The following is a 144179-nucleotide window of genomic DNA, read 5'->3' as shown; positions in this document are numbered from 1 at the left end:
TAGTTTTGGTATTTATAACTTGTATAGTAGATGTGGTCAATAATATCATAACACTAATTAGTAAACTAATAAGTACACTAATTAATACATATAATATCATTATACTAATTAATATATTAATATATACTAATTAATACATATAATACCATTATACTAATTAATACATATAATATCACCGTAATAATAATCGTACAGAGTTGAATCTTGGTGCTTTCCCACATGGCGATGTTTGTTGCTTGTGGCCAAGTTGGGATGTAATGTTATTTTTAAGAGGGGCTCAATGCTCATCAGATGTGACAGTGTCACATATTCAAACACCATTTGGGAAATGCCGGCAGAGAAAATTCTCCACCATATGATTTGTTTTTAGGAGAAATTACTCATTAATGGTATTTATAAATATTATAATTATTAATATTTATAAAAAATTATTATTTTTTATAATTATTTTTTAAAATTTATACCAATTTGAAATTTTTCTTATTTTTTTATTTAGTATTCTCCATATGTGAGAAATCTCAACAAATACTAAAATTGTGTTTAAATTATAAATTTAAGCAGAGATTTAAAAATTTAATACCTTTTTTTTTTCTTTCTCTTTTTAAATCCCTATCAAATTTCATAATCCAAACACATCATATGAAAGACAATCTTTTATCTCCTAATTATTTAGTAGGTATTTTAGTGAAAAAAATTATTAAATTGTCTATCATCAAATCAAATATCATATTCTTATTTCACTAATTTTTTTTTAACTTCCAAATAAAATTTAAAAATCATTAAAAAAAATTAACCTCCACTGCAAAAAAATTAAGGTTTTGGAGATCAAAATTTAGGGACAAAATTATTTTTTATGGACTAAATATTTTTATTACGAAAAGTGTCATTATATTTTAGCAATGAAAATTGGATACTAGTGATGAATTATTATCCTTTCAGGACCAAATTTTTTGTCTCAAAAAAAAATTTATTTTGAGACCAAGTTATTTTGTCTCTAAAAGTCTATTTATTAATATTTTCAAAATTTTGTCGCTAATAATCTTATTTTTGACTTTTTAGAATTATTTTTAAAGTACTATCTTTATGAATCTTATAGAAATTAATTTCTAAATATTTTTACAATAAAATTCTTATTTTTAAAAATTTTAATTTTTAAAATTCATGTACGTTGTAATGCTCAAAACCACCCTCAATAAAAATGAGTCAAGATGTACTCGTAAAAATGCGTACTATTATTTTGTCCAACAATGATTCATTCCTCCCTTTTCTCCCACCCTCTTTGACCCCCTCTCTTTCTCATTGGTTATATTTTCTTTTTCTTTTTCTTTTTTTTCCTGCTCCTCCAATCACCACCCGCCACGTGACAAAGGGAGGTGAAGGGGTGACCCCCAAAAAGAGGTCCCAAGCATTATTCTATTTTGTCACATGGTCCTCCATCTATGGCTACATATGTGCCCTCTATCTTTTGCCCACTTATAGCTTTGCTAGTTAGTTGAAGCTGATAATATATATTATTATGAATGGATTAAAGTCATACCTCATGAACGAGTTAAAATTTGTTTTGACTTTTTGTTCTAATCATAATTTCTTTTCCTTCACTTACTATTTTTTTGTGATAAAAATTGACTTGACACCTCTAGTTTTCTTAGATTTCATAGTCAACATATTTTATTAAGACGTTCTTATTTGTACTTTTCAATTGTAAATATAATTTTTTTTATATATAAATGGATATTTTATTTGATTTTTTTATTTATTATATAAATGTAAATAAATAATTTTACGTGTATTTATCTTTAATGATAAAAAATTTATTTAAAAATATATGTATATCATTCCTCTATAAATAATTTTTACGTGTATTTATCTTTAATGATAAAAAATTTATTTAAAAATATATGTATACCATTCCTCTATAAATATACATTCATTTTCATGTGTTATTAGAAGTAAAATAGAAAAGGGACCCACCCAAAAAAAAATAAAAATAGAAAAGGGTGTGAAGACGTTTGAGTTTTTGTTTTTTTTCTTCAGTGATGGAGGTATGATTGTATTTTCACTCCCAATAAGAATCCAAGAAAATTAAAATGTATAGATATATATATAAAAAAAAAATTGCGAATAGCACTGTCCTTTTATAATTACCTCAGTGATTTTCAAAATATTTGTTGTCCTGTCTTTTTTTTTAAAATAATAGTAGAAAAAGTTTGTAAATGTCATTTGTTTTTGTATCATTTTTTTTAAAAAAGCGATGCTTTCAAAAAAATTCTCAAAAAATAATTTGTTAAATAATTTTTTAAAGAAAAAAAAAATTGAAAACCATATAAATACGCTATTCATTTCCCTAGTAATGCCACACTTTGGTCAAGTTTGACATATACAAAATAATTTATTTTTTTATCTTTTTTTCATCACATCACCTCTCTATTTTTCTGCACATCTTTTTGTAAAAAAACAAAAAACGCACTTATTTAGGTCATTCCAAACAATCCCTTTATATTTTTTAAGTAATTGGGGGTGTTTGGGAACTTGGATTTGAGATTTTTTTTTTGTTTTTTTTTACTAAAAGACAAATTTCTTACAAAATCAAAAAAAATATATCTAAACAAAATATCACATCCAACTCCATAATCATTTTACTTTTTCTCTCACAAACATCACACTCAATTACAAAAAAACTTAATTATCTTTTCAAACATAAAAAAATTATATCTAATAATATTCTACAACTAAAAATATTTACATAAAAATTCACTTCTCAAACACTGACAATGTCTTCATTAATTACAGGTAGACAACACAAGCCAACGAACAAAAAGTGGGGTCCGCTAGCCTCTCTGCACTGCATGGGTTTTAAAAGCTTTGATGGGTGAAATTTGTAGCAGTAGCAGACCCAAATCATGAAGATCAAACAACATGAGTGTGGCTATGCTATGCTCTGCAGTGAGAGAGAGAGAGAGAACAACCAATTCCTCTGAGCCATTAAAGATCTTGCCAGGTGATGTAGTAGTAGGTCTCACCAAAAATGATTTGATATTTTAGTCCGAATATTTTTAGGGAAATAAGTGAGGGCATTAATTAGTACTGTCATTAATGATGTAGTAGTAGGTCTCACCAAAAATGATTTGATATTTTGGCTTTGATGTTATATTTTTTTTCTTTTTTTTATTGAGTGTCATATCATTAATGATCTTTTTAGAACTCCAAAATTAATAATCTCTATCATTGTTGATATTTTTAAGACTGATAATAGCATAAACAGAAGAAACTTTATGACTCTTAACTCATAGTAATAAAGCTTTGCCATTGGAACTCCTCTCCTTCCAAATTGAACTGATGAACCTGAATCAGCCTTTAGTTCTGGCCCAAATAAACTTAAAAATTAAAAATTTTTGCTTACTCGGTGATGTATGTATTTTTTTGGACTGGATTGTCTCCAGTTGGATCAACTGAACCATCCAGTTCGACTTATTTAGGGATTATTTGTAGTCCGTCTCGATGATTCGAATTATTAAAAATATAAAATTTATCGATTATTTTATTCTTAAAAATTATATTAATCCGATATTAATAACTTTAAGTCTTTTTTTTCCTATGTATTGATCAATAAAAAATTTTAAAAAGTGGTTATGCTAAGAGATATATGGACATGCATGGTTAAATTACGTTTGAATCAGGAATTTATGAAGGAGAAAATAAAAAATCCTTTACAAATTCAACATTTAAACACAATTTTAGGGTCAAACAGTGTTTTTAAGAATGAAAACTATAGCATGTAGGTGGAGAGAGATGTCAATAATTTTATGTTTTGTGTATTGTACCCATTTTATTTTTGGATAAATTATCAATATGTCTCTTAAGATTTAAATTAAAATATGAATTACTCTTTATAATTTTAAAAATTACAAATATTTCCTTATCATAACTTTTTATTTAACAGAACTATTAGAAAAAATAAAATTCTTAACTACTTATATAATAATAAAATTAATTAAATTATTAATTGAAATATGAAGGAAAAAATAAAAAATCCTTTACAAATTCTACATTTAAACACAATTTTAGGGTCAAAAAGTGTTTTTAAGGCTCCGTTTGGGAAGAAAAAAGCCAGGCTTTTTTGGCTAAAATAGCCACAAAAAACAAAATAGGCTATTTTAGCCACAAAAAATAAAACATCAAATCCAACCCATAATCATTACAATCATCTCTCACAAAAAAAGTCAAAAAAGTCAAAAAGTCAAAAAACTCTTCCCAAACCAGGCTAAAATAACCCAGACTAAAATAGCCAAAAAGCCCAAAAGCCAACCCACTTCCCAAACGGTGGCTAAGAATGAAAACTATAGCATGTAGGTGGAGAGAGATGTCAATATTTTTATGTTTTGTGTATTGTACCCATTTTATTTTTGGATAAATTATCAATACGTCTCCTAAGATTTAAATTAAAATATGAATTACTCTTTATAATTTTAAAAATTACAAATATTTCCTTATCATAACTTTTTATTTAACAGATCTATTAGAAAAAAATAAAATTCTTAACTACTTATACAATAATAAAATTAATTAAATTATTAATTGAAATATATTTTTGATATTATTAAAAACAATTATTTAATTTAATGGTTTATTGATAAAAAAATGTTATTTGTCATTCAATTGGAAACTTGAAGGGGCGAAATGTAATTTCTAAAATCACAAGAAACAATTTATATTTTAAACAAAGGGCTAGGCTTCCTTCCAGTCCATGATCAGACTGGAGGGTACTGTTTGGTTCGTGGGGGTTCATCATGGGTCTCGTTTTGATAATTTGAACCGTTCAATGTGTAGAATTCGTCTAGTATTATGTTTATAAAAAAATTACGTTGATCAGATATCGATAACTATGTGATCAAATCAGTTTTGTATTAAAAAAAAATAGATGGTGAAAAAATAAACGATTGACAAAAAACTGCTTTGATCACATAATTATTGATATCCGATCAACATGATTGTTTATATGCATATAGTGCTCAATGAAAACTATATATTGAATGGTTCGGATTGACCAAACGAGACCCACAATAGACTCTCACGGACCTAACAGCATCCTCCAATCCAATCACGGACTGGACGGAAGCCACTGCCTTAAACACATATAAGAAGCATATTTGTAATTTACCTTCTATTTTTAAAAAACTTTGTTCTTCTAATATTTAATTTAGAATTAGATCACCCCTTCCATATGCTGCTTCCTTTATGTCCTACATTGGCATGATGAGAATGATAATGCACCTCATGAACTTCAAAAAACGATTTTCAAGACAAAGAAGGCTCCTGCTGTGAGGAACGATTGATATATACATCTTGGTGATGCTGCGAAGTGTTTTGCCCTGCCATCATTTCACATTCTCGCAGATTTTGGGGTGTTTTGAAAACTTTTCAAAAAAGTCAATTTTTTTTTTACGCAAAAAAATTAATTTTTTTAATAAAAAAATTAAAAAATGACAAAAAAAAATAAAAAAATTATTTTTTAACCAACTTTTCAAAACACCCTTTTGTCTAGATTCACAACTTATAATAAAGGGTGAAATTTGAGTAATGACAACTACTTTTTTTTTTTTAGATTTTTCATTGATGTTAGGGTATTTCAATTAATTTTTACTGGCATTGAGATTTTGTCATTGGCCACGGGGAGTTGTAACTGTCGGGATTCGAATTGAGAAACAAATCTAATCAAACTAAAGAATCTTACCCAGCAATGAACAAATTACTGGACTACAAGTTCCTAATTTTTTTTTTTTTAATTAACAATAATATCATACTTATCACATTTCCGTTTTCTTATTTCTCTCATGAAGGATTTCTTTTGATCTACTTTTACAAAGTGAACTCTAAATACACGCAAACACTCACCAATCATGTATATCTTAGGTTTGGTTTGACATAATCTAAAAAAGTAAAAAAGTCACTATCTTATTTAAGTCATATTATCTTATTTAAGTCACATCACCTCTCTATCACATCACTTCAAACTTAATCAATACTCAATCCATATTTTATAAAAAGTCAACACTTATTTAATTTATCCCAAACGACCCAAGTCTAATACTGATGAGTTTTAATAATAATTGATAAACCATCCACAACCTATCCCATTCAAAGTTATTATCTAACATACTAACAAATATGATTGTTAACTCTCTTACGTGTCAACCGTTTAGATGGAAAGTTCACTCATCTTGATTTCAAAATTGTATTCAATGAGGTATGGACTAAATTAAGCGTCCAAACTATCTTATTGAAGCTACAAAAAGCTAAGGCAGGTTGGTTTGGGATGTTGATTGATTTTTTATTTTTTTAGTTTTTTGATTATTTTAATTTGAGGTTAAAAAGTTTCGTTTGTGATAATTTTTTTTATTTTTTTAACTTTGGTAAAAAAAAAATAATTATAATTTGAATGCGATATTTTACTTTATTAAACTAAAAAACTTATTTTAATTTTTTTATAACTAAAATAACTCTAATCTCACCTAAACTCACACGTCAAACAAGCACGCAGTGAAATCACATGCTTTCGATTAAGTAGTATTATTATAATCTAAAAATTAGATTTATTTTTAAAACTCAATATGATAATTTTTTTTTATATTTTCTTTAATTATTAATTATTTATTTATTTTTACGCGTCACCAAATTTAATTTGAAAGAAAATGAAGTACACACCAAGAATAATTTAAGTAAAAAATTGACCATTTTGAGTTATGATTCATCTTAGATTTGTGAGCCTTACAAGAGAATCAACGATAGTTGTTGAAATGAGCCATTCTCCATCTACTGATGATATGATTGACCTTAGATTTTTCCCTCGTTTCTTTCTCATTGTCCTCTAGCCTTATTTTGGTTGGTGTAATTACAATTAGGCTAAGTTTGGGTACTTCCAAAAAAACTAAAAAATCAAAAAGTTACTCAAAAAGTTAAAAAGTTAACACTATTCACCAAAAGTCAACAATCACGGTTGCACAACTCCCAATTCAAATTTTTCCCTACAAATCAATTTTTACAATTTTTTATTACACATTTTTCAATAAAAAATCAAAAAGTTAACCCAAACATCCATATTTTCAACCTCAATTTTTTAGTCCAAAAAGACAAAAAGTGCACTTTTTTAGTCTTCCCAAACTTGACCTTAGTCGTGCTTTCGAATGCCTCGAATTAATTTTTTTTTTTTACTATGTTGATTTGGTTTGGTTTGGTTTGATTTTTTTTTTTTTGAAAAATGCTCCGTAGCTCGATAAAGTGAGGCTCAAATGGCTCGAATGATACGGAAATATTATCTTACCGGTAAGAGAATAAAAAAACATCATAAAACGACATCGTTTTGAGATTTCGAGCTACGGAAAATTCGAGCTACGAATCGGAACCGTTTTTTTTTTTTTTTTGGAAGGAGAGTTATGTGTAGAGGTGAATTAAAAAATACTGTAAAACATCTTGTACTAACTTAATTTGTGTAGTTTAATTTGTGTAGTTTGATAAGATAAGTGAGTTAAGTTAGATTGATTTGGTAATAAAATTAACTGATCATTTAAGTTGCTGGTTAAAATTTGTTAATTTCATACAATTTTGTACGGCATATTTTTATTTCACATCAGGAAGACTTGGAGGAAATTGAAATGAATTTGATTTCAATTTTTTCAGAATTTTTCTAATTTGAAATAAAAATATTATAGGAACTCATACAAAACTATATATAATTAACAAATTTTAATCAACAGCCTAACTGATCAGTCAATTTTATCATTCAAATAGTCCAACCCAACTGATTCACCTTATCAAGCTACACAGAATATCTAATTTTTTAATACACTCCTACACACAACCACCCTTTGAAAAAAAAAAAAAATCAAACCAACACAGCAAAAAAAATAAAATAAATTCAAGGCATTCCAGCTTCGAAATTTCGATGCCTCGTGCATTTTTCAATTACAATTGACCAAGTTTTCAAGAATTAAAATTAGCTCCGCCATGTAATGCCAATTGCCAATATAAGTACTTATATATAATAGTTTTTTTTTTTTTAATCAGTCCATGCATATAATTAAATAAATCTATATTCTCTCTCTCTAAGAAAAATTTTGAAAAAAAAAATTATAAAAAAAATATTTCGCAGCTTGCCTTCCTTTTATTCAATTTTCACTCCATGTGTCAAGCAGCTAAACCAGGTAAGATGGTTTATGACTAAAATAGTCACAAAAGATAAAATAGACTATTTTAGGTATAATAAATAAAATATCACATCAAATTCATAATCATTACACTTTTCTCTCACAAAAAAAATTAAAAAAATTAAAAAGTCAATTTTTTTTTCCAAATCAAACTTTTTAATCCAAACTAAAATAACTAAAAAAATCAAAAAACCAAAAACCAACCCACTCCCCAGCCAACCCAATAAGGATTAAAAGACTTGGCAAGTTTGATCGCAGGCCATGCTTTTATGATAGTGTCAAACATTTTAATGCCAACTAGCTCCTTTATAATTATTAATTAGTAGTTGACTCCTCAATGTACGACTTATTATTATTATTATTTATTTATTTTTTTTTTTTTAAATATTTGATGGTATAATATATATGTTATAAAAAAAATAATTTAAAATAAAAATATGATTTTAATTATTTATTTTGATTATATTGACATTATTATTTTATAAAAGTATTACTTGAATATTTTTAGTTAAATGATTTGTATATTTTGATAATTTTAATTCTACCGTATTATAAAAGTGCAATTATCATATAATAATTTTATATTATATATATTAAATTATAAGATTGTAAAATAAATACTCATTTTGATATTAAAAATAAGAGTTAAATTAAAAAAATAATTAGTAATATAAAATTAAAAGTAATTCTAATTATTTAATTTTCTTTTATATTTATTTGGAAAATAAAAATATATAGAAATAGAAACTATATAAAATTTATTGAAAGAATTAAATAAAAATATGTTGTAGTTGGATTATCATATAATAATTTTATATGAAATATATTAAATTATGAGATTGTAAAATAAGCATTCTTAATTACATTAAAATATCAATTATATAAAAAAATTTAACAACGACTTACCAAGAAAGAATCATATACATCTAAACTCAAAAATAAAAAAATAATGAAAAAAGCCAAACGATAAATATATCTCAGTGTGTGAAGTGATTAATAATCTGTAATATGGTGTCAAAATATAAAAGAACCTACTATTCAGCAATTGAAAAAGTAATTCAAGCGGTAAATCCAAACTTCAAAGATTTTTTGAGAGTGTCATTGTTGTGTAAATTTTTCTTCTTGTGAGTTGTAATTATATAAAATAATATATAAAAAAAGTATAATTTCATATATATAATCATTATAAAATATAACTGACAGATTCATAATATAGAATAATATAAAATTGGTATTGAGTATAGAATAATGCACGAAAAAATAAAGAAAAAAAAGAAGAGGCAATTTAGCATAAAAAAAATCCTAAAACCCTTGAAAGAATTTAGAAGAAAAACATGAAAAATAAAATTGATTTGGAGTTTGTGAATTATCTCAATTTACGGTGAAAAATATATAAAAAAGATGTATTTGTCAAACAAAATTCATATAAAATAGGTAAATTTAGTATAATTTAAATGTACAACTATATATGTAAATAAGAAAATACATAATGACATATTTAAAAAAATAAAAATAAACCTTTAAAATGTACCACATAAAAAAGGAAAAACACTATTTTGGAGTGTTTTAAGAAATTGGTAAAAAAATTAGTTTTTTTGACTTTTTTAGATTATTTTATCTTTTTATAAGTAAAAAATGTGAGAAGTGATGTAATCAAAAATAAATAAAAAAGTTAAAAATTGACTTTTTATTTTCCTCCTAAAAGACTCCTTTATGTATATATGATTTATTTTTTAAAGGGTACTCTTTTATTTTGTTTTAAGCAATGAAAACAGTAACCAATAATAATATAAATACACAAAATATAATAGTGATTTGACAATATATCTAGGTTGAAGGAGCAGAGGAGATCAAATTATTTAGGAGTTGTTTGGATATCTTAAATAAGTATATTTTTTGATTTTTTAAACTAAAAAGTTAAGGGAAAAATATGGTTGTTTGGGTTAATTTTTTGAATTTTTATAAAAAAAAATGTATATTAAAAAATTATATAAATTAATATGTAAAAAAAAATTAAGATTGACAGTATACAATCGTATTTTTTAACTTTTTGATAAATAATAATAACTTTTTAACTTTTTAAATAATTTTTTAATTTTTTAAATAACTTTTTAAATTTTTAATTTTTTAAGACACATGTCAAACTTAACCTTATTAGAGCATCTCCAACGGTGATTCAAATTTTTCACCAAATTTGAGTCAAAAATGACCCATTTCACTAAATTTGATACCACTCGCTCCAAAGGTTCACCTTTCACCAAATCTATCCCGGGACAATTGGGTGGTCGACCGGCCGGTTGACCGGTTAGGCAAATTTTTTTTTTTTTTTTTTTTTTTTTGCGAATTGTCTGAACTTTTTTTTGAACTTTCTGAACTTTTTCGGGACGACCGGGGTGGTCGACCGGCCGGTTGACCAGTTAGGCAAATTTTTTTTTTTTTTTTAACGGTTTGAACTTTTTTTCCTGAACTGTTTGAATCTTTTATTGGTTGACCAGTTGGTCAACCGGCGGGGCAACCGGCTGGTTGACCGGTGTACCTCTTTCAACGGTCAGTAACAGTAATTTGGTAAAATCTGTGTCTCGTTCTCAGTTTGATACTTTTTTTACTGAAATCTCATTTTGATATCAATCTGGTGCAACAGTTAGAGCTTGAAAAAGTAAATTTTTCATCAAAATTTGAATTTGATGCTGGGTTTGATTTACCGTTGAAGATGGTCTTATACACAATAAAAATTACAGAATTCAAAATATCTTAGATTTTATAATCTAGTCAGACCGTCACACTCCAAAACTTTGAAGTGTGAGTGCTATACCGGACTTGCATTGGCCACTGTGAGACATGATTGGGTCTAGAGGCCCAATGGCCCCTCTGCCTTGGTTAATTGCCCTTTACACTAAATTTGAACTAGCCCGTGAGGGTATGTACGGAATAATTATAAATATTTATATTTATTTTAAATTTTTTTAGTATATAAATTATATTTTTTAAAATTTTTATAAAAATAATTTAACAATTTTATCACTAATTATAACGTATGAGAGAAATTAAAAAAGATACTACAGTAACTATATACGGATTGTATCTATAATTATTTGTATGAGGGGATTTTAAATGCTGATCAGAGGATTTTGACCAAATCAATAAATGCAGACATGTGAAAAGGCATGTGGATTGAAAAAAGTTAATAAATGCTGATCAAGAGATTTTGACCAAATCAATAAATACTGAGTTTTTTTTTTTAAATAAAAAATTTAAAAAATTCAGATTGGGATATTGAAACTCCCACAGGCTTTAAAGGTTAAAAACTCTCTTTTACTTAATATACAGTATAGATGTACAGTAAAAATATAAAATAATTCATAACAATTTAAATGCATAAGGATTCATATATGTTGCCGACTTATAAATTCTAAAATGAGATTAAACACTAAAATTATCATTACTTCGACGAATACTGGGCTCCTAAAGTATGACTTAATCACAAGTAATGTTGAGATGGTGAAGGACGACCAAAACAGCCATTATTTAGTGGCCAATACTTAATTAAGCCTAAAGCCATCTGTTTTTGAACTTTTGATAGCTTACCCCAAAAAGGAACCCAAATTTTTATTTTATTTTATTTTTAAAATAAATACAAAGGGGGAGCCTCTTCCTAAGAACTATATGCACCCATCTCACCCAACCATGTATATGGAGCATTTTTTAGTTAATTAACAATAATAGGGAGTTAGAAAAAGTAGTTCAAAAAAATGGTCAAAAATAAAACAATGTGTGGATTTGATTTATTTTAAATATGACCCATATTACATTAAATATTGATTTAACATTATACATACACACACCATTTTCTAGCTTATTTTGTCTATTCTCCCTAACTTTTTTCTTTTCAAGTTACTTCCTCAAGGCTTTTTTAGTTGCTACTTAGATCTTCAATTCATCGGTTTCAAAATACTTACAATTATTAAATTATGATTTAAAATTTTTAAAATGTCAAAATTTATAAATGATATAATGATTATAATTATTTTGGGACTAAAAAAATACAAAAAGACAAAGCCATTGGAAAGTAGGTTTGGGGTTATTTTAGTCTCAAAATACAAAATAGACTTTTTAGTCTAATAAGGTAAAATATCACATCTAACCCATAATCATTACATTCTTTTTCTTATAAAAAATTAAAAAAGTCAAAAGTCCTTCCCAAACCAGACTTTTTAACCCTGAGCTAAAATAACAAAAAAAATCAAAAAGCCAACCCACTTCCCAAACCAAGCCCAAATAGGCTATAGAAAAATAATTTGGAGCTCTAATAAAGGAGCTCTAACGGGAGTGGATCCCACTGTGATGTGATATTTTGGTTTTGATTTGATTTGATTTTTATTTTTTTTAGTCCCTGTCACATTAGAGTTCCATTAGAGCTCTAAAATTAAAAGGATGTATCATTGCTCAAAAAGTCTAAAAACAAAAACCAAACGAGGTTAAAAAAATTAAGCTAAAAAAGTCATAATATAAAAAAAATTAACTACCGTAATCAATGCCAAACAAAATTATAAACTTTATGCGAACAGTAGTATATGGTTTCATGTGGATATGGAGCATATTCGAGTGGATGCACATGGTTGGGGCTGGGGTGTCTCGTTGTAACTTTCCTATCTGAACCTAAACACACAAAACTATCTGTTTGATTTACTTTTAGAATTATGATTTGAGCGTGAAATTTTATTTTAAGTTTTAAATTATTAAATCATATTTTGAAAAGAAAATATTTATTTGATTATGAATTTTAAAAATAGTTTTGGAATGATTTGTAATTTTTTTTTTTGATTGATTAATATATAAAATGTGAGAGGAGAGATGAGAGAAAAAATAATTGATTGATTGAATAATAATAAAATAAAAAAAGAGAAGAGAATAATTTTGAAAGTAATTTTAAATTATATTTTAAAACTATGTTTAATTAATATGTTTTATTTAAATCATAATTTAAAAACAAAATTAAATTTTAAAAAGTAAACCAAATGCTACCTATGGCTTTGTCCCCCAACAAAACTGCATGAGTGGAGAAAATTATGTTTACTGTTTTGGTCAAACAAAACCTTAATCCATTCCACATGTCGTATTTCAAGAGAGATCAACCTAACGTAGTCGGCAATGTACAAACTATTACTCGTATATGTATAAAATAAATAATTTTTTTTTAATACATTCAACTTGTTGAGTTTCGTATTTGAATTATGAATTTAAATAAAAACTTAAGAAAGAAAATGTTAATGGAAGGAAAAAGATAGCCCAATGAAATAATATGCATTTTAGGTGACTCGCAATTTATTTAAATGGAAAATTGGGATAAATTTTTCCAAATGCCCTTCAAATGCCTGATGTGAGGTTGACGTAAATATTTTCCATATATTTTTAAAATATAATTTATAGTCGTTGACTAAATTGGATTAATATATGAAATGTAGGAATGCGATTATTGTAAAATAAGGATTATTTGGATAATTTATATCTTATTAAGAAACAAGTATTTTATTTAGAGAAAAACTCATATAATTAGACACAACTTTTGGCATGAATGTAAAACACATAAAAAATAAAATAAAATAAAACTCACTTCGTATATATATACATTCAAATGAACAATAATATATCTCTATAATTTTTGAGCTCTAATAATGTAATAGAGAATAAAAAAAATAAAACAAAAATCAAAACATCACACCATAACGAGATCCACAAACTCATTAGAACTCCTTTATTAAAATTTCCAATTATTTTTCTATTCAAATTTGTGGTAATAGAATTTTCCTTTCAGATTATGTGGAACAGTTTTTTCTCAAACAATTAATATATATAAAAAAAGAAATCCGCTCCTCCACAAAACAAAGCCAATTTCACCTAGTCTTTGGCACATCCATTAGCCAATAGAAAGAAGTGACTCATGTGTGGTCTTCCACACGTACCCCCAACTCTTTATAAATAGGCTTGTACCATTTCCCTTCCCTTCCCCACCATGTGGTGAGAGCTCTGAAAATATTAAAATAGTTTTGTTTTGCTTTGCTTTGCTTTGCTTTGCTTTGCTTGGCTTGGCTTGGCTTTGCTTTCCTTAGCAGAGTTCAAAATAAGTCCTCCATGATCTTCAACTATATACAGTATAGGAGAATCTGTAAAGCTCAGGAGGGATAGCGCCATAGACAATGATGATGGTGGTGGTGGTGGTGGTGGTGGTGTGTGGTAGTTGTTCTGCTAAGGCTTTGTTTGGTTGTGGTTTTATTTATGTCTGTCAGTGGCGCTATCTATCCTGAGTTTCACGGGTTCTTCTTACTATCTCTCTTCTCTGGTGCAGTTTCAGCCTCATTAAAATCATCTGGGTATGTACTATTATCTACTTTTTATGAGATATAAATCTTGGTTTGCTTTCGCTCTACTATATGATATATGATTTTATGATCGAACTTTTCAGACAAGATCATGATCTGATAGGTTACATCCTCTACAAGAGTTTAAATCTGGATAACGAAAGACTTTCTGACTAAAATTCTAGAACCTAGTTTTTTTGTGAAAGTACCATGTGGGATTTGATCTTTCATATCAGTCATAAGTTCGCAACCAATGATTAATTCTCATGTTACTACTCTTGTTCTACTTATGAGTTTCCTTTTTTACCAAAATTGTATGGTCTTCTCACTTTAGTACTCTTTTTGTTTTTTGGTTTGATTTCTCTGATAAAATCAAAGCCACATATATTACATCTATATTTCTTCTCGCATTACTCTAGTCCTGTATTTGATCTGGATTACTGTAATTTTATACCACAAATGAGACATACAAATTTATAATGCATGGGATTAAGGATCTTCTATCTTTCAATTTTTTTTTTATATCTCATTGTTCATTGTTTTTCTAATTATTAGATTATGTAAAAATTTAGAGACATAAGTGAATCTCCTTACATAAATTAATAACTAAGAGTGCATCAAAATAAGAGAGAAATAATCCCGATGCTGATATTATAATAGGAATTAAATTTTTTAGCCAAAATCAAGATCTAGTTCTTAATTCATGATAGGAAAATTATACAATAATTTCATAGTACAATCTCCTTTTCTTTTTCTTACTTTGATCTCATTTATTTTTATTTATTTTTTATTTTTTATTTACGGATACGGTTTCGCTTCTTCATGTATGTTCATTTTTCTTCATCATCTCATCAAGATAATATGGTTTTGTTGTCTCTCTCTCTCTCTCTTTCTCTCTCTCGATTCAATTTCTTTTCTTGAGACTTACCCCCAAAAAACTTTTATTTGGCACTGAAAGAAAGATGGGTTGTTGGGATAATTTAATTATGCGCTGAGAAAAATATTTATAAAATTATTCAGAATTTCAAGTGTAAATAAAATTTTATTTGAGTGTAATTCATTCCGTAGAAATACCAATGGAGGTGTGGGGAGACAGATATTAATGGCAATCAGTCCTCTCCAGAGAGGAGAGTTAGGTTAGGGTTTTCATGCTGTTGAAATAAATTGTTGCAGGCTTTTTAAATAATGGAAAATTTACTCTAATAATATTAGAAATTTAAAATTTTTACTTCCAATTTTAAGAATTGTTTGGGATATTATATATTTTGACTTTTTATGAAGTATGAGTTAGGTTTGAAATGATGTGTTAGAGAGATATGTAACTGAAATAAAATGATGTAATTTAAATAAAATAGTGACTTTTAACTTGTTAACTTTTTTAAGAGATGTCAAACCTAAGCTTACTCACAAACATCAATGTTTATCTCATATTCATTCATACTTGAATCAATTTAATTTTTATTATTCTGATTAAAAAATATTTAATTTTTATTACACAAATACATTAAAAAAATATGAAATAATTATTTTGCGATTAATAACTGTGGATGTTGACCCTCTCTTTTCCAACTTCGTTTGGGTCACGTCTTCGTCTCTTTCTTCGAAACTATTTAATTATTATTCCATCCTCATCATTATCACTCCTATTTATGAGTTAAAAATTGATGTAATCTCCATTTACTGCCCTTTCTCTTTTTTTCCCATTTTTTAACAAGGAAAATAAAGATGTATTATCACTGTCTCGATAGATTTAGACTTTGCAGTAATTGGTTATTGGCCTGATTTACCTAAATATATAAAAAGGAACTCAGCACGAATATATTAAAGTAGTGTTTGGTCACGTTTACATTTTTAGTTTAAATTTATAAAAATTTTATAAATTAATTTTTATTTATTTTTTAAAAAATATAAATTATAAACACGTTTGATTTAAATAAAATATTTAAAAAAATTAAAAAATATAAATAAAAAAATATGTTTGTTTAAGTTTAAAATATTTATATTTATTTTTATTATTTATGATAATAGAATCACACATTATAATTAAAAAAAATTAATTAGAAAAAAAATTATTTAAAAAAAATTGAAAAAAAATTTAATTGGGAAAAAAATATTTGGAAAAAAAATTAATTGAAAAAAAAAATTAAAAACTGAAAACATAAATATATTTTTTGAGTTTATTTTTTTTTCTCAAATTTATAAATTGAGACAACTATTTATAAATTAAAAAAATTATTAAATAAGTTTTTATGACAAATTTTTAAATTTTTATAAATATAAACTGAAAATAGAATAATTACCAACCAGACCCTAATAAAATTAATTCAATTATACGTCACAAACAAATCTAAATTCAATTAAAATATAAAACAAGGCCTTCAAAATAAATGATTAAAATTACCTAACATTTCGCTATCTACTCCCCTTTCTTAGATTCAGAATTTTAAATTCCTCAACTGTCATTCCATCGTCTATATCTATACTATATATTAATGGAACAATTTACTTATCAGTGGGATTGGGAAATTATACTAGAAATCAGTGAGAACTTTTTTATAATTACAAGATAAATAAATAAATAAATAAAATAATTTTAATTACAAAGGTGGGGAATTGTTGTACCACGCGCCAACTCATCACTCATCACCCTCTTTCTTCTGTCTTATGTCTTCGTCTATCCCCTTCGCTTCTCTCTCCTTCTCCCTCTCCGTCTCTCCCTTGCTTCCTTCCCAACCATAACCGTTCTTTCTCACTTTTCTCTTTCTTTCTTCTTTTTTTTCTTTTTTCTTTTGTTTTCAGTTATTTAAAAAATATATATGTATAAATTTTAATATATAAATTTAATTTTTATAAAATTAAAATCATTGAAAAGATATTAATGATATTTTTTAAATCGGACTAACATTAAATATATAATTTTAAAATTTAAAATAAATAAAAATTACATAACTAAAATATAATTAAAGTTGGTATGAATAATAAAAATATCTGAACTTACTTAAATAAAAAAAATATTATTTAACTCTCTAAGTAAAAATGTAAAAATTAAAATAATACAATTATGCTGAGTGCAAATGATAAAAAAAATAAATTAAAAAAAAATTAAATAACACTCTGTTTTGTTGTATGTGAAGTAGTTCAACAAAAATAATTAGAAAAAATATTAACTAAAATTATACAATTAAAAATAAAAATAAAAATAAAAATATTCAAGCACCAAACATTAAAAAAAAAATTTGTTCAAAAAAAGATAGAATCATATGGAAATGAAAATGATTTTTTACCAAAACTATTTTTAATGGGACATTTATACACAAATCTTAATTTATGAACTTATATTTCATTAAGTCATAGATTAACGTTGGCTAGCGTTGTAAATATATAAATCTACTTAACTTAACTGACGAAATGGTCTTTGATAGAGTCACCTAGAGAATAAAGATTCATGTTGCCGGTCTCATTTGATGAGACTTAAGACTTAGATTGGTTTGGTTTATATTTCATTAAGTCCTAACTAAGATTTTTTGGACCTTCCAACCTCATTAAATTTTGAATTTGGAGTTGCCTTTCAAACAATAATGTTTCATCATTTATGATTACTTATAAAGGAACATGATGATTTACTATTTATTTTGATTTTTAAAACTTTAAAATATCAACTTTCAAATTGAAAAAAAATTAAAAATTATGTGCAAAAAAAATAAAATTTATTGTTATTATTATTTTTTTCTTTTGCAAGATTGAAAATTTAATGTCTTTAAAGGAATTGAAAAAAAAATTAAAATGAAAAAATTGATAATATATTCAGTTTCAAAACTAGAAAAAGCTGTTAATGTTTTCCATATTATTGGATAGTTTTATCAAACAAACCAATAAGTAGAAGGACCAAAATATTTAATCTCATACTCTGTTTTTTTATCAGTTAGTGAAACAGTTATTTAGAATATTACTATGCAAAATTAATAATGTTCTTAATTTTAAAAATTAGGAAAAAAAAATTGATAATATTTTTAATTTTACTAAATACGATTGATTCAAAAAAATCTTTAATAAAACTTAAAATACCATAACATTTGTAAATAAGATTTTTAGATAATTAACTTATTTTTAATTTTTTAAAAAAAATAACAAAAAATTTAAAGATTCAACCAAATATTAATATTTCAACTTTAACTAAAGTTACGTCCTCAAAAAACTTTAAAAGTAGTTACAAAAACTAGTTTTAAAAAATTAATTGCACAGTATATTTTAATTTTATAAATAATTATAAAAAAATAGCAAAAAATTAGTTTAAAAAAAAAGAAGAATTCACAGGTTCGTTTGGGAAGTGGGTTGGCTTTTTGATTTTGTGGCTTTTTTGGCTATTTTAGCATGGGAACGGATCGTCGGTCGCCCTCCCCTGTAGCCATCCCCTGTCGCCCCCAAAACGACGTCGTTTTGGGGGCGAATTTTCAAAAAAAAAAAAACGCAGAAGAGGGAGGAAGGAGAGGAAGACAGAGGGAGGAGGGAGGAGGGAGGAGGGAGGAGGAGGAGGAGGAGAGGAGGGGCCGGACTGGAGGGGGCCTTACATACAGGGGAGGAGGCGGAGGAGGTGGAGACGGTCGGAGGCGGAGGCGACGGTGGTCGCAGGTGCTGCGACGAGGTGGGACGGTGGCTGCGACGGCGGCTGCGACGGCTGCGATGGACGAGGACGGCGAGCTCACAGCCTCCGGATCCTCCTCCTCCCTCCTTCCTCCCTCTCCCTCTTCCTCGCCTTCCTCCCTCTCCCTCTTCCTCTCCTTCCTCCCTCTTCTCTGCGTTTTTTTTTTGAAAATTTGCCCCCAAAACGACGTCGTTTTGGGGGCGACAGGGGATGGCGACAGGAAAGGACGACGGGTGATCCGGATTCATTTTAGCATGGGCTAAAAATCTTGGTTTGGGAAGGGCTTTTTGGCTTTTTGACTTTTTTGACTTTTTTTGTGAGAGAAGAGTGTAATGATTATGGGTTAAATGTGATGTTTTGTTTGTTGTGGCTAAAATAGTCTATTTTATCCTTTGTGGCTATTTTAGCCACAAACCATCTTGCCAAACGTTAATATATTTCAACTTTAAAAATATTTTTGTGGGGTACAAGCTCAATTTGTATGGGGGTATAGGTAGGGTTGAGTAAAGAATCCGTGAAATCTGTAATCTAATTCAGTCTAGTCTAATCCGGTAGGTTTGGATTGATTTCTTCAATCCGAGATTTGGTTCTAGATTGAAAAATTAAAAATTCGTAATCCACGATTCTAGATTGAACCCACGGTACTAGATTGGAACCGATCCGGACCGTATACAAATAGCCTATATTTATATTATACACCCTCCTACATAGTATCTTCTATTATTTCATATAAAATTTAAACCCAAATCTCAACCCGCATAGTATCTTTTTTTATTGCTTTTGTTTTCTTGATTTTTAATTTTAATTTGTAATGGTCTAAATATTTATGGTGAAACTAGTTTTTTTATGATTGTTTAAATTCTAGAACAGTATGTCACTATTATGGAAAGACATGTTGGAAAAATGGTTTATATAGGCATATTTTGGGCCGACTTTGAGTCAAAAATTGAGTGGGCCCCGAACGTCTTTTGGGGCGGGTCCGAAGAGGTGAAGTGTTCCTTACTGCATGGCAAGTCACACGGTGAAGACGGTTCGTTAAAACCATTTATAAGTGAATGGGAACATAACGTTGTTTTCGGGTTCGTGGAATGAACATTTAAAGTTTTAATGTGGGTTTCCTTTTGAGGCTTGTCTCACATTGAAACTTTAAGAGAGTTTTGTTGAGTTTATAAGCTCTAGCCTACAATACTTGGGTTGGGCCCCAAGGGGCACCCCAAGTTTGTAGAAGGGAGGAGTTATGGATAACGTGAACCTTAACCCACACCACCACACGTGCGCTCGCTGGCGACGGCGGCGGCCGTCTAGCCGAGCCATGCCGGGCGCGGTTGTGGGTCGGGTCGGTTTTAACATTAATTTTTTGGACAAAAATTATTTAAATTTTTTCCAAATTTCTTGCGGGAAAAATTAATTTAATGTTTGCATCTTTATAATTTGAATTTGAATTCAAATTTTAGTCCAAAATTTTGTGTCTACTACAGTTCAAATTCCATACAAAATCTGCGAAACAGATTCATTACAAAAATTGCCGGACAGTTACAGTTTGATACAGTAACTGTATCTGTTAGTTACAAGATCAAATCTGTCCATTTTTGTGCAGCAGTTACAGACAGATTTGTTTGAATTTCAAACAGTATCTGTTCAGTTTAAACTAACATCTGTTCATTCAAATTGTGGTACTTGTTCGGACAGCAGCTTTGCCTATAAATACCAACACTCCAGCAGTGTTAGAGTATCCCGAAATTCAGTCTGCATGTGTTGATATTGCTGTCTAAATTTTATTAAGTGTATTTTTCTTCATTCTAGTTTTAGGAAAAATCATAGAGAATATAGAATACAGGTTTGCTTCGCCGAACAATTTGTTTTGGAGTGCTACAACAAATTGGTTAAGATCATTGTATCCTGGGAGATAGACGCCACTCAACTGTAAGCACCGTAGTGAGGCGAATCTGTCTTAAAGACAGAGTGTCACACACTCAACGTGGTCTTTTAATTTTTATTTGGTTCAATAAAATAAATTCTGTAATTTTTATTTTATTTTGTTTGCCTTTGTTTCAATTTATTTTATTTACACAGAAGATTGTTCCAACAAGACATGTTGCTATTATGGAACTAATATGATGCAATGTTTATTTTTTATGAAATTAAAATGTTCAAATTTTTTTTTTTTGGTTCTTTAATTATGTAAATCCGTGGTCCTAAACCAATTCAATTCGTGTTTAAATGGATTGGTTCGAATTAGTTCTACAATTTAAACGGATTTGATTGGTTTCAATTTTTCAGGAACCGTAGATAGCGGATTAGCTCTAGTTTTATCACAATCCGAACCAATCGGGACCATACTCACCCCTAGGCGTAAGTCCAGTCTATTTAGATGGCAAGTCAAATCGGATCCAAATCGAGTCTGTGTGGAGTGCAAGTCCACACACATAATAGACTTGCATCCTACGCATACTCCATTTGCACCCTACACAAATTCAACTTACATCCCATACGGGATAAACTTGCACTGTTCACCGACTCAATTTGCACCCCCACACATAAACTTGCACGTAACACAGTGAACTTGCATTGTACCCTCAAATGTGAATTCTTCTTTTCGTGACTAACTTTTACTATTTTTATAACTATTTATAAAGTTAAAATATATTGTGCAATTAATTTTTTAAAACTATTTTTAAAGTTGAAATATAAAATATTTAGTTGAATTTTTAAATTTTATCTTCTAAGTTTTTTTAAAAAAAATAAAAAATAATTTGATAGGAAAATCATTTTCATTTTCATATGATTTTATCTTTTTAAACAAAAATAATGTTTTCTTAATATTTGTATGTTTTTAATTGTATAATTGAGTTAATATTTATTTATTTATTTTCGTCAACCTAGATTACATAAAACAAAAGAGTGAGTTATTTTTAATTTTTTTAATCATTAATACTCAGCATGTGTTGTTTTAAGTTGTACATTTTTACTTAGAGACTTAAATAATATTTGTTATTTAAATAAATTTAGATAGTCTTATTATTCATACCAACTTTAATTATATTTTAATTATGTAATTTTTAAAAATAATATATATTTTTATTTTAAATTTTAAAATTATATATTTACACTGCTGGAAAAATGGCTTTTAGCGGCGTTTTAAAAACGCCGCTATATGTATGAAAAACGCCGCTAATTCCTTTAGTGACGCTTATCACCAAACGTCGAGGACGCGGCCGTCGCTATAAGTTTATGACGCTTTAAAAACGTCGTAAAATTAGTATAGGCGGCGTTTTTAAATGCGATAAATAATGATAAAATGACGTCATCCAATATTTAGCGACGTTTTTAATACGCCGTGATAGATTTTTTTATTTTAAAAAAATGTCCGTTGGCACTGTAGTGGCGTTTTGAAAAAACGCCGTTATAGCTCTTTTTTTTTTAAAAAAAATTGTTCTGAATCTGTTATATTTAACTAAAAAACATACCTTTAATAAAGCTGAAAAATAACAATAATATGAAAAAAATTTACAGCTACTTCAATATATTGACTAAATAAACATTACATGATTGTGTCTGAATCAAAATCAAACAACAAACACAATCAAAAAATAAAAAGAAAAAATAGGTTAAGTCATTTGCTTGCACATGCAGATGCAATGGAATAGTCAAGCATATTACACATCATTACACTGCAGAATAGGGATTCGTATTCAATTAATCATAATAGGTTCATGTACAACAAAGACAATTTTGAGCAGGATACATTCCCAAATCCCAGTCAACACAAAGGAATGCAGAGAGCCCGGTGAACAGTGGCGCTGACACCTTCTCCAACTTCTTCATATAATTTGAAGAGTATCAGCCGTTACCATAATGTAGTCCGACTTCGGCAGATTACTGTTGAATGATACTCGCACAAGAGCTCTACCATGTCGCACTGCCTTCAATCAGGAATAAGAATGCAAGAGTTCAAGCCAAAAAAAAAAAACTTAATAATAGTTATTGGTCAGTGAGATAAATCACTTCATCGACAGTGTTGCCCTAAAAACCACATCAAGAACTTGTATAGTTTCTTGTGAGGTATCAAGTTGTCTACCACGCATGAATTCTTGAAGATGATGTATGTCAGGTTTAGCAGCAAATTTGAATGAGACCTTAAATTCACGATCCTTCCTGCAATTAAAGCAAGCATAGCATTAACTTCAACTAAAGCATACTATATTTTCTTGTTGGCACAAATTTGCATCCAGATAATGACATAAGAGCCACCATCTTACTCAAAATCAATAAGAAAAAGATTAAAGCTAGTTTTCCATTTGAGTTGAAAAGCAATTGATAATAAGGTTACTATTTTCAATGCTCTTCACCAATCACACTTCAATAAAGACATATATATACAACTCAACTATAACAAATTGCAACGAAACCACAAAATAGAGATAACCTTGCTCCTCTATCTAGGTCGACGAGCTTGATGACGAAGTCCTTGGAAGAAAAAGGCAAAGGCCCAGCAGTGTAGACACTCTTCCTTCCATCATAAGCTAGCTGTCGCTTGCCCAAGTGTGACTCACAGTACAATTCAACAAGCTTGTTAATGATTTCCTGATGGAGTTTTTTGGAAATAACCTCAGGTGTGATTGTTACCTATATATGTCATTAAGTGAAATTGTGATTTAACCATAATATCCATATGTGGATAAGAATAAAACAACCAAATGTTAACATCATTGCTACTACTATTCTGTGTATAGCATCAGCAAATGATAAAGTTACATTCAGCAAAGCAAGTAGACAGCAACATAGACATAAAGGTACGAGAACTACTTACCGAGTTACCAAATGCAACAACACCCTTCATGTGGTCAACTTTCATTGCAAGGAAATTATGTTTGACTGCATCAACAAAGATTTTCTCCACAGCAGAAAATTCAAAAAAGGTGATCATTTTAGATAAATTCTCTATATTCATTGACTGATACACCTGAGACACCTGGAAAACAAGAAATGAAAAATATCAAGCACGATGAAAATAGTTTTTAGAAAATGCATAAAATTGGAAAAAAAATAAGTACCGAAAATGAAACCTAGCACCCGTGCACCTGCTGAAGCAATCTTAGAGTGGCAAGCTTTTCCAGCATGGGAATGTATTAAGATAGATGGACCTCTGGTACAGAAGATGCTGAAGCAAGCTTACCCACAAGTTTGGAAATTTTGGTTAACAAAGGCTGCACTTTTGTTGCAAGATCTAGAGGGAGAAACTCATGGTCCAAAAGATGGTAAAGATCTTTTACTTCTTGAGTCACACAGGTCATTACACCTTTTGCAACCTGCCAAAATGTCAAGATCAGACAATGCTGAAAAGAAATCAACATAAACACTTCCCTCTGAAGCATTTTTTTGCAACACAAAGTGCCAAACACCAGTTTCTTTAACAGAATGGCTAATGCACAAAGAAAAGATAATCACATCAGCAGGTTGAGTGTTGATGGGAAAGTTTTGACTAGGGAGGAGGATATCTCTAAAACTATTGTGGAGTTCTATAGCAGGCTTGATTCTGAGCCAAATGTTGGGACCCTAATTGGAAAATTGGGGGTTAGTATGCTATATGAGAAGGATAGGAACTAGTTAAAAATACCATTTTCAGAGGAAGAAGTAATTGAGGCTCCTCAATGATGACTAAGCTCCACGGCCAAGCAGTTTTGCATCCTTTTTTGGGACAAGAGTTTGAGATGAGTACAAATGCCTCCTCTATTACCCCATGTCAAATAAAGGGGTGTAGTGGACATTCAAGATTGAGACCTATTAAATTGATTGACGGTGTCTATAAAATAATTGCCAGTGTTAGCATTGAGATTGAGGAAGGCAATTGCACAGCTCATCTCAGAATCCCATAGTGCTTTCATGCGAGGAAGAGTGATTCTTGTTGAGTTAGTGGCTAATAAGTGTGTTGATTCCAGCCTTAAAACTATCAATCTGGCGATATTTAAAACTCTGGTTGTAAGGTAATTTCAGAATATGTACTAGTATCAACAATACCGTTATATGAGCTAATATCAAATAATATCGACCAATATATTAATAAATATTAAAAAATTTAAGTCTTGATTTAGTTTAGTATATATTGACTGATATTTAAAACTTTGGTTGTAAGCTTTTGAAGACTTTTTTCTTTTTGTTTTTGTTATGAAGAAGAAAACTACAAAGAGAGAGAGAGAGAGAAAAAAACCAACGAACCAAAGTTATTATATTACTAATTAGAAAATGTTGAGAGATCTATTTTCTAAGATAAGCCAATGCTACATTATGCTATCCTAGCTATTCTATGATTCGGAATGGGACAACAACTAACTACTAAGTAAGATATATTCAAATGAAAGCTCTCTATTAGACTATGACTAGGTGGATCAATGCATGATAGGGACCTAGGATTCTAGGACTCTCTTTGCTATTGTTTACTATTGAATGAATTAAAGAGGCCTCAAACAATGCTGGGTTACCAAGTACAAGTCACTACCCAAAAGAAAAAAAAATCTTTTCATTTTTTAAATATTGGGAAAAATGAAAATAAATAAATAAATAAAAAGTTGGAAAAATTCTCTGGAAAACGGCAGAACAGTAGCAAAAACAAGAGCAAGAAAACAAGGGCAAAAAAAAAAACAAGGGCTGGGCTGAACTTACCTTCTTGTTGCTGCGAAAAACAGATGAAATCAACTTCAAAAAAGGGAGGAAATCGACTTCGAGTGGCTCTTGTTGCTGCACTGCAGAAAAGAAAAGACAAAAAAATGTAAAAAACCAAGAAGAAGAATCAAAGAATAAACAAAGAAGAAAAACGATGAAGAAGAAGACGACGAAGAATCGAACAAAGGACACTCACCGGAGTTGACTCAATGTGTAGAGTTTTGGGCTTGGTTGTAAGAGTAACTAGGTTAGGTTTGTTATTTTGAAGTGTGTGTTTGAAGATTGGCTTGTGCAAGTTGTTCCATTACTCAAAGGCATCAAATTTTGAAGTAAAAATCAAGATTTCAACATTCAAAATTTGATGGTTTAACAGTAATGAATATAAACATAGAATATAAACAAGGGCATCAAATTTTAAAACCATCAAATTTTGAAATGAAACAGTAATGAATATAAACATAGAATAGTTCAACAATCAAGTCATCTAACATTGTAGAAGTAAAAATCAAGATTTCAAGAACCAAAATAATAATTGTAGCAATTAATTTTTGAGATTTTATTAACATCTAAGAGTGTTAAAATTCAGTGTCATCAATGAATGAGGGTATACAAATCCTTAAAACATAGATTCAAAATGTTTTTTGTGAAAGCAAAACATCGGTTGACAAAAACTAAACCAAGGCTGAAAGCAAAATGTTCCTTTGAAAGATTGATTCACTAAAATTGGTACTAGAATCAAACAAGCTAGACTGCTAGTTTGATGACAGAGCAAGAACGAGAATGGTTCTGGTGGAGATTAGTAGTGGCACCTATGGTCATGGACATGGGAGGCGTGGAGAAAACAAAACCCATTCTCAGTCTGTCATATGAGAATAATTGAGAACATCCTCAATAAGATCTAAAACTAGACCAAAAAAACAAGTAATGAGAAACACAAATACTTTGGTGTTCACATTAAGTTACTTCAATTCAATACATACAAACATAGATTCAACCATGCCAACCATAGCATATTAGCAACACGCTTATACAATCGGGATGGAAAATTCAACAAGCACTATGAAGTGTCACAGTTACTAACTACTAGTATATTTCATTAAACTGTGAAATTCATTTTCATAGAAATTCACAGATTCTCAGCCCTAACAAGTCTTGACAAATCATAAACTTCAGAGTATGTAGATATTAATTGTGCTATCTATGGTTCGTATGTTCCCTAGTTAACCGACTTCTTAATGTAGAGATATATAGTCCATTATCCTCAAGTTCAATAAGCTTCTGATCAATCCAAAGCAACAAAATAGCACCTGTGTGCATCACCCGATGCTGTCATGTCCTTCCCCGTGCTGATAAGGACTAAAGCTCCCTGGAACTTCCATTTTACCAATAAACTGGTCCATTCCTGCACACAAAACAAGTAGTTTCAAGAACATTGCATTGTTTAGAGATCTCAAACATACAACATGAACATGATCATATGTTTGTTAGCTATACATTAGGATTTAGGATAAATAGAGAACCAAAGCAAGTGGATACATACTTGGAACACTCTCATACATAGCTAAATGACCCAAACTGTCAGATGATATTAAATCACGATCCAATGGAACACATGGGCTCCCCTTTATTTGGCTGTGTATCCAAGCAAAGCATTTCAGCACTTAAGTCGGTACTTTGGACATATACATTTTCAGCCCTTGATGCTGAATTCTCATGGGATTGGATGTTTTTGGGTTTTGTCTTCTTTTCTTTAGGGAACTCGACTTCAGCCTCTGGCTCTGATTCTACATTGTTTGGTACCCTAATCAATTGCTTTCGTTTTTAAGGGTGCATTTTGGGTCGGGTTAACCCGAGTAATGTTCAAAAAGAATAAGTCATAATTAAAAAAAAAATTATCATAATTGAAAATGATATGGGATATAATTAAAGATTTCATTAGTTATAATTAAAAAAATTAATCATAATTTAAAAGCTTTCAGGGTATACAAATCCTTAAAACTTTGTGTACATGAGATTTTTCCCCAAAAAACTTGTAAGACATCCACAGAATTCATGAATGAGAGAAACATTGTGTTGTTTTCATTCATCTCAGAGACAGGAAACCCTAAAATTTCAAATGCATGAACCTAGCAATGGAATTTATTTATTTTTTAATTTTTATGCACATATGCAATGAAAAGGGGAAATAGATTAAAAAGTCAAAAGAAAGAGAGGCAATAGATTTTTTTTCCTCTAGAGGTTAAAAAGGGTGAGACTTTTAGCAAATTCTACATTCTAAGCTCTTTGTTGAAGCTTCATCTTTAAACTTCCAGACCTAACGACCATACCAGATGAACCAATTTTATATAAGCCATCAAGATTGAGTATTACATAATGCTTTGATTGTTTAGCTACCTCCTCGAAAGTATATGATATGAATTACAGAGGGAAAATTGCTTGGAAGCTATCTAATCTGAACAATGCTAATTGAACAAGACATCATGCAATTTCAAATGCAAATAAAGCTAATTGTGTAACAATAAAGCTTCAACAGAGTGCACCAACCAAATTTCAATACTCCAAAAATAAATTAATAAAATATTCAGTGCTATGCTAGAGTTTAGAAATATCCCAAACCATCAATAATCCAAATGAGCTAGAGCAGAAACACCAGCTTTCATTTTTTTTGAAAGATTTTCTGAAACTCTATATTTGAAAGATTTCATTTTTTTTTCTTCCTTTGTTATTGAAAACACAAAACATAACCCTAGAAACCAGTATAGAAACAGAAACCAAATAGATCCACAAGTTTAACAAAAAACAAGAAATAGAGATTACAAATGGGGTGAATGCCTGTATTTTCTACCACCACAGCAAAATCACAGGAAAATCAAAGCAAAATCAAATGAAATGGAGTGATATCACAGCAAAATCAAATGAATCTCAAATGAATCAAGTGAATGCTAGAACTGACATTACAGCACATCCAACTCATCAATGAAAAACAATTACTGAAACAGAGCACATACAACTCATCAATCACTGAAACACAGAGAGAGAGAGCGAGAGAGAGAGAGAGAGAGAGAGAGAGACAGAGAGGAAGAGTTTCAGAGAGAGAGAGAGACAACGGAGCTCACCTTAGTAGACGATGGTGCAGATGGTGGTGGAGGTGGAGCTTCGAAATCGAAATCGAAATCGCTCTGAGATGAAATCACTGAGACCGATCTGAATCTCTGCGAATGATAAGAGTTTAGAGAGGGTTGAGAGAGAGAGAGATTTAGAGAGAGAAAAAGAGCTCACCTACCTCGCCGGTGCAGATTTTGATGTCGGTGGAGCCTCTGAATCTCGAAATCGCTCTGAGAATGATAAAGGCTTAGAGAGAGAGAGAGAGAGAGAGCGCGCGCTGGAGATTTGGGCATAATATTTCTCAGATTCAAAATTAGAATTTGAAAAGAGTGAGAGAGGAAACGCGTGAAGCACACCACATTTGGAGGCGTTTTTAAACGCCTCCAATTATAAAACGGTGTCGTTTTAAATAAAGAATTATGCGACGTTTTATAAAACGTCATTAAATACTAATAAAAGTGACGTTTTAAAAAGCGTCGTTAAAAAAACGCCACCTAAACCTCTTTTTCCTGTAGTGTTAATATGAGCGTCATTTTAAAGATATCATTAATATCTTATTCATTGCGTGTGGTTTCAATTTTCTCAATTCAATTTTTTGAAAATTGATTTTTTTATTTTTAGTGAATATTTTTAAAATTTTAAGAAATATTTTTTACTTTCGTAGATGCATCTTACTTAGATATATCTAAAAATTAAAGTTTTTTAAATAAAATTAATAAATACACAAGATTACGAAAAATGTATTAATTTTTTGTATTTTTTTTATATTTTTGATGTTTAGTGATTTTTTTTTTAAAACAAATTCATAAATATTATACTTTTCAAGTGTATTTATGTTAGGTACATCTAAAAATTAAAAAAATTACTTGAAATATTAAAAAAATTCAATAAAAACAAAAAATATGAAAAATAAAAAAAAATTAATTTTCTAAAAAATGAATCCAGAATTATGAAACCAAACAAGTTGATTAATTTTATAAAAGATAAATTTATATATTAAAAATTATACATATTTTTTTTAAATAAATGAAAATAAAATAAAAAGGAAAAAATAGAAAGAAAGAGAAAGTGAGAAAGGACGGTTGGGGAAGAGAGAGAGAGAGAGAGAGAGAGAGAAGGGAAGGGGAACAGACAAGACAGAAGAGAGACAAATAGAGCTGCAAATAAATCGAGCTGTTCATGACCAAGCTCGGCTTGGCTTGGTTTGGCTCGACTCGATTCGTTTAGTAAACGAACCGAGTTCGAGCTTGACTATTAGGCTCGTTTAGTAAACGAGCTGAGCTCGTGCTCGCATAAGCTCGACTCATTTATCTTTATATAAATTATATAATAAATATATTATTTTTATATTAAATAATATATAAATATATAAATATAATAATATAAATACATTATTTATATATTAAATAATATTTTTAATAATATAAATAATATTAAAAAAAAATTATCGAGCCGAGCCGAGTTCGAGCGCAGTTTCTTATCGAGCTGAGCTCGAGCTCAATAAACGAGCTCGTTAAGTAAATGAGCCAAGCTCGAGCTCAGTAAAACTAAGTTCGGCTCGGCTCGTTTGCACCAGACAAGGAAGAAAGAGGGTGATGAGTGATGATGAGTTGGCGCGTGCTAGGATAATTCCCCACTTTTGTAATTAAAATTATTTTATTTATTTATCTTGTAATTTTAAAAAGTTTTCCATTGATTTGTAGTATAGTTTTTCAACCCCCACTGATAAGTAATGGTTCCTATATTAATTAATATATTAAGTGTAACTATTACAACATGAAGCTTTGTATTACATTAAATATATATAATTTTGCCATAAATTTTATATTGAATTATTATCTTTTTAACTGTTGAAATATCCTTTCAAACTGTGAGATTGTTTGGTGTAATTTGTCTGAATTGCTTATAAATTTTTATTTATTAATTTTTAGAAGCTTGTCAAGATATTTTCTATAATATAACTTTTATTTACAATTTATTAGACAAAAGTATTTTAAATATATTTTTTTAAGTTAATTTTTTAAAAGTTGAATAAGTATTTTTAAATTATATTATTTAATTTTTAATTTTTAAATTATAATAAGCTGAATCAGACAAGTTTTATCATAGTTTGTCCAATTGATTCACACACGTAGCAGGTACCCCGCAAAAAATAAATAAATAAATAAATAAAAAAAATAATCTCATTTAAGTAAAGAGAGGAGATGCTGCCAAAACATTGACTTGGGACATAAAAGGGCTCTTTTTTTTTTTTTAATAATTAAATGCAACGTGCTTATCCATGTTTGAAGAGGAGGTGGAATATGGGTAGCATGGTTGGTTGGCCATTATGTGCCACGTGTACGGATGGGATTGCATTATTTGAGAAGTATGATGTTGCTTTAGGGTGCAAAATGTGTCTCGTGGAATGGGGACACATAAACCACCATACCTGTAAGAGATCTCCATCCATTGTGATCTTCATCCATTATGTTTGTGTGATTTTGAGGTCTGATTTGAAAATAAGTTGTTTTAATAATTTTTTAATTTTTTTATAAAAAGATATAAAATAAATAATAATTTTTTAATTTTTTTATAAAAAGATATAAAATAAATATAAAAAGTAATGTGATAATTTATAATAATTTTTAATTTTTTAAATAAAATATATAATTAATAAACGAGATCTAAATATATAAATAATGAGAGATCATGGTTCATATTTTGAGGATAGTGGGCAATGTATGTATGCCAAATGTGCTTCAACACTATCCACCCATACAAAATGTGCTTCAACAGAAACACCCACCCATCCTCTATTCTCTTTAGGCTTTGGAAAATCTACTCTACTACAGATCTATACAATACACACACACACACACTCGCTTTAGATTTGATATGTGACTACCCCTTCAGATGTGATACTTCATGTTTGATTTGTGTCTCTTTGTGATGTGATCCACTGCTACTATGTGCTTTTTTTTTTTTTTTTTTTTTTTTAGTAGTTCATGTTTGATTTGTGTCTCTTTGTGATGTGATCCATTGCTACTATGTGGTTCTTTTTTTTTTCGATAATTCATGTTTGATTTGTGTCTCTTTGTGATGTGATCCGCTGCTATCACTACAGAAATAACATATTTGGCAATTAAAATATTAGTCGCTAAAAGTTTTATGTTTGGTCGCCGAAAGTCAATGGTGACTAAATTTTTTTGCCGCCAAGGTTGTCAGGTATACTCTGTCGGTGATAGTATTGGCGACTAAAGTATTTTTGATTGGTAATGTAAAACTTTAGGCTATTAAACTTTCGTTAGTCGCCAAAGGTCACCTTTTGACGACTAAAATATTAGTCGCCGAAAGTTCTTACATTAAACTGAATTCAACTATTAGAGACTAAAGTTTTAGTTGGCAATATAAATTTTGTCGCAAATAATAATACATTTTGTGACTACACATTTTAGTCTGTAATATAATAATACATTTAGCGACCAAATAGTTTAGTCGTTGTTAGTTTTACCGACTACACATTTTAGTCGCCAAAAGCTTGGATATTTTCATTTCGTTATTTTTTACGACCAAACATTTTAGTTGCCAAAGGATGCCGTGTTTTTCGTAACTAAAATATTTAGTTAGCAATAGTTTTTTCCCTCATTCTAATTTGTTTTGGCTACTAACTGTTTGGTCGGCAAAAGCCATTTGTTTCTTTTTTTACTGCTAAATAATTAGGCAACAAAACCTTTGCTTGCATTTTTGGCTATCAACATATTTAGTCGCCAAAAATTATATAATTTTTTTTATTTAATTTCTCAACTACCTGTATCCATTATTAGTGCAACTAGTACCCTGTATAAACAATGTAATCCATCAATACTGATTATATTATCAACCATTCGACAACGTGCATACATTTTACTTCCAACCATTCAAAAAATTCATATTGAACATCAAATTCTTAATGTAATACGAATTCCATACAAACCAAGTATAATCCAATCTCAAAAATTTAATTCCATACATAACAAAGGATTAACCGAAATTAATATCCAAAAGATAATATGTACCACACTAAAAAGATAATCTGTATCTCCCCAAAAACTAATTTGTACCACATCCAATGCTAATTTGTACCGCGCCAAAAAAGTAAATTGTACAAACCATTATAAGGACAGAGGTATAAAAACAATGCCCTTCCGTATTTGTCAAAAAAAATCATATCCACAATTCTACGTCAAAAATCATCTACAAAAATAAAATTAATCATTAGTATTTACTAAATATTGGCATATTTAAAATTATAAAAAAAAACATATAAAACTCGAACTTAATTAATCTTTTCAAATTAACCATTAGTTTTGCATACTCAAATATATATGAAATAAAAATATGTAAAACTCGAATGCATATATTAGGCAACCAGTAATATTTTACAAGTAATCATTCTACATAATTATAAGTATTTTTCCATTTTTGGCGACTAAAACGTCGTTTTCAACTAAGTTTATAACATTTTCAACTCTAACTCCCAACTTACATGTCATATGTACAACCACAGATTAGGACCTTGTGCCCTCTCAAGGTGTTAAGTCATGGCTTCAGATTAGCACACGGGAAGTGACATGATTACCAATATCATTTGCGTATTGAAGACTAATAAAAAAAATTAAATTTTTAAAAAAAAAAACCTTTCCTATGTGAAATTTAGGAACCAAATGAAATGCATATTACTGCCATCTTCATATTGACAGCATATACAAATGAGATTTGCAAGAATCTTCTTAGTAATATATCAGGAGCTCATACATGAGAAATCAAAGGATTGAAACAAGCTAACAACCCACTCATCCAACTCTATTGACCAACTCTACTTCTAGTTACTGTAGAAATGACTCCATCCAACTATATGTTTTAGGCTACCATAATTTTTTATGTAAAATCTGTAAGTGGAGACAAAGGAAAAGATCAAATAACGTTGAACTTAAATTAATATTGAATATATAGAAACCATTTTTTTAACAATCTAGATAACTAGAAAAGCATGATAATATGTTCTTTTTTTTTCTCTTTTTTTTTTTTTTTTGGAACAATGCTACTATATAACTTGGCTTAAGTTTTTTGGGTCATGTTGGTAGACCGATTTTCTTCAGGTTACTTGGGCCAACTGGCAGTGAGGTAGTCATACTCTACGAAATTCATTGCCTCTTTCATAGAAGAGAACACAAATGGTGGAGCTGAAGAAGAGCAAGAAAGGAAACATATTGGTAACAACAAAGAAAGAGTAAAAGAAGACAATTAGCAACATTGCTCTCTAACCTGTGTATGAAACTATTTTTTAATGAGAACACTTTCAATTTACACTCCATTCGTGGCACTTTCATCAACTCTAAGAAGAACTATCACAGACATGTTAAAAGCATGTGAATCAAAACAAAATGAAAACAAAGCAGGTTTAGACACATATGAAGTAATCCTCCGAACCATATAAGGCAGTGCGAACCACAATTATGAAACAGGATGTTATAATTGAAGATGAAGGAAAACAATCTGACTAACCTTTTCACATTTTCCTAAGTTCTCTTTATCGCCATTGTAATTCTGATCATGGAACAGAAACATAATTTGGCACATAAATATGGATATGATAAATGGATATCAGCCCAACATTTTCAAGACAAGGGTTATGGTTACTGGTAAGTTCTTCTAACCTCAAGTAAAGTACTCTACTCACAATTGGAATTTATGGCCACTGGTAAGTTTAATGTCCCAACCTCTATTCTAGGGAAGTTATGGCTAGTGTTGTAGTTACTTTGAAAAACATCGAATGTGCATCATCGTTCTGCAAACATTAACTAAATAAATTTGTAGTAATTGTAGGAGTAGGTTGTTTGGTTGTCTAGAATTAAAATTTTGCATAGAATAGAATTAACTTTCGGGAATTTTACAAATGGTTATTCATTTCAGAATTTTATTGATCCTTGAAGTAGAGGTTCCTTTATGAGTCTATTATATTGTGTAAAATTTTCCAAAGAAAATTCAAAGGGATAAATACTAGAACTTAAAAATTGTTAGGAATCAGTAAGCACCAATAAACAAAGGAACCACCAACAACATATCCATGTATAGAAAAATTGGAATTAACAGAAACGTATGATTAGTTTATCAAAGAGTAACGAGAACTCCGACTAAAATATATAAACATCACACCACTATGCACAATTGAGCACCCAATAATAGATTATCAGTACATGAACATATAACCAAAATCTATAACAGAAACACATCTAAACTCTATAACAAAATAGTAAGAGAATTGTCCACTAAAAATAACATCATCAGCTCTGCCTCTACCACTCTCATCAAAAACCTCCATAACCCACAGTTACATCCATGTTCACCATCTCAACTCCTCATCATCATCCTCATCAAAACGCTCACTACTACTGAGAGGGTAATTTATAAGTAAATTGGGCTGAGCTAAGGAAGGGCCTTCTTTATAAATTGGGCCGCACAATGGGCCGGGGTAAGGGTTGACATAGCTCGGTCTTAGAGCTAACGAGTTGGACCCAGGTGAAGTTCGGACCGAGCTAAGCATCACGCATGGTGTCGCCGAGCTAAGGTTGCCATTGGGCATAGTTAGCTCGGCCTTAAGTAAATAGCCCAGTTGGAGTATGCCTAAACGAGGTACAGGCAATAAAGGGAAGATCCGAGCTAGGTAAAGCTCGGTCAAATCTACCGCTTAAGCATGGCAATGTTAGCTCGGTCGTTTTGTCATACTACCGAGCTAAAACCATTTCACTTGGTTAAAGTAGTGATAAGGGTGTTAAGGGATAGGCATTACCTTTTACAAGTGTGATTCCTAGGAGGACTCTACATTAAGGAGTAAGAGTCCTACTAGGATTGTGCCAGGCAAAAACTAACTCTCAACAGAACCTATGTACAGATAACACAACTTTGAGTTTCGGAATACATAGGGCTTTTGTCTATTTGTCTATTTTGCTGACTTAAGCATTGGAGATGTATCCGGCACACACTTGCCGGCTAGCTCACGTTTGTGTTTTCAAGGAATAAAGCGACGACGTTTGGAGGAGCGCAAACTTGATCAATAGGATTATATGAGAACATTATTTCGTACTCGCACAATTGGCGCCGTCTGTGGGAATTTCAGAAAGAACAAAACCTCTTGATCGAGTTTTTCTCTTTAGTTGGAAGCAATGGCGCACAATGAAGACTTGCCGCAATCAACTATTGATGGGCAAATCCTGGAAGGGGGTGGGAGGCGCGAAGGTTTGCCTTCTATCCCTCCCATGGTGGATTTAGAACCCCAGCAACAGAACCCCCAGAGGGATGCAAGGGGGAGGCAGGCTGGCAGCCCCCGTCGCTCTCAAAGTCCTGAAAGACAGAGGCGGAGGATGGACCCTCAAGTTCTGGAGGATCGCGTGAAGGAGCAGAACGAGTTAATAAGGAGGATGGCGGTAGACATGGAGTCAATGAAGCGCCAGATAAAAGGAAAAGGGATGGCGACAGGAGAAGGACGCAAATGCAACACGCCCTCTCGCCACTCAGAGGATCGTGACAGGTAGTAGGTCACCCCATCGCAAGCAGAGAGTAGGAGCCTTAGAACAGGCGACACTCAGTCGAGGACCTCCAGGACTCGTCACTCCAGGTCTGAGAGAACGAGAACTGAGAGGTCGGTTATTAAGGGAAGCATCTATCGGCCCTCGCACACACACCAAACGACATCTAGGCACACGGAGTTGCCTAGATCATCTGACTTGCAAATAGTGCTTGAAGAAAGGGCCCGATGGAAGGAGGATACTAGGGTATGCGACCCGTGCAGAGTTTCAGCCCTTCAGCAGTTGGCCCCTCGGACGCATGGAAGCGTCGAGGTACAAATGCCAATGTCGCGCCTTGCTTACGAACCAACAGACAAAGTATTAGCAAGGTTACAGAGCTCGCCGTTCGTTCCAGTAATTGAGAACGCGCCATTACCTTCAGGCTTCTACCAGCTCAAATTCACCACTTATGAGGGGAAGATAGACCCCTACATGCACTTAAGCCACTTTCGCCAAGTTATGGCAGTATATCGGCGAAACGAGGCTTTAATGTGCATCCTATTTCTATCCAGCCTTGGCGACGTAGGTTTAACCTGGTTCGAAAGGCTACCAGAAGGCAGCATCACCTCCTGGGCACAATTGGCAGAGGCGTTCGTGACTAGGTTCAGAATGAACGCCAAGACACCAGTGGAGATCGATCAGCTACTCTTCATTGACATGGGCGACAAGGAGATGCTGAGATCCTACAACAGTCGTTATTGGGAAACCTTCAACCAGATTAGGGATTGCCCTACAAACCTCGCCATTGCACAATACAAACGGGGTCTGCCAGTCGGTAACAAATTTAGGGACTCAATCATTATGACGCCACCCCTCACGATGGAGGCCTTAATGGAGAGAGTGCACCAACATATTTGCGTGGAGGAAGATAGCGCCCGTGTTAAAGCGAAATTTGGCACCACAGCAATGTCAGATAAAAAGACTACAGCAAAAGTCAACACGGTAGAACAACCAAGTAAGAATGGGCGAGGCAGGCGGGCCAACAGAGAGGACCCAAACAAAAGGAGGTTAAGAGTTCGCACTGCCATTACCACAGTGTTCAAAAAATCAATCTACCGGATTCTTAGTGAAATACGCAATGAACCTTTTGTCCGATGGCCAGCTAAGTTGGGAGAAACACAAAAAGACTATGATGAGAGGTCTCGGTGCACCTTCCATGATGAAAAGGGGCACCGCACTGAAAATTACACGTTGTTGAGGCAGCATTTGGAGGAGTTAGTGGCAATTGGGCACCTGGACCAATACATAGGAGGAGGGACATAGCCAGCCCCCCAGAACCACAACAACCCAAATGGGATGTCGATCGATGCTCCACCTCAGGGCGTAATTAACGTAATACATGGGATATTCGAACCTGAGCGGGTATATGAGCTCAGGGGGATGATCAAAAAGGCTGAGCACTTAAGGGAGGTATTAAGTGCACAACCTATCATAAAAAATGGGAGAACAGAGGCCACAAATGTCATATCATTTTCGGACAAAGATTTAGCGAGGATATACTGCCCTCGCAATGATGCACTAGTTGTCACTCTACGTGTCAAGAATTTCGACATCAAGCGGATTTTGATTGACCAAGGAAGCTCATGTGAGATAATGTATTACGAAACCTTCAAACAACTGAAACTGAAGGACAAAGACCTGGCACCTGTAACATATCCCCTAATTGGGTTTAACTCAATGCCAGAGTGGCCAGTGGGCAAGATAATCCTCCCAGTCAAGGCAGGAACCATAACGAAACAGGTGGAATTTTGGATATTGAAAGTCCCTTCCACTTACAACATAATCCTAGGGAGGACATGGTTGCACGCTATGCGATCGGTAGCATCAACCTACCATCAAGTATTGCGGTTTCCCAATGAAGCTGGAGTAATTGAAGAGGTCTTTGGAGACCAAATTATGTCAAAACAGTGCTTCGTCACAGTAAATGGCAGCCGTATTGCAAAAGGGTATGTACAGATGGTTGAAGAGCCAGAAACCAATGAACTATTTATGGATGTCGGCAAGGAAGCTGATCAGAAGGTAGTAAAAGACTTGGTAGAGGTAAGAATAGATGAAAAGAACCCAGAGAAGTTCTTTTTGCTCGGCTCGTCTTTGTCCAACACTAAGAGAATAGAGGTCATGGAATTCTTAACCTTTAACATCGAAGTGTTTGCCTGGACGCCGTATGATATGTCTGGCATTGACCCAAACTTCATCTGTCACCAACTGAACGTCCACCCAACTGCTAGACCAATTATACAGCACACTCGCAGATCAACACTACACCATGCCGAGATAGTGGCGGAAAAAGTGAGAAACTTGCTGGAGGTAGGAGCTATCAGAGAAGTGCACTATCCTAGGTGGATCTCCAATACCATAGTAGTGCCAAAGAAGAATGGAAAATAGCGTGTCTGTGTGGACTACAAAGCAGTCAACAAGGCATGGCCAAAGGACAATTTTTTCCTACCACGGATAGACCAACTGGTAGACTTAACGGCATGGCACAATCGACTTAGCTTCCTTGATGCGTACAGAGGTTACCATCAGATCGCTATGTATAAACCAGACCAAGAGGTCACATCCTTTTTAACTCATAGAGGATTGTATTGTTACGAGGTCATGCCCTTTGGCCTAAAAAATGTAGGGGCCACATTCTAACGGATGGTCACCAAGATATTTGAACCATTGTTAGGCAGAACAATGGAGGTTTACGCAGATGACATGGTGGTCAAAAGCAAGGATGAGAAGGAGCATCTCAGGGACCTAGGTGAAATGTTCCAGATTCTGAAGAAGAACAAGTTGCGCCTAAATGCATCCAAGTGTGCGTTCGGCATAGGATTAGGCAAATTCCTAGGCTTTCTGTTGACCAACCGAGGTATAAAAGCAGACCTTTCGCAGATCAAAGCAATCCAAGATCTAGAAAGCCCCAACACAGTAAAAGAGGTGCAGTATCTCACTAGCCTAGCTGTCGTACTCAACCGGTTCATAAGTCGATCGTCAAACAGATGTCGACCATTCTTCCAAGCATTAAGGGCCATGTTTGAGTGAGATGAAGAATGCGACCGCGCTCTAGAAAGTTTGAAAGAGTAGAGCTCTTTTTGTACTTAGCAGTTTCACAACACGCAGTCAGCGCAGTGTTGGTCAGAGCGGAAGGAATCTAACACCTGTCCATCTTTTATGTTAGCAAAACCTTGCTGGGCGCAGAAACTAGGTACCTACCATTGGAAAAACTGGCCTTAGCCTTGATGATGGCCTCAAGGAAGCTGTCGCATTACTTCCACGCTCACACCATAATCGTCCTAATATCTTTTTCATTAAATGCTTTGTTTGAGAGGGCAAACTTTTCTGGGCGAATCTTGAAGTGGGCAGTGGAATTGGGACAATTTGAAATCAAGTTTCAACCCAGAACCGCAATAAAAGCCCAAACTTTGGCAGACTTTGTGGCAGAGTTCACACCAGGAAGCCATCACATCTGCCCAGTTGACTTGGCTGATATAACAGAAAAGGGGATGGAAAGTGCCGCAAGAACTGTGCAACCTCCAAAACAAGATGCCCGGCCACATCCCAAGGCATACCAGATTGAAGAAAGGCAAGAAGAGGCAAGCCGTGCTATACCCAGCAAAGACTCATCAACAAGCAAAAACTTGGTATAGTTAGATAGTGAAGAGCAAAACCCAACAGTAGGCATGGACTTGGAAGAAAACATCAGTAACACTCATGACCCCAAGACATCATCTGATCCCTCCACTTGTTGGAAGCTATTCGTTGGAGAGATGTGGAAGCTCTTCTATCCAATAGGCACGGTGTAGGACTTGGCATAGTCCTCATCTCACTAGATGGCCAATAGTGGAACAAGCAGTCAACCTTGGCTTCCCAACATCAAACAATGAAGCAGAGTGTGAAACACTTTTAGCAGGCCTAAAATCAGCACTCTTCATGCAAGCCGTCGAGCTAATGGTTTACAGTGACTCCCAACTGGTAGTAAACTAGATTTCAGGTGACTACGAAGCGAAATATGAGAGGATGGCTAAGTACCGAGAGTTAGTCAGAAAGGAAATCATGAAATTGGACGTAGTGTGGATAGAACAGATTGGCCGAGAAGAAAACAGTAGAGCAGACGAACTAGCAGGCTTTGCTTCGATGGCAGATACATCCATTCCACATCCATTACTGATCGACTTCCTACCAAGACCAAGCATTGAAGAACCTGAAGTAGCTGAGGCATGTTGCGCCGAACTAGGCCTTTCATGGATGGATCCCATTATAGTATTCTTAAAAGACGGCGTCTTACCCGAAGAGAATAAAGAGGCCAACAAAATAAGAGCAAAGTCACAGCGATTTTGGCTCTCCCCATCAATGGCCTTGTACAAAAAATCCTTCACAGGACCTTACCTGAAATGTGTTCATCCCAACAAAGTCGAAGCATTATTGTTCAAGATACACGAAGGCGCATGCAGAAGCTACCAATGGGGGAAGATCATTGGCCTACAAAGCAATTTCACAAGGATATTGGTGGCCTTACATGCAAGCAAATTCAGAGAAGTATGTCAAGAAGTGCGAGAAATATCAGAAGTTCGCACACCAAATACATCAACCAGCCAGAGAGCTTCTACCATTAACTAGCCCATGGCCCTTTGCGATGTGAGGTTTGGACATAGTAGGACCACTTCCAACGGCACCCGACAACAGAAAGTTCTTTCTTGCAGCAACAGACTACTTCATAAAGTGGGTGGAGGCAGAAACACTCGCATCAATAAAAGAGAAAGATGTGAAGAAGTTCGTCTGGAAGAATATCATCACTCGATACGGCATACCCAAGGCTCTAATATCTGACAACGACACTCAGTTCGATGGCAAAATTTTTAGAGGCTTTTGTGAGGAATACAAGATAGAATTTTACAATTCTACACCAGCATACCCCCAAGTGAATGGCTAGGCAGAAGCATCAAACAAAGTCGTCTTAGATGGATTGAAAAAAAGGTTGGAGAAAGCAAAAGGCAAGTTGGCTGAGGAGCTTCCTCATGTTTTATGGGCTTACCGTACCACACCTCGGCGGTCAACTGGAGAAATGCCTTTTTCCCTGGCTTATGGCATGGAGGCAGTAATCCCACTGGAAGTAGGCCTCCCCATTATTAGAAGTGAAAATTTTGACCCAGACCTAAATGGAGAAGCCATAGCCTTGGAACTCGACCTTGTAAAAGAAAGAAGAGAAGGAGCACTAGTTCACATCGCCTCATACCAGCAAAAGTTATCTAGAAAATATAATAAGACAGTATATCCGAGATAATTCAAGATCGGAGATTGGGTGTTACGCAAAGTAATGGGAAACACTCTGGTACCCAGGGATGACAAGTTAGGGCCTAATTGGGAAGGACCACATAAAGTGGTTGGCTTAGCAGGAAAATGGACATATCACTTGGAAGATGGAGACAACAAGGCCATTCCCAAGCCATGGAACACTGTCAATCTCAAACTATTTTATTTTTAGTTTTTCTTTAAATTACTTGTAATTTTTCTTTCAATAAAACAAGTAGTTTCCTTTTTCAGCACAATTCTTTTCTTCTGTAAGAGTTGTTTTAGTGAGCTAGAGGCAGTGAAAGCATAGTTGGCAGAAATAACCAACACTTGGCGCTAAGTTGGTAGGAATAACCAACTTTGAGCTCTTTTCAGCCGAGATCAGGATCTAGGCTAAAGAAGTTTGGCAAGAATAACCAAACACTTAGCTCTAGGTTGGCAGGAATAACCACCTTTGAGCTCTCTTCAGCCGAGATCAAGATCTATGCTGAAGAAGTTTGGCAGGAATAACCAAACACTTGGCTCTAGGTTGGCAAGAATAACCAACTTTGAGCTCTCTTCAACCGAGATCAGGATCTAGGCTCAAGAGGTTGGCAGGAAAAACCAACATTTATCTCTCTTCAGCCGAGATCAGGATCTAGGCTGAAGAGGTTGGCAGGAATAACCAACATTTATTTTTCTTCAGCCGAGATCAGGATCTAGGCTGAAGAGATTGGCAAGAATAACGAACATTTATTTCTCTTCAGCCGAGATAAGGATTTAGGCTCAAGAGGTTGGCAAGAAAAATCAATATTTATCTCTTTTCAGCCGAGATCAGGATCTAAGCTGTAGAGGTTGGCAGGATAAACCAACATTTATCTCTCTTCAGCCGAGATTAGGATCTAAGCTGAAGAGGTTAGCAGGATAAACCGACATTTATCTCTCTTCAGTCGAGATAAGGATCTAGGATGAAGAGAGTTGGCAGGTATAACCAAACATATTACATGGTTCCAAGACCGAGATAAGTATCTCGGCCAGAACAGAAAATGCTAAACTTTATGCAAATCATAGTTGAAAAATAAGTGCAGGTATGGAATAAACCGAGCAAAAAGAAGAAGATCTCATTCAAGATTCAAAACAAAGTTACAAGAAGTGGGACTTTAGCCCGGTTACAAATTCTTGGCAGTAAAAGAAAAAATCAAACAAACAAATTGTCCAGGTCTGCATCAAGGTCAACCCGAGCTTCACCACTCGGCATCCCGGTCCCAGCAGGAAGGTCAGTCGTAAGCATGTTTATAACCGTACTTGGCGTCAGCGGTTCCACCCGAGTTGATTGAGCAGTCTGATAATCTTGATCTTTGGCAGGAGGCGGGGCGTTATTTGACTCTGGGGACTCTTCCTCCTCACCCTCTTGCAGAAACTTCTGTTGGGTGATGTGAGCATATTCTGCCATATAGCTCGAGATGAAGTGAGGAGGAGGGTTCAGGAATACCTCGGTTTCTTTCCCTTGACCGAGCTTTTGGGCGGCTGTCTTCCACCCGCACTTGAAGAAAATATCTTTGGTAGCTTTGCACTGCAAAACATATGTGGCTTCGCCTTCCTCATAACCACGATCCTCCGCGTCTTCTATCTTCTTCTTCAGCTCGGCTATCTCGGCGTCTTTTTTCTTTTTGAGCTTAGCCAGCTCACGCAGATAGCTATCTTGCCGCTATGCCAAGGCCTTTTGCTTGTCCGCCTTCGCCGAGTTGACCAGCTCGATGAGTCGGGCGACTTCAGAATCGAGCCCGGTCATTTTTTCCTTCACTTCTTGTAGCTCGGCTGTCCTGGCGTTGGCATCTGCCACGGTCAGCCATGTTGTCTTACGAAGCTCCAAAACTCGCTTGTGAGCGATATGGTTCTTTTGCATGGCCTACAAAAGAGGTGACAGTTATGAACAAAAACCGAGCAAACAGTTATTGATTAATGGATGACAGTTAGGGCAACACTTACCAGCACCATTGACTTAGTGGCCGAACGGATGGCCTTCAGCTCGGTGAGGTGATCATGGTGCTCTATATCGGCGGGCAGTCATACGCTTTTGGCAAGATTGAAAGCGAGCGAGTGGTCCTTGTCTGTAACCACCGAGTCGATGCTGGAAACAAGCCGATTCTTGTATGTTATCTTTGGGGCCCATTCAGAAGGGCTAGCCCAGTTAGAACCCGCGGGCTCTGGGCTCGGTTGCGTGGACTGGGGGAGCAGGATGTCATCTTCATCCACAAGGTGTTGTGGCTCGGTAGAGGGAGTACGGGCACGCTTATGCAGCCGATATGACGAAGGCCGGGCTGATGGGAGGGCTACCACGGCTTCCTGTGTTTGGCCAGCTTGTGATGTCACGGTTTGATCCCCGCTGGCTTGAGCTGTTGTTTCGGTGATCAAAGCTCGGACAGCTCAGCGCTTCGCCATTTCTTGCTCTTCGGTTAACGGAACGAGGTTGATTTGGGAAAGAGTTGGATCTGGTCCTGGTGAAGGTTCCAGAAGGAAATCTATCACCCTGGTCTTCCTCCTACTGCTGTATCTATATGTCGGTTCAAAATTGAGTAGCTCGTCCCAACCTCGATGGCGGTATCGAAGTGCGGTGCGAAGAACGTCCAAATTGGGGTATTGGTATTGAGACTTAAGCTGGTCCATATCTACATAAGGAAAAAAGCACACAGTTAGCGCGGTGAGAAAGTTACAAACAGCAAAGGTACATAACATACAGAAGTAAGAACCGAGGTGACCTTACCAGCAGTCTCTTTGTTCCAATTTATGTCGTTGCCCGGTATCTGGGCTTCCTGGTCCTCGAAGTTACCAGAAACCCAAAAAAAGTCATCATCATTTAAGTTTTTATCCGGTGTGTTTTTTATTATTTTCTCTCGGCGGCGTCTTATTCTTAAATAATATACCCAGCCATCTTCATTCTGGACAAGTGAGTATTGGTGAAATAGCTCAGCTAAACCGAGATTGAGGCCTAGCCGGCGATTTAGCTCGCCGATGCCATTTATTATTCTATAAGAATTGGTGCTAAGTTGGGTTGGGCATATTCTAGTCTGTCTAAGGAATTTGTACAATAGTGGCTGAATAGGGAATCGGAGTCCGGCCTCTACAATAGAAATGACGGTGAAGGGAACGAAGCTCGGTTTTTCCCATGTCTAGCTCGGCCAGCGAAAGGTGGACGTTATCAGGGATGTTGTAGTCCTTGCGAAATTCGGCGATAGCCCCTGGTGAGTTTACTAGAAATCGGTATTTCCCCATGATTAACTTAAGGCTGTGAATAAGTTGAAACCTAGCTCGGTGTGACTGGGGCCTTGGTTGGTTCGGTTGAGTAGAGTTGCCTAGGGGCAGGTTTCAAAGGCGTACCTAGACAGCAGTAGTCAAGTCTGCAAAGTGGAAATAACAAGTGTTATGCCCAGATTACTGACTGGGCTAAAAAAGGTGAAAGATAAACGCAAAAAAAACCTTAGTCCAGCTAAGGAGGTTTCAGCCCATTCTTAGTTCGATTTTGGTTAGGTCGGAGAGCTGGATTGGTCCCAGCTTTAGCTCGGTCACTAGGAAAGCTTTCTAGTTCGGTCGATTGCACACCTAGTACAAACGGGTTCCTAGTTCGGTCGTGGTGCTATTCTGGATCAAAGGGATTTCATAAACGGATTGATTGTAATATCTAGACAAAATGTGATTAAGAAGTCTGGGTATGTGGGTTTTGAAGATTTGTGTTCAAACTACAGGTATGTGTTTCAGAAAACATGTGTATATACTACTATACTATGCGTGCTCATGAAATGAACAAAGAAAAAAGAAAAGATTTAAGCCACGTACCAGTTCAAAATGGAAGGACCAAAGATTGAAACAATACTAGCAGAAACACGAGCTTGGCAGGTACTAGGGTTGTAAGAATTAAGATTCAGAGGGCAAGAGAGAGAAGATGAATAGTAGAAGTGGTTGGTTCAAAACGTAGGATTTTTGTATAAAGCGTGTGAAAAAGACGGGACTGTTCAAATTTTTCGGAGTACGAAGACGGCGGTGACAGCTATGCTAGGCCAATGAGAGCCAGCCACGTGTCCATGGAATAGAAAGCGATTCAGATGTGTAGAAGCAATTGAAAAGACGTTTATACACCGGACTATTCGATAGCCCAGTAGAATATGAGCTCGGTTGGATTGAATGTTCTTAGCTCGGTTGGAGGAAAATAATCCCAATCATGCTACTCAGATGGGATTAAGGGGCAATTGAGAGAGTAATTTATAAGTAAATTGGGCCGAGCTAAAGAAGGGCCTTATTTGTAAATTGGGCCGCACAATGGGCCGGGGTAAGGGTTGACATAGCTCAGTTTTAGAGCTAACGAGTTGGGCCCAGGTGAAGTTTGGACCGAGCTAAGCATCACGCATAGTGTCGCCGAGCTATGGTTGCCATTGGGCATAGTTAGCTCAGCCTTAAGTAAATAGCCCAGTTGGAGTATGTCTAACTGAGGTACATACAATAAAGGGAAGATCCGAGCTAGGTAAAGCTTGGTCAAATCTACCACTTAAGCATGGCAATGTTAGCTCGGTCGTTTTGTCATACTACCGAACTAAAACCATTTCACTTTGTTAAAGCAACGATAAGGGTGTTAAGGGATAGGCATTATCTTTTCCAAGTATGATTCCTAGGAGAACTCTACATTGAGGAGTAAGAGTCCTACTAGGATTGTGCCAGGCAAAAACTATAAAAGCTCTCAATAGAACCTATGTACAGGTAACACAACTTTGATTTTCGGAATACACAGAGCTTTTGTCTATTTGTCTATTTTGCTGACTTAGGCATTGGAGAGGTATCCGACACACATCCGCCGGCTAGCTCACGTTTGTGTTTTCAGGGAATAAAGCGACGACGTTTGGAGGAGCGCAAACTTGATCAATAGGATTATATGAGAACATTATTTCGTGCTCGTACAACTACCAAACTCAACCTCACAGATTCACCAATGGTGTCTCGAAGACCATTCCAATCACCAAACCTCCCTCAACCTACCAACCTAACCCAAAACCATCGGATACCATCTCAACCAATTGTGCTAAAACAACCAAAGTTACCTCGCTCACCAACTGTTCGACTCAATTCCTCACCCAAAAACCGTTCTTTGGAACATTGTTATGACAAGATTTGTCTACAATGGGATGCCCAATGAAGCCATGTTTTCCAATTTTCGAATAAAAGAAAACCTAAAATACCAAATGTGATTTCTATACTTACTTCTTCCCCAAAACTATATTACAATCCAAATGATGGAAAAAATAGACAGATATTAGGGGAAAAGAGACAAATGGAGAGACAAAGAGAAGGCGAAATAGAGAGGACATACCTGGGGTAATGCTCCAATAGTGGATTGACGGTGGTGCTCGATGGCGGTGATGCTCCTTACCAGACAACGATGGATACAAAGCAACAAAAATTCAATATTATGAGGAGGTAACCAGCATAAAAAAGAAAGAGTAATAGAATGAGAGAGACAGAGGCATGAAAGATAACTTATTTCGTTTGTAAACCCCAATTTATTTCTTTTTTCCCAATGAACCACTTTTAATCGCCAATAAGAAATAAAAGGCATATTTCACCGACTAAATATTCGTTGTCGCCAATTAATTTATCAATCCCTCCAAAAATAATTTAGGAATTCTTTCAAAATTCGAAATTCTCCCTCCAAAACTTTTAATTACAATTGCCGACTAAACTTTTAGTCACCAAAGATAAAAAGTAAATTTTTATTTTTCATTCGGCGACTAAATAATTTTAGTAGCCAAAATTAACCATACAACGACTAAAAAAAATTTTAGTCGTTAAAAATAAATTTTTGACAACCAAAAACTAAAAATAAAAAGTAAATTTTTGTTTTTCATTCGACGACTAAATAATCTTACTAGCCAAAACTAACTATACAGTAACTAAAATTTTTTTTAGTCGCCAATTGTGACATTTTTAACGACCAATATAATTTCTGGTGGCCAATTCCACAAGTTTTGGCGACTAAAGTTTTTTCAGTCACCTAAAATGTCATTTCGTATAGAGTACTATGTGCTTTTTTTTTTTTTTTTTCTTCCTCTTATTAAATTGTTTGGATGCTTTTCATAGTAACCACAATTACTAATGTGCAACTTGTAAGAAAATTATGTGATTATAATTATTAAATTAATTTATTTTTTTATATAATTAATTTATCTAAAAGGTTTACGAAGAATCAAAATGTAATTTAAATTAAAGTTAGAAGATGAAAAGTGTTATTTGCTCTATAATTTATTTATTTATTTATTTTTGCTCTAATGATCTTAAAAAGGGCCAACGTGGTTATCACATGATCACTTTTTTATTTTTATTTTTTTAAGATAAAATTTAAGAATTTAATTATTACAATTAAAAAATAAGAAATTAAAGTAAAATTAGAATGAAAATGAGAGGGTAAAAGTGTAATTTACCCTAATAGTAATATGCTTCTAACTTGTTTAGAAAGGACAAAAAAACTCAAAACAATTTGCCATTTTTTTTTTGACTTTTTAAATTTGTATGAATAAAAAAATGATATAATTTTCAAAAAGGGTCATTAAAAATAAACAAAGCAAAATTAAAAAAGTAATATACGACTGTTTTAAGTGCATGTCAAACAACCAATTAGTAAAAAAATTAAGAGAGGGAAGAAATTAGGTGGGTGGGCAGTAATGCCAAATGCGGCCTGTTAGGATCCTGTGCGTGGAAGAATTAAGGCGGCGTTGGCATCGGCCACTGGAAGTGCTTGTTGGGATATAGCCAAAGTGAGTTTAGTTAAAATATTCATTTTATTATCATTATTATCCACCTTCTCTAAAACCATTTTAAAATGTATGATTGCTCTTCATCTTTCTTTGAAACCAAACACGTGAAAATGAAAGCATGTTGGTGTCCAAATGATAATGTTGAAGTCAAAATTTTGACGTTATATAGTATTAAAATATCATAATTTAGTAAATTTTACTAAGGGTAGAAATACATTATTGTACGGGGAGAAATATTTACCTTGTTCCGTACCTCCTTTCTACTAAGCAGGGACGGATCATAGAGGAGACAGTGAGGGGCCACGGCCCCCCGCCCAGTTGAACATTACTGTTAGCTAGTATTTGCAAATAGTCTGAACTTTTCATTTTATACATATTTGGCCCTTGCCCAGTGAACATCTATGAACTCTTTTTCCTATCTCAAGTCAAAGAACTATTTGCTTGTTGTTTTCCTTTATTCATTAATTGGACTTAGAATTGTTTGGGGACTAAGTATTTTAGCTGAAAAGTCAAAAAATTATTATAAATTATCACATCACTCTCTCTACTTTTCTGCACATCTTCTTATAAAAAGCGAAAAAAATTACTGAAATAAATTATTTCCAAATGAGGCCTTTTTATATTAAAATATATTGTAATCAATCAGTTTATCTTAATTGATTAATATATATTTTTTATTCTAGTTAATGAACAATATAGAGTTAATCATATATTTTTAAAATTCATTGTTAGGGAAAGGCTATAATATACATCCCTACAAGAAAGAATACTTTTCATATTTTTATTATATTGATTCGTGATAAAATCAAAATGATTCATAACCTTTCTTATTATAATAGTTTGTAATATTTTAATATTTATATATAACCGCAACGGTTCATAATCAATACATATATTTTTTTTAATGATTGCGTCCTTAATATAATCATAATTGTTCATAACTAATATCACGAAAAATCTTAATTTCTTTTATAATAAGAGATGAGAGTGTGTGCCATAGTCTTTTCATTGTTACTATGTTCTAATATCATTGAGTATTTCTTGTTTTTGTTTTAAGATTTGCATTATTCATTACTACATTGAATCTTTTATTTTTCATCAATTTTGTCTGGAACATACATTACTGTATCACCAGTGTAAATCTATACCCCTATTTAATGGCCCCCCTCCCTCAAAAGTCTAGTTCCGTCCCTGTTACTAAGCTTATCTCACTCCGTAAGAACTCTGTCGCACTGTGAACAAAACAAAAGTGAGCTACCCGATGGGTGGGTTTGCCGGAAAACTCCTCCGACAGCCAAGTTAGCTTGTTTAGAGAGAAGAGAGAAAATAGAACACAGTAGAGAGAGAGAGAGAGAGAGAGAGAGAGAGTTGCGCAAAATTGCTTACTTCTATCGTCTACATGCTCCTCATTTTCAAGGCTGGCTATGCAGCTTTAAGGGTTGTGGGTGCACTACTCTGCTGTCCTCCTCTGGACAGGCGGTTGTGCTCCTCTCTACGTTCCTTATACGTGTAAAGATCAAAACCTCCAAACAGTGTTTGTCGCACAGCCAAACGGTATTGACGTATACCAGTAGTGGGTTTTCCTCTTCTCTTATTGGTCCACGTGGAATACCTGACAGGGCTATTACTTGTGAACCAATATTACGTTGACCTGTTTTATGCCGGGCTAAAATAGACTGGCCTATCAGAGGTTGTATGCACAGCCAAAGCTCTAATCATCCGGAACCGTCTGAAGGTAGGCATGTTTTGCAACATCTCGGCTAGAAACCGCGAACCCATGGACCGTCTGCCTCAACGATAATAGCCCGAACAGTTTGCAGTTCAGTTGTCACGCGGCTTCTCTACCTTGGACCTTAATGTCGGGACATGTCTGCCCGCCGGCCGAGCCAGCTCGGCCGAGGATATCAATGTTTGTGTTCGGTGATTAAAAAATACAAGGGGATATGAATGTTTGTGATTGGCCACTTGATACCCCAAAACCAAGCAATAATTTTTTCATATACATGGTGCATTCTATACTAATTTTAGGAAAAATGAAGAGTTATTTTGGAAGAATATATGGTCCACCTCCACCCATATATTTGTCCATACATATAATGGCTATTAGTGTAAATATAATATGTTTGCAATTATACATCTGAATTTTTGAGTGATTTAAGGGTTGAATTTGAAAACTATTTAATAGAGGTGTGAAATTTTAGTACTTACCGATTTTATGGGTACTTTGGAAAAACAAAAATGTGTGACAGTTTTATGGGCACTTTGGAAAAACAAAAATATGTGACAGTTTCTGAGTTGAATTTTGTATAATAGAAACAAGCATATCACCTGCATTATGTATAGGATAAAATAATATATTATTTAATAAAAATATGGTAATTATATTTAATTTTTTTATATTATGTAAAATAAAAATTAAATAAAAGTTAGTTAATTGGGATTTTTTAATTGTTTAAAATAAAGAAAATTAAAAAAATTAATATGAGATATTGATCATAAAATTTCTCACTAAAAATATTATTTTGTTTATATAAATGGGAGTTTAAGATTCACTTTATGTAAGTGAAACAATTCACTTTTTTTTCTTTTCTTTTCTCGGCGTGAGATTATAAAATAAAAGTTAAATAAAAGTTAGCCAATAGGGATTTTCATAATTGTTTAAAAGTTAACAATTGTTCGGGCGAAAAGTTTATTTTGAATTAAGCAATCTTAGCCGTTTAGTTTTTAATTAGGTCAATCTTTAATTTATTTCAAATCAAACAAATTTAACCAATATATTTTGATAAAAATGCTAAAATCGCAGTTAAACCAGCGAATCAGTCAAACCGAAAACGGTTCACCCTATCGGCTAGGTCAAAGGATCAACCAATTTATACAAAAATTAATTAAATAAAACTTTTAAATTTTATTTTAATTTTAAAATTTAAACTCTCTTGAACTGAAACATACACAACACTACAATATTAAATGGAAGCATAAGGTTTATATAGTGAAACACCTCATTTTTTTCTATTTTCCTGATGTGGGATTATAAAATAAAAGTTAACAGTTGTTTGGACGGAAAGTTCATTTCTAATCAAGCAATCTCAATCGTTCAAACAAATCTAAGCAATATTTTGATAAAACAATTAAAACCGTGGTTAAATTAGTGAATCAGTCAAATCAAAAACGATTCAGCCTAATTGGCTAAGTCAAAAGGCCAACCAATTTACAACAAAATTAATTAATTAAAATCTTTAAATTTTGTTTTAAAATTTAAACCATCTTAAAGTGAAACATGTACAATACTATAATATTAAATAAGAGTATAAGATTCACTTTATATGAGTGAAACAACTTACTTTTTATTTATTTTCTCGATGTGGGATTGTAATTATTTTAAAATTAAATATTATGAGAGTTTCAACATTTCATACAAAATTATTTTTAAAATCAAATCGCCTATGTGGAATTGTACAATAAAAGTTAAATGAAAACTAACTAATAGAGATTTTCTTAATTGTTTAAAATTTAAAAAAAAAAAAAAAAAAAAAAAAAAAAAAATTGGTATTAATTATAGGGCTTCTCACTAAAAATATTCTTTTGCTTATATAAATGGGAGTATAAGACTGACTTTTATATAAGTGAAACAATTCACTTTTTTCTTTTCTTTTTTGGATGTGAAATTGTAAAATATAAGTTAAATAGATATGCAAATTGGATTGTAGATTGAAACTGTGTTTACAAAAGCACCTTTACATTGCACCTTTACATAATACAGGGTGATATGCTAGGAGTATTGTACATATGTTCTTAAACACAGACAAAAAAAATTGGTATTGATTATATGATTTCTCACTAAAAATTTTCTTTTGCTTATATAAATGAGAGTATAAGATTCACTTTATATAAATGAAACAACTTACTTTTTTTTTCTTTTCTCGATGTGGGATTGTAATTATTTTAAAATAAAATATTATGAGAGTTTCAACATTTCATACAAAATTATTTTTAAAATCAAAACGCCTATGTGGAATTGTACAATAAAAGTTAAATGAAAACTAACCAATAGAGATTTTCTTATTTGTTTAAAATTAAGAAAATAAAAGTTAAAAAAAAAATTGGTATTAATTATAGGGCTTCTCACTGAAAATCTTCTTTTACTTATATAAATGGGAGTATAAGATTGACTTTTATATAAGTGAAATAATTCACTTTTTTCTTCTTTTTTTGATGTGGAATTGTAAAATATAAGTTAAATAGATATGCACATTGGATTGTAGATTGAAACTGTGTTTACAAAAGCACCTTTACATTGCACCTTCACATAATACAGGGTGATATGCTAGGAGTATTGTACATGTGTTCTTAAACACAGACAAAAAAAAATTGGTATTGATTATATGGTTTCTCACTAAAAATTTTCTTTTGCTTATATAAATGAGAGTATAAGATTCACTTTATATAAGTGAAACAATTCACTTTTTTCTTTTTTTTTCCTAATGTGGGATTGTAAAATTTTAAATGGAAGCTAAACAATGATAATTTTCTTAATTGTTTAAAATTAAGAAATTTCAATAATTTATATAAATTGGAGCATAAGATCCACTTTATGTAAATGAAATAATTCACTTTTTCATTTCTTTTCCTAATTTGGAATTGTAAAATAAAAGGTAAATAAAAGCTAACCAATGAGAATTTTCTTAATTGTTTAAAATTAAGAAAATTCAATAATTTTAGAATGAGGGTTTGTACCTTCTAAAAGGCTTCTCCTTTAAAACTCCATTTATAAGATTCATTTTATATAAGTGAACAACTTACTTTTTCTTTCTTTTCCCAATGTGAGATTGTAACACTTTATATAAGTGAAACAACTATTTTTTTTCTTTTTTTTCTTTTCTCGATGTGAGATTATAAGTATTTTAAAGTTAAATATTACGAGAGTTTCAAAATGTCATCCAAAATTATTTTTAAAATCCAAACTATGTGAGATTGTAAAATAAAAGTTAAATGAAAGCTATCCAATGACGATTTTCGTAATTCTTTAAAATTAAGAAAATTAAAAAAATGAGTATGAGATATTGATTATAGGGCTTCTCAGACCTTATTTGTCATAATCTAAAAAAGTCAAAAAGTCAAAAAATTACTATCCTATTTAAATCACGTCATCTTATTTAAGTCACATCACCTCTATACTGCACCACTTCAAACTCAACCCATACCCAACATATATTTCATAAAAAGTCAAAAAGTACACTTATTTAAATCATCTCAAACAACCCCTATAAAAATTTCTCTTTTGCTTATATAAATGAGAGCATAAGATTCACTTTATGTAAGTGAAATAATTCACTTTTTCTTTTTCTTTTTTCGATGTAGAATTGTAAAATAAAATGTAAATGGAACCTAAGAGCATCTCCAACGGTGACTCAAATTTTTCACCAAATCTGAGTAAAAAATGACCTATTTCATCAAATTTGATACCACTCACTCCAACGGTTCACCTTTCACCAATCTATCCCGGGACAACCGGGTGGTCGACCAGCTGGTTAACCGGCCGGTTGACCGGTTAGGCAAAAATTTTTTTTTTTTTTTTTTCGCGTATTGTCTGAACTTTTTTTTGAACTTTCTGAACTTTTTTCGGGACGACCGGGTGGTCGACTGGTTAGGCAAAAAAAAATTTTTTTTAACGGTTTGAACTTTTTTCCTGAACTGTTTGAATCTTTTACTGGTTGACCGGTTGGTCAACCGGCCGGTCAACCGGCTGGTCGACCCGGTCCCCCTTTGCAACGATCACCAACAGTGTTTTGGTGAAATTAGTATTTCGTCGTCAGTTTGATAAATTTTTTGATGAAATCTCAATTTGATATTCATTTGGTACCACCGTTGGAGCTGTGAACAGTGATTTTTTCATCAAAATTTGAATTTGATATCAGTTTTGGTGAACCATTGGAGATGGTCTAACCAATGGGAATTAAAGAGGCATAGTTTAGGTTAGTAAATTTATCATACTCGATTATTTTGTAAACTCATATGCATATTAAAAAAATAAAATCAAATTCATTCTAAAATCATGTTCATGTGATTTCAATATATTTATCTTTAATAAAAATGTATGATCTATTTATAAAATTATATATATTATTTATTTTAAAAAATTAAATATAATAAAATTACGTGATTATAAATGATAGTCTTACTCAAAGTAAATCGAACTTTAATTTGTTCAAAATGTTGCTAATAAAAACTGAAATAATTAAAGTCATTCAACTGACCTCTTTTACTCTCCGACATGTACCTTGTTACATTGTCATCTATGTGGTCGTGGAATTAACTTGCATCATTGCATTTGGAGCAAAATATTGTTTTAAAAATATAATTAATTGTAGTCATGCAAGTAATATGGACCCAATTGGGGGAGATGGGTGACGGCCTCCAAATTTCGAAACCTTTTTATTATAATAATAATAACATTAATTATTAAAAAAAAGCCTTTAAATTCATATTTCCTAAACTATGATAAAAACTTTCAACCTAAACTATCCTAACCTAAAAAATTCACTTTTTTCTTTTCTTTTTTCAATATGAGATTATCAAATAAAAGTTAGTCAATGAAAATTTTCCTAATTATTTAAAATTAAAAAAATAAAGAAAATATTAGTATGAGATATTGAAACTCTCACAAGACTCCTTACTAAATGAGATGGGAGAATAAGATTCTCTTTATATGAGTAAAACGATTCATTTTTTTCATTATTTTCCCGATGTGAGATTATCAAATAAAAGTAATTATTTAAAATTAAAAAAATTAGAATAAGGATTTGAAATTCTTAGAAGGCTTCTCACTAAAAAGTTCATTTTCCTTATATATATAGATAGAATAGCAACAGGTGCATACAAGGTTTTGAAAATCGGACCGGCCGGTTCGACCGGTTGAACCGTCGATCGGTTGGGGTTTCGGTCCGGATGGAGCCTCTGAACCGGCCAAAACTGAAAACCGGTATATTTAGTGCAAACCGGAAAAATTGGCAGTTGAACCGGCACACAATTTTTTTTTTCTCTTTCTTTCTTATTATATATATATATATAATATAATATAATATAAGAATATAAGAAAATTTTAATTTAAAACTCTTTTTCAAGGGTCTCCTCTTGTGAGGAATCCCATTATGAGCTTCATGAAATTATTGTGAAAGTTTTCACCTATTTATAAGAAAAAAACTCTTTCAAAAAAACTCAAAAAATCCATGTGGGATTCAATCAAATGTATTAGAGGAAATATTAAAATTTTGATATCCCTCCAAAATTTTTGCTCTCCTTTCAATCAAATTATTTGAATTAAAATCATATGGAAAGAATATTAAATATTTGATTTCATCTTCCAAAATTGAAATTAATAATATTTTAAAATATATTATTATATTTTTCAGTAAAAAAAATATTAGGACAAATATTTAAGATAATTTAATATTTTTAATTTATAATTTTATTACTTATATTTTTATTTAAATATAGTTTTAATATATTTATTACGTCACGGTTCGATTCCGATTCAACCCGACGGTTGAACCGGTGAGCCGTCCACTCGATCTCTTTTCAGGTTCGCTCACCAGTTTGGTTTTTAAAATATTGGGTGCATAGACAATACACTTGTAAAGATAAATAATTCATAAATAAAGAAAATGAACAAAAATTATCTATTTTTGTGAAAATTTAAATATTGGAGCAAGTCTAATTTTTTTACACGATAATTTTTTTATTGATAAATTATTTTATTGATGTAAATATTTTTTTATATAATATATTTTGAATTCATCAAGTACTGTGGGCATAATAATGAGGGCTTTGTATTTTTGTTCTTCAAAAGGAAAATGCTAGAGGTCCCAAATTTTCTACCAAATAAATGACCAAATGTCTCACATGGGTGTGGGGCCCACAAAATTGCGGACCCCACACCCATGTGAGACATTTGGTCATTTGTTTGGTAAAAAATTTGGTGTCCCTAGCATTACTCTCTTCAAAATTTTTGGTACTCTGCATAGAGGTCTGCGAAGTGTGGCGGCTGTAATATAGCTGCACCGTGGAATTCCTGTTCAATACCATTTAATTATGTGGACCCCATTATTATGTGAATGGCCACCTCAATAAATTTGACCCATTTATTTGTAAATTTTTATGAGATTTTTATTGGTGCTATATGTATACACTAATGTATTAATTAGTATTATAACATTATTGATCACATTTATTATATAAATTATAAATATTTAAAACTATATAAATGATGCTAATGTGTACATTAATTAGTACGTATAGCATTATTCAAATTTCATTTAAGAGTGTTCTAATTCAAGAAATTCATGAAGAAAATTTATAACTCACTTAATCTCATGTATTTATTCTTTTATTTCATAAGGTTCTTTTTCTTAATTTACACTATTTTCTTAGACTCTTATACCCTTATATTTAATGTTGATATATATTACACATAAAAAAATAAACATGAATATTGATGGTCATTATATTTTGGTAGTTCTTATACATCATGATGTTGACTCTCATTATATTCACATTAATTTGAAATAAAAATTTGTTATTGTGTTGTCATTTGGTATTAATATTATTCACACCAGCAATGCTAGGTATCATGAAAAAAATTTCATAAAAATAATCATGAAAGCTTTGTAACTCTTGGATTACACTTAGAATAAAGCACCACATACTAATCAAGGTAATTCAAGGATCATAATCTTTCATGATCCCTAACTTTTCTCTATTCACACACACCCATATAATATTGAATGGTGAATACGCTTTTATTGTGTTCATTACCATAATATGAATATTCACACTTTTGTTAGCAAACTGTCATATTTCAAAAAAATGAATAGAAACTCAATGTGAATGTTCTTACAATCCATATCCCAAAATATCAACACCAAATAGACCTCAAAACGCATATATACATATATATATATATATATATGGTGAATCAAAGTTAGCAATACAAGAAATTATATAGTATTGATTTACAAGCAAGCTAATTTGTTCAAATATGTTAAAACTATTTGTACCAAACTGTCTTAAATGTGGGTGCATCCAATAATTGCCAAAATGTGATTTGTCTCATGTAGCCAAGTTGCGGTTCTGGAAACTTTGTGCTTTTCATTAATTTCACCAAGCTTGTCATGCTGGATCTACAGTTGACACGATGCATGTCAACATTTTTACGGTTAGCTGCAGGTGGGCTTTTATTTTTGGCATGATATTCATCCATTTTTCGCTTGTCTACAACATCTGTTACATGGGGCATACACATTAACATAATATTCATGCAATACAAAAAATCAACTGAGTCTTTTATTTCCTACAATGAAAACACTGATGTGAACATTTGAAATACTGATGTGAACATTCACATCTTTGGGCACTAATGTGAGCGTTCACATCTATGGACAATGATGTAAACATTCACATCTGATAAAGGATTGAATGGAATGAGGATAGATTATACATTTGTGTTGGCATTAGCATAAATTTATTTAGCATGTATGTTCATATTCAGACCACAAGAGTGGAGAATTGCATTTTTATTTTATTTTATTTTATTTTTTGTGACACCAACAGTGTTGAGACCACAAATTTATCTACACCATTGATGTGAACATTCACATGGATATTAATATTAACATTGAAATACAACTTCCAATACTAACGTTAACATTAATAGTAGAGATGTGAATATTCACATAAATGTGGATATGAAAACAAAAGTAATAGTAGAATTAATTAAGGTGTGAATGCTCACATAGGCCACTGAGACAGCACCAACATATGTTGATTTCTCATATTGACAGGAACAAAATTTCACAATATAAAGAAAACATTTGTATATTATCTCAGCATCAATATTCACACATAACCACATTGACCAAACCTATGTGACCATTATTTTAGCAATAAGTATAATGTGAATGTTCACTCTAATATTTACATGAGTCATATTGTAAATAATGTCATAACTTCAGAAAACTCTAATTGAGCCATAATTACAACATAAAGAAGAACTTGATTCATTTCATTCAATGATTCATCAACAGATGTTTACACTGTATTTATAAAGATACAAATCTAACTAACGAGCTAACTGACTAACTATAGTTACACTTTAACTAACTAACTGACTAACGATAGTTACACTTTAACTAGAGTTCTAACAACTCATCTAACTGTCTAACTGTCTAACCAGCCTTAGCAAAGGAAGCCATGTACTGTGGCTTGAGCTGTGAGGCAGCTGTGGTTTGAAACTTGAGCTTGAGCTGTGATGAATGAGCTGGATTATTCTCAATAGTCTTAACATCCTTCGTCAAGCTGATAGAGGAAGAATGAGCCAGAAGCTTGTGTTGAAAAAATTGAAATCAAAAGGTAGAGAGAGGTTTAGTAAGAATATTTGCAAGTTGATCAGAAGTAGGATGTGCTTGACAATCAATTTGTTGGAAACCACACGCTCGCGAACATAATGATAATCAACTTCAATATGTTTCGAACGAGCATGAAATACATGATTGCTTGACAAGGCAATAGCAGATAAATTGTCGCACCATAAGATAGGTGGAACCAAGGGAACATGTAGATCTTTGAGAAGCATACCAAGCCAGCTAAGTTCAGCAGAAGTTTGAACAAGAGCTCTATATTCAGCTTCAGTGGAAGACCGATGATGATAGATTGGCCATGAAAGAAGTGTGAGCTTTAAAGATCGTTTGAAGATATTTAAAAGATCTTTGAAAATATGAGGATCAGTACTTGTTAGAGTTTCTTGCTCTGATACCATAAAGAAGAACTTGATTCATTTCATTCAATGATTCATCAACAGATGTTTACACTATATTTATAAAGATACAAATCTAACTAACTAACTGACTGACTAACTATAGTTACACTTTAACTAGAGTTCTAACAACTCATCTAACAGTCTAACTGTCTAACCAGCCTTAACAGAGGAAGCCATGTACTATGGCTTGAGTTGTGAGGCAGCAGAGAAAGCCACGTACTATGGCTTGAGCTGTGAGACAACTGTGGTTTGAGACTTGAGCTTGAGCTGTGATGAATGAGCTGGATTATTCTCAATAGTCTCAACAATACAAGACCATTATGTTAGAATCAAGTTGGCTTGCATAGTGTCAACATGCATAGAAACACATTGAGCAATGTGAATATTCACACAAACATTCGAGACTACGAAACTGAGAATAAAGTCGATAATTAGAAAAACAACACAACAAACACCATAATGTAAATTTATAAAATGACTAGTCTCAGAATGTGAATGTTCACATTGGTTGTTACTCGATAACAAGGGAAAAAATAACATGTTATATTATTTACAAAAATGCCTATAAGAATTCACATTGAACTAAAACAAGATTGGCAACCATCCAAAATTGGTGCTGTAATTATTTGATCACTGTCAATAAAAAACAACACCAACAAGTTCAACATTGACATAAGGGGGGAGATAGGGAGTGTATTACAAAACAATAATACATGACAAGGTAAAATCAACAACAGTAACAGAGGGTGTAAACGTTTGCATTAGCTCCTAACCATGATGTCAATGTTGACATCTATTTTCACTCAATAACAACAGTTGCCAAAATGATAAAAATATTTACATCGGCTTAAATCATCCTGTAGAAACAATTTACCTTTAATAGTCAGAAAATAGTGGAAAATTGAGGGTTCTATTCTAATTATTAAATGACCATCAACAATCAACAACACTGACATTGGTAGAGGGGGAAAACAGGGAGTTCATTACCAAATCACGATCACAAAAAATATTAATAACAAGTTAATGTAAATATATACATCAGTTTATTTGATTCCTATTGAACAAAAAATCAACAACACCAACATTGACAAAGAGTGAAAATAGAGAGTTCATTACAAAATCAAATCAAAAAACAACAATAATAAGTCAATGTAGATATATATATCAGTGATTGGATTAACATTGAGTGAAAAACAGAAGGTGGAAGGATGATACTTACATTTGGTCCTTATTGTGTGTGGGGGTCTGGAAATACCCAAAACTGAGGAAAAACAGTCGGCCGGCGGCAACCACAGAAGAACCAACCACCTTTCTTTCGATGTAAACCTTCGCAGTGGTGAGACGAAATGAAATAATAGTGGTTGGCAACGGTGGGCGGCGGAGGATGACAACAAGACAGTGGTGAAGCAATGTGAAACTTAAGGTTACAGTTTGGGAGTTTTTGGGGGCAACGATGATAGTTTTGGGGACTGAATGATTTGTGAAGTAAAATCTGGGAAGATATGGAATAGGAATAGTTTTGTTTTGGGAATGGAATAGGCGTGTGAGAAAGGGAAGGTATTTTGGTCTTACTTCACTGAATGAGATCTAATGAGATAATCAAAAATGGTTTGGATTTTATGGTATAAACGTCTTAAAAAGGGGATTTATCGAAAAAAACTCCCAATTTTTATTTATATATATATAATACATAAATAAATTAATTCAAGGGGATTTTGAAATTTGATTTTTTTAATAATTTTTTAATTTTTTATAAAAAAAAAAGATGCATAAAAAAATAGAAAAAAAAAAACAATTTGTAATGATTTTTTGAAAAAAAAATAGTAAGTTCCCAACTAGCCGAAGCAGGTGTTTCAAAAACAGAGAGGGTGACAATTTTAGAGAAAATGGTTTTCTTTTACATTTTTTGTGTTTTTTAGAGCTATGTGATTGTTTTAATTAATTTTTTAGTTTTTGATAAAAATTACATATAAAAAAATAGAAAGAATGATATAATTGGATATTTTGGATTTTTGCGTAAAACATTCCAAACAGCCTCTTAGACTTCATTTGGCAATATTAAATTTTAGTCTAAAAGTTAAAAAGTCATTAAAAAAAATTAAAAAATTAACAAACTAAAGTCAAATATTTTCTTTTCTATCTATTTTTTTGTACATCTTTTTATAAAAAATTATTTCAAATATAATAATTTTTTTTCTTATATTTTAGTTAAAAAGTTAAAAAAATATTAAAATAGTAGGTGCTCTAGTCGGCTGCAATCCGTTGAGTTGCTCAACTACTATGGACCTAGAATTTATGTCCAGCAAAAAAAATAAAAAAACTGTGATTTTAATTGTGAACTGGTGTGTTTGATTGGGGGATAAAAGGGAGACTATTTATTGTGCAGATTGCAATTTGGAGGAAGTATTCAATCCGCCGTTTGTTTTTTTTTAATCTACCGGACATGGAGTTTGGCCGGACTCATTATCCCTCGTATGGGGGACTATTGTGTCTTAGGGGGGGTGTGAGACAATTTTGGGGAGACAATCCACTATTGGGATTAGGTGGTAAAATGACCATTTTGACTCTCTACTATTTAATTATGTATTATATTTAGTAAAATTCAATAAAATTTAAATGTCTCAATTTAAAAATAAAATAATTTTATTTAACTTTTTATTGATGTTTTATTTATTTAATTTTTTTTAAATAATTTTTTATTGATGTTTTATTTTAAAATTTTGTTTATATTTTATTTAATTTCATTATTTAAATTTTAATAGATGTTTTATTTAATTTCATTGTTTAATTATTATTATTTTTAAAAACAAATTTATTTAAAATTTTAATTAAAAAATAACATATATTTTTATTGATATTTTATTTATTTTATTTTAAAAAATTAAATTTATTTAATTGTGTAAAAAATAAAATAAAATAAATTTTTATTTAATCTAGATAAAAATAATTAAAATATTAAAGATATGTTTAATGTTGCTATTATTTAATAAACTATTGAAAAATGGTAAAATAGTCTTTTGGTCATTTATCCTATCCAGTCCGTCCAACCAAATGTTGGATTCACTAAAAATCTAATCCCATGAAAAAACAAACACAAGATACATATCCAATCCAACCAGACAACTAATCCCATGAAAAAACAAACACAAGATACATATCCGATCCAACCAAATAGTCTGGGAGATTCACAGTTCCAGAACTCAAATCTAATAGATTTTAATCCCCCTTATCTAGTCTGTCCAATCAAACACACCCTACGGGTTGCATTTTTTTTTTTTTTTGTCAGTCTAAGAGTTGCATTTTGATCACATTTTTTCTTCTTAAATTTATTAATATGAATTTTGTGTCATTTTAAACTTCGTTGTTTGGAAGTCTCTTTCTTGATGGTAATTTTTTTTCCAGATGATTTTTTTTTTTTTTTTTTTGAGGTGATTAGCAAAGCTAAAGTTATTAAAAAATTAATGGACCAAACAATATATCAAACTAACAATTTCATTATGTTTGTTGGATACATATAATCCTGTTGTCTCCAAATCTCTATGCCCCTCTGTCAATTCGTCTCTAATTATTGAATCACTTCAGATTTCTGAATCTTATAATTTCACATGATCTTATGATTAAAATTAATTGGGACAAGGTGAGATGAAACTTTAAGGACAAGAGTATCCTTGGCCTCATATGGGAAGGTGAGGGAAATGAAAAAATAAATAATTTTTTTATGAGTTTGTTTAGTATAAAAGTAATAAAATTACAAGTTAATTTTGTTGTACAACTTATGATAGCATGATAATTAAGCTTCTAACTTCTTGTAAAAATATTTTTTTAAAAAATATAAGAAATTTTAAATTTGTTATAAAAGCAATTATTTATAATTAAAAATTTTATTTTCTTATAAAATTTTCATTCTAATTAAATTCATACAAGAAAATATATTTCATTTTCTTTTTCTTTTCTTCGACTTCATTTTTTTCATTTATTTCTTTTTAATCAAATGGACTTTAAAATTACAATAAAGGATTCGATAAGGAAAAATAGTATACATATACATATGATCTCATCATGTGGTACCGAACCACAGCAATAGGAAATGGATAAAATTATAAATGTAACCGTCCCAAGTAAATGGACAACCGTAAACAAGACACTGAACTTTCTCTATTGCCCTCTTTTAACGCATGTCCATTCACTGAAGCATCTCTTTCTTTTAGTTGTGTGGTGCTTTGTCATGGGTTCGTATGGTTAGGGTTTTTCCTTCTTTTGCATGCATGCATGGCTAGGGTTTTCCATTTCCATTTCCATTTCCACAAGCTTGTTGAAGATGAACCGAGTGCTCTAAATGCTTTGCGGCCATGGTGAAAGACCGCGGTGGAGACTCCGTGCCAATCAACCATGCTGAGTTTATATGTCGAACAGTCCATGAGAGTCACCCCTCTGGCATTTTCTATGGAGAAAACCCTATGGAATACTCCTTCACACTTCTGTTGGCAGAGGTCACTTTAATCATTCTCATCACTCGCACCATTCGCTTTCTGCTCAAACCTCTCAGGCAGCCTAGAGTTGTCTCCGAGATCATTGTAAGTTTTCATTTTCCTTCTCCTTTTTGAGATTTCTCTCTTGAATATATGCATTATGAAATGGAAGGAAAATCTACAAATGATCTCATCCTAACACCCAGGAATTTCAAAATCATGTCTTATTTGTTTGGAGAATGCAAGAAAGACGACATTGGAGAACAAAAACTGAAATGAATTGCCTAGATGTTCAATTCAAATTCTATGAACTTGATGAAAATCTAAAAATGATCTCATCGAACATCCAAGAATTTCCAAACAATGTTTTATATTTTTCAATAATGCTTCAGACATCCAATTAGGGACATAGAAAGTGCCATTTGTGGTTAAAATTCATCATGGGTGTGATTTCCCACGCACTCACTCTGTGTCCAGATTTTATTTCTATAATTTTACTATAATCGTTTTAGAAAGATCTTTGGTTATTTGGTGTTTCATTCGGTGAACGATTTTATTGAGCATACGTTTTCTTCGACAAATTATAGTATTAATCATTTTAGTTCATTCCTTATATTAATTTGATTTTTATTAGTATAATTGACTCAATTTTAATTATTAATTTTAAATATTATATCAATTTATTTTAATAAAAAATAATTATTTTTTATGAAAATTACGACATGAGCATAATCAATTTTCAATACCATAATCATCTATTAAAGTTTTCTTACTTCCACACATTACAACCATGATCAACTATGGGCACTGTGTCTCTAATTTTTTTTCTCACCACTTTGAGATTATTTGAAATAATTTAAATAAGTATATTTTTTAACTTTTTATAAAAAAAAATATATAGAAAAATAAAGAGATAATATGACCTAAATAAATACATTTATCTAAATAAGTACAATTATTTAGAAGATGTCAACCAAACTCTTAATCATACCTTTCGACCCTACAATACCCTTTCACCAAGGATCCTCTAGAGTGTTTTTTCCCTAAAGTTTTCTAAAGTGGTGTATTGTGTGGTTGAGATTTAATGCTGAAAAATTGATGTGACTTGTCATTAAATCTCAATCACATAATGCACTACTCTAGGAAACTTTAGGGAAAAAAAATTCTAGAGGATCCTTGCTCCTCTCTACTTTTCTGTACATCTTTTCGTAAAAAGACAAAAAGTGCACTTTTTTAGGACACCTCAAACCAACCCTACAATTTTGAGTTGAATTGATTTATGTATAAAATATACAAATTTATAATTTTACCCTTGCAAGTAGGCACTCGACATATGAACTAAATTAATATAATATTAAAAATATACTTGTTACTTGTAAAATTAAATTTTTAGCAAATCTTATGCTAACATATTATAATGTCATTCAAGGGTGGAATAATAATCGGACCCTCCGTTCTAGGTCGGAACAAGACCTTCTCGAAACACATCTTCCCGGACAACGCAGGCTACGTCTTCAAAAATGTGGGTTTAATCGGCTTCGTATACTTCCTCTTCTTATCGGGCGTGAAAATGGACCTCACAACCATTCAAAAAACCGGTAAAAAGCAATGGTCCTTAGCTCTCTTCGGAGTCATCGTTCCATTCATCATCGTCGGTGCACTCGCCATCGCCATTCGAAAATTCCTAGACAAGCAACTCTCCCGCGTCCCCATTATCGGTGGCGTGGCCTCCGCATTCGCCATCACGTCATTCCCAGTCCTCTACCAGATCATCAAAGAGCTCAACCTCCTCAGCTCCGAGATCGGCCGATTAGCACTGTCGACAGTAATCGTCAGCGATGTAATTGGAATCAACTGCTTCATTGTTTTTGAAGCAGCGAGGCAAGGGGAGGAGCACCCGATGTCCGCTCTCTGGTACCTGGTTTCGCTGGTCGGAGTGGGAGTTTTCATTCATGGTTTCCGGCATGCAATGGCGTGGATTGTGAAGACGACGCCGGAGGGGAAGCCGGTGGAGCAGGCATACGTAGTGGCAATTTTGCTGGCTGTGATGGGGATAGGATTCGTTAGCGATGTTACGGGGGCGGGGCTGGCGAATGGGCCGCTGTTGTTGGGACTGGCGGTGCCGGACGGGCCGCCGCTGGGGGCTACGCTGGTGGAGAGATCGGAGACGATCATTGCGGAAGTTTTTATGCCGTTTTCGTTTGCGTTTATTGGGATGTATACGGACGTGACGTCCATGAGTGGGCAGTGGTCTATATTGGTGCCGCTGATTGGGATGGCGCTGGTGGCGTACGTGACGAAATTTGTTGCGACGCTGCTGGTTTCGAGATTTTTTGAAATGCCGATGAGGGATGGCCTTACTCTTAGCCTTGTACTGAGCTTGAGAGGTCAAGTGGAGCTTTTGATTTTCATGCACTGGATGGATTTGGAGGTAATCTTGCAATCCCACTCTATTTTTAAATTCAACAAATATAGACTTACACAAAAGTTAATTACATTTTTGCCCCCATGAAGTCTATATTTTATGTGATTTTGGCCCTATAATTGTATCAATCCCATCTCTAAAGTATTAAGGTTTTTTTTTTTTTTTTTTATTACAGCTAAAAGATTTTTTTTTTTAAACTTTTTGTTTTTGATAAAATAATTTACATTTCAGATCCATTCACGAAAGATAAAATTAACTTTTTAAGATTTTATTTTTGTTTCTAGTGAATTCTAAAATATTCTTTTAGATTCATCTAGTCTAATATGACCTAAATGTTTTTTTTTTTAAAAAAAAAATCACTAAAAATAAAACAAAATACTAAAAAAATTACTAAATAATCAATTGTCAAAAATCCATTCTAAAGTTGTCCCCAAAATTGAAGTCGTGAATATTTATTGTCAAAATCATAGATATATTTGAAGCACAAAAAAAAAAAAAAAGAAAAAAAAAAAAAAAAAGAACACCAATTTCTGATTTTCTTTAAAAAAATACTCCTTTCTTTGATCATAAATACTGAAGGTCTGAGCCATATAGCACTCACCAGATTGACAAAATTAAAATGTAGGAACCAAAATTACACCAAATTCAAATTTTACAAACTACGAGTATAATTAATCTAAGAGAGGGAAATATATATATATATATATATATTATTTTTTTTCTTTTTAAGCAAAAAACATTGTTTGACTAACTGTTTCAAAAAATTAGATCTAATTTTTAGCCTCAGTGATCTGGCAATTAATTAGGATATTAAAGGTAATACTTTCTCTCATATCTTCTCTAATTATCAACTAATCATATCATTTGCACATTATTGGGTCTAAAAAATAATCTAATGAATTTGTATATCATTTTTCATTAAAAAATACTCCAAGAAATTATGAAAACAGTCTGCTTTGCTATCATCCAATAAGTGTTTTAACTGTAATATCTATTGGAATGTGGCAGTACAGATTATAGAGATTCCAACATTCACAATGCTGGTTATACTATCAACAATCGTGACAGCAATAGCCACACCTCTGATCAGCATACTCTACGACCCAACAAGGCCATACATGGTTAACAGAAGAAGAGCAATCCAATACACCCCTCCAAACACAGAACTCAACATAGTAGCCTGCATTCACGAGCAAGAGAGCGTGACAGGCTTAATCAACCTCCTCCAAGTCTCCAACCCAACCGTCAGCAGCCCATTCCACGTCTACGCCCTCCGCCTCATTGCCCTCGTGGGTCGTGCCGCCCCAGTCTTCATCGACCACGAGAACCAACCCCAGGCCGTGGAGCACCCCGGCTTCAGCACCATCCAACACGCCCTCACACTGTTTCAAGAAACCCGAGGCGAATACATCACGTTCCACTTGTTCACGTCAGTCTCGCCAACACGTACCATGTACCAGGACATATGTGAGCTCGCTTTAACAAAAAAAGCGAATCTCATCATATTACCTTTCAAGAGAGGGAATTTGGATAGCCGAACCGAGGTGGTGAGCGACGGGGAGATTCACTCTGTGAACTCCAAGGTTCTCGCTCACGCACCTTGTTCGGTTGGGGTTTTCGTTGACAATGGTTCTTTCATGAACCATGTAGTCAACCTTTCGATGAGGCGGTCAGGGCACCATTTCGCCGTGCTTTTTTTTGGTGGGGCGGATGCCCGGGAGGCAATTGCCTACGCGGACAGGATGGCGGGGAATGTGGATGTGACATTGACAGTTGTTCGATTTCTTGCGTTTAACGGGGAAGGGGATGATGAGATGGAGAAGAAGCTTGACGACGGGTTGGTGACGGCGTTTTGGGTGAAGAATGAGGGGAATAATAGGGTGGTTTATAGGGAGGTAGTGGTGAGGAATGGGGAAGAGACTGTGGCGGCCATACAGGGGATGAATAATAGTAAGTACTTTGATATGTGGATTGTGGGGAGGACACAGGGGATTAATCCATTGCTGGTGCAGGGAATGACTAGTTGGAGCCAAAACAATGAACTTGGTGTAATTGGGGACTATGTTGCTTCTATGGATTTAGGGGGTACTGCTTCTGTGTTAGTGGTGCAACAGCAGGTTTTGAGAGAAGGTGCTTCCAATGGCTTGCTAAGGAGATTTTCATTTCCTAAATAGGGAGAATTACATCTCAGTGGGAGGAGAAAAAAAAATTTACACAAATATGGAGATGTAAAAATTCACTTGCATCCTATCACAAACCACTTGCACCCCACATATTTTTGTAATTTTTTTGGTCAATCCCACTATTTTAAAATTTCCCTTGTAAATATTAGGAATTTTGTATGCATTTATTGTTTTTATTTTTACCCACTGACATGAAAACTAAATAGGAAAAAAGAACAAGTGTTTTGTTGCGTTACAAAGGTTTGTTGCTGAGAAATTGGTTGCATTTACATTTTTGTAAAGAAAAGAAAAGAAATGATTATTAAAATTAAAAAAAAAAAAAAGATGTGATTAAGGTAGAAGGTTTATACCCTAATAAATAGTATTGTTGAATTAAGCTTAAAGATTTTATTACATTCAAAAATAAAAACAAAAAACAAAGATTTTAAAAATATAAGCTTGAGTCTCAACACATTTAGCCTCCGTTTGGGAAGTGGGTTGGCTTTTTGGCTTTTTGGCTTTTTTGGCTATTTTAGCCTGGGCTAAAAAGCTTGGTTTGGGAAGGACTTTTTGGCTTTTTGGCTTTTTGACTTTTTTTTTGTGAGAGAAGAGTGTAATGATTATGGGTTGGATGTGATGTTTTGTTTGTTGTGGCTAAAATAGCCTGTTTTGTCTTTTGTGGCTATTTTAGCCCCAACCCACTTGCCAAAAGTTAACCATTGGCATGTGAGAGGTGGCCTATTGACCAAGCCTGCGAACCTGTCTGAGTCAAGCTTATTGGACCGGGCTTAAGTAAGATTTGGGCTCATAAGTTGGCCCAACAAACAAGGCTCACTGACTTAACCCGTGAGTGGACTTAGATACCATTTTCACAGTCCAGCCCCATCTAATGCAAGCCCTTGTGTTCAAGTTTACTTAGACGAAACCTGCAAGGCAGTAATATTGCTATGCCTCTCTGTAGCGGAAAATTTAGATTATTTTTGGAATATCACATATCCGTACTCCTAATCAATTATAAGTTATTCTGTTCCTTCAAATTTCTCAATCATCCAACACAATACTTAGGAGTTTAAAAATAGCCCGCGGACCGAGATGGGCCAGGCCCCTTTAGGCCTGTTTGGGCAGCCCGAGCCCCTGGGCTTGGGCTATCATTTTGAAGCCCGGTCGGTGGCCCAGTCTATTGTCCACTTAAGGCCCACTCAAGGCCCGATTTGCCCAAGACCCAGTGTCTTTTGTAGTAAAAAATAATAAAATTTTGATAGAAAAAATTAAAAAAAAATAGTCAGACCTGCCCAAGCCTGAAGCCAAGTCCAAACCCGTCCAAGGTTCGAATACCCCTAGGCTTAGGACTGAGCCTGATCTTAATTTTTTTGGCCCGTGGACTAGCTCGGCTTGACCTGAATTTTGGCACGAGTCCGCAAGACCCGACATGGGCCAGGCCAAATTAGATTTACACCCCTAACAATACCCCACTTACCTACATTTTCTACAAATCACAATGTTATGAAATATTACGTATTTATCCAGAATTGCTATTGTGAGGTGTTTGGTGCTGTTTTTTTTTATTTTAAAAAATATATATATTACAAAAAAGTGAAAAGCCACATTTTACGATAAGTCAAAAATTATTTAAATTATTTTTTTAGTGTTTATTACCAACTTATTACTTTTGAGAATCACCACAAGCAATGACAAATCTAGGGGTGAGTATGGTTCGGATTGGACCGGATTGGGATAAAACCAGGACCAATCCGTTATCTACGGTTCCTGAAAAATTGGAATCAATCCAATCCGTTTAAATCATGGAACCAATCCGAACCAATCCATTTAAATACGGATTGGATCGGTTTAGGACCACGGATTCACATAATTAAATAACAAAAAAATATATATAACACTTTAATTTCATAAAAATATAAACATAGCGCTATATTAGTTCCACAATAGCAACATCTATTTCTATAATAGCGACATACTGTGCTAGAATTTAAACAACCATAAGAAAACTGGTTTCACCATAAGTATTTAAACCATTACAAATTAAAACTAAAAACTAACAAATAAAAGTAATAAAAGAAGATATTATACGATTTTATGTTTGAGTTTAGATTTTATATAGAATAAGAGAAGATACTATGGGGGAGGATGTATAATAAAAATATATACTATTTGTATACGGTCCGGATCGGTTCCAATCCGAAACCGTGGGGTTCAATCCGGAACCAATCCGTGTACTACGGATTTTTAATTTTTCAATCCGGAACCGAACCACGAATTCAAAAAATCAATCCAAACCTATCGAATTGGACTGAACTGGATCGGATTACGGATTTCACGGATTCCTTGCTCAGTCCTAGACAAATCCGGTTTTTCGTTAAAACAAACCAACTTTATTGTATTGAAAAGGTACATTCAAACTAGCCCAATTTTACAACAAATGGTTTAATAGTGCAGAAGCGGCCAAGCAAACCCAATCTCAACTAGGTTACTAATTAGTATGATGCAACGTTGTCAGATGTGATTTGTTTATTTTTGCAAGGCATGTGAAACCATTTGTTGGCATCAAATGATAGCATTAATATTAAAGGTTTTTTTTTTCTTCAGTAAAAACATCAAATTCATTTTGTGATTAATAAATTATCAAATAGTCCACCCATACACCAATCTGGGGACAACACATGTAAACCTGCTACTTTAGAATCAACATTTTCAATTAGTAGTGTTTTATTGTACTTATAAGTCAACACCCAAAGAAGTTCACAAGCATAAATTTAATTTATAAAATGTCTAATTTTTTCCGAGTGTTCTTCTCGTCTACATCAACATTATCATTCAGAGATTTTGCTCTAACAATTAAAAGCATCTCATAAATAATATCACATATCGTCTCAAATTATGAAGTAATTATCAAATGAGGACACACAATATAATAGAAGATGTAGATTACATTCAATGAAGTTTCAGTTTACCAAAAAATGTATATATAAATTAAAATGTTTTTTTTGACATGACATGCAACTGGATGTACTTTTGCAAATAAAAAACATAGGCATATGTTATTTTTTTTGGCATTGATTTTTTGGGTAAAAAAATACAAAAGATAAAATAATTTAAATAAGTTAATAAGATAAAATGTCACATCTCAATTATAATTATTTTATTTTTTTCTCACAAAAATTAAAAAATCAAAAAAAATTAAACTAAACAAATTTTTAATTACAAGTTAAAATAGTCAAAAAAAACTAATTAAAAAAATCAATTACCAAACGACAACTTTGGCATATGGGTTGGTCTTGTTAAAAGATTAGCTGAACTTCAATCAAGCCATTGATTAGTACAGAAAGTTTGTTATTAGTGTGTGAGTGATTTTCCGACCACACTGCCAACTCAGTATTCAGCTGGAGAGCACTGGCAGAATAGATGGCACCTGTCTGACCTGCAATAGAAAGAGAAGATTCCTGCGTGGTTCATCCCCCCGAGGGCACTCCGACGATCAAGTCAGTATATCTCTCAAAGATAATCAATAATGCTAAACTCACTGTTCAGAATATAAATTGCGTACCTTAGACCCACGGAGGTGCCTCTCTTTTATAGCTAACTCAATCCTTGTCCCAACAGGAGCCTGACTCTAATGGACTTAGGATTACTATCAATCTTGGACTCCTAGTAGGATTGGGATAAACTCCCTAAGAGTCTTATCATTTCCCAACTGTAGTCTTCCCCTTTTTTAGGACTCTTGTGCCTTATTCGCTTATCTCGGATTCCGATATCTTTGGAGGTAACCTCGACCTTGTCGAGATAACCTAGGCGTCATGACCAGGGCACGTGGCACCTCGGCTGACACGTCGGCATCACCTTAGCCACGTGTTGGTACTCAGAAAATATATCCCCACAACTGCCCCCTAGGTTCTATTACCTCGGCATTTTGAGGCGATGGAACCGATATCATTCCTTTCTTCCAGTACGTCGGTTTACAGTATCTCAGCCGAGATCAATGAATGTTCTGTCAGTACCACAATTTTATGGGCTTGGAAGTAATGGTTCAACTTCTTTGAAGCCATTTGGTTATTCTTCCTATTAAGTCTCCCTGCTGCAATAGGGACTTCAATGAATGTTCTGTCAGTACCACAATTTTATGGGCTTGGAAGTAATGGTTCAACTTCTTTGAAGCCATTACTAAAGCCAGTACCAATTTCTCTATGGGTAGATACCTCGTTTCTGCGTCGGCTAGGGTTTTGCTTACATAGTAAACAGCCCTTTGCTCCCCTTTTTTCTTCTCGGATTAGTACTGCACTTATCACATGTTCTGAAACTGCCAAGTACAGGAACAGTTCCTCCCCAGGTTCTGGATTCGAAAGAATTGGAGTTGTGGTCAGGTAATTCTTCAGATCGGCAAATGCTTCTTCGTACTCTTCTGTCCAAAGAAAGTTCATGGCTTTCTTCATTGAGTTGAAGAAAGGTTTGCACTTGTCTGAGCTTCTGCTTATGAACCTGTTCAGGGCTGCGGTCCTTCTAGTTAGCATCTGCACGTGTTTTGTTGATGTCGGGCTCTTCAAATTTAGGATGGCTTTGATCTGATCTGGGCTGGCCTCAATGCCCCTTCTGGTCACTGGGTATCCTAAAAACTTACCAGATCTAACTCCAAATGCACACTTCGATGCATTGAGTCGGAGCCGATATGTTTTAAGGATTTCAAAGACTGTTTTTAGATCGGCGAGATGACCCTCAGGCTCCTTGGTTTTAACGACCATGTCATCGATGTAGACTTCTACTGTTCGGCCAATCAGGTGTTTGAACATTTTGGTTACCAACCTTTGGTAAGTTGCTCCTGTATTTTTCAACCCGAAAGGCATTACTCTGTAACAGTACAGGTCTTTTGGGGTGATGAACGCAGTCTTCTCTTCGTCTGGAGGGTACATGGCTATCTGGTGGTACCCCATGTAGGCGTCTAAGAAGCTCATTCTTCCATGCCCTGAAGTGGCATCTACTAGTTGGTCAATCTTGGGTAAAGGAAAGTTGTCTTTGGGACAGGCTTTGTTAAGGCTGGTAAAGTTTACGCAGACCCTCCATTTACCATTTTTCTTCTTTACCACCACTGTATTGGATAGCCATGTCGGGTAGTGAACTTCTCTAATGGCCCTGGCCTCCAGAAGTATGTCTACTTCTTCCTCTACTGCTTCGACGTATGCCAACGTCAATCTTCTCGCTCGTTGAATTACAGGTTTGGCTGACCTGTCAACGTTTAGCTTATAGCAAGTGACCTCGGGGTCAATGCCTGGCATTTCGTAAGGCGTCCACGCGAATACCTCAATATTTGCTCTCAAAAAAGCTTCAAATTCTTTTCCCTCTTCTTCGGCTAAACCCGAGCCGAGAAGAAAGAAGCGTTCTTCATCCCCATCCTGGACGAGGATTTTCTTCAATGCCTCTTCGCTCTTCTCGGCTAGTTCCTTGCCGACGTCTTCTAGGACTTCCACGTCCTCATCTTTAATTTCTACCTTTTTTGGCTCTCGTATACTACAGGTAGATTTCATTACTACCATGGAGCAATTCTTCGCCTGCAGCTGATCGCCTTTGACTTCCTCAATCCCATGCTTTGTTGGGAACCACAATAGTTGATGCAGTGTTGAAGGAACAGCCCCCATTGCATGCAACCATGACCTTCCCAAGATGATGCTGTAAGGGGAGGGTGTATCGATGATGGTGAATTCTGTCTTGATCTTTCTGGTGCCAGCCTGCACCTCCAAGCTTATTGCTCCCAGTGGCCATGTCAACGTTCCATTGAACCCAACCATTGGGCCATTGGGTTGTTCCATATCACCTGGGTGAAGGCCGAGCTCCTTGTAACATCGAACGTACATAATGTCACAAGAGCTGCCTTGGTCAATCAGGATGCGTTTCACTTGGCACTCCCCAGCCTGGAGGGATACTACCAAGGCATCATTATGCAGATGTTGGACCATCTCTAGGTCGACTTCAGTAAAGGTTATCATTGGTCCCTGGCACTCTTCTGCCCGATGTCTTTTCTCCCTGACTTGGTAGACATGTTGTAGGTGTTTTACCTTCTGGGTCTCTCCTCGGATTTTGTTTTCGTTGACCTTCGAGTGGATTACGTTGATTACCCGAGGTCCTCCTGCCTACGGCTGTTGTGCTGGGAGAGGTGGGGCTGCTAATGCCTGAGGCAATCTTGCCCGTTCTTCTCTTGTCCTGGTCTCATTGACAAGGTCTCTCAGATGTCCTTGTCTCACCGGTCTTCCAAGTGTGTTTTCAGGGCTCTACAACTCTGAGTTGTATGCCCATCTTCATTGTGGTAGGCACAATGCCTGCCAACGTTTTTTTTTCATGAACTCTCCTAGAGTCCTCTCTGGCGTTCTAAAATAAAGCTGGTTCCGAATTTGATCCAGGACTTTGTGGATTGGGATTCGGAACACAGTTGTTACTGTTTGTGTGGCCCTCAGTTCTGCCTCTTGTTTGCTCAATCCATTGTTACCTCGGCCTCGTTTCAGCGAGCTGTTTCCTTTCTCTTGCTTTATCTCCTTAGTCCTTGACGTATCTTCCTCGGCTCTGGCATACTTCTCGATTCTCGCCATGAGCTCTTCTATACTTTTTGGCAATGTCTTTGCCAAAGACTTTCGTAGTGGACAGTTGTCTTTCAGGCCGTTCTTGAAAGATACGACCGCCACCTCTTGATTACATTCAGGTATTCGGTTGAACACCTCGTAGTATCTTTTGGCGTAGGCCCTAAGGCCTTCATCTTTGCTGATCTTCAGAGCCATCAATGCGTCCACTCTTAATGGCTGAAGTTTGTTTGTCACGAACCTGGCCACAAACATCTCGGCCAGGTCTTCACACTTCCCTTTGGTAGTTTGTGAAACCAATCTGATGCAATCTCTCCGAATGACGAGGGGAACACTTTACAGAGCAACGGCTCGTTCCCACTATGTAATGCCATTGAGTTCAAGTATAATCCAATGTGGAAGTTAGGGTTTGACTTACCATCGTATATTTGAAACCTTGGCATACTGAATCTCTTTGGTGCCTCGAATTTGTCTAATTCCACTGAGAATGGTGTTCTCGGCTTAACAGGTGAAGTTACCTAGGCATCGGCGTTTTGTTGCTTCCTCTTGAGGTAATCTCTCAAGTCTTCTTTGCTCCGCCCAGGAGCTCGGCTATCTTTCAACTTCAGTCTTTTCGGTATACTACTCTCGGCCTCGTAGTGAGCCCTTTTCGATCCTTCTCCATGAGTTGTGTCGAAGCACAGCGCTTGTCCCTGAACATGCCGATGTCCTTTGGGGTCTGCCTCCTTTGTGTAATGCGTCCTCCGTGATTCTTCTCTTCTTAACTCTCTTCGTCTGACTTCCCTAGAGGGTCGGTGGGAGTGTCTCTTGCTCCCGTTGTGCTGAGGGGCTACGGGGATTGTTTTCTGCCCTCCCTTCTAGGTATTGGCCGCTGGAATCGGCGTGTCGTGCAGCGAGAACGGTGGCTGCATAACGTTATTTTGCATCATGAAATTGACAACTGATTGCAGGTCTGCCAGTTTGTTTGCCATCTCTTTTACCTCTTCGTCCCTCCGCAGGCATCTATCCTTCCAAATCTGGAGGTCGTCCTCGTTGTAGTAACCACTTCGATCTGGTTTCTTTGGTGCGTCGCCAATCTGGCCGACGTCTTTCACTCCGTGATTCTGGTCACGAGTTTCTGCGTTGCATTCGTCTCCTTCGACATCAAGGTCAATAGGTCTCCCACTCCCAGCAGGAGTGTCATCCCCAATCTTTTCCTTCTGTCTGTTACTGGCTATCTATTCTTCTTTCGTTCCCACAGACGGCGCCAAATTGTGTGAGTGATTTTCCGACCACACTGCCAACTCAGTATTCAGCTGGAGAGCACTGGCAAAATAGGTGGCACCTGTCTGACCTGCAACAGAAAGAGAAGATTCCGGCGGTGGTTCGTCCACCCGAGGGCACTCCGACGATCAAGTCAGTATATCTCTCAAAGATAATCAATAGTGCTAAACTCACTGTTCAGAATATAAATTGCGTACCTTAGACCCACGGGGGTGCCTCTCTTTTATAGCTAACTCAATCCTTGTCCCAACAGGAGCCTGGCTTTAATGGACTTAAGATTACTATCAATCTTAGACTCCTAGTAGGATTGGGATAAACTCCCTAAGAGTCTTATCATTTTCCAACTGTAGTCTTCCTCTTTTCTAGGACTCTTGTGCCTTATCCGCTTATCTCAGATTCCGATATCTTCGGAGGTAACCCCGGCCTTGTCGAGATAACCTCGGCGTTATGACCAGGACACGTGACACCTCGGTTGACACGTCGGCGTCACCTTAACCACATATTGGTACTCAAAAAATATATCCCCACGATTAGTATTAAAATGAGAAGGTTCGATTAGTTGGTTTCCCCACATTTGTTACATGTACTTAATCCTATGGATTTCACATTAGCTCCAAGTTTCAATAGATTAGGTAACCGGCCAAGAAAATACTGGGTCAAGTGTGTGTACTTAGTACTTTGTATATAAAAAACTGTGGAAAATTTTGTATTACCAACTGAGAAAATGTGTAATCTCATTGACAATGGGCTGGTCTATACAATATATTTTTTTAACGTTGGCCCATTTTGATGTGATGATTATCTATGTTCTTTGACGAACTTATTGCATCTGTTGACGTAAGAATCTCTGGTTGAAAAAGTATACATAACAAATAAATATATAATGATTAAGAGTGGGACACAAATCTCTAATTCTTAAAAACGAATTTTTTTTCACATATTTTATTTTAATAATTTGATATATTTATATTTTTAAAGGAATTTTTTTGATAAATCCTCTTTTTAAGAATTTTATTCCATCAAACTCATATTCTTTTTAACTATTCCATTAGATCCTATTTGAGATAAAAAGATCAAAACACCTTCAATCTCTCCTGCCCCTATTAATGTTGATATTTAATGTTAATTGTCATTACATTTTGGTAGTTCTTATGCATTAAGATATTGACTGTCATTATATTCATATTAATTTGAAATAAATTTTTGTCATTGTGTTGTCAATTACATGATGTGAATATTTATTTTAATTACATGAAATGAATATTCACATCATTATATTCACATTAATTTGAAATGATTTTTGTCATTGTGTTGTCAATTATATGATGTGAATATCTATACTAAAACAAACGAATGTGAACGTTCACATCACTATATTAGATGAGAGAGACATCACTACATATTGTGAATAAGAATATGTTGTCAATTAAAAATATAATGAACGTTATTTTTGATGTGTTGTCAATTAAAAATAATAATGTTCACATGTTGTGAAGGTTCACATCACTACATTAGATGAAAGAGAATATTCACATTATTTTTAATATGTTGTCAATTAAAAATATATTTACATTATATAATAATATAAAATAATAACATCAATATTATTTAATTTGTGTATGAAATTTTTTATACCTTGGTCCTTTCTCTTCTCTCTCTTCCCCTAACATTAAATATTAATATTAAATATAAGGGCATAAAAGTCTAAGACAATAGAGTAAATCAATAAAAAAAAATAAAAATAATTATGAAATAAAAGTATAAATACATAGGACTAAGTAGATTAAAAAATTTCTTCATAAATTTCTTGAATTAGAACACTTGGATTTATCAATAAAAATTTCTATTTTGAACATTTTTAAATAAATTGTTTATATAAAATAATTAAATTGATTCGATAATTATAATTATTTAATTTTATTAATTAGTTTTTTTATAATATAGTAAAATTATGTAAGTAGAATCAAAATAGTATGGCTTGGTTTGGGAAGTGTGTTGGCTTTTTGGATTTTTGACTATTTTAACCTGAGTTAAAAAGTTTGATTTGTGAAAGACTTTTTGACTTTTTAATTTTTTTAACTTTTTTTATAAAAAAATTATGTAATAATTATCGATTAAATGTGACATTTTATTTTTTATTACTAAAATAATTCATTTTATCTTTTATGACTAAATAACCACTTTAACCCTTCCCAATCAATGCCTAGGCTATATGTGTTGCCCAAAGCCACATTGATCCAGTCATTTTTTAGAGGATTATCCTAAAATTAAATCATATTGTACAAGTATTTAGAGTGTACATTCAATATGATGGGCCCACCTATGAAGAAAAATTACACTCACTGGTGGTTTGTTTTTTTTGACACAAACGTGAGTTGACTATTATTTTCTGCAGGTAGGTATTTCTGTGCTGCCATATGCTCGTTTCAAGTTTTTATTTTAAATTTCTTTTTCTTTTTTTTTTGGGGGGGGGGGGGGGGCTGTTTTGTAGTATAGCAGCAGAGTCTCGCGTAATCCCTATATTTTACACTTATATTATGTTTAGTTAGAAAATTTTAAAAAATAAATAAATAAATAAAATATGAATAAAATATATTTATATTTTATTTATTTTCACACATTTTTTTCTTTTTTTTTATTGTCATTATTATATTTGACTCACGAAATTAGACATTTATAGTGATGAATTATTATCTTTTAAAGACCAAAATTTTTGTCTCAAAAGATAACCTTTTTTAGAATCAAATTATTTTGTCTCTGCATTTATTAGCGATATTTTTGAAATTTTGTCAGTAAAAATCTTTTTTTAACTTATTAGAATAACCTTTTGGTGATTATTCTCACGATAACAAGAATTGATTCCTAGATTTTTTTGCAATAAAATTTTCACTTTTAAAAATAAAAAAGTTTGGTACTTAAAACTCTTATATTTTATCGTGTATTGTTAGTTATTTCGTGAATTACTCAATTTGGAATTAACTAATTCAAATTGTGTAAATTTGTATGTAAGTTAAATTCAATTTTGTTTGGGCAATAGACTTGGTAGATTTTAAATTATCAAAGTTTAGGTCACAATTCAGTGAAGATATGACCAAATTTGAATTATCATAATGAAACAAAAATTTATAGTCTTTTGAGTTATTTCATTCTTACAACACATTTAATTATGTAATCTATAAATGGACTAAAAATGTAAATCCACACGGAGTAGTGCTATTCAAGGCTAAAAATTAAGCTTATTTTTTAAACTTAATAATGTGACAATCTATTAGAATATCTAAGGTTATTATTCATCAGTCAATCATATTTTTTATACTTCGATCTAGAGTTTAGGTTACACTTCAGTGAAGATATAACCAAATTTGAATTATCATAATGAAACAAAAATTTGAAGTCTTTTGAGTTTCATGCTTACAACACATTTAATTATGTAATCTATAAATGGACTAAAAATGTAAATCTGTACAGAGTAGTGCTATTTAAGGTTAAAAATTAAACTTATTTTTCAAACCTAATAATTTGATAATCTATTAGAATATCTAAGGTTATTATTCATTAGTCAATCATATATTTTATACTTGGAACCCACAAGGGTGGCCCAGTGGGTGAGGGAAGAAAACCTGGGGTCTGGGAATTTGCTCCTCCTGGAGGTCTCAAGTTCGAATCCCACTCCCCACGGGTTACTGTGCGGGCCACTGGAGGTTTACCCGGTCGTTAACTTCAGGGCCCTCAGGATTAGTCCCATGCTTCGGCTGTGGGGATACCTGAGTTATCAAAAATATATATATATATATATATATTTTATACTTGGATCTAAAAAGTAAGTCCAAATGATAAACTTGTATATCATTTTTCATCTTTATATATCCTGTTCAATAGTTTCAAGAAACACTAGTAATGATTCATTATATCTTATAAATCTAATGTGCACAAAATATATATTAGCCATTCTGTACACAATGAGAGAACTGAAATATTTTGGGAAAGGAATTCAGAGTATGGGAAATTGAATTATTTAGGAATGTGATTTTCTTACTTTTTTTTTTTTTTCTCAAAAAAACTATTAATGGTAATAATTTAAACAATTACACATGAAATTCATAGAAATTGCAACAAAGAAGTACTAAATAAAATGGATTACACATTGCCAATGTGGTTACAATGTAAATGTTACAAATGAGCTGATGCAACTTTGAAGAAACTTCTTCACATTTATTTAGTGTAGACTATTGAGCAGAGAATCCAATTCTCAAAGCAAAAACAACACAATCACCAAAAAAAAATGCAGCAATCAGACAACAATGGCCATTGCAGCCAACAATCTACAGTGAGATTCTCCTATATGAAGGAGACTAATAACATTCAAAAAGTTGACAAAACTAGGGAGGAACTAGTGGAAATTCCAACTAGTTTTTTGAAAACATTTAGAGTTTTTCTGTTGAAGATCTTAGCATGGAGGCAGATCAGGTGGAGGAGGCGCTACAGTCTGCAATTCGCCGACACCATTTTCAACGATGATTGACGTAGCCAGACCCCACATTAGATGAGAATCTATGTGACAGTGCATCAGCCAAACCCCTGTTTTGCAAATAATAAAATGATTTCAAAATTTATTCAATTAATAGTAGTCATCGAAGTCTATTATTCAATATTCGTTCTGTTTGTTTTGTTGAAAAACATTTTATATTTCAAAACATCAAGAAATGCAGAAGTTTTTTCAAAAGACGTTTTCTGCTGAAACAAACAGAGCGACGAATTACAATCAATTTACCTGGATTATCAGCGACAAACCGGATGACTGCCCATCCACCAACGGGGACATCAATAGTGTTCCTCTGTGGAGGATCAATGAGGTTAAATCTTGCAGGATCTCTTCTAGGATTAAAATTACCAAAACCTTGTCCAACAACATAGAAATGGTACCCATGAAGATGAATAGGGTGGTCCTCTGTTGTGACAATAGCTGTATCTTGCAACACAATTTGGACCCTGGAACCAAACTTCATCTTGTGAAGCTTAGTCCCGTAAACAGGTTGCCACAACCCCCGGGGCACATTGCCCGTGTAGTTGAATTGTACAGGTGGAACAGTCGGAAAGTCCGTGGTATAGACACCTGGCACATTTTGATAGTAGGCTTGGAGTAAAGAATTCCTTTTCCTTCTCGGGAGTACAAACGACACGTTGTTCATGCTGGCTGCGAAACGGGTGTTATTAGGCCCTTGACACCGCGGTCCAGGGGTACAATTGACAAGTCCTAACCCGATGGTGAAAAAAAGGTTTTCGTCGATCACGGTTGGGACTTCGACCTTAAAAGGACTTCTAAATTGTGACGTGAAAGCAGTGACGGTAGCAGTGTCGTTGTAGGCCGGTAACCGGGGCATGATTGGCCTGGAGGGGACCCCTGTCTTGGCCGTTCTGTATTTGAGGATGGCGGTGGTGGTGGTGTTGTCAAACGGTGCATTTTGGGCAGTGGCATAGGCACGGGCAGCCATGTAGTAGTGCCCAGGAGTCTGGTCAGTGGTGAGGAGGACATCGGTTGTCTGGCCGGGTCCCAACATGAGGATGGACGTTGTGAAGGGCCGAGTGTAGAGCGCATCAGTGGCCACGACGGTGAACCTGTGGTTGGCTACCGCGAAGAAGAGTTGTTGATTGAGTGCAGCGTTGATGATTCGGAGGAGAATTGTTTCCCCGGAATCCACAGTGAATCTGACTGTGCCTGTATTGTAATTTAGAGTTATGTCAATTGGTATATGATGAAATAGAAGTCAAAAAATTTAAATAAAAAAAAGCAATGATAGTGCACGAGACTCCTGTTACTGTACAGACCTTTATTGGAACATGGGTATAAGTCGCCAGGTTGACCGTTAATGGTGTAGGCGTCGGATACATTTGGAGCTGCCCCGGTGAAAACTGTCTGTCTTTGGACACTAATGGGGTCTCTGTTCCACCATTCCCCTGTTCATCATCATCAGTACCATTGTTATATTGGTTACTCAAAATTGGTAGGGAAAACTTGTAATTGACTCGTGCTATTATTTCATACTTGTACAGAAATACAATACAGGAAAGAGGCGGATCTCCTATATTCTGTGTTCTATTTCTATGTAAGTAGTAGTACCGCTCATGTTATTCATTACCTAGAAGAATAGGGATCTCTTGCTTGGGATTTTGGAAGGGATAAGGAGAACCCAATTTAGGGTGAATGATGAGTGCTCCATAAACAGTAGCTCTAAGCCATCTGCTATGAGCATGCCACCAGAGTGTTCCCTCCTGATCTTCAATCGTGAACCGGTACGTGTAGGTCCCTCCTGGCTTGATCGGACACTGTGTCACATATTCAGGTCCATCTGCCCATTGACTTCGTATTTGTCGAATTCCGTGCCTGATAGTCACAACAATAAGACACCAAAAAACACGTAACTAAATTAATCACTCAATCGATGAATCTGAGTCACGCATTTCAATTTTTGTGTCACAAGTGTACTTATAGAAACTTGTACCAGTGGATGGTGATATTGTAACGTCCACTGTTTAGGACTTTGATGACAAGTGTGTCACCGTTGCGTACTTCCAATGTTGGCCCTGGAAATTGGCCGTTAACAGTGATTATGTTATGAGTTTTGCACAGCCTGTTCACCGGAGTTTCTTGAACCTATTTCAAGATGAAAAAAAGTATATTTTTGTTTATAACCAATGAGAAATCGCTACAAAGAAGATTGAAGGAGAAGATGAAGAAGAAAACGTACGGTGAATTGGTGGTGGTGAATTTCTGCATTTGCAAAAGACGATATAAGCGAAAATAAAAAGAGAAGGGCTAGGAAGAGGCAGTTGAACTGTGGCTTAGCATGCACTTTGTAAGCCTCCATGTATGATGAGATCGTCTCTTCCACTAGGCTTTGGTTCTATTGTGTATGTGAGTTAGACTATATGATGGACCAGTAATTTATACTGCACTAGGGACTGCATAGAAAGCTTAGCTTCATTAAAAAATTCAAGATTTTAAAAAAAATAATAATAATAATAAATGAGAAAGATAGACGTTTAAGGCCTTCTAGGACAGATTAGGTTATGAGTCAACAGCAACATGAAAGATTTGAGAGGCAGCCAAGTCCAACTAAAGAGGAGTTGGTGCACCCACTGGCTCTGCGGTTTGTTAAAAGATTCTGTTATGATCAGCCCTATTTTTTTATGTATACTAGAAATGGTCAATTTTTTTTTTTATTAATTTTTTTCATTAGAAAGGGTGGTTTGGCACAGCGGTAAGGCTTGTTGTTAGTATCTCGAATGATAAAAATTCGAGTCACATAAATAGTCTCTATAGAAATGAGAGTATGAATGCGTATATTTTGTCCTCCTCAAACATTACTTTAGTTAAAGTCTCGTGCACTGAGTTATCTTTTTTTATAAGTGGAGGAGTAAATTGAACTCATATAGAAAAAAAAAATTTATGGGTGACATTGGAAGTGCAGTCCAAAACTCTTAATGTCGTGAGCCATGATTTGGTATTTAGTCCAAGTGTTTTTAGTGTTCAAATTACGGGCATTGTCTCTACAAAACGTGGAAGAAGACGGTCTATCAACTATTTCTTTCGACCTGACATGAGATCTTCTGTCTTTAAATTCTCGTCTCTCTATCTCAATATGTTTTCAATCTAAGATCATATCTTGAGATTTTCACATTATCTTTTGATTGAAAATACACTAAGACAGAAAGCGGAAGCTTGTGTATTGGGTACGACAAGAGATTGATGTGGTCTAATTGTGTGTGATCACTGTCATTAATGTAAAAGACAAAATGTGAAATAAGGTTAGGATCACTGACTACCACCAAATTTATAGTATAAACAGGGAGGTCTAAGTGTTATGGTTACAGGGTGGTTAGTTAGTTAAACAATCCAATCCCCCGAATCTCAGAGGGACACCTAACAAGCTACACCACATTTAGAAATAATGTTTTCGTATTTAGTTTATATGTCAAAAAATTTTAGCACATAAAAAACGAATGGACTCATTTATTAGGGCATCATGGTTTGTCTCATTTTGTTTAATGATCATTAGGTTGAAATATGAGATTGATTGGAGAGACATTGGGGCTGTTGAATTTTGGTTAAGGTTTGTTGGACTTGAGGGATGGTGTATCTTTTGCTTTAGTTGACTTTCATTTTCTTTAGGATTTTCAAAGAAATACAAGGTCTAAGAATGATGTCATACCCATACAATACAATAAGTAAATAAATGAACAAAAAAAAATTGATTTCTATAAGAATAACCACACAATTAGGCTTTCTATTTATCGTCTAAAATTTGAGCGAAAGATAAAAATAAGAGATCAAAATAAAATTTAACTAAAAGTCAAGCGTAAAAAACGTAACACCGTTAAAAAGTCTTACAACGTGACCATTACATGTGCATTTTTTGTCAATTTTTTTTTTTAAAAAAAAATTGAGTAACGAAAGAACTATATTGAAATAGCAATTGAGCTATGGCAAATTATACTTTATTACCCTCAACTATCATTGTTTTTCACTTTACCTCCTTAAACTAAAAATTGATACAATGTACCCCTTTCATCTTCTAAAAGTTTTTAATCTTCCCTTTATGTTTTCATTTTGTTAATAAAATAAAGGAAAAAGTGCATATAATGTGCACATGTTATATTTATGACATGTCTTTAAAGAGTATTTTCATCATAAATATGACATGTGCACATTATATGCATATTTTTTTATTTGTTTTGTTAACAGAATAGAGAAAAAAGGGTTAGTTTAAAAACTTTTAAAAGATAAGGAATATATTGTATCAATTTATAATTTGAAGGGATAAAATAAAAGACGTGATAATTGAAAGGGGGTAAACTGTAATATGCCTTAAATTTAAATGAAAATTAGACGGGAAAAAAATAATTTACCTTATACTATATACTATATTATGGAGGGCACACCCTGGTGTGACCCAATAATAAAGTTGGGTAACCTTTTTACCATTTGAAACTTGTCATTGACAAGTAAATTTTTTACAATTTAAATAAGTTTTTCCCCTTTTTTCCTTTGAAGGATAAAAGTGCATAATTTAGAAATTGTTTCTAAAACTCACATTTTCCCTGGTGGTCACCATCACACACTAGAAATAATGATGATGCTTCAAATTAATCTTCTTATTTCTTGGTAAACGCTAGAATTGTCAGTTTTAGTGACGGCAACAAGGTCTCAATTGAACACATATTTTTAAATATGGTTAGTCTCACTTTTTATCAAAATTGATCTATCTGTCAAATTTTAGGAGTTCTTTTACTTCAAAAATCCTTGCTTTTGAAAGTTCTCTCTTCGTGATCTCTCTCTCTCTCCCCTGTATATATGTCACCACTTATAAACTTCTGATTAATCTTCTCATTTCTTTATGAACTCTAGAATTGAGAGTTTTAACATTTTTCTTTTACATTTCAATGACGATAACAAGGTCTCAATCAAGCACAAAGTGAATTTAACTTGTCAAATCGGATTAGTCTCTCTTTTTCTTACAATTGATCGATCTGTGAATAATTTTTTTAAAAAAAAATTTACATAAAAATCCTTGCTTTTGAAAGTTCTCTCTCATTGTGATATCTCTCAATCTTTTTCTTTTTCTTTTTTTTTTCTTTTTTTGTGCGCGCACAGAAAGAAATGGAGTGGACTAATCTTCAAAGAGAGAGAATGACTGAAAGGCCACTGACAAAACATTGCAAACCAAGAAAATGAATGATACAATTGCCACAAAATTCTTGAAACAATTAATGTTACAAGCCTGTTGAAATGTCAAACATGTTCAAGGAAGAACCTTAACTGTTTATTTAGTCTACACTGTTGAACAGAGAATCTATTCTGAAAATAAAAAATAAAAAACCCTCAGAAAAGGCGTGGCACTCAACCAGAATCCAATCAGTGCTCCCTCCTCACATGAGATCATCCTAAGAGGAAAAAAAATTAACAAGCACAAGCACATTCAAATGTTGTGTTTCAGTTTTCAACCCTGCTCCACCCCGACATGCAGAGCAAAGCATATGAGGTCAAATCAAGGCATAAAATTGTGTGTTCACCTCACCTATAGTTTCTTTCAGACTTGCCACATTTGCAGTTTCAATGCCTGCAATGATTTAATCTTCCATTCACATATCCGGAGAAACTCAGACATTACAGTACACTGCCCGGTTACTATCTTTCTTGCAACATCAGTGGGGCTCCAAAACTTCAATGCTTGAGAAATCCGATCACCAAGTTCAACATCATTCATGGATGGCATAGATGTTTCTAGAACGTGAAAAACCTTCCCAGGCCCGTCATTATCATGTTCTTTTACCTGGAGGGAAGAAAGTATGATTTCCACATTCATGTCCACTGGCTTCTTGATTTGTTCTCTTAACCACTTTGCAACCTCCTCTATCACTCCACATAGAGACACGATTGAATCCCTGATTCCTTGAGAAAGTTGAGAGTTTGTCTGCTCTGCAGGCCCACCTTTCTTCTTCTTCTTTCCGGATGGAAGAGATGACCGGACACAAGACTGTAGTATGAGACCATGCCAAGCCAAGGGCTCGGTAACCAATTGCACTAACAAAGGTAGTTCACAGCCGGGCGAAGAAATTAAGGGTCCCATGGATCTGAGTTTCTCCAGGATGTACTTATCTAGCAAAGAATTCACAATGTGCCAAGTACCAGGCTTACATGCATCCTTATCCGGCACAAACTCATTTGAATTCACGTTCCATGCATTAAAAAACACGGCAAAGTTCATCCAGTCAATCAGGTTTGAAGTCAAAGCCTGCACAAATCAAAGAACCTTTTAAACATAAAGCTGATTTTCATAAACCATACTCATCATAGGTACCCATAATTTCATAGCTTTTGGTAGCATGCTAAAAAGCACGGACACGTGACACAACACGAACACGCAAACACACAAATTTTTAAAAAATGCAAGACAAAACGTGAGGGCAAGCACAAAATATATAATTTTATATATTTATTATATGTCATACTTTTAAATAATTAATATGTATTTGATGTCAAATATTTAATTTTATAAAATTTATTTCACTTCAAGCCGAGATCTTGAGATCATAAAGTTTAAGTTCTTTGTTCTTTTGGGGGGTTGCTATAAACCATCCTTATCAATTTTCCCTATATATTTCTCTTTAGTGTGAGACCTTGGTTCCACCATCCAACCTGGTGGCCCCTCAGTCATAAAGTTCTCCCTCCCTCCCTCCCTCCCTCGTTTGTATTAGGGATGCAACTCGGGCGGGCTCAACCCGAGCAACTCGTGCCCAGCCTGAGTTTTTTTAGGGCTTGGGCAACAATATCTTGTAATCTGGACGGGCCTGGGCAGGTTTTTGATACCCGAATTGTAATTCGGATCGGGCCGAGCCTGGGCAGAGTCAGTGGCTAACCCGAGTAACCTGAACCCAAATTGCATTTAATATATCACATAAATTATATAATATATGTATAAAATAAATTAAATAGCTGGCCCTTAATTTTATTTTATTTTTTGGCTGGCCTTTGGCCTTTGGCCCTTGGATTAGCATTTTTTATTTGGACCATTAGATTAAAACTAAAAACAAAACCCTACCTTATCTATTCTTTCTTCCCTCTCTCTGAGACTCTTGTGGTTGGGATGATGTTTAAATTTGTTGTATGGACTAATGGACTTATGTATATAATGAAGCACTGTTTGTTGTATAGAAAAATTTAGTTGTTTGTTGCCTTGTGAAATTCGGGCAATTCAGGCTAACCCGAGTTCGAATTATGAAGCTTGGTTTGGACTTGGGCAGCCATGCTCGGGTTGATGGTCGGGCTTGGGCACTGCCAAACACAATTCGGGCTAGGCTTGGGCAAACCTCCAACCCAACCGAACCCACCCGAGTTGCACCCCTAGTTTATATGTCACCTATAAGCTTTTGATTAACCTCATTTCTTGGTGAACTCTAGAATTGAGAGTTTTACGCTGTGTTTGGTTAGGGGATTTGAGGAGGGATTTGGAAAGGGAAAGGGAAAAAGTGTGTGAAACTAAGTGAAATATATGTATGATTTATTCACATTTCACCTACCTTTTCTATTTCCCTTTCCAAATCCCTCCTCAAATTCCCCAACCAAACACAGCATTAGAGTTTTTCTTCTACATTTCAGTGATGGCAACAAGGTCTCGATTGAGCACCTAGTGAATTTGACTTCTCAATCGATCAATCAATCAAATTTTTTTTAAAAAAATAATTACTTCAAAAATCCTTGCATTGAGAAACACAGCAAAGTTCATCCAATCAACAATTAGGTCTGAAGTCAAAGCCTGCCCAAATCAAAAAACTTTTTAAACAAAAAGCCAAATTTCATAAACCATGCTTGTCATAGGTACCATTATTTCATAGCTTTTGGTAGCATCCTATAAAACACAGACACAGTCAATGACAGACATGTACACGTGACACAACATAGAAATGACACGAACACGCAGACACACAAATGTTTAAAAAATGTAAGACACAAAACGTGAGGACACGTGCAAAAAACGCTAGGACGCGTGTAAAATATATAATTTTATATATTTATTATATGTCATATTTTTAAATATTTAATGTGTATTTTAAGTAAAATATTTAATTTTATAAAATTTATTTCTCATCAGTGCGAGGTCTTGAGATCATAAAGTTTTAAATATTTTGCTTTTTCTTTTCTTTTTTTTTGGGGGGGTGGGGGTTGGGGGGGAAGGGGGACTATAGACCAACCTTGTCAATTTTCACTATATTTCACTTTAGTGCGAGGCCTTGATTCCACCATCCAACCTAGTGGCCCCTCAGTCATAAAGTTCTCCCTCCCTCTCTCTCGTTTATACGTCACCTATAAGCTTCTGATTAATCTTCTCATTTCATGGTGAACTCTAGAATTGAGAGTTCTAGGATTTTTCTTCTACGTTTCAGTGACGGCAACATCTTGATTGAGCACACAGTGAATTTGACTTCTCAGATCTAGTCCCGTTTGGCAACAGGCCGGTTTAGCCAAAAAGTAACTAAAAAAGTTAAAAAGTCAACAAACCACACCAAAAAGTCAAAGATTCTCTTTTCTCTCTACTTGTTGCACATCTTTTCGTAAAAAGCCAAAAAGTTATCCCAAACATACTAATTTTTTTTAGTCCATATTTTAGCCAAATAGCCAAAAAGTTACTAAATTAGCCTATTCCCAAACGAGGCCTTAGTCCCTCTTTTTATCACAATTGATCGATCTATCAAATTTTTTTTAAAAAAAAATAATTACTTCAAAAATCCTTGCATTAAAAAACACGGCAAAGTTCATCTAGTCAATTAGGTCTGAAGTCAAAGCCTGCTCAAATCAAAAACCTTATTAAACAGAAAGCCAATTTTTATAAAACATGCTCATCATAGGTACCCATTATTTTCATAGCTTTTGGTAGCATACAAAAAAACATAGACACAGACACGGATATGGACACATGACTCAATACAGAAATGACACGAACACGCGGACATGCAAATTTTTAAAAGATGTAAGACACAAAACGTGAAGACACGTGCAAAACATATAATTTTATATATTTATTAGATATCATATTTTTAAATATTAAATATGTATTTAGGTCCAATATTTAATTTTATAAAACTAATTTCTCTTCGGTGCGAGGTCTTGAGATCATAAAGTTTTAAATTTTTTATTTTCTTTTCTTTTTTTTGGGGGGGAGGGGGTGGGGGGGTATAGAATCTTCACTATACATTTCACTTTAGTGCGAGGCCTTGATTCCACCATCCAACTTGGTGGCCCCTCAGTCATAAAGTTCTCTCTCCTTCTCTCTCGTTTATGTCACCTATAAGCCTTTGATTAATCTTCACATTTCTTGGTAAACTCCAGAATTGAGAGTTTTAGGATTTTTCTTCTACATATCAATGACGGCAACAAGGTCTCGATTGAGCACACAGTGAATTTGACTTTTCAGATCCGGTTAGTCTTTCTTTTTATCACAATTGATCGATTTGTCAGTTTTTTTTAACAAAAAAAAATTACTTCGAAAATCATTACATAAAAAAACACGGCAAACTCCATCCAGTCAATTAGTTCTGAAGTCAAAGCATGTCTAAATCAAAAAACTTTTTAAACAAAAGGCCAATTTTCATAAACCATACTCATCATAGGTACCCATTATTTAGCTTTTGCTAGCATGCTAAAAAGCACGGACACATGGAAATGACACGAACACAAATTTTTAAAAAATGCAAAACACAAAACGTGAGTACACGTGCAAAACATATAATTTTATATATTTATTATATGTCATACTTTAAAATATTTAATATGTATTTTATGTCAAATATTTAATCTTATAAAATTCATTTCTCTTTAGTGCGAGGTCTTAATTTTTTTTGGGGGGGGAGGGGAGGGGAGGGGAGGGGAGGGGAATAGACCAACCTTGTCAATTTTTCCTAAATATTTCTCTTTAGTGCGAGGCCTTGATTCCACCATCCAACCTAGTGGCCCCTCAATCATAAAGATCTCCCGCACTCCCTCTCGTTTATATGTCACCTATAAGCTTCTGATTAATCTTCTCATTTCTTCGTGAACTCTATAATTGAGAGTTTTAGGATTTTTCTGCTACATTTCAGTGATGGCAACAAGGTCTCGATTGAGCACACAATGAATTTGACTTCTCAAATCTGGTTAGTCTATCTTTTTATCACAATTGATCGATCTGTCAATTTTTTTTTTTTTAAAAAACATTATTTCAAAAATCCTTGCATTAAAAAACAAGGCAAAGTTCATCTAGTCAATTAGGTCTGAAGTCAAAGTCTGCCCAAATCAAAAGCTTTTTAAACAAAAAGCCAATTTTCATAAACCATACTCATCATAAGTACCCATTATTTCATAGCTTTTGCTAGCATTCCAAAATGCACTGACACAGACACAACACGGAAATGACACAAACACAAATTTTAAAAAAATGCAAGACACAAAACGTGAGTACACGTGCAAAACATATAATTTTATATATTTATTATGTCATACTCTAAAATATTCAATATATATTTTATGTCAAATATTTAATCTTATAAATTTTATTTCTCTTTAGTGCGATGTCTTGAGATCCTATAGTTTAAGTTTTTTTTTTGTGAGGGGGAGGGGGGGGGGGGGGGGGGGGCCTATAGACCAACCTTTTCAATTTTCCCTAAATATTTCTCTTTAGTGCAAAGCCTTGATTCCACCATCCAACTTGGTGGCCCCTCAGTCATAAAGTTCTCCCTCCCTCCCTCTTGTTTATATGTCACCTATAAGCTTCTGATTAATCTTCTCATTTCTTCGTGAACTCTAGAATTGAGAGTTTTAGGATTTTTTTGCTACATTTCAGTGATGGCAACAAGGTCTCAATTAAGCACACGGTGAATTTGACTTCTCAGATCTGGTCACAATTGATTCATCTGTCAATTTTTTTAAACAAAAACATTTACTTCGAAAATCCTTGCTTTAAAAAACACGGCAAAGTTCATCCAATCAATTTTGAAGTCAAAGCGTGCCCAAATCAAAAAAAAAATTAAATAGAAAGCCAATTTTCATAAACCATACTCATCATAGGTACCCATTATTTCATAGCTTTTGCTAGCATTCTAAAATGCATGGACACGAACACATGACAACACGAAAATGACACGAACACGCAAATTTTTAAAAAATGCAAGAGACAAAATGTGAGGACACATGCAAAACGGATAATTTAATATATTTATATGTCATACTTTAAATATTTAATGTGTTTTATGTTAAATATTTAATTTTAAGAAATTTGTTTCTTTTCAGTGCGAGGTCTTGAGATCATAAAGTTTAAGCTTTTTTGTTCTTTTTTTTAGGGTGGTTTATAGACCAACCTCGTCAATTTTCCCTATATATTTCTGTTTAGTGTGAGGCCTTGATTCCACCATCCAACCTGGTGGCCCCTAAGTCATAAAATTCTCCCTCCCTCTCTCGCGTTTATATGTCACCTATAAGCTTCTGATTAATTTTCTCATTTCTTGGTGAACTCTAGAATTGAGAGTTTTAGGGTCTTTCTTCTACATTTCAGTGACGGCAACAAGGTCTCGATTGAGCACACAGTGAATTTGATTTCTCAGATCTGGTTAGTCTCTCTTTTTAACACAATTGATCGATCTGTCAATTTTTTTTAAAAAAAAAAATTTTACTTCAAAAATCCTGGCATTCAAAAACACAACAAAGTTCATCCAGTCAATTTGGTCTAAAGTCAAAGCCTGCCCAAATCAAAAAAACATTTTAAACATAAAGCCAATTTTCATAAACCATACTCATCATAGGTACCCATTATTTCATAGTTTTTGCTAGCATGTGAAAAAGCACGGACACAGACACGGATACATGACACAACACGGAAATGATACAAACATGCTGACACAAATTTTTAAAAAATGCAAGGCACAAAACGTGAGGACACGTGCAAAACATATAAATTTATATATTTATTATATGTCACACTTTTAAATATTTAATACGTATTTTATGTCAAATATTTAATTCCATAAAATTTATTTCTCTTCAATGCGAGGTCTTGAGGTCATAAAGTCTAAGTTTTTTGTTCTTTTTTTTAGGGTGGGCTATAGACCAACCTTGTCAATTTTCCCTATATATTTCTCTTTAGTGCAAGGCCTTGATTCCACCACCCAACCTAGTGGCCCCTCAGTCATAAAGTTCACCCTCCCCCCCTCCCTCCCTCCCTCCCTCCCTCCCTCCCTTTCATATGTCACCTATAAGCTTACAATTAATCTTCTCATTTCTTGGTGAACTCTAGAATTGAGAGTTTTAGGGTTTTTCTTCTACATTTCAGTGATGGCAACAAGCTCTCGATTGAGCACACAATGAATTTGACTTCTCAAATCTAGTTAGTCTCTTTTTATCACAATTGATCGATCTATAAAGAAAAAAATTTAAATAAAAATTACTTCAAAAATCCTTGCATTAAAAAACACAGCAAAGTTCATCCAGTCAATCAAGTCTAAAGTCAAAGCCTGCCCAAATCAAAAAAACATTTTAAACACAAAGCCAATTTTCATAAACCATAGGTACCCATTATTTCATAGCTTTTGCTAGCATGCTAAAAAACACGTGACACAACACAGAAATGGCACGAACACGAAGACATGCAAATTTTTAAAAAATGCAAAACACAACGTGGGGACACATGCAACACATAATTTTATATATTTATTATATGTCATACTTTTAAATATTTAATATGTATTTTATGTCAAATATTTAATTTTATAAAATTCATTTCTCTTTAGTACGGGTCTTGAGATCATTAAGTCTTAAGTTTTTTGTTCCTTTTTTTTTTTGGGAGGGAGGGGGGTCAATTTTCCCTATATATTTCTGTTTAGTGTGAGGCCTTGATTCCACCAACCAACCTGGTGGCCTCCCCACCCCCCCACCCCCACCTCTCTCTCTCTCTCTCTCTCTCTCTCTCTCTTGTTTATATGTCAACTATAAGCTTCTAATTAATCTTCTCATTTCTTGGTGAACTCTAGAATTGAGAGTTTTAGGGTTTTTCTTCTACTTTCCAGTGAAGGCAACGAGGTGTCGATTAAGCACAGAGTGAATTTGACTTCTCAAATCTGGTTAGTCTTTTTTATCACAATTGATCGATCTGTCAATTTTTAAAAAAAAAATTACTTCGCAATCCTTACTTTTGAAAGTTTTCTTTCATCGTGATCTCTCTCAATCTCTCTCTTTTTTGTGTGGGCGCAGAAAGAAATGGAGCAGACTAATCCTCGAAGAAAGAAAATGACTAAAGGACCACCAAGTTGGATGATGGAATCAAGGCCTCGCACTATAGAGAAATATATAGGGAAAATTGACAGGGCTGGTCTACCCCCCCCCCCCCCCCCCACCCCACAAAACAAAAATAAATAAATAAATAAAAATAACAAAAAACTTAAAAACTTTATGATCTCAAGACCTTGCACTAAAAAGAAATAAATTTGATAAAATTAAATATGACAAAATACATATTAAACATTTAAAAGTATGGCATATAATAAATATACAAAATTATATGTTTTACACGTGTCCCCACATTTTGTGTCTTGCATTTTTAAAAAATTTGTGTCCGCATGTTCGTGTGATTTCCGTGTTGTGTCACATGTCCGTGCTTTTTAGCATGCTACCAAAAGCTATGAAATAATGGGTACTACGATTTGATGAGTATGGTTTATGAAAATTGGTTTCTATTTAAAATATTTTTTGATTTGGGCAGGCTTTGACTTCAGACCTGATTGACTAGATGAACTTTGCCAGGTTTTTTAATGCAAAGATTTTTGAAGTAATTTTTTTTTTTTTTTTTTTAAGTTGATAGATCAATCAATTGTGATAAAAAGAGAGACTAACCAGATCTGAGAAGTCAAATTCAATGTGTACTCAATCGAGACCTTGTTGCCATCACTGAAATGTAGTCTAAAGAGAAATAAATTTTTAATTTTTTTTAAATTTAGGTCTTGTTTATCATAACTTAAAATAGTCAAAAAGCTAAAATGTCACTATCCTATTTAAATCACATCACCTTATTTAAGTCACATAACCTCTCTACCACATCACTTCAAACCCAACCTATACCCAATCCATATTTCATAAAAAGTTAAAAAGTGCACTTATTTAGATCATCCCAAACCACCCCTTAGTCTTCAGTGTGTCGCTAGCGTGTCCCAACGTGCTTGCAACGTATCTGACTCTTTCCAGCGTTTCTGACACGTGTCCGCAATGTGTCCGACACATGTTGAACACCTGTATGTGACCTTCAGAGAGGTGTTCGTGCTTAGTTAGCATGCATGAATTTATGCTTTTGCACATCCTATTTATTTACTTGACAATACAATTCACAAGATTTGCCAGATCTATGTTACTAGAAAATGCTAATACCCTAGTGAATTACATACCAATACTGCACGTTCCAAAACATGGCACACTTAAAACGGTAAATTTATAGATCTGAAATGATCCCAAAATTTTTTTCCAATAAATTTCTTTAAATGTTTCCTTGGGAGGAAAAAAAGCAAATATAATGAATTAAAATCTAAGGTAAATTAAGTTTTGACAAGACAAAACAATAAAATAGATCATAGTACTCATAGAAATGTTTTGCTACAAGAAGAAAAACTAAATTTTATAAGATGCCTAATAGTTAAAAGAAAATTATTCTAAAAGTATCTTAAATTCACAAGTATAATATATAAAAGTCTACTCCTATCGTACCAGATTTTAGAGCATGTTGCGCACTACGTCCCATTCCCCGTACCGGAACGATACACATTCCAGATAACATGGCACCAAATTAAAACGTCCAAGAATTTGATAAACAAATGAAAAGAGAGCATCATGGTGAGAATGGTCAGAAGAATTTGAGAAAGGGGGAAAGAATCATCTAATGGTCGACATATAAGCACTAGAATAAATCTTTATATTCTTCGCTTATGCAAATACAACAGATTTCACTTCCATGGCCATACGAGTAACACGTGCTTTAGTGGCTCTTGAAAAACTTAAGATCCCAATCAAAATATCAAGGCAGGCTACAATTTTTATACATGCAATTCACCTTCCTAATCAGTACTTCGCACAAGACCGGTGCAATATGCATCTCCAAAACAATTCTCCTCCCTCTATTCCCCTTATTTACAATTATCATGAAAATAACTTGAAGGGTATTGGAGTTTTCTTGTGCAATATGCATCTCCAAAACAGTTCCCCTCCCTCCATTGAAAATAAGTCTTAATAAAATTATCGCTAAAAATAATTTTTTGTGACGATTTTTTGCATGTCACTAAAAATTGACAATTATTGACTTTTTGTCACAGATTTTATAAATTGTTGCTAAAACTTACAATGAACTTTTTCTGTGACATTTTTCAAACAGTTGCTGAAAATTGAAAATTAGGGACATTTTTTGTGGCGATTTTTTAAAATTGTCGCTAAAATTTATAATGAGTGACAATTTTTAAACTGTCGCTGAAAATTAACTAGTGACGTTTTTTAATAGTGTTTTATGAAAAACGCCGTTAATTATCATAAGACCTATTGGACAATAAGTCCACTTATTAGGACCTACACATAAATCCCCCTTTTAAAAAAAATCCAAAACTCTCCCCTCCCTTAAACATGGCCATGAGACTTTTGATTTGAATTTAAATAGATTAACTACATATCCCCTTGAAAATTTAGCATTTCTAAGGGATTAACAATTTAGGAGAGGAAGAAGATCAATAGCAAGACAAACAAAATCAAACTGATAGTGCAACCATACCTCTGTAGACTTCCTGCCACACGAAATCGCAAAAAGAACTTCTATTGCATCCTGGAAAGGAAATCCCAAGAATTTTGCATAGCGTTCCAGCAACATCTTTAGCTCTAAGGAGATTTTAGCGTCAAACACAGAACCATTGGTTTCAATATTTTCCTTGAGTAATGATGAAGCACACTGGATAGACAGATAAATCATCCGAGGAAGAAGGGATCTCCTCTCAATGGCTTTTGGTACATTTCCTTCAGTTTGTTCAATCTGGTGTTTCTGCCATAAAATACAAGGAATTAGCACATAGTGATGAATTTCTTTCAAAACTAAAAGCTGCAATGAAAATATAAAACAACATACAAAGCATCAGTACTATATACATAAGCAGCACTTATTTCACAAACAGAATTTGAGCATAAAACATGTCATAGACAAAATAATAATAATAATAAACAAATAAAAAGGAAATTTTGAGTAATCTCAATATCAAAGGATTTCAGCAGCAGGGTTCAAAATTTTATATATTAGTCTCATGGTCGTGGTGTATGGAAGGAGATTTGGTTAGGTTAGGAGGAGTTTTGGCGAAGGATTCGACTGAAGGTAGGGGTGGGGGATAGAGTCTGTTTCTGGCCTGACAGGTGTTGTAGAGATACTCCTTTAGGGAGGTTGTTCCCCTTGATTTTTGGGATTGCAGAAGATTGCGAGGTGAGGGTGGGAGAGGTTCGGATTGGGTAGGGTCAAGCGGTTATTTGAAATGTGCGGTTGTGTCGTGATGTCTAGGATTGGGAGGTGGACCAGCTGATGGGGTTTTTGGGTTTCTTATATGGGCTGCAAGTTGAGGAGGTAGGAAAGGATTCTCTAGTTTGTGATTGCCCGGGCTCTAAGGGGATTTTTTCTGTTCTTAGTTTTATGGTGCGCTTGTTCATGATGATGTGGTGTTGTTCCCTTGGAAGTGTGTTTGGGTGATGGGCATGCCATCCAAGGTAGCTTTCTTTGTTTGGATGGCGACTTTAGGGCGTATTATGACGATTGATAATTTAATTCGGCGTGGGCATATTTTGGTGAATTGGTGTGGTTTGTGCTGTGGTGATACAGAGTCGCTGAACCATTTGCTTGTTCATTGCCCAGTTACTTCTCGGCTTTGGATGATTATTGTTACAACTTTGGGTTTGGCATGGGCGCAGCCAAGTCCAATGTTGGTAGTTTTGCAAAAATGGGCTGACAGTAGGGTTAGGAGGAGGCGCCGGAAGGCATGGATGATTGCCTCTCACTGCTTAATGTGGCTCATTTGGTTGGTGTGTAATAGGTGTGCCTTCCAAGGGGTGTCTCATTCGATCCCTTGGCTAGAGAAGCGGTTGTTCACGGTGTTATATAATTGGGTTTCAAGTTTGGTTGATCCAGATGTTTTGATTTCGGTAGATTTTGTGGAAGATTTGGGTAGCGTTTGGTAGAGTTTTCTAAATATAATTTGATAATAGAGTTGTATTTTGAGTTTGTGAGATTTGGAATTATGATTTGAGTGTGAAAAATTTGTTAAGTGAATGAGTTTTGAAAAGAATTTTGAATTGAGTGGGGGAATTTTTGATGCGACATATAAAATTTGATACAAAAACTTACAACTTATAACCAAACACACAACTCAAAATTCTATTCAAAACTCAAAAAAAATTTAAAAATTTCGAAATTTTTTTATTTAAAATATAAAAAATAATTGGTGCCAATTGTAAAAAAAACAAACAAACAAACAAAATGCACTGTTCCAATCAATCAGCCGAACGTCTGGGAGGACGACTAGTTAGCCCAAATTTTCCCGCCTTGGAAAGAGTTTTCAAAAGTGGGTGTAGAATTAATTTTTGAAGACTCTAAACAAACAAGACACTCAAAACAAGGGGTAGAAATATGTTTGGAGAATAGAACCAAACACAGCCTTGATTCTTATCTTTGTTATTCCTTTGTAGGCGATTTTTTGTATCATATGCATCATCTTAATACTTTCTAATAAATGTAAAAGTCTTTAGGAAAAGAATCTAGAGCACAGTTTTAAAAGCCAGCTATCTGCTGAATAACATGAGCAGTTTTCCAAAGTGAGTTGACAAACAAGCTTGCTTCAGTCAAAAGAGCACAAGGTCTATAAGTATGCGACTTGAATGAACTCAGCTCAAGCAGCTCATAGACTTGTTTGACAACCCCACCATGAAGACTATGAAAACGATCAATTTATGCTTTTCAACAATAGTTGAATAAATAAGAAGCCTTTACTAAACAGTAGCTTGATTCCAACAACTAGTTGAAAAACACTGCCTTTAGAAAAATAATATTCCCCTACTGAACTGTTAATAGTATTTTGAGAACGCCTATTATGCTTCATCATAACACCAAATTGGAGCTATAAAGTTAGGGACTAAATTTCCATACCATGTTTTCTCTAGGACAGTAGGATACTCCTTCAAATGGTCCTGCAATCAAGGATAAACAACTAATTTAGCCAAAACAATAAAAATAATAATAATAATTATAAATAAATAAAAAATGAGAAAGGAAATGAGATTTTAATTTAAAGGGAAAAAAGGACACACAAAACCTTCATCCACAAAATTTGGCAGAATCCTTTGGAAGAGAGAAAAAATTGTAACCTAACAACCTTACGTAGTCCTTCCATTACAACTAAATGATGGAACATTGGTCATATCAAAAGAGTTACGATTACAATTACGATTACAATTACAATTGGAACAAGGTGAATACTATACCGACCTAAAAGATAATTTTTGTCATACGTTGGTGTCCACCAAGGTCGTAACTGGAAATCTTCATTGAAAGTCAAAGATTTGGATCTGATTTCGCTAGAGAGCTCAAGAAAGTCAACACCATACTTCAAGCTTTCAAGGACACACTAGAACATGGAAAAATGATAAATTTATGTTAAGCATAAACAGGTGTCACGTAGTAACATAAATAACAAGGGCATTAGAAGCTAAAGTTGGAGACGCAAAAGGGGGGAGGAAGGGTAGTACCTCTTCCTCTTCAATCTTATCAGCATTCTGCTTTAGTTGTAGAATTGGTGCTTCAATCTTTGCCACTAAATATTGATTAGAGCGTTGCAATCGTTCTTTAAATTGAACGAATTCAATTACCTGAAATAAATATAATGAAGGTCTCATGGTTGAGTCCTACACTGATTCTTTCGAGAGTGGTGGTAGTAAGTTGAAACACAAATTTTACTATTGAGAGCATAATAAGGTTTACGACAAAAACGGAAGCAATACCTTCTTAACATCACCTTGATGTGAAGTATACCAACAATAAAAATTAAGTAATTTCCATTCCAATTAGCAAATACTCACCACTAATTTCCATCTCAGCTTATGCAAAACTGTTGTACCACCCCATTTATTTCTTTTCTCCATATGGAAATTTATGCAAAGAAAAAGGACATTTAGGATGGTGAGGAACAAATATTCTATTAAAAATAGTTATGGAAAGGGAATACCCTTGCCTAAGGAGTTATATTCCTTTGACAGCCAATCTGGGTTACCTAGGAAATTTTAAGCAATAGAGGGACAGTGTTCCCTGTTCATACCAGTTTTTTTTTTTTGAATTGATAAATTGAAGCATCAACCAGTATTGGTAGCCTAGCGGCAAAGGGGTTGGACCTTGGAATGAACTGTAAACTCAGACATCATGGGTTCGACTCTCACTAGTTTCTCCCTGGCTTAACCAATACATGTGGTTTGCAAGTGATTGCAGGTATCCGGATTTACTCTGTAAGAGTGGGTCCAATGTGGCCTACCTAGGAAGCTTCCTCTTCATACCAAAAAAAACATTGGAAGCATAGATACCACATCCATCAAATGGTTAAACAAGAATAATGGAGGTTGGAAGCTGAGAGTGAAAACTTAAGCCACAAAATCCCATTATTATGAACCCTTTTTAATCCAAAGAATTTTCTGTGATAGTGTTTACAGTCTTAAACTCAATTCATAGAATGCTATTGAACTAATTTGTTTACAATACATTAAGTTCTTAGCAGTCAACGATGTTTTGGCAATTTTTAGATTTGATATAAATGAGTTGCAGTTTTGGTCCATGGGCATAATTTTTTTCTGAACTCACCACAAAATCTAATTGTAGGCTGCCATTACTTCGAGTTTCTAATCTGTACTACATCTCACATCTTTTGCTCAGTTCCTTGTTGCATTAAATTTTTATCTTTAAGTACCGTGTTTCATTCCCCTTGGACTTGGAGTAGTTTTGTGGTCCTAGTATAATATGTCACGTGTACATGGTTTGCATCTCTGTTTTATTGGCATCTGCATTTTAATAGTCTCTTAAGCACCTAAAACATGAAGAAAAAAAATTCCAGCAGTTATAAACAAGTGGCAATCAGATGACTCCACAGGTCATAATTTTCAAAGAAACTTCTAAGACAACATCACATGAACAAACATCACACCAGCATCCTTCAATGAATTGTATCTCTTAACACAGAGATGAGATCTAATCTGTTTTCTGAGGCAAGCATAACATACAGGAAATAGTGTGTTTATCGAAGAATATGCACGTTTATGCGCACACATGTTTGTGAGATAGAGGGAGAGGACGGAATTGGGACAAGAAGCAAATCCCAAGAGACAAAAGTTCATTATAGTGGAGGAATGAAACAATGTAGAAGGCAAACAATTATAGCTTGACGCTATATTCAGTAGGGAAAGAACTTATCCAGGGTGGGAATCAATAGGAAAAGAAGAGTAACAAATATCTTACATACTTTTGAGTAATTCCGATGGCGATATGCAAGAAATGTAAGATCTGCAGATTCTCTGAAGTGGTCATCCATGAATCTCACATAATCCCTCAAAAGATCACCTAAATCTACCCAAAGGGGAGATATCAACATCTGGGGTAAAATGTGGTGGGAAACAGTTTCCAGCAAGATATTCTTCACATCCAAAGACTTGTACCTACACAGGAGAAGAACAGTCGTTATTATATCCAAACAAGAAGGTGCTGAATAAAGACTAGTCAAAAACGTAAAATGCTAGTAAATCCAACAACGACAGTCTGGGACTCTAGGCACTAAAAGCAGTAAGCAAATAAAAATAATAGATAAAAGGAGAAGAGAAGGGGGAGGAGCAAGAAAAAAAGAAAGAAAAATCTCATCAGCTAGAAATGTACTTGTTAATAAATCAATCAAGGTTACCATTGATATGCTAACGAAAGGGCGCCCCAATGAGAATACAAGTGCACCAATAAAATCTTGTATTGCGATACATATCTGCCAAATATAATCACACACACACATGTTATCTCCAGAAACAACTTTCTAACATATAAATAAATAAAAAATAACACTTCCAAATTAGCAAAGGTATAAATTATGAGCCAGCAATTATCCAGTATGTGCATTTACCATACCATAAATAGAAAATAAAGCTACAAGGGAATATATCAATTAAATAGATTTGCTAGTAAAAAAAAAGTAACTGATTGGTTAGAATTAAAAAATATCTTGTTACTTCATTTTTTTCAAAACATGTGGGCTGCCTCTGCACGGAAGTAGTACACCACTGAAAAAACTCAATATTTAGGCTTTCAATCAACATCAAGTTTGTGATGAACAAAGTTTGTAAGAAACTTGTTAAAGGTTGTAGGACTAGAAATTCTTGACATATCAATCCACTGGTTTTTGGGTGTTCAGTTAAAAGGCAAAGGATAAGGAAAAGCATTACAGTTTTAGAATTAAATTTGCAATGAAAACTAAAGAAAGTAGGGTCAGCTATGATTAGATTGAGAATTCAGTGGTGTAGAAAATCAAGAAAAATTCTCAAGCAAGCCACTGAAAATTCCTTATTGTTGCATTTGGCCAAATAGATTTAAAATAAGGGGATTTGGTAGTTTAAAATTTACAAATATTAGAGAGATGGCCAACTAGAGTTGGATTAAGAGGCCAAAAGAACAGGGTAAAGGTCCAAGAGATATATTAAATTACAATCCTTGCGCAACTCCAATTCCTATGGTGAAGGACTACAAAAAACTAATTTAAGCCTATGATTTCACATCCTTCCATAAGAATCACGGACACTTCTAAGAAGGTATTGTGTCTGTAATGGACACTAAGGGGGTGTTTGGGAAGAGGGTTGGGCTAAAATAGCCTACTAAAAGACAAAATAAGCTAAAATAGCTAATAAGACAAAATGTCACATCCAACCCATAATTATTTCACTTTTTCTCTCACAACCATCAAATCAACTACAAACCAAAGCCAACCAACTTCCCAAACACAACTATTTTAGCTAGGCTAAAATAGCCAAAAAAATAGATAGCCAACTTCCCAAACAAGGCCTGATACTCGTTGAACATGCCTAGACACATGTCAAACATGGGTCCAAACAAGTCCTCCTAATGTTTTTTTTTTCTTTTTAGAATTAGATATTTCAAAGACTTAGGAGACACAAGCATCCATCGCTTATATGCACAAAACAACATCACAAGTTTGAAGAAAAACAGAGTGCCAACAATTGCAATCCAAACAATGTCGATTTATACCTATTAAATCTCCTCCTTAAGGCTTTTAAAAATTAGGATTTCCAAAGGATTGGCCATCCCTGAGTACCAACTATATCAATGGTAAAAAATGTGACTTCTAATTTTCCAAATAAGCTCTTCTTTACCCACTGAAGTTCTATGATTCCACTTGCCCACGCTAACCACATTGATGCCAAAGGAAACAATCTTTCAAGACTTCATCCTCCGCCTACCGACATAAACTTCTATCTGAGAAGATCACATCAACTCCCTCACCTCTCTAGTGAATAAGATGTTTCACCAATTTATCACAATGAATAATATTAAGTCCTATTATTTATTTTAGGAAACTCTTTTTTACTTGATCCTTTTTATGTTTGGAGTTTTTGGGTTTTCCCTAGAGAGGTGAGGGAGTTGATGTGATCTTCTCAGATAGAAGTTTATGTCGGTAGGCGGAGGATGAAGCCTTGAAGATTGTTTCCTTTGGCATCAATGTGGTTAGCGTGAGGCAAGTGGAATAATAGAACTTCAGTGGGTAAAGAAGAGCTTATTTGGAAAATTAGAAGTCACATTTTTTACCATTGATATAGTTGGTACTAAGGGATGGCCAATCCATCCTTGAGTCAATTTTTGGATTTTATAGTAACTTTTGAATAGTTTTGATGTAAGCTTGCTATAGGTTTTCTTGTATACAGGTTGTGCAATCCTATGGTGCCTCTATTAAATGAAATTATACTTATCCAAATATATATATAATAAAACTTATTATTCACACTTCTTTTTCAATATATAGAATGTGAAAAAAGATTTATTAATGCTTCAATACATTTATTTGTTATGTAAAAAATGAAGAATAGTTTTGATGAAAGTCGTTATAGTTTTTTTTTTGGTATACGGGTTGTGCACTCCCATGAAATTATACTCATCAAAAAAAATAATAATAAAACTTTTTGTTCACACTTCTTTTTCAATATATAGAAGTGAAAAATGATTTATTACTATTTTGATACATGTATTTGTCATGTAAAAAATGAAGAAATTGTTACATATATATATAAATTATAAATCCCTGCCATGTCATGACTCGTGTCCTGATTTTTTTTAAATTGTCGTGTCTACACGTTGGCATCCATGATTCTTAGAACATGCCCATGCCTCCTAAAAGATAAACAAAACAAAACAAAACTAGTAGCATACTAACTTATTAATAAATGTAAATTATGAATTCACATTGAGTCACTGCCATCTACCATGGACATTTTACATTTAACTAAGATGCATTCTTGAGTGACGCCTGGCTAATGTTTGATTCCTCGTTTGGGAACCCTCATTTTTAGCCAAAAAGCCAAAAAGTTAAAGTCAACAACCCATACCAAAAAATCAAAGATTCTCTTTTCTCTCTACTTTTTGCACATCTTTTCGTAAAAAGCTAAAAGGTCATCCCAAACATACTAGTTTTTTTTAACTCATATTTTAGTCAAATAGCCAAAAAGTTACTAAATTAGCATGTTCCCAAACGAGGCCTTAAACCAAGTGATGGCTAACAAAATCATCCACCCACCCAGTGGACTAAGGAGGATAATGGATATTTCTTCATGGTTCAGAAAATTAACATAGTGGTTACATAGGTATCCAAACTCCTGTATAATCCAAACTATAAAAATAAAATAAAATAAGGCTGTGCAACACTCCTAACATGCTTCAAGTCATAATTTAGGTAAATTTTAACGGAGAAAAGTAACACAATTACAAACAAGGAATCTTCAACCAGAACTTCAATGTGCATGCTTTTCATGACGCTTACAAAAGACTGATTGGAGAAGAAACAGGAGCGAGAGAGAGAGAGAGAGAGAGAGAGAGAATCTGCCATTGGCCAAAAAACATGTACCAGAAACTAGAAATGACAAAAAGAAAACATCATTTCGTTTTCCTGTTTGCCAATGGACTCATCTTTACCTGAACCATGGCCCATAGGAAAGCAGGCTAATGGGTCTTGAGGAACTAGGCGACATTATATAGTCGGGATCCAAATGATCAAACTGACAAAGAAATTTTTCAATTTCATACAACCTTAACCTTAAGAATTTCAATGGCCACTCGATTAAGATTAAAAAAGTAAATAAAACACATTTTTCATAAACTTCTGTTTTTTTTTTTTTTTTAGTACAAGCATTTAACAGTTGGCATGGTTTTGTTAACATTACCAACATGTACAGCTTTACAATGAATGGCTAAAATGAAAGAAACCAAACTAAGCCTTGTGTCCCAATCAAGTGAGATTGGCTACATGAATCTTTTTTCATCATTCTGATGTTATGTCAAGGACTAAATGATTACAACGACGATGAAGCAAAAAACAAAGAAAATAATTTCTGACCTTCGTATAGTCAAACCGAACTCCAAAACCATAACTGACTCCACTAAATAGCCGAGATGCTTAGTTCGCCAGAATAACTACAGCCAAAAAAGCAAAATTAAAGATGCAGGATAAGCCTCAAAGCTAAGAACATAATTGCACAAAGAAAAAGAATACTCTAAGTAAGCTGACTATAGGAATTAGCCAATCCTAAGTAGCAAAAAATAATATACAAAGATAACGGAACCTTGCAACAAGATAATTTCCACACATGACACATGCACACAAACTCACCAACTAGTATCCATTGGCCTAGAAGTCAAACTAGAACAGACTATATAATGGATACGAACAACTAGCAACTCAGGATATAGACTCCATTATTAGAAATTAGAATTCAACAATCTGTGTCTGACAACATATATCTCAAGAAATTAGAATTTAACAATCTCTAACATTTATTTCTGAGTACGTAGAGTGTCAACTAAAAATTCATCCCTTTTTTTAACAATGTGATGCCTTTAAAATCTCAGTCACACAGCGCCATATAGAAATGATAACCAATATGTTTGGAAATGATACACCTAACCAAAATCAGTGAGACACGAAACACAAACAAGAAAAAACAAGAAACTAAATCAAGCACACAAAAACACACAGATTTACGTAGTTCACCTCAAAATAGGGTTAAATCCACGGTCGCTACGGTTTTACTATGATCTTAATGAGTTACAATACAGAGAGGTGCAACACACTTCATCCCAAAATACATAGTATTAGGGCAATGTGGTCAAGTGTTTGGTGTTCAATACTTACCAGCATCCACACTGCCCAACACGACACACTCGTCAGCTTTAAAAAGAAACTAATATTCAGATTAGAAAGAAACTAATATTCAATAGAAAAAAAAAAAAAAACACTAATATGGTAAGGATGGGATAATCACAAGCTGGTAATAATGACAATCTGGTTGGCGGCAACGACGCAGCTATGGCTTGAGATACTGAAAACTCACCGGTGGTGGTGATTAGTTTAATAGCAACAGTTCAGGTTCTCAGATGCTTGAGAAAAAAGAGTAAGACTCGGATTAGCTAGCACGGCTAAAAGCACAACCTGAAATCGGTTTAGGATAAATGTGTTACTGAGCTTAGCCCAGCCTCAACTCAGTTGATGCTCCAGACTGAATTTAGAGAGAGAGAGAGAGAGAGATTCAGAATAGCAAGCACAGCTCAAGCTCAAGCTAAAATCAGTTTCAGCCAAATGTGTCACCGAGCTTAGCTCAGCCTCAACTCAGTTGATGCTCAGCGTGTATTCTTTCAGGATGAATTGGATGGTTTCAGGGCCAAATTGATAGTTCTGATACTAACGATTAAAAAAATAAAGAAACAGAGCAAAATAAAGAGATGTAGATAATAAAACCATACAAATTTGCAGAGGCAACCTGTGTTACCTGAACCAAAATGTTGGACACCATAGACAGAAGCTCTTCACCATGCATGCTCTCTTGTACATCCAAGTCCTTTGAAAGTGGAAGGTTCTTACAGTACATCTCCACCATTTGTACAGCAAGGCGCTCAAGGTCTGAAGAAGAGCTGGAGTCAATATTCTACTAGCAAAGCACAAAAGCACTAAAAACTTTGACATTGTGAATTTCCATTTTTTTTTTTTTTTTTGTTTTTAACCTTTTGCAACTACAGTGAAGTTAAAATTGAAGATAATAAGAAGCAAACAAAACAGGACAGAAGGCTTAAAAGCTATGAAGCACCCGACACTTCAAAACAAGTGCCGTATCCATGTCGGGCACATGGACATTTCGGAGACACGAGGACACTTCGAAGACACGTATGGGAGACACCACGTGACGTGTCCCCTTATTTAATTAATTTATTCTCAAGGGACACGCCGGGGACACTTCGGGACACACTATGGACATGTCAAGTTGTCTTTTCTTCCATTTTATTTAGTGCTTTTGATGAATGATGAATGATGAATGTTGAATGTATATTATTTTTTTCTTAAATTTAAATACTTAGGGCTCGTTTGGGAACTTGGCTATTTTGATTGGCTTTTTGATTTTTTTGCTATTTTAGCCTGTCTGAAAAAGTTATATTTGGGATGATAGTTGGCATTTTTTTGGTAATTGATTTGATGGTTGTGAGAGAAAAAGTAAAATGATTATGGTTTGAATATGACATTCTATCTTATTGGCTATTTTAGCCTATTTTGTCTGTATTGGCTATTTTAGCCTATTTTGCTCTCCAACCCAACTTCCCAAACACCCCCTTAATAGATAATCTATAAAAAAGATATAAACTGTAAGTACTAATTTAAAAGTGCTTTTTTTAAATTTAAAAAAAAAATAGAATTAGAGTTAGTTTTTATTAAAATTAATTGTTTGTCGATATAATATTAATCTAGATAGCAAATAAAAATATATGAAAACATATTTTATTGTCATGTCCTCGCCATAGCAAATAAAAATATATGAAAACATATTTTATTGCCGTGTCCCCGCCGTATCCGTATCCACATCCACATCCACATCCATATTCGTTTCCGTGTCCGTGTCCGTGTCCGTGTCAGTGTCAGTGTCAGTGTCAGTGTCAGTGTCAGTGTCAGTGTCAGTACTTCTTAGCTTAAATGTATGCAGACTCCAAAGCATAACTTCCTGGTATGGAGGATGTGGCATTTCAGATCATCTGAAATTTGGCGGAAGGAGGTAACAGCTAAATAATGTCAAAACCACAAGGGGTATGGTTTGTGGAAATGAATCATCAGATTAAAGATGACCTTGAAGCAATCAAATTTAGGCAAGAAAGAAAGACAGGTACAAACATTGGATAAAATTTGATAGAAGATTTGGACAGGAGGTACACTGAAGTAGTTTGGAATCCTCTTTTGAGAAGAATATTTAAGGTTAGGATGTAAGCTTACCAAAACTATAAGATAGAATAGAAGGGTAGACACAAAGTGGCCAATCCTCTAAAAATCAGTGAAGTTTCCCCTTCTTGGCCGGATGACTGAAAGATGAGAAAATTTCCAATTTCCTCTACCATGCTACTACATAGGTGGCCTTTTATATCCCAGGAACTTTTGATTATGAATGAAGTACATGTGATCCCTAATCATATTACTCATTTTCAAACCCTAATCATAGTTTACATCACACCTTTGCTTCTTGCTGTATGTGGTACTTATAGGCCTCATATGCATGTTCTTATTTTATTCTCACGGAAAACAGGAAGGCAATTTCCATGTCTTGTTGACTCCCAAGACTAAAGATATCCAAGAAGATGCTCCACCACAATTAGGAGAGCAAACAAAGCAAATCCCTTCTGGTCAGGAAGATGCAAATAAAACAACAATAGCCCAATGTCAGCTTTTACGGCAAAAGCTTTAAAGAAGAGAGCTATCAGCACTAATAATAATAAACATTTCGGAATCCTACCGCATTGGCGGTGAGTGGAGTGCCGCAATCACAGTACTCATGAAGCTCAAGGACTGAGTCATCAACTTTAAAAGGGCTCACAGCCCTCTGTATAATTTATTGTCAAATCGCTTTATGTGCATATTCCGTGTACTTTTTTTTTCATTTTATTTTTGTGGAGGAATAAATTAGTGAACATCCTGTACACCCCACCCCGTATCTTTCATTTAGTTAATACAATTTATTTTATCACAAAGAAATGAAATGAAGATAAAGCACTAGAAAATTCAGAATATAAACATTGATGAAATTTGGAATTTTCATAACCTCAAAACCGCCCACAAGACCAGGTAATGATAACTTAAGAGGGACAAGGAAAAACTGCGACAAAACATCAGCCAATTTGTTGATTTTGTGGATATATCCATACAATGAAAAATCAAAAGACATACCACTCACTGGAAGAGTGAAGAAGTTGCCAACAGATTCTTGAATTTTAAAGAGTGTTAATGACTTCCCAAGCACTTTTGCAGCCATTGTTGCAGGGGTCTCACTGGTTTCCATTAACTTCTCCACAAATTGCATCCTTTTCTCACGGGTTAATACTTGAAGAAACGCCTCGACATCTGAGGTGAAGCAGAACAAGTGACCAAACCTGTATTAAGAAATCAAAAATCTTAAAAAGTCAAAACATGTTGCATCACTTTGTACATTCAGTACAGTGGAAAGGGAAAAAAAGCAAAATTCAGGATATGCTCCACATGCAGACGTGCATAATGTGAATAATCAATTTCTGAAGCTGTATAGAATCAATAAATGAATTATAAAAGCAAATAATTTGCATTTGTCTTCGATGCATCAACTGTCAATCAAATGACAGTAAAGATAAGCAAGCAACAGAAAATGAACCTGTGTCATCAAAGGTTAATAGCTGGTTAATTCACAAATTAAACAGGGCTTAATATCAGAATATATCAATGTGACACTTCTTTTCTTTTTCCTTTATTTTATCTTTAGGCAGAATTGAATGAAACTATGTAATCCACTACACAGTGGTCACAAGTTACTGCAAGACCAAGGCAAACTCTTAATAGACAACAGATTGTATTATCAGACGAAAACAGTCAACTAAACCACAACAATCAATGTATAAATAAAATATTATAGGAAGGCTATTGCTTTTTTTTCTCTCGTGTGTACAGGGTTCACCCTCTTGTGGTGTTTTTTGACTTGATGATACCTTTTTTGCCTATAACAACAACAACAACAATAATAATAATGACTTAACAGGAGTAGATGTAGAGCAAAGTTAACTTTTTCTAAAAGTTTATTAGAAAAATTAGAAATAAGGTTGTGATATACCTCAAAAAATACTGCATCAGAGCCTCCATTAATTTGTCTTCGTCTCCCTTTCCGAACAAGAGCTTCCTCCTCTCAATTTCAAGATTCGCCAAGTATGGACATCTTATAGATTCATTAGTAGCAGAAGCCATTAACTTTTGAACAAAAGCTGACGCATTTGATATACGAGAATCAAACTGCACATCCAAGTCACAAAAATCAAATGCAGCAGGAAAAATTGTATCAAACTATAATAGACATAATGCAATAGTTAAAATGTGCACCACTTCATCTGTCAATTGCAAAATCTTGCAGTCCACAGATTTGGATGAATAAATTGAATCATCATTAGCACCACTGCACCACCTACTTTCATCCTCCAGCAAACAGTCTAGGTAGTGCAGGAAACACTCGAAATTATCAGGGCTGCCAGATGAAAGAAACAAAAAATGGTGAGAATGCATGTGCAGAAGTTCAGGTACCATCAATAGTGTCGCCTATCAGAAAGAGCAAGTAAATATACGATCAAAAGCATGATTTTAAGCAATGATATCAAAATTGGTATTGGTATCAGTATCAGAGATGGGATCTTATATCGGACAATAGCAGACAGAATCGGCTGATATACAGGTGAATAAAACTATCAGAAGTTCAAAATCCTGTTACATATCGGCTGATGCTATACGTCACAGCCGATAGTTAAAACTCTGATCAAGAGTCAGGAATAATACAATCCAAGCAACCCAAATTCTTTAGTAAACATATGTGGACAGATGTTGCAGGGATCTCAACCCACTGTAGCATCCAAGCAAGGATCCCATAGAGAACCCAGAAAAACTGTAGAAGAATGTTGACATGGGATGTAAGAATGAGAACAAGGAAACCAAGGAGATCTCATCTAACCATATGCCCCAAAGGAAAAGATAAACGGAAAACTCAGCTGATTACACCATGAAGGACCAAATTTTTGGGACGGCATAAAGTGATTGATCCATTCAATCAAGAATTACACATGACCTAGCACATTCCACTGGCAATTAAAAACAAGTAACCCTACTATGCGAAAAAGAACAAGTCAGAATTTTTTTAATAATTAGCAAAAAAGAAAGACTTGGCTGATCAGCAGCCATCATCACATCTTATCTGTGTGCTGCTGAGCCACATTACTAATGAATACTACATCAAGTCAAGTCATAGGCTTGTATTAAGCTCAGCCTGATCCTTATAAGTTTATACAAAAAATATTTAGTCCACGAAATAAGCAAGCAAGCAGCCCAACTAGCCAAGTTAAATTCCGAGGCTATGACAACCCAGAAGATCCCAGCAACATTAGTATGAAGACAAAACTATTACAAACATAACCACCGCTACCACAAACCAAATAAATAAATAACACAATCAAAATTGAACTTTCTTATGAATAACAACTTCAATCTATCACTTATCTTCACCTAATGCAAGCTGTTCTTAACAAGTTAAAGCATGCCCTTCAGACACTTGAGATGTTCAAATCCAAAGAAGTACAAATGAAGATCTAGTTAAAAAATAAATAAAAAGAAAATCATCGAGAAAAGCAAATAATGTCTCCACAAGTATACCATAATTCTAGGACTTCCTCAAATATATCAGCGCCGGCTGCATAATCACCTGCCCGAGCAAGAAGCCTTCCCTGTCAACTTGAAGTTAAAGTACGAGTATATAAGGAAAGCAATCAACTTAAAGAGAATCAATATCTTACCGTAAAAATACAATAATCACAAAAAAGGATGGGAAATCTGAACCTTGAACAGTGACAATCAAGCAGCATATCAACAAAGGGAAATGGTATGAAGATGCTCCAAGTATTTGAATTTTCTCATATTTTAGCCCAAAAGAGCCCATGTTTCTCACATATGGGAAAATGCATATGCTTGAACCAGCTGCACATTTAATATTAATATCAACCCAACTCAACAAGCCTTATTCCAAATTACTTCAGGTCCACTTTGTTGGATCCATCTTATCCAATCAGCTCTATGGAATGCTAGCACATTTAAAAGAAATGAAACGACAATGTAGCAAATACGTGTGAAAAGGTAGAAACCAGTTGCAAAAGAAGCTTATTTGACAGAATTACAGAGATTCAGACAAATGTTTTGATTGACATAGTTACAAAGTTAGAGAAATATGTAATTCACAGTAATGAATCAGCGGGCCCCTCTCTCTCATCAACTAATCAAGGAGAAAGACCAATACAATTGATCATATTTGCATTTGGAAAAACTGGAAGAAAGACACTGATATAGCAGCAAATATGTGTTTATTTAGAGGATACAAGGAAAGGACTCATCAAACTCTTCAGTAATTTTAGGTGAGAGACAACTTATCCACACACAACCCCAAAATAAAATGCTAATGGTTGCTAACTAACAGAACTGAAGATCAAAAGGTTGCTACAGTATAAAATAACAAAAAACAGAGATGTGGGATTGGATTTGCTTCCATCCTGGTTGGGGAAGAGAAGTTAATAGGTAGAGTATTACCCCCTCTGTGCAGCCTATCAATTGGCAATTGTCAAAAACTGAAATTCTAGAACACATCCAAAATGGAAACCAAGAACTGTACCCATTAAATTTAAATAACCAAACATCCACGGAAAACATGCTGGAATGACAGAGTAACCTAGCATATGGGTATATGTGGAATAAACACCAATTAAGATGCATAAATTATTATAAAAAGATTTCAAAAAATAAAAAATAAAGCTGCAGAAAGTACCTGTATCCGTAATCTATCAACTTCAATCATTATAAGCGATCCTAGTTTCCCAGAGAGAATTTCCAAAGCATCTCCAAACTTGGACTGCTGTTCCAATAGAGAAATGTAGACAATAAGAGCTGCAACACATTCCATCATTTAGTTTGAAGATCAACCAAAAAAGATAATACATCGGTCATCTGGCTGATTTCCCATTATGAACAAAAAAGGAAAAACAAAGTGCACCTTCTGGCTCATGCAAGCTATGAGAAGCGATGTGCTTCTTAAGCAAACCTTCAGCTAAAAGCAACAGTTTCTCTCCCCCATTGCCACATAAAACCTACAGTTATACAGAAACTGTTAAAAAAGCAGAACTTAAAAATGCACTTTTATCTAAAAAAATCTAGCAATAGACATGGGCAATCTGCAAGAGCATTGGCTAAAAAGAAAAAAAAGATAATAATAAATAAATAGTGAATCATGTTTTATGTTGCGGCATGTATAAAGATATGAACTATCAATGTGCATTGAGAACTTGCTCATGTAAATTTTCTTTCTGTCATTTCTATAAATGTTTAAGAACTTTTAAATTTGAAAAAGGTGCCAAGGAAGCACGATCATCATAAGCAGTCAAATGAGACAACGAGCAAACTTTCAAATAACAAATAATTTACAGTGATGTTCTACAATTATCTTCACGTTCCTTGCCTTTTCCCTTACTTTTTACATAATTTTTAAGAACTAACTAAAGATCCATCTTTCTCTAACAAAATCCTGACTAACCACATGAATTGTAAGAGGTAAAGGCAGACATAGTGAGAACTAATATTACTCATAAATTATAGCACCTTTTGTCATTTATGCTATAGACACATCATGTGCTAAAACCGACAACATTTACATGAAAAACTGAAGAACAAAAGAAAAAGGAAAGAGAGCGAGAGACAAAAGGTCAACAGAACCTGTAACTGAATGCTACAGACTGCCCAAAGCAAGAACCTTTCTTCACCAACAATCTTGTACATTTTAATAGCAATCTGACAACAAAGATAATATGTAAATAAGCAATGTTCTATCCTACTTTAACAACCCATATGCATATAGATGTTATAAAATAACAAATATATATACATATATATGATTATAGGATACCATCAACCTGTTGCTGCTTCACAAATGAGTACTCACGAACATAACAGTTAAAAAGACCCATCATTAATTCCATATTGTTTGGAAACTTCCCACAGGCGTACTCGTAGCAACTAGTAGCCATGTCCACTGCCGACACAAAACAATTATTGAGCTATGTAAATCTATTGATATAAAAATTTTAAAAAAAAAAACATATATATAATCACGTATGTATGCACACTAAGCAATACTTATACTGACAATGATCAAGTCGTTGGAATACAATCTGCAACGTGCTGAGAGTGAGATCATCAATTAAGATAGAGTCATTGGTATGCAATAGGTCTTTGGCATTTAAGCAAACAGACAGTGCTTCATCAGATTTACCCATCCTTTCCAAAATGAGAGCCTTAAGTGCCTGCATGATAGTTAAAAGTGTAAAAATGAGAACCCTTACACCACGTATGATGCTTTTTATACATTAATGTGCTGAACATCTATCAATTATATTATATGACATGGGCACACAAGTTGGTTTGAACTCCGCCACGCTATTTTTGCTACCAATTTTGCCCCTCGAAATAACAGATTCGGTTTCAGACTTTGGGAACAAATATGGAAAGTAAAATTTTGCATTAACCACACGTTCTACACAACCCAATGTTTCAGTTTTCAGATTCTAAAACTCTTTCAGTTTTCAGATTTTCAATTCATTTTGACTCTTCACAACCTTATTCGGGAAGGAAACTATCCCATCAACCACTTCAAGTATACATATACAGTTGGCCAATAAGATAATCGATAAATGCAAATGACCAAGGTAAAGTTTACGAAATAAAGAACAGAAATATATATATACACACACACTCCGGTTATCCAAAACAAATGCTCCATTTCATTGAAAATCAATAAATGTCACGTTGTAGATTAATAACTATATAGAGAGAGAATTAAATGTGGAGGCTGAAAATACGTGTACGCTTTTCTTGGTGGCAACATTATGCAATCTTGAAAACCATCAATGGCAAATCCATGCTTCTGAAATTCAAAAAAACAAAAACAAAAACAAAAAAACTCAATTTTTTTATGGTTACCCTAACTCAAATTTTGCTCAACACTATAATCTTGAAAACCGACAATGCCAAATCCATGCTTCTGAAATTCGAATCGCACAAAAAGAACACTGAAATTCTTATCTTTACGCTAACTAAAGATCAAGTGACGCATCAAAAAAAAAAAAAAATGAAGCTTTATCTGTCAATTTGATTCTTCTTATAACTCTAAACAACTTCACTCGCACCAATTTCTTCAAATGATTCACTTGCATTCATGTAGATATAATCAATACGTGTGTGTGTGTGTGTGCGCGCGCGCGCCCACGCCAACGGACTTACAAGAGCGTAGGGAGAGTTGGGGTATTTAGCAAGCAGAGCAGTGGAGTGCTTGAGAGCGTTCTTGAACTGTCGAGAGTCGATAGCGTCCCATATCGGTCGAACACGACGCTCTGGTATGCCACTGGCCATGCCGAACTTCGACGCCATTAGAGACTTGGTTGGAGCTAATTAGGGTTTTTTGTTTTTTTACTCTCTAGACCGGTAGAGCGATGAGGGGGATAGAGGTGACAACAACACCGGTTATTTCTCAGTTTGGGTGTCGGCTTCAGTTTGGGTACGGATTGTGAAATATGGGAAAATCTCTGTTTGGATGCGGTGATACGGAGGCCTTGTTGGTAAAGCCCAAATATTGATAATAGATTAAAATAGTTAATAAGATAAAATACATTAAAATAGTTAATAAGATAAAATATCATATTAAATTTATAATTATTTTATTTTTTTCTCGTAAATATCACATTCAATTATAAAAAAATATAATTATCTTTTCAAACACAAAAAATTTAACATATTAGACCATCTCCAACGGTGAACTAAAATTGATATCAAATTTAAATTTTGATGAAAAATGTACTTTTTCATGCTCCAACCGTTGCACCAAATGAATATCAAAATGAGAAATCAACAAAAAAAGTATCAAACTGAGAACAAGTTATGGATTTTACCAAATCACTGTTACTGACCGTTGAAAGAGATTTGGTCAACCGGTTCATCAGATTAGGCGACGGGTTTGGACCGTGAGGGGTTTGAACTGGCTGAACTGATGGGTTTGAACTGGTCCGTGGCCTGAGCTGTGTAGGTGAACCGGTCAACCGGCTGGTTGACCATCCGGTCGCCCGGTCTACGCATGAGAATGGTACTGCCTTCAACAGGTTTGGTTTGAACAAGTAGAATTTCAGATAGGTTTATTTTTAGATAGCTTATTTTGTGGATTTGGAATAATTTGAAATAATTTGAAGGGTGATATAAATTTCAATTTCATTGAAAATATAATTCAAATTGTTATCTTTTATATAAATATTTTAAAATTAGTCGTTTCAGTAAATTTACCGTTGGATGGACAAAGTCTTTTGATAATTTGCCGCTCATATACATATTTTAAAAAGTAGCCGTTTTAATAAATTTACCGTTGCATGAACAGAGTATTTTTAAAATTTACCGTTGATAATGTGTGCTATAAAATATATCAGTTTTGTATATCAAGATGGCAGAGTCTTTTATTTTGAGAAGAGCATTACATTGTATGTTGTGAATTTTGTTTCTTCTGTGATTTTTCTCCTTTGAAACTTTAATTTATATTGTATATCATTATAATATTTTTTACTATTTTACATATTGTATGTACTGTATTTTTTTGAAGTTATGGAAGATTTTCAAATGTTTGAAGAATTACAAATGTTTCAGCACAACACTGATATTAATTTTATGTCGGAAACTTCGCGAGAACAGAACACGCAGAGCAGTGATAATCATTTCATTTCAGAAACTTCTCGTGTTTCTCGTGGTAAAGCATTTACAATTATAGAAGATGAAACTTTATATAGATCTTGGTTAGCAGTCTCTCAAGATCCCATTACTGGTAATAGTCAGACTATGGTTATATTTTGGGAATGAGTACTTGTTAATTTTAATTCACAATTGAGTGGTGAATCAAATCGAAACCGTATTTCTTTGTCTCACCGTTGGTCTGCCATGCAAAAGGCAATTAATAAATTCTGTGGTTTTCTTGAACAAATTCAACTGAGGCAACAAAGTGGAACAACTGAGGCAGACATGTAACATTTATTTGTGTTATTAAATATCAAATTTCTTCTCTAAATGCATATTTGTTATTAAAATTGTTGTAATTTTTTTTTTTTGTAGGTCGCTGAAGCAAAGCGGATGTATCATGTAATACAGAAAAAACACTTCACATTTGATACATGTTGGGATATTTTGCGCCGAAGTTGTAAGTGGGATGAATTTCGAACACAATCCAAAAAGAGTACGCAACATGCTTATCCATGTTCTAATCCACCAACTGGAGAATCTAATGCATTTCAATCCAACCAGAGTAATGTTCTGCACGAAGAACCATCTAATCCATCAACACGACCAATTGGTACTAAAGCAGCGAAAGAGAAGTTGAAGAATCAAACAACCCACGATAGTAGATTTGATGAAATGGCTGCCAACCAATCCAAAATGGTTGAAGTGTTATCAACTATTTCTGTTAGAACTATTGAGCGAGATGAACAAAAGGCGATCGACCGTAACCAGAAAGCTGCAGACCGTCGAAGAAGGGCCGAAGATAGGGAGGAACAACTAAAACTCCTATCTATGATGAATGAAAGAGAACAACAAAATGAAGATCATAAAATAATGTCAATGGACATGACAAATTTAAATCCAATGCAAATGGCGTACTACGAAGATCTTCAACGACAGATTTTATTTCGAACAACTAATAGATTACCTTGAAAGGTTCTGTATTTACTGGTTTCATCTATTGGTGTCATCTATTGGAAAAGGAAACGGAAAAACCGTGTACAATTATATGAAATGTCTCACTTGCGTTTTCTATTTATGTAAAATTAGAAATTAATTAATTTGTTCTCAGTTTTTGTTTCTTGAGATGGTTGCATTCTATTCTCTACTGCTTCTTTGGATACCATATTGATTGGTAAAAACAAAACACACCAATTGCTAAGTACTTATCATGAATGCAATTCTTCTTCATGGATATGTCAGATAAGGGGCTCATATATTTTATTTTCTTCTACAATTTCCTACAACTATCTAAATGGGTGTTGTTCTTCTGTTACGCAAACAAGTCCAATGGGCTACATCTTCATATTGTTATAGATGATTATAATTCCAAGGTTTTATAATTTCACCCTTCATTCAATCTGCGTCTTATCTTCATCTCAATGAATCTCCCCTGTCTGATTTCTCAAATAAGAATATGTTGTACATGTACATACAGTATTACAGATAACTACTTACATATAAATACATCCTTTATTCTTTTCTTTGGTTACCATTACACCTTTCAAAAACTTTCATACAAATTTAAGTAATCAGAAACAGTAATAACATATTACAGATTATGGTATGAGTGAAGGTCGAAAAGATGGTGCTAAAGTAATACCGAAGCAAGATCATTTTATATCACATAATATTACAAAATCAGTACATTCATAAAAGAAATTTACCTAACAAAAGGTTGTGAAAATAATACAAGACAAAACAATGGAAACACATAATGGCACACCGATCAGCAGTCATTATCTGGTTGTGGTGGAGGAGGGAAGTAGTGATGGTATATGTCATTTACACGATGCTCAATTCTATCAATGCGATTGTTTGCCATGTCATGACGTCTTCCAATGTCCAAACGAAACTCACCAAATTGTTCAATTAATGAGTTCTGTGCAGTGGCAAATGTCTCAAACTGAGTACCCAACGAATTGACCTGATTAGCCATTTGATGTTCCCATTCAACGCGTTGATTATAACGTTGTTCTTCTATGGCCAAAAAATCAGTCCAATATTGAGGTGGTTCAGTTGATGGCATCACATTGACAGGAGGATCTTGTCGACCATCATCTGGTGGGACTTCATCCTCTAAATCTTCTGCAGCATTATCATTTCCCATTAAATTGGTGGCTGCACCAGCACGATTCACAGTATATTGCGTAATGGGTGAACGGATTTTGATCTTCATTTCATTTGCAAGATGGACCTTTAAATATTTGAAAATTTTTGTCAAGAGCGCCCCAAACAGTAATGACCGGCCCATTTCTTGATTTGCCAGCACCATTTCTTTCATAATTATGTAAGACACGTCTAACTTCTGCCCAACCTCAAAACAGTATAACAAATAGGCATTAAAATATGGGACCGTATCATGATGTCCTTTTTTCGGAGTGACATTTTCTGCAATCCACCGGTGGAGGATCCGAAGATAAGATTTTAAATGTCTTGCTTGTAGACTAGTTCCAGTAAATCTGTTCTGACATATAGTAGTATATACATCAGAACCATTACCGACAATATTAACTAACTCAGCCTCAGTCTGAAAATAGGTATTTTCTTCACCTACCTCAACTCCAATAATGCGTGCCAAAGTAGGAACATCAAACTGTACACCTTTTCCTTTCACATATGACAAAAGAGTAAAATTTCCATCTTCTTCATGAGTAACTCTTAGGTGAACATAAAAAAGGGATACTAGCTGTGGATATACCTTTTGGGGTAAATTAATTAAATTTAGCCATCCAATTGATTCAAGTTTACTAACTAGTAGTGCATCATATTGAGGTGGCAGATTGACCCTCCTCCCTGTTACAATAGGTCGGCTTGAGAAATTTTGAAAGGCTAGTTCATGACTTTCACTGAGAAATTCATCTGTAGGATATGACTGATTTTGAGGCTGCTGTTGTTCGCGTCGTTGAGGGTTAGAACTTTCACCAGCTTCTGTTCTCACTCTTTTAGTTCTAGGCATGATGTAAATATCTGTTGAATTTTAATAAAAATGTGCTATAATGAAGTAATTAACATAAACACTGTCTTTTAAAATGCTTACTGAAAACATGAACTCAGAATTAAAATGTAGACATGTATTTTTAATGAAGCATGGCCACTGAAAATTTAAGAACATAATAATGTAGTATAAAGCATGCAGACTCTCTATTTAGTACATATCAAATGAATGTAGCTCATGTTTTAAAACATGAGCACTGAAAATTCAGTATTGTAGTTCAGGTTTTAGTAAACTACATTTATTTTATAGAACTACAAAGTAACATCAAGTAAAAATCAAAATCTTGTTCTGTAGTGCAGGTTTTAATAAACTATATTCATTTTAAAAACATTAAAGTAACACGAAGAAAAAATCAAAATCTTGATCTGTAGTTGAGGTTTTAATAAACTAATGTCATTTAAAAAACATTAAACTAAACTCTTGTTCTGTGGTTGAGGTTTAAATGAACTACATTAATTTTCAAGACATGAAAGTAAAAAACATTCATTTTCAAAACATGAAAGTAAATAAACTCATGTTCTGTGGTTGAGGTTTTAATAAATTACATGCATTTTGAAGAAAGTAACATCAAGTGAAACTTAAAATGCAATTATTGTGTGGTGCAGGTTTTAATAAACTGCATTAATTTAGAAAACATGAAAGTAACATATAGTGAAATTATGTTCCTGTCTTCTGTAAACCAGTTGAAGAATTGAGTGGCATGCACACTGGAACGAAAAAAAAAAATTTTGAAAGGGCCGGTTGCCCCGTGAATCACCTTGCTCCAATAATGCTGCCTTTTTGTTCTGTTTTGATGATCTGCCTTGTTTTGATGATCTGCCATGTTCCTCTGTTCCTACTGATGCTGCTTTCGTGATGATGATGTGGATTCACACTTGAAAATGTAGAGTGTGTGGTTAGAGGGCTTCAGTGAAAACATGTGAAATGTGAATGTGGTGATGGCAATGTTCAGCTGATATAGAGGATGGTAGGTGGTTGAATTGATATCTTCTGAATGGTAGGTGGTTCAATAAATGATTTGCCATATATAGTTCAATGTCTGTTGGGTAAATGTTGAATGTGGCAGAAAAGTAGGTTGAATGCATCAACATCAAAGTCACAAATAATTGATGCCACAAATAATGCAGAAATAATTTATGGAATGGCACAAATAATTGATGCCACAAATAATGCACAACTAATGTATGGCATAAATACATTGAATAATGCACACATAATATATGCATTGAATTTAAAATAAATATACATACAAATACATTGAATATACATACTGAAATGCATGCAATCAGTCCAATTATAAATATTGAAGATAAATCCTTACAAAAACAATTATTCGAATGCACAAATAATGGCATGCATGATGAATCCCACGAGCCAGACCCTTACTTAATTGAATGCTTCATTTGATGAAAAAATTGAATGCTCCAATCCTCACTTCTTAAAAATGCCAAACCCTTAATCATCAAATCTTTTTAAAAATTCCAAACCTATTCCCAAAAGTTTGAGAATCACGAATTTGGTAAAAAGCTTTTTTTTGCCTTGATTTGATGAAAGAAATGTAAAAGTTTGATGTAGATTGGAGGTGATTTTTACCAAATTTGTCATCAAATTTTAATTTGATAAAAGATTGAAGATTCTTAGGAAATGTGTGATTCACTGTTTAAGGATGGAAGGAAATCAATGAGTAATGGTAGGAATATAAATACAAAACACGAGACAGATATGTCTCATACGAAATGTGATGTACATGATATGAGATCCACATATAAGACTCATTTCATGTAAAACATATATGTCATATTTTATATTTCATATTTGTGTTCCTACACTTATTGGGGAATCAATAGTGAACCAAACTTGCAACTCCAAAACAGAATTGTCATACTGAAATAAATTATTTTGATGATTGTTATAAATTGAACAGAGAACAATTATGAATATTGAAGATTGGATCACTACAATAGCACATCTAATCACATAACTTCTGCGTTACTTGGTTAATATAGTGCATCATAATGAAGATTACAAACAAGACAACCTTCTATTTCTTTACTAAACAAAATTACAAAATATATCTGTGGTGAATCTAGTTTTCACCGCGAAGATGCCACATATGTTCTATTAAATCATTACGGAGGGCATGATATGCATTTTTATCCCTAATACCTAAATGACGAGACAAAAATGATTCAAAGTCATTGGTAGGAGTAGAGGAAAGTTGCACTAGTGTGTTGGTAGATGAAATTTCATAATCAAAATCAAGGTGCTCCTCCCTCTCATCTTCAACAATCATATTGTGTAATATAATGCAAGTCTTCATTATGTTGGCAAGCATTTTTGGATCCCAAAAACGTACAGCACCACCTATAATTGCGAATCGAGATTGGAGGACTCCGAATGCCCACTCTACATCTTTCCTGGCAGACTCTTGCATCATTGCAAAATGTTGTCTCTTTGCTCCTTGGGGAGAAGAAATTGTTTGAACCAGTGTTGCCCATTGCGGGTATATACCATCAGCAAGGTAATAACCCATATCGTAACTATGTCCATTAACAGTGTAGTGGACAGGGGGAGCCTTACCTTAGGCAAGATCAGAAAACAAAGGTGACCGGTCTAATACATTCAAGTCATTGTGTGACCCAGGCATTCCAAAAAATGCATGCCAAATCCATAAGTCATAAGAAGCTACTGCTTCAAGAATAATGGTTGGCTTTTTTTGATGGCCTACGTATTGACCTTGCCATGCTTTTGGACAACGCCCAATGCATGCAATCTAAACTTCCCAACATACCCGGAAACCCCCGAACCTCGCCAATAGCAAGTAACCTAGCAATGTCAGTTGGTGTCGGAGATCTCAGATATTCTACTCCAAAGATTTCAATCACTGAATAACAAAATTGTTGCAAACTTTGAATCACAGTGCTTTCCCCAATACGTATGTAATCATCAACTGCATCTGCTGCGACACCGTATGATAATATTCTCATCGCTGAAGTCATTTTTTGTAGGGCAGATAATCCAACTACATGAGCTGCATCTTGTTTTTGAATAAAATATGAATTGTGTGCTTCGATTGCATTCAAAATTCGCAAATACAAAGGACGACGCATTCGAAAACGTCTCCGAAATATTGTAGGTGAATACACTGGATTTGCAGCAAAATAATCTGCAAACAATCTGTCATGACCTTGCCTTCTATCTCTGCGTATATACTTGTGACCTACAATAGAACCCCCTATTTTCTTTGAGCTATCACTTGACTTAAGAATCTGAAGCATACTACTGGTATTCTGCTCATAAGCTGCTAAAAGTGTGATCATATATTCATCATCAGACTCCTCATCAGAGGAGGAGGAAGAAGAAGAGGATGAAAATGAAGTAAATATTATGGATTTCAAAGTATCCATTACCCTCTGTTTTTGTTTAAGATATGATCCTTGTGTAGTTGTCTGGCATATAAATAATAATGTGTTTATATGAGATTTTGGTAAACCAATGGAGGGAAAAACAAATAGCAAAATAATTAGGAACAGAAACGGAGGGAAATCAAAAAAATAAAAAAATAAAAAAATAAAAAAAATAAAGATTACCGGTCGACCGGGCGGTCGACCGGCCGGTCAACCAACCGGTCGCCCCCTACCAGTTCACGTTGGTTGGTTCAAACAGTTCAGTGGTTGGTTCAACACAGTTCAGAAAGGTTTTAAAAAAAAAAAATTTCCTCTACCCGGTCGACCGGTCCGGTCGACCATCCGGTTGTCCTGACTGAGATTTGATGAAGGTGAACCGTTGGAGCGTGAAGTATCAAATTCAGGAAATGGCCATTTTTTAACTCAGATTTGGTGAAATATTAGGTTAACCGTTGGAGATGCTCTTAAGAGGTGTTTTGAAAAGTTGATAAAAAACTGATTTTTGACTTTTTACTAAGTTTTTTAGTTTTTTTAGAAACTAATTTGAGAAATTGGTAAAAAGTTACTTTTTGACTTTTTAGTTTAATATTTTCTATAGTGTCACATCACATTAGAATGATCAAAATACTCCTGTCGAACTTAGAAAACTTACTTTTTTACTCATGTGTATGGTTGAATATGGAGGGTAGTTTTGTAATTTCACAGGCCTATGTTTTTCTCAATTCCCAAATGATTTTCTTGCGTTTATTGCTGTCATGGCTTTTTTTGTCATGAAGTAAAACGCAGCTTTTTACTCCTCACTCCAAATGGCCACTAAAATAGAAAAAAATTAAAATAACCAACTTTCCAAACAAGGGCAGAGAGTCCACGTGCTGGGGATTTTACAAATTGTAAAAAATTTACAATAAAAATATTTGTAGATCTCTAAAAAAGTAAAAGGCATATTACCGTAAAGCTTTTTATAGTTTCTCTCTGGTTTCATTTTGGTTCATGATATTTTAATTTGAATATATTTATCTTTTAAGTTTTGTTTTTGTATCAAATAATGGTAATTATTGATGAAAGTTAAGTTTTTAAATGAAAAATTGTCACGTGCATTGCACGTGATAATCTTTTAAAGGCAAGAATAAAGATATACAATAGCCTATTAAGTTCATTAACTTTGAGTTACTTATTAGCCTCTGTGAGATCAGGAAAATGCTCTCATATGAATTGTAGAGATCCAACAAAGAGATAAGCTTTGCCCCTGTAAATCTGCAAAAATGAATATAGTCGGCGCCACCCAACCGGGGTTGTCGGCCGAAGACACTCCGATAATAAAGTCAGTCACTAGATTCAGAGAAAGAAAATGAAGAGTATTTGTGTGCTGTATCACATAGAGAGATAAGGCATACCTTCATTCCTTAGGATGCCCTCCTTTTATAGAGAGGGGTGTGATATTTACTGGATGGGCTCCTTTGTTTGGGTTGGACCCATTGTAGGCCTTGTTTGAGTTAACCCCAATAAGCAGATATATATATATATATATATATTTAATTATGGCTCCTACAATTGCCCCAAAACTTTCATTGTCTACTGTAGAAGGAATGAGAGTTTTTCTTGCCGGGTTACGCTGTTCAAATAACCGATAGGTTTTTTTGATAAAAAACACTCTAGATAAATGAATAAAATGTATGAATGAATGACTATATGTATGCTCGAATGTATGCATAAATATATGAATGAATGACTGCATGTATGCTTGAATGTATGCACAAATGTACGTATGTCTTGAATGTATGTATAAATATACATATGTCTATCATATGATGAAATTATATCACATGAGTTCCAAATAAATCATAAAAATGGACCACGGTATTATTACCCCCGGGGTGTAGGCCTGCGGTATTATTACCCCCGGGCGAGGGTGTAAGCCTTTGCTAATGGCGCTCCATAACGAGTGCGAAGATTACGCTGTACTCGGAGACTTATGCTAAATTTAATTGGCGATCAAGTGCTAATATTGCAAGGATTTTGAATAATGCATCCTGTGTCAGTGATGGTCTGTACCGAATGAGGTAGACGTGTCAATCACAAATAATATTGCTCCGCTTGTAAGGAATTGCTAAGTAGATATTGGGCCAACTATTTAATTGCCGAGTTGCACGGTTTGCGTTTAGTCTGAGGTAGACTAGCCCCATTGCTTTCGAATGACAGGTGTTAGTCGAAAGGAATGCAGATTGGACTTGCCCCATTGCCCTATGTTGCAGGGGAAATTCGGCTTTGGTAAAATGACGGCGTGCAAAAATATGCGAACTGCCGACTGCCAAGTGTGTAATGTATTGCCCCAAAAACTAGCGTTTGTTTCGAGCTGTATGAAAAGGAGCGGGAGTTTGTAACTCAAGTAAATGTCGTTGTAATGTTTGGACCAAGTTGACCGAGTATGCATGTATAGCAGAGGTGTTGAGAAGATGATCGGCTGATTTGCCCCAATTGGAAAGCGGAAAATTGATTAAAATGTCCTAGTGGGCAATTGTTTTGCCAAATAATATTGTTAGGTGAATAAAGTTGCCGAATACTTGTAACAACCCCGACCCTTAATTAACGTTAATTCATGCTTAAGTGTGCCTAACAAGTAATTAAGAAGAAATCATGAGTTAATGACTTGTGCATTGCACTATTGATGTGTCTCTATTTGTTTAGCGTAGAAAGATATGTTCATGTTTTAGTTTCGGTTTGCGAATTGAAGGCCCTATCGGCATCCGATACAGAAATTGATTTGATTTACGTACTAATTAGAATTTTTAGGATTTTATGGCAGATTCAATTAAAATTCGTTTCGAAACGATTAAATAAGATTGATTTAATTCCGCTTAATTGCCTATGACCTTACCTAATAAAAACACCATCTCTTTTGAGCCCACTCACCTCTTCTCATCCACATGCATACACCTTTGAGCCCTTCCTACATCAAAACATGAGAGAGAGAGAGAGAGAGAGAGAGAGAGAGAGAGTGTGTGTGTGTGTGTGTGTGTGTGTGTGTGTGTGTGAGGGAAGGAATTGAGATCAAGCTTGAGATTAGAGGAAATTGCTAGGAAAACTTGGAAGATCACTCAAGACCATCTCTAGCATAAGGAATTGAGAACCTTAGGTAAGAATGTTAATCTCTAGCTTTGTAATTTAGTTGATTAGAGCATGAAATTAATGGTGTTAGGTGGATTAACATGAGAATTGAGCTAAAAGAATGGAATTAAGAATGAATTCATGCATGCATGTGCATTTCAATGCATTGAGAACATGTTGCTAGGAAATTCCTTTTTGCATGTTTGAAATTCACCCCAATTTAGGGAAATCATCAAGTTTCAAATTGTTTTATGGCATTTGATCATGTTTTGTGAAGCTCAAGATTAAGGAAGTCCAAGCATATTATGTTATTGAATCATTCCTAAAAATTAAGTTGAAATTGTGTTCAATTGGCATGTCTTTGGGCCATGATTTCTTGAAAAGATCTTTAATTTATACTGTTTTAAGGGTCTTTATGTATTTTCTCAAGTTTTGGCCCAGAAAAATAAGGTTTGATGCTTTTAAAGTTGAGTTTGAGCTTGAAGATCAAATTTAGAAATTCCAGAAATTTGATCCACGCTCGAGCGGACACTCTGAGTACATGCACTTCCACTCGAGCAGCGTGAAATGCATATACCCAGAAGTTCATATGTTTTGCAGTCCGCTCAAGCGAGGTAATTCACGCTCGAGCGTAGGTCTGAGTCTCACGCTCGAGCGGAGATCAGGCGTCCGTCGAGCGTAAAAAACATACAACCAGTACTTTTTCCAAGTTTAACAGTCCGCTCAAGCGGGAAAAGTCATGCTCGAGCGATGCTTCACATCTTGCATGTCCACTCGAGCGGGGAAAGACACGCTCAAGCGTAGACCTTATTTTTAGCAAAATTTGGGAAATATTTTTAAGTGCATTTTTGCATCATCATTCCATCCTAGGCAGTCGTAGGCCATGATTAAGACCCTATAATGAGGATAATGACGTAGGTACATACCAGAACAAGAAAGGACCAAGTTATCATTTACGGGTGTATAATTATGGATATGTTCGTTTTGTAACTATGTAGGTCAAGTGCCACAGGAAAGTTGAATTGCCTACTTACGACGCCTAATATCTGTGAGTAATAACTTAGTAAAGCTATGTACAAATCTATGTATTTTCTATGTATTAAATAAGATCTGTTGAAGGAAATGCCCAATTTATTACTATGAATGATTGTCCGACATAAAAAACAATTATGATGCCATGCTACGATTCAAGTATGATGCAAGTAATGTATGCCACGATTCAAGTACATTATATGTAACATGATGTTATGATTCAAGTATGCTATAAGTTCCCGGACCGGAGGTTCCTATGGAACTGACAAGCTATCTGTACCCGGCTGGAGGTTCCTAAGTGGGATGGACAAGTACGCAAGTTCCCAGTCCGGAGGTCCCTATATGGGACTGACAAGTTGTCTTTACCCGGCCGGAGGTTCCTCTATAGAACTGACAAGTGAAATTTAAACTCTGTGTGAGATCTACTTATACTGATGAACATTTGTGAAAGATTAAGTATGAACTCTGACTTTTGTCTACATGCTCAGAACAAGAATATGAACGTGAATTGTTTTATTTCAGCCATGATATTGAGACATCATTCATATACCCCTTTACTCTGTTATTATTCACTGGGCCTCCGCTCACTAGTTATTTGTTATGTATGTAGGTGAGCACGTTCGAGATCAGGCCTGAGTTGATGCCTGGGGTATTTTTGTGTTGTCAGCCACCCTTCGCGCCTCACGAGGAGGTTCCGGATCATGTTGTGTTTTGTGGCTATGTAAATGTCAATGTTCAAGATTGATCTTTTTGTTTATTTGAACAAGTTTCCCTTTTGTATGTACTTACTCGTGATGTGTAAATAATGTACCTATGACGTCGCCCGTACATCTATAAAAGTTTAAAATTATCAATCTTATATACGTCTGCACAGCTCGATGGACTATGTATATTCTATGTGTTTACTTCCGCAATCTCTAACTACATGTTATTATGTTAAGAGGCTTTCGGTAATCCAAGGATTACTGGACGGTTATGTCGCTGAACCCATATGGACGGGTTTAGGTCATGACAATACTGTGGCCAATGCTGCTGCATAAAGTTGACAATGCATAAATTTGACAAATAATGTTGGTTAGCCGAATAAAGTTGATGCACGGCCGAATAATGATCATGCATAATGTTGAATTAATAATGGTGCTGAATAATCTTGCCAAGTAAAGTCGATGCACTGCCGAATAACTAGTGTCAAAACATCGGTATCCGTTTGATATATAATGAGATTTTGCCGAAAAGTTGGTTAGCTACACTTGGGTTAGTGATTGTGCCGATCTTTTGGTTGGCGATTTTTCTTAGCTTCGCAGTGTGTCGGGATCCCTTCGAAGTTGGATTTGCTAAGAACTTGGTTGGCAATGGTTGCCAATTTATTGAAGTTGAGTTTCTTGTCCAACGTATATTTGCCCTATTACTTCTTAATAAGATTTGTGATTCGGAAGGAATAAAATTGACTTGGGCTAAAATTGCCGAGTAGGCCGATAACAATTTGAAACGGATTCCGTGCCCCTATTCGATGCCACAACGATGACAAAGTAGGGTGCGTGGTGATATGCGAAGTGAGAGCCATTGTGCTCAATTTTTTGAGTAAAAATTGCATTTTTTTATTATTATTATTATTTTATTTTATTTTTTTGAAGTTGAATTTGAAAATTTTGTCCTTATGGATGGGCCCAGAATGCATCTAATAGCTAGAAACGAATATCGGATTATTGGAATTGGACCCTTGAAGGCGTAGTTTTATCCAAAATGTATATGAGGGTTCAGATCAACAGGGTGTAAGGCAACTGCGAAGCACAAGATTATTTCTTCATTGCTTGATGGGTCGTCTTCTCCAGCGAAATAATTCATTTTTCTAGGTAAACTTTGATCGGCCCGTACGACTTCGTTTTAGCACCAATTTTGACGCGGTTTGTTGCGTTGGACTCATCTCAATGAGTACTTCACGTTGGTATTGAGTTTGATAGCTTCGAAAATTTCAGATGTCGAAAAATTTGAACCGTATCGCAATTTTCGACATACTTTGGTTACTTCTTGACTTCTCGGGTTGGTGGGTTTGGACTCTTTGAGCCGATACGAATCCTGTGATATGTTCAGATGTGGATTTCAATAAGCCGAGGTGCTAGTTTTATGCCGAGATCGTAGTGCCAAACAAGTTATCTATGCTAGACAAAATGCAAAGTTGATATTAATTTGCTCTTGATAATATGCCAAATGATCTGTGGATTGCAGGGGTTATGAATTGATAATATGTGGATTTGCAGTTTCTAATATGCCAAGTAAGTGGCCGAATAAGCCGAATAAGTTGTTGGAACTTTATTGATAATATGCCGAATAAAAGTTATCGAAGCCGAGTGATAATATGCAGTGAATAAAAATTGCCGAATAAGTCAACAAGTTGTCGGAACTCCTTGTTGATAATATGTCGAATAAACTAGTAAAATTGTCGAATAAGCCAATAAAATTGCCGAATTGTTCGTTCGGCCTGTGGATATAAGTTGGTTTGTTGGTGGTTGCCGAATATGCGTAGTTGTGATAGCTGAATGTAAAAGAAATTCAAGTTGGTGTGAATCATCGGTGAAGATGGATGATTATGGCCTAGCTCTAGGAGCCTGCTGTCAAAATTGTACGTTGACCGGACACGATCTGACCGGTGAACTATCATTTAATGTTTCCGATTGGCCAGCTTATTGATCCCAATACGAAACTCAAAATTTGCAAAATTGGACTCGAAAAATGGATTCTATACGGTAAAAAATGCGAGGGTAGACATTCTAGAAGTTATCGGATCACTCGATTGATTCGAACAAGCTAGGATGCAACGTAGCACTTTGCACCGAAAAGCGCACAATAAATTCTTATGTCATCTTCTTCATGCAACATATCGTGAAAAGCAAATTGGTTTTTAGTTTCAAACTCCCAACTTTGAGCTTTTGTGTCTCCCTTGTTTTAAGTCCGATTTGCCTCATTTTTGCGGTGTTGAACTTATATCTCGACCTAGTGTTCATTCCACTATTCAAACGCTTCATTCCACCGTTATTGGATGCCGTCGGACCTCCGAAAGCTGACAAAAAATAAAATTATTCTATCATTTTTTTGTTTTTTTATTATTATTTTTATTTTTATTGTTTGTGGGTTTTGTTCGGCTCTTGTCCTCGATTAAAGTGTGGCCTACGGAAGAAGGGTGTTTGGCAAAAGGTTCTCTTGGCAGAATGCGCTCGGTAGGAAAAATGTGCTTGGTGAGGTTCACAATGGGTGTTCAAGTCGCACTCGGCGGTGAATAACTGGTAGCTCATTGGTTTGTGGGATAGCCGAAACACTTGGACACCATCTCGGCAATTTCCTTGGTTTATCGAAACGAGGCGTTGCAAGCATTGATCTTTTGGCAACTCGACAACTCAGTAAGAGGAATTCAGTAATTTGGCAAGATGTATTCGGCTTTGCTGAGTTTGGCAATTTAGTCGTTCGGCTATTTGTGGCAATTAAATGACCTTGCATGAGCTATTGAGCTCGAAGCTTGCGGAGCGAAGTTGCTGAATACGAGAATGAATTCTAGAGGAGCCGAACAATCTTGGTGTTCTATTTTGTTTTCCGGAAAGCTTCGTAGAAAGAAGACAATGTCGTTGAAGCTTCAAAGCATGGTTATTGAATTCTAGAGAGAGAGAGTAAACCCAATTGTAGAGCTGTAGTCTGTCTTGCTTTCCACCCTTTTGTTTTTTTGTTTTTTTAATAAATATTGACAACCAACAATAAACTCAAAACAAGTTTTGTGAAAGAATAAATAAATAAAGACCCAAGGGTGGGTTTAGCCGAGCAATCTTTATTCTATTGCTGAAAAGCTACTTTCACAAAGAAGAATGTCAAACCCAATTTTAGAGGGAGAAAAACTGAAGACCCAGCCTTGGATTCTACGGAAATTTTTAGGTATACGTGCAAACATGTTGAGAATCAACTTTAAGATAAGTTTTGAGAAACAAAGAATAAATAAATAAATGGACAGACCCATGTAAGAATTTAGCCGAACAACTTTATTGAATTGTCGTAAAGCTGTTCGCACCAAGAAAAATGTGAAAACCATTTTGAGAGAGAAAATGGAGATGTAAAAATAGACCCATGAATTTTGCTGTGTTTGAAAACTTTTCCATCCAAAATCGATATGAACAAAAGCTTACACAAAGTTTGCACGCAGACACATACGTATATACAATTCAAGAACCCATTTAATTAGAAAGAAAATAGATCACCATCACATTGTTGTTGAATTTTTACTTACAGTACCATGTTTGCTATTTCCTTCGTTGAACTCTTTCAGACGTTTCCCACAGACGGTGCCAATTGTGAGATCAGGAAAATCCTCCCACGTGGATTGTAGAGATCCAACGAAGAGACAAGCTTTGCCCCTGTAAATCTGCAAAAATGAATATGGTTGGTGCCACCCAACCGGGGTTGCCGGCCGGAGACACTCCGATGGTGAAATCAGTCACTAGATTCAGAGAAAGAAAATGAAGAGTGTTTGTGTCCTGTATCACAGAGAGAGATGAGGCATACCTTCATTCCATAGGATGCCCTCCTTTTATAGAGGGGGGTGTGATATTTACCTGATGGGATCCCTTGTTTGGGCTGGACCCATTGTAGGCCGTGTTTGAGTTAACCCCAATAAGCAGATATATATATATATATATATATTTAATTCTGGCTCCCACAACCTCGTTTGGGAAGTGGCTACTTTTTAGACTTTTTGACTTGTGTTTGGGAAGATAGGTAGAATTTTTTGATAGATTCTTGTATTGAAAAATGTATTTGAAATGATGTGAAAAAATAAATGACAAAATTGTCCCTAATGATTGAATGATTGGTATGGTTTTCAAAAAAAATCAAGGGCTTACAAATGCTTTTTGTACATGTTTTTTTGGCTTTTTTCAATTTGAGGCTATTTTAGCCTCTAAACCCACTTGCCAAGTACCTCTATTGAGTCGACTGATTCACCTTACTTACCTACCAATCCCATATCACCACCAAATTCACCACTTCATATAGCAACACACAACAGCACGCGTTCTTTCTTCCATTTCCTTCATCTACAACCTCACTTTCCCCTTTCTCTATTTCTTATATCAAACTATCGTTTATCAATTCTTTTTCACTGTTGATCAAACCACTCTTCATCTTTTATTACACAATCCCTCTATGCACAAATCACTCTACCCACCTCATTGCATAAACTATCCTCTTCAAGCCAACATATTGTGCTGAAATTGATCATTGTCGATGGAAATAAAAATTTGGTTTGTGATCAATTGAGATTATGAGATTGAGTTATGTGTGTGTGTATATATATGAAGGTAGATGTCAATTGAAATAGAGAGATAAAGACCCTAGACTCTAATTGTTCTCTCATTATCTTTATTGAGACCATGCCAACAGCCACTGAAACTTAATTGTTAAAGCTCTTATAAACTATTTCTACACATAATTGCATAAAACTCATCATTCTAACCCACAATTTCAATTCAATTTACATATATATATATATATATGTGTGTGTGTGTGTGTGTGTGTGTCTTGTGCAAAAATGTATTAAACAAAAGCAAGATAATTACACAAAACCCATCATTCCTGTAATAACCCGAAAATTTAAGTTATCCCTTAAATTTTATATAAAAAATATACATAATTTTATATTATTATTCAAAATTATTTTCTAAGTATTATGATATTTTTATTATATTTTTCTCTATAATTTTCCTAGATCGAAATACACTAAAAATATAACATTTTTTTGTATAACACACTTGCGTGCCCCCCAAGTGTCTTCCTACCCACGCCTACTCACCTATATAAAGAGATAAACACGTGCATCAACATCATCCATCCTAAAACTCTCTTATTCCCTCTCTCTCTCTCTCTCTCTCTCTCTTCTCTAGTTTTGTTTTTATATATAAAACTTTGAGTTTAGTTTGGAGTATGTAGTAGGTCGCAGTGAACAAAAGGTAAAAGTTAGAATTAATCTTAAGGTGAGTTATATTATACCTTGAGTTACCATAATATATTTTACGTACGTTTTAACTTATTATATTTTATTTTATACAAGTTATGTTTTATAAATTATTATAAACTACATTATTATTTCAGTTATGTGGATTATTTTCTAAACCCTATATGTTAAAAGGAAACTCATGGATATGTTTGTTTATATTTTAAAGAATATTTGATTATGACCTTATATACAATTATATTTTGTAAGTACCACCACGGGAGTCCTATGTCTTTGGGGATTTAAATAACCATTGACCCTCTGATTAGTCATTTTGTGACCCTTTATCTGTCATGAATCCACTAATATTACTAAAAATAGGACTTTTTGCGACGGTGTCAAACGTCGCAAAAGGTCCATATATCGTCGCAAAAGACCTTTTGCGACGGAGTAGCGACGAAAAATGGGGAGTGGCGGAAAGGGGCGTGACAAAAAGTATTTGCGACGGTTACAAACCATCGTTTTCTTGTAGCGACGGCTAATCAATAGTTTTTGTGACGGTTTCGCCTGACACAAAAAAAAGGGAAAAAAACGGCATTTTTAGTGACGATGTTGATTACCGTCGCAAAAAGTATTATTAGCGAAGGTCTAAAACGTCGCCAAAAAAGTAATATTAAGTTAATACCGTATTAGCAATAGTTTAAACAGTCGCAAAAGATTTATTTGCGACAGTTGAAACCATCGCAAAAGATTGGAACTAATATGTATATGCGACAGGTTAACCCATCGCTAATAAAATATAAGGAAATGAGAATTGCATTAGCGACGGTTTATTATTGTCACAATAAAATTATTTTTTATAAAATCATATTTTATTAAATATTCCTTATACAAATTATTAACATTTTCTAAAATATATCCACATCCACATCCCCACATCCAAATTCACATTCAAAAAATCATACACCAAGAATAATATATGTACCTTGTAACAATTGTCAACTAAATATTCTTTACAAAAATATATAAAATAACCTCTAACAATACTAATAATTTTTGATATTCAAGAACTCAAATTTTTAGTATTGACAATAGAAATAAAAAAATAAAAAAATAAAAACAGATATAGTGTAGCTTGTTTTGATATCAATAGTAAGCTCTCATATCGATATGAGAAGATATCACGTACTCAAAAGGTTTGCACCTGCAAAAAGAAACAACAAAGAAAAAAAATCATCATTTACAACATAATTATTTTCAAGCTTACAGAAAATATAAAAAATTTGATATTTTTTTCAATAAATAAATAAATAAATAAGATTGTAAACTCTAATATCGATATGCGAAGATATCATCACGTACTCAAAAGGGTTGCACTTGCAAAAAAAAAATCAAAAAAAAAATCATTTACAATATAATTAATTTCAAGCTTATAGAAAATGTAAAACATTTGATATTTATTTCAATAAATAAATAAATAAGATTATAACATATACATAAATCGAGCGCTACACAATGTATCTTCCCACAGCTTCTCCGGCTGTTCTTAAACATCGGGATGTTGTTTCCAAAACAACGTTCGGCTTGTTCGCTTTTAAAACAAAAACTTTGCAATATTCAGGCCCAATTAGAACTCCATCAATTTCACACAACGGATCAACACTATCCCTCCACCAATTGGACTCTTGGTATTACAGAACTTTCCAAAGAAACTTTAATTACATCCTACAATGATGATAATGCTATTAAAAACAGGCAATGATTGTACACATTGAGCTATAATCTAACAATAATCGAATAAACACAAAAAGAGTTTGTAAAGAAGAAGTTTTGGACAGTATTGCAAAGCAGGGTAAAAACTAAAAGATATGATTGTAACACCTGTCATTTAGATTCCTAGATAGCTTGCAATTTTTTTTGGAAAGAATAGGGTGATGGAGAAGTATAAAAGCCTCTTTTCGCTTTCAATTTATTGATTTGTTTTTTGGCAGAGGAAGAAACTGTTGGAAAAATGGTTTAATATAGGCATATTTTTTTTAGCTCAAATTTGAGTGGGCCCCGAACGTCTTTTGGGGTGGGTCCGAAGAGGTGACGTGTTCCTTGCCGCGTGGCAAGTCACACGGTGAAAACGGAACGTCAAAAACCATTTATGAGTGAATGAGAAGTTGACGTCGTTTTCGGGTTTAACATTAATTTTTAGATAAAATTCATTTGAATTTTTTAATAAAAAATTATTGTGGGAATTTAATTTAAATTCTAAATTTTGGGTTCCTAAGTCGTTTCCTAAAATTTGTACCTCTTACTTTATTTATTAAACTATTCAATTTGTTTAATATATATATATTCAATAGTTTGATATATATATATATATTCAAAATAGTTTATATATTAAAGTTGTAACAGGTTGGGACAGTTCCACCAACGGTAAACAATTTGGAAAATTGTTTTATCTATTCAAATAGTTTATTACATTATTTCCCTACGGTTGTTTTGACTTTGTCTCCAACGGATTCTCTTTTGAATAAATTTGAATCAATTGAATTCAAAACATGTGGCACCTGTTGACCATTGTTTGTACCGATTCGGACTATTCAATCTGTCTCTTTGTTGCCTATATATAGATTATATTCCAGTCTGTTTATTTTGCATTTGCTGTCCAGAATTTATAACATTTGCATTATTCTTCATATTGGAGTTAGAATAAAATTCAGAGAGTTAGAACACAGGTTTGATTCGCCGAACAAATTGTTTGGAGTGCTACTACAATTTGTGAAGATCATTGTATCCTGGGAGATAGACGCCACTCAACCGTAAGCACCGTAGCGGGGCGAATCTGTCTTAAGGACAGAGTGTTACACACTCGACTTGGTCTTAATTTTAATTCGTTTCGATAAATAAATCTGGTATGTTATTTATTTATTTTGTTTGAATTTATTTCAAGTTATTTTATTTACACAGAAGATTGTTCCAACAATCTTAAGACAAATTCGAATTATTCTGTTTACAGAATTTTTCGTTTGTTTTTCTTTTTCATTCTTCGTAAATAATTTCGGAAGAAAATTATTTTCTGTGGATTTACAAAATAATATTCTGCTTGGAAAAATAAATAGTGATTATATGCTATTTGACAGATAGTAGTAATATACTGTCTCTTTTCTTTGACAACAACTAGTAGTACGATACTAGTGTCATTAACAATTCAGAATATATTTTTGTGGAATTTTTTCAGAAATTAATTTTGGGTTTTAGAAATTATTTTCTGAGTTTTCATTAATTAAAATTCTGTTTCAGTATTTTAATTATTGAAGTGTTACTGAAATTAATTTTCTTGTGTGGAATTAATTTGGTTAAATAAAATTTTATTTTATTTCCAAATTAATTGAAAAATAAAAGTTATAGTTTTTATTTCTTTTATTTTTACAGAATTTAATTTCTTGTGCGGAATTATTTTGGTTATATAAAATTTCCAAATTAATTGAAAAATAAAAGTTATAGTTTTTATTTCTTTTATTTTACAGAATTTAATTTTCTGTGTGGAATTAATTTGTTTAAATAAAATTTTATTTTATTTTCAAATTAATTGGAAAATAAAAGTTACATTCTTGTTTCTTTTATTTTTATAGAATTTAATTCTGTGAATTTGGTTTAATTTTCTGTGTAGTATAAATTCTAATTATAATTTTGTTTTATATATTAGAATTGATGGCTACTGAAACAAATGCCCAAACAAGTACTACTGTGGTGGCTGCAATGACGCCAACCCCCTCTCCTGTTGTAACAGTACCGATAAATCACGGTGAAAAGCCAGAGAAGTTCTTAGGAACTGACTTTAAAAGATGGCAACAGAAAATGTTGTTCTATCTTACAACTCTAAACCTGGCTCGTTTCCTCCGTGAAGATGCTCCTATCCTGAAAGAGGATGAAACCGACCGGCAAGTGGTTGTTGCGGTTGATGCCTAGAAACATGCCGATTTCTTTTGCCGGAATTACGTCTTGAATGGACTTGACAACACATTATACAATGTCTACAGTCCAATCAAGACAGCAAAGGAACTTTGGGAATCGTTGGAGAAAAAGTACAAAACGGAAGATGCCGGCTCAAAGAAATTTGTGGTTGGCAAATTCTTGGATTTTGTAATGGTTGATTCAAAAACTGTGATCAGCCAAGCTCAAGATTTCCAACTCATTCTGCATGACATTCATGCAGAAGGTATGTCTCTTAGTGAATCCTTTCAAGTTGCAGCCTTAATTGAAAAATTACCAAAAGGCTGGAAGGAATTCAAGAACTACCTCAAACACAAGCGCAAAGAAATTTCTATGGACGAGTTAATTGTGCGTTTGAGGATTGAGGAGGACAACCGCAATTCTGAAAAGCGGGCTGGTAAGCTTCCTATGGAGTCTAAGCTAATTATATACTTAATAAAGTACCCCGAAAGAAAGTGAATCAAACACCTTACGAATTGTGGCATGGAAGAGTACCATCCTACAAATACTTAAAAGTGTGGGGGTGTTTGGCTGAAGTGGCTATTCCTAGTCCTAAAAGACTAAGATAGGTCCTAAGACCATTGATTGCATTTTCATTGGTTATGCCAAGAATAGTAGTGCATATCGGTTTTTGATTCATAAATCAGAACATTCTGAAATGCATGTAAATGCTATTATTGAATCTCGGAATGCATCTTTCTTTGAACATGTATTTCCGAATAAGATTGGACAAGAGACTAGTAATAAGAAAAGATCTTTTGATGCTATTACTAGTAATGATCAAGAACATGATCAAGAACAAGAGTTAGATCAAAATGAAGAAGAGGAACCTAGGCGTAGTAAACGTGCTAGAACCTCAAAATCTTTTGGTCTAGATTTTCTAACATATATGGTAGAAAATGAGCCTTTAACTTTTAAAGAGGCTATGTCCAGTCCTGAAGCTCCTTTATGGAAAGAAGCTGTCAACAGTGAAGTTGAATCCATCTTGCAAAATCACACTTGGGAATTAGTGGACTTACCACCAGGTTGTAAACCTCTTGGATATAAGTGGATTTTCAAAAGGAAAATGAAAGCGGATGGATCAATTGACAAATACAAGGCAAGACTTGTAGTCAAAGGATTTAGACAAAAAGAAAGTCTTGATTACTTTGACACGTACTCACCGGTTACTAGAATAACATCCATTAGAATGCTAATTGCCATTGCATCTCTACACAATCTAGAAATTCATCAAATGGATGTTAAAACCGCTTTCTTAAATGGTGAGTTAAATGAAAAAATTTACATGGAACAACCAGAAGGGTTTTCTGTTCCAGGAAAAGAAAAGAAAGTGTGTAAATTGGTTAAATCATTATATGGTTTAAAACAAGCGCCAAAGCAATGGCATGAGAAATTTGACAAGGCAATGATGTCAAATGGATTTAAAATTAATGAGTGTGACAAATGTGTTTATATTAAAAACACAGACAAAGGTTATGTTATTGTATGTCTTTATGTAGATGATATGCTCATCATTGGTAGTAATAATGATATGATTAAAACTACTAAGAAAATGTTGAATAAACATTTTGACATGAAGGACATGGGCATTGCTGATGTAATTCTTGGTATGAAAATTACCAAAACATCAGAAGGATATAGTTTGTCACAATCTCATTACATTGAGAAAATACTTGACAAATTCAGCAAAGATGATGATCATCTTGCTAAAACTCCTGTAGATGTTAATTTGTATCTTTCTAAGAATGTACAGGAAAGTATTTCTCAATTAGAGTATGCCCAAATTATTGGAAGCTTAATGTATTTGATGAACTGCACTCGACCAGATATAACTTATGCAGTAAGTAAATTAAGTAGATATACGAGTAACCTGGGAGTAGAACACTGGAAAGCAATTATAAGGGTTCTAAGATATCTCCGATTTACTCGTAACATTGGGCTTAACTATACTAGATATCCAGCAGTACTTGAAGGATACTGTGATGCAAATTGGATATCGGATACTAGAGACTCGAAGTCCACCAGTGGGTATGTCTTTACTCTTGGTGGAGCGGCTGTATCTTGGAAATCTTCCAAACAGACTTGTATTGCTAGGTCTACTATGGAATCTGAATTCATAGCTTTAGACAAAGCAGGGAAAGAGGCAGAATGGCTTTGCCACTTCCTTGAAGATATTCCAATTTGGCCAAAACCGGTGCCTGCTATATGCATACATTGTGATAGTCAATCAGCTATAGGTAGAGCATAGAGTCATATGTATAACGGTAAGTCACGACACATTCGTCGTCGACATAACACCGTAAGACAACTACTTTCTAATGGAATTATTTCCATAGAATATGTTAAGTCTAAAGACAACATAGCGGATCCACTAACCAAAGGGTTAGCAAGAGAGTTAGTTGAGAATTCATCGAGGGGAATGGGACTTAAGCCTATGAAATAAGAGTTACCACAACGGCAACCCAACCTAGTTGACTGGAGATCCCAAGATCTAGGTTCAAAGGGACAACCGAGTTGTGATTGACTCAGAAGGATCACTGTGGAGTCCAACTCCTACCCATTTCTATGACGAAATAAGTGGTGTCTGCAGCGATTTAGGTTAAGTAATACTTTTAATAATTCTTATATCTAGGTAAACCTAGTGGAGTATGGCAGGATACTCTTCATAAGAATCACCTATGTGAGTGTGAACTGGGCCCGTTCTATAAGATTTGTGAAGGGCTACAAGTCTTTAGAGCACTCATGAAGACCAGGTTGTTCAGGGCCAAAATGAACACAATAGTGAGAACTAAACTGTGTCTGGGAATATACTGTGTGAGTTCTATTGTCTTGGTTTATTCAAACGGCTGAACAGTTCAAGACATCATGTTCACTGTTTAGCTAGTAAATCCGATAGTGTCTCACAATGGAAGGTTTAAAGCCAAAAGCTACCTATCATTTACAGAATATTACCAATTTCTTAACTCTCTGATTAGATCATGTTGTTGCATTTTCTTTCCGTCAAATTCCATTCATGTGGGGGATTGTTGGAAAAATGGTTTAATATAGGCATATTTTTTTTAGCTCAAATTTGAGTGGGCCCCGAACGTCTTTTGGGGTGGGTCCGAAGAGGTGACGTGTTCCTTGCCGCGTGGCAAGTCACACGGTGAAGACGGAACGTCAAAAACCATTTATGAGTGAATGAGAAGTTGACGTCGTTTTCGGGTTTAACATTAATTTTTAGATAAAATTCATTTGAATTTTTTAATAAAAAATTATTGTGGGAATTTAATTTAAATTCTAAATTTTGGGTTCCTAAAATTTGTACCTCTTACTTTATTTATTAAACTATTCAATTTGTTTAATATATATATATTCAATAGTTTGATATATATATATATATTCAAAATAGTTTATATATTAAAGTTGTAACAGGTTGGGACAGTTCCACCAACGGTAAACAATTTGGAAAATTGTTTTATCTATTCAAATAGTTTATTACATTATTTCCCTACAGTTGCTTTGACTTTGTCTCCAACGGATTCTCTTTTGAATAAATTCGAATCAGTTGAATTCAAAACATGTGGCACCTGTTGACCATTGTCTGTACCGATTCGGACTATTCAATCTGTCTCTTTGTTGCCTATATATAGATTATATTCCAGCAATTTTGAAGAGAGAGAGACATCCGAAAATTCAGTCTGTTTATTTTGCATTTGCTATCCAGAATTTATAACATTTGCATTATTCTTCATATTAGAGTTAGAATAAAATTCAGAGAGTTAGAACACAGGTTTGATTCGCCGAACAAATTGTTTGGAGTGCTACTACAATTTGTGAAGATCATTGTATCCTGGGAGATAGACGCCACTCAACCGTAAGCACCGTAGCGGGGCGAATCTGTCTTAAGGACAGAGTGTCACACACTCGACTTGGTCTTAATTTTAATTCGTTTCGATAAATAAATCTGGTATGTTATTTATTTATTTTGTTTGAGTTTATTTTAAGTTATTTTATTTACATAGAAGATTGTTCCAACAAAAACCAGAAGCAATTAACAACCATTTTTGAAAACCACTTTTTTTATCATCCCACCCACCAAGTTAAGCAGATAAAATAAAACAGATACTATTACTATACCATGAGTCATGTAGTGATGACTTCCAAAAGGTAGACATTACTACATTAGTAGTGTAATGTGAGGTTAGAAGTGATAATTACCAATGAAATGAAAGAATGCAAGCTAATTAATGTCATCTAATCATGATATTTATTAAAAGCAAGCTCCATTTTCAATTCAAAAGGAAGTAATAACATTCATATTTATTTCTAATTGAAACATTTTGATTTCTTTATCAATATAAAAAAACATAAGAAACAGTAAGCATTACTCACATATCCAACTCGCCATCCCATCATTCCATAAGCTTTAGAAAACGAAAAAATGTTGACTATGTGGTTGCCCTCCATGCACGAGTGTTTGAGGCCATCATACATAAAGTACCTGTACATGTAATTCTTAATACTCCTACATACCTCTGTATTCTTCCCAGGAACAAATGAAAATATAACCAAGTCATATTCTAGAAAACTGAGCAAACAGTAGAATTAATAGCAAATAACCTTTAAAGTGCAACAAAATGATAAAAGAGTACCCAACCAACAATCCATTTTTTATCCCCCTTTTCGTAAGTAACAAGTCATTTTTAGTGTTTGAACTTCTATATTTTAAATGCAAAATGCATGATGATTATTAGATATACTCCAGTTGCAAACTTTCCATTTCTTGAATAATTTATTATGTATATGATATGATGAATTGGTAGCATGAGACATAGTAACTATGCTGGATCTTCTACTTATTTTTTGGCCTGAGATCAGTGATGTCAAACCATTGTGTACATAATGACCAGGGACTACACAAAGTGGCAGAGAAGCAGCATCCACAGAGAGAAAGAGAGAGAGAGAGAGAGAGAGAGAGAGAAGAAGAAGAAGAAGAAGAAGAAGAAGAAGAAGACTTTCAAACTCTACTAGAGTAAAAGCCTAAAAGGTTATGCATAGTGACATGAGATTCAGGAAAATTATTTCATTATTACAAACTTTAGCAGGGTAAAGTCTACAAAGGTTATGCATAATGGAGTTATGCATAACGGCATGAGATTCAGGAAAATTATTCCAGACAATTTATTCTAACACCACATCCATATATAGTTGTACAAAAAAATAGTAATTTTGAAGCACATCTAAAACTACTATTTTATGTTGTCCCCTTCAAAACAAAAGGATTCTTCTCTCTGCTGATATTTAAAACTATTACTGTGTCTCTTTTTTTGCTAAGGTTCTTTCCTCCCACCCCCAAAATTTTTTTCTTGCATGTCCCTTATTCTACAGTCCTCACCTCATGTTGATTTTTTTTTTTCTTTTTTATTAATAGACAAAAAAAAAAAAAAAACTTTCTAATCATTTTTACATTATAATTACGAAATTTATTATTACAAGCCAATGGTATTACTTCTACATTAAGTCATGCCCTGATGCCACATTGTTCAAAACTATGATGAATTATGTTATAATAAAAGCTCAGGGGAATGAATTAGAAACCTGCACCCTTGTATCTATAACACAAACCAATAATAAGCTCCAGCACTATTGTATTTATAATATGAAATCGACAACAAGCTCTATTATGCACTCGTCCTTGATGAAATAATCACATTCACAATAGATATATACATTTCATATTTAACTAATGTATTCAACATCTTTTTGTTATTAAAAAAGTTAGCAATATCATCAAACAAGGTAAAACGATTTACATTAGAAAGCAGAATAATATCAAGTGTTCAGAAATAAGAAAAAATATACTTACTCATATGTACTATCTACAACAAACCAACATCCTGCATCCCTACAGAGATCTGAAATCCTCTACTCAAAAAAAAAAAAGAAAATAAAATCGAACCGAACTAAGTCCGAACGTAGCATAATGAAACCTTAACGTTCGACCGAGCTAGGTCTTTGGGGCTAAGCCAGCTTTCTAAGTTTTTAGACCGAACTCAGAAAGCTGCTCCTAGAGGCTTAATCGATCTGACTGAGCCTTCTCTTTAACCGAGATAACGAATCGCTTTGCCAAGACCGAGCTATCGAACCGCCTGCTTAATCCAAGCTACTAAGCGTCTTGTTGAAATCGAGATAGAACCTATAGCATCCCACACACCTGAAGTAGGACTCCTATTCTTGCTTTTATTTTGTAGCACGGTCCAATGACCTGTGCTTAACTCCTTTGTTTTCCACTTTGTAGACTTAGGTTGCCTGGGCACTCCACTGCGTGCCCAGCCGAGCTACTGAGCACAATTTTGCGGCCGAACTAATTTATCCATAACTTAAAAAATAAATGGGGAAGTATAGGTTTTTGGTAGAAACCCCTGGTGGCCTGGCCGAATTCCGAAGGGATTACAACATCCCTGACGATGTCCAGCTTATTCTGGCCGAACAAGATACCCTCCATGGGAAAAATAGGGCTATGTACCTTTCGCCCTCCTATCAATAATAGAAACCGGACTAAGATTCCCCGTTCAACCCTTGATTTGTGAATTTCTAAGACAAACCAGAATATGCCCAACTCAGCTTTCCACCAATTCTTACCGTATAATAAT

General features: G+C 34.0%; 5 protein-coding genes, 1 long non-coding RNA gene and 1 other non-coding gene across 13 annotated transcripts; 2 read left to right on the top strand and 5 right to left on the bottom strand.

The window, feature by feature from the left end:
• The first annotated feature begins 14058 nt into the window (after positions 1 to 14058).
• Positions 14059 to 15041, top strand: LOC145807490 (uncharacterized). The gene is made up of 2 exons (XR_014350627.1): positions 14059 to 14569; positions 14662 to 15041. It is a non-coding gene; the product is annotated as an uncharacterized LOC145807490 (long non-coding RNA).
• A 7749-nt stretch (positions 15042 to 22790) lies between these two features.
• Positions 22791 to 29247, bottom strand: LOC114261831 (protein argonaute 1-like). 4 transcript variants are annotated; one of them, XM_082906370.1, is made up of 8 exons: positions 29139 to 29247; positions 28976 to 29071; positions 27167 to 27261; positions 25860 to 25939; positions 24281 to 24508; positions 24010 to 24171; positions 23626 to 23825; positions 22791 to 23354 (listed from the first exon to the last, which is right to left on the bottom strand). In XM_082906370.1, exons 5-8 carry the CDS (start codon positions 24317 to 24319, stop codon positions 23201 to 23203), a joined length of 555 nt encoding a protein of 184 aa, XP_082762496.1. In that variant the 5' UTR covers positions 24320 to 24508; positions 25860 to 25939; positions 27167 to 27261; positions 28976 to 29071; positions 29139 to 29247; the 3' UTR covers positions 22791 to 23200. The 4 variants fall into 4 exon arrangements, with proteins under 4 accessions (XP_082762496.1, XP_082762497.1, XP_082762499.1 ...); XM_082906371.1 differs by having other exon boundaries at positions 29143 to 29242; XM_082906373.1 differs by lacking the exon at positions 25860 to 25939.
• Positions 29248 to 63500: 34253 nt separating this feature from the next.
• LOC114261782 (cation/H(+) antiporter 24) lies at positions 63501 to 68619 on the top strand. Its single transcript, XM_028202089.2, has 3 exons — positions 63501 to 63984; positions 65309 to 66310; positions 67318 to 68619. The coding sequence occupies exons 1-3, from the start codon at positions 63760 to 63762 to the stop codon at positions 68476 to 68478; spliced, it is 2388 nt and encodes a 795-aa protein (XP_028057890.2). The 5' UTR covers positions 63501 to 63759; the 3' UTR covers positions 68479 to 68619.
• An 11806-nt stretch (positions 68620 to 80425) lies between these two features.
• Positions 80426 to 83241, bottom strand: LAC3 (laccase 3). Its single transcript, XM_028202088.2, has 6 exons — positions 83051 to 83241; positions 82805 to 82956; positions 82442 to 82686; positions 82131 to 82259; positions 81076 to 82020; positions 80426 to 80882 (listed from the first exon to the last, which is right to left on the bottom strand). The coding sequence occupies exons 1-6, from the start codon at positions 83168 to 83170 to the stop codon at positions 80752 to 80754; spliced, it is 1722 nt and encodes a 573-aa protein (XP_028057889.2). The 5' UTR covers positions 83171 to 83241; the 3' UTR covers positions 80426 to 80751.
• A 2777-nt stretch (positions 83242 to 86018) lies between these two features.
• On the bottom strand, positions 86019 to 115854 carry LOC114261780 (N-terminal acetyltransferase B complex auxiliary subunit NAA25-like). 4 transcript variants are annotated; one of them, XM_082905654.1, is made up of 20 exons: positions 115524 to 115803; positions 115103 to 115167; positions 114391 to 114547; positions 114158 to 114276; positions 113961 to 114035; positions 113245 to 113338; positions 113020 to 113138; positions 111861 to 111931; positions 110547 to 110688; positions 110284 to 110459; positions 109374 to 109576; positions 106945 to 107075; positions 105516 to 105592; positions 101814 to 101888; positions 101382 to 101574; positions 99628 to 99747; positions 99368 to 99506; positions 99029 to 99069; positions 96626 to 96889; positions 86019 to 87097 (listed from the first exon to the last, which is right to left on the bottom strand). In XM_082905654.1, the coding sequence occupies exons 3-20, from the start codon at positions 114518 to 114520 to the stop codon at positions 86393 to 86395; spliced, it is 2874 nt and encodes a 957-aa protein (XP_082761780.1). In that variant the 5' UTR covers positions 114521 to 114547; positions 115103 to 115167; positions 115524 to 115803; the 3' UTR covers positions 86019 to 86392. The 4 variants fall into 4 exon arrangements, with proteins under 4 accessions (XP_082761780.1, XP_082761782.1, XP_028057888.2 ...); XM_082905656.1 differs by having other exon boundaries at positions 114151 to 114276; positions 115524 to 115641; XM_028202087.2 differs by lacking the exon at positions 115103 to 115167 and having other exon boundaries at positions 115524 to 115854.
• Positions 115855 to 122134: 6280 nt separating this feature from the next.
• On the bottom strand, positions 122135 to 123455 carry LOC114306329 (uncharacterized). Its single transcript, XM_082904923.1, has 2 exons — positions 122840 to 123455; positions 122135 to 122628 (listed from the first exon to the last, which is right to left on the bottom strand). The coding sequence occupies exons 1-2, from the start codon at positions 123453 to 123455 to the stop codon at positions 122135 to 122137; spliced, it is 1110 nt and encodes a 369-aa protein (XP_082761049.1).
• An 11053-nt stretch (positions 123456 to 134508) lies between these two features.
• LOC114261779 (uncharacterized) lies at positions 134509 to 143485 on the bottom strand. The gene is made up of 3 exons (XR_014350174.1): positions 143393 to 143485; positions 141919 to 142027; positions 134509 to 134764 (listed from the first exon to the last, which is right to left on the bottom strand). It is a non-coding gene; the product is annotated as an uncharacterized LOC114261779 (transcript).
• Between the last annotated feature and the right edge of the window lie 694 nt (positions 143486 to 144179).

The sequence above is a fragment of the Camellia sinensis genome, chromosome 14 (genome assembly GCF_055761805.1).
Source record: "Camellia sinensis isolate YWXY chromosome 14, ASM5576180v1, whole genome shotgun sequence".
NCBI classification, from domain to species: domain Eukaryota; kingdom Viridiplantae; phylum Streptophyta; class Magnoliopsida; order Ericales; family Theaceae; genus Camellia; species Camellia sinensis.
The sequence above is the reverse complement of the archived record's forward strand: the minus strand, read 5'-3'. Positions and strand labels throughout refer to the sequence as shown.

Coding starts and splice junctions, on each gene's coding strand:
- LAC3 (XM_028202088.2), bottom strand. CDS start 83,170: ATGGAGGCTTACAAAGTGCATGCTAAGCCACAGTTCAACTGCCTCTTC. Junction 82,687..82,804: donor TACAATATCACCATCCACTG/GTACAAGTTTCT, acceptor TGTGACTATCAG/GCACGGAATTCGACAAATAC. Junction 82,021..82,130: donor ATACCCATGTTCCAATAAAG/GTCTGTACAGTA, acceptor ATTACAATACAG/GCACAGTCAGATTCACTGTG.
- LOC114261782 (XM_028202089.2), top strand. CDS start 63,760: ATGGTGAAAGACCGCGGTGGAGACTCCGTGCCAATCAACCATGCTGAG. Junction 63,985..65,308: donor GAGTTGTCTCCGAGATCATT/GTAAGTTTTCAT, acceptor ATGTCATTCAAG/GGTGGAATAATAATCGGACC. Junction 66,311..67,317: donor TGCACTGGATGGATTTGGAG/GTAATCTTGCAA, acceptor GTGGCAGTACAG/ATTATAGAGATTCCAACATT.
- LOC114261780 (XM_028202087.2), bottom strand. CDS start 115,670: ATGGCGTCGAAGTTCGGCATGGCCAGTGGCATACCAGAGCGTCGTGTT. Junction 114,548..115,523: donor CCAACTCTCCCTACGCTCTT/GTAAGTCCGTTG, acceptor ACTATCATGCAG/GCACTTAAGGCTCTCATTTT. Junction 114,277..114,390: donor ATTCCAACGACTTGATCATT/GTCAGTATAAGT, acceptor TTGTGTCGGCAG/TGGACATGGCTACTAGTTGC.
- LOC114261831 (XM_082906370.1), bottom strand. CDS start 24,319: ATGCTGGAAAAGCTTGCCACTCTAAGATTGCTTCAGCAG. Junction 24,172..24,280: donor CTCTAAGATTGCTTCAGCAG/GTGCACGGGTGC, acceptor CTTGTTTTCCAG/GTGTCTCAGGTGTATCAGTC. Junction 23,826..24,009: donor TTGTTGCATTTGGTAACTCG/GTAAGTAGTTCT, acceptor TGACATATATAG/GTAACAATCACACCTGAGGT.
- LOC114306329 (XM_082904923.1), bottom strand. CDS start 123,455: ATGGATACTTTGAAATCCATAATATTTACTTCATTTTCATCCTCTTCT. Junction 122,629..122,839: donor CGAGGTTCGGGGGTTTCCGG/GTATGTTGGGAA, acceptor ATCTTGCCTAAG/GTAAGGCTCCCCCTGTCCAC.